The 134,771-nt window shown below is 43.3% G+C and overlaps 1 protein-coding gene and 2 long non-coding RNA genes across 5 annotated transcripts in view; 2 read left to right on the forward strand and 1 right to left on the reverse strand.

Annotated features, from left to right (window-relative positions):
- Positions 1-40,882: 40,882 nt before the first annotated feature.
- Positions 40,883-115,937, forward strand: LOC111259581 (uncharacterized). 3 transcript variants are annotated; one of them, XM_022831723.2, is made up of 8 exons: positions 40,883-42,548; positions 89,577-89,789; positions 95,515-95,725; positions 95,998-96,451; positions 100,816-102,018; positions 102,337-102,601; positions 103,050-103,203; positions 113,014-115,937. In XM_022831723.2, the coding sequence occupies exons 1-8, from the start codon at positions 42,422-42,424 to the stop codon at positions 113,063-113,065; spliced, it is 2,679 nt and encodes an 892-aa protein (XP_022687458.1). In that variant the 5' UTR covers positions 40,883-42,421; the 3' UTR covers positions 113,066-115,937. The 3 variants fall into 3 exon arrangements, with proteins under 3 accessions (XP_022687458.1, XP_086824084.1, XP_022687459.1); XM_086967958.1 differs by having other exon boundaries at positions 103,053-103,203; XM_022831724.2 differs by lacking the exons at positions 103,050-103,203; positions 113,014-115,937 and having other exon boundaries at positions 102,239-102,353.
- Positions 83,388-89,641, reverse strand: LOC111259582 (uncharacterized). The gene is made up of 3 exons (XR_002679711.1): positions 89,537-89,641; positions 84,453-84,610; positions 83,388-84,222 (listed from the first exon to the last, which is right to left on the reverse strand). It is a non-coding gene; the product is annotated as an uncharacterized LOC111259582 (long non-coding RNA).
- A 17,117-nt stretch (positions 115,938-133,054) lies between the features above and the next one.
- Positions 133,055-134,771, forward strand: part of LOC111259583 (uncharacterized) — a 6,255-nt gene continuing 4,538 nt past the window's right edge. Inside the window, exon 1 of the long non-coding RNA XR_002679712.2 lies at positions 133,055-133,982. This is a non-coding gene — a long non-coding RNA (uncharacterized LOC111259583). The remainder of the gene's footprint in view (positions 133,983-134,771) is intronic.

Here is a 134,771-nt window from a genome sequence, read left to right on the forward strand (position 1 = left end):
GACCCACAGATGACTATTTAGACACTGTTTTACTTAGGAAATGAGTAAAGTTGGGCAAGGAAGACGTCTGCACTCTTAGTTCAAACAGAACAAGTTCATGCAAACAAACCGATTGGCTTTCACAAAGCCAATATAGGATCGCCGTACAAGCTCAAATAATGGAGCGGCAATGACCGGCCTTCGGCAATCTTTAGAAGGCATAAAAATAAGAACCGTGTCACATGTGGTCGTACCAGTTTAAGAAGCAAGATATTAAAAAAGTAACAAACTTAAGAGCAGCATCATATTGTAATAAAGTTAATCGACACCTCTAATTATAGGAACAACTTGTGATTGAGTTCTACGAACTAATCTACTATTACTTCATAAGCATGGCACAGGCGATACCTAAGCCACTCGCTGATCCTGGCGGCCATCTATTAATGACTATAATTTGTTTGTCAACGTTTTTGCCGCATTATGTTCGACAGCCCTGCCTGTCAACGGTCACAGTCACACCACAAGCCTAGATGGGCTGGCGGTCATGGCCCTTTAACATCTTTGATGCCGACCTTCCCACTGATCGATCGCTGTTGATTATTGCCCGCTAGATATACTGCATTAGGCACTGACTCTGGATAGTCGCATATAGTCGGTGGGGTTAAAATCGAACGACAGGATAGACAGCCACTCGTAACCTTCTAGCGTGCTGGGATATTGCGTCTAACGTAACAACCGTAAAGCGCTCGGTCGTACAGTATAGTTTATTCAGTTTGCAAGAGCGTTTTCACCGCTGTTGATCCCGTCTGCGAAACGACATAACTGCACGTAACGTCGGTCCTCGCAGGCCATTTGCTAGTCTGCTGCGTACCTACTGAGTATTCCTCTTCCAGGGCGTTTTTTGCTTTTCAAACAAACTGTCACTGACCAGCGGCGTAACGCTACGCAGCTGTACAAGTTAAATCCGACGAGTACCTTGCCGTGGTCGTAATAGTCGCTGCTGCTACGGGTTGTGCCTTAAGGACACCCGGCACATGTGATAGGCTATGTGTTGGAAAAACGAGGAGGTTCGCGTTGACGGATGGCTACGAACGGCTATGACGGTGTTACGATATAAAACAGTCACAAAGCGACCACTGATTTGCGAATCAGCCACATTACGTTAATCGCGTTTTTGTCGCCGCTACCCTCGTTAGCGCCATTGCCACCGGCTTAGTCTTGTACAGCGACATAGTACGGCAATGGTGTGCGAACTAACCGCGGCACGCGTCGTTCTGTCCGCCGAGGAAGTTAATCGTAAAAGAGATATAAACCCCAGTGGCTGAAGGCCGCTTGCTAATATGGACAGCAAGCGATGGTCCGAACGGTAGCTTTTAGCTGGTCCTAGCGCACGACGAGAACACAAAGGGTAAAAGTGTTAGCTATCGCAGGCGTCAGCTGGCCATTTAGTTGTCTCTGGTCGGGAATGTTGTCGAGGGCATTAAGCGGTTTTCTATAGATGTGATGTGTAGGCGTAGATCTATGGGTAACAATATCTACTATTGTCCTTTGTCGGAACTCTGCTTTGGCACCGTCTCCCGATCCCCACCACAACAGCAACAGTAACAGGAAGAATGAGAAGAACAGCACCATCATCATCGTTGTCTTCGTGTCCGACGTATACAGACGGATGGTTGACAGCAAGACGAGCGGTCAGTCGTTGACATCTTTGTCTTTCCATTGCAATCTCGATCAGTTTTTTCTCGTTTTTATTGGCACACCAAAGTTCACATAGGCTCTCGGGCACGGCTGCCTGAAAAACCTAGCAATTGGGTCACGGGGAATGAAATAGTCTAGTAAAGTTAGAAAAGTAACTTAGAGCCAAAGGGTAAGCTAGAGTAGAAGAGTCACGTATAAAACTACAGTCAGTAAGTACTACTGAGATGCGGGCGGTGTTTCTAAGCGACATTACGTGCTTTTGGGTGTGCTCATTGATAGGATAGGTACGAGGCGGTGCACCTAGTGCGGGGCTCTACGATTTGGATAGCTAGCGGCATGACAAGACTGAAGCTGCCTGCGTAGAGTTAATGAGTTGGATATTTGGTTACAGAGAGGGTGAGAGTGAGAGGTATTGCTCCTAACGATCACAAACAGCGATGGCAACAACAAACATGACAAAATCATTACACCTGAAGTACAGCTAAATTGTGTCCTCACGAAGGCGATGCGCTAGTGTCGCCTACTACTAATGGACAAAATATAAAACAAAGATGATGCCAGTGGCACCGACAGCACACCAAACCTCATACCTGTGTACTATACAAAAATAGCTGAACGAAAATAAATTAGTCATGTGACATATGTATGTATATATTGATACTTTTTACGTTAAAATATATACATAGCCGGAATGTTACGTAGCAGTGGGGAGATCCAGTAGTGTCAGTGTTTAGATTCCTGCATATGTAGATGCCATGTAGATGAAGTAGAGAAGTCAACTTTGAAGAGGACGCTATTACATAAACTAAATATTAAACAGAATAAATACAGCTAAATAAACAGCTAAATAACATAAACTTTAATATTAAACAGAAATACCTATATAGATTTGATATCATATAGATATTAAAAACGCTTGTCTAGTTAAGTAAGATAATAAGCTTTGTGCGTGTAGTTCAGGTGCGGTTGTGGAGTGATCCTTATTTGCAGTCGAAGATTCACATAATATTAAAATAGTCTACAATGAAAACGATCTTTTGATGTTTGAGCTTTAGAAAAATAATAAGCCTAGAGAATATATCTCTCCCAGTTGTATTTTGCGACCAGTTACTTGGACGGGGGGCGGGGAAGAGGGTGTAGGGGGGGGGGTATATTTGGCCGAAAAGTTCTATCGAATTCAACAATGCGGTCGTTGTATGTGTTAAATGTTCGTCCTTTGATTGAACGAGAGTTCGTAAGTTAATGTTATTATCTTATGAACACCTTTACAGCCTTCAGGTTTACTTGCAATCGTGTCAGGACTGCCCCTTCAATAGCTCCTGGAACGTTTCATACTGCAAATACAATGGTACAAAGTAGCATACTCATAGACAAGAGGAGATCAATATGCGGTAGTTTGAAAGCCCCAGTCTATTTCGTGCTGAAGTCATATTAGATATTAATAATGAGGCTCCATTTTAGGAAGCGGCTGAGGAAGCACTAGAGCAGTCGCACCGACAGAAACTTGTGCTGAAACGCGGGCAGAAATACGTGTTCGATTTGCTTAGGAAGCTTAGGAAACTAGGCATGGTCTATAGACAATTTTGTGACGAGATGGTGGGCAGCGCTAATACGACGAAGAGATCAATGACAAAGGTGAGTGTTTGCTCTGTACTCTTCCGCTAAGTTACAACCAGCCAGCCGCTACTACGTGTTCTGGCGGCATTTCCGTTATTTACTTAGACTCTCATCTAAGTTGTCGGCTCGTCAAACTGCTACTGCTGCTGCTGCTGCTGCTGCTGTTACGGCCGCTAGTCAGTCGTCTAGTCTTCTTCATCTGCCACAAACTCCACCCGTCTTCGGCTGTACGAGACTTCAAACGACACCCAGGATCAACTGCATACCAACCTCAGAAATCAGGATTCAGGAACTAGGCATCTAGCCAGCACCCAGCAGTTGAATCCGCCGGTCCCCAGTCAACATGTGTTACAACAAAATAAAAAACGAAAGGAGAAACGCGTACTAATTAGTTCGTGTTTTATTTACTGGTGGGAAGTTCCTATCATTTTCCTAGGTGTGCATTTTCCGTACTTTGTTCTAATTTATTATGCAAATAACAATTTTAATTAACAGCTGGTGCTTTACGTGTATACATTTCTACGTGCGAACAGAAGCTATTTGGGAAAAAGTTTTGTAGCTATTAAATTTAAAACATATATTTATAATAGATAAGAATCGTTTATCGATGTGTGGCATATGTTCTAGTGTGTGCTTTGCTGCCGATCAACATGAATTAGGGGAAATTCTTAAAATCAATAAGGGAAAATTACATACGCAAGCATTGAACGGACAGTCCCAAACCTCGACTTGTTCCCTGCGAACGCGCCATAGTAATGTGATGACCATGGAGAGTACCGAAATCAAAGCAACAACCACTCAATGTCACTGACAAAGCTTTTAATGTTATTTCTAGACTCTTATATTATTCCTAAAAAAAAAAAGTCATTCACAAACACAAATTTATATAAAAACAAAGACCAACAGCACCCGAAAAACTAATTTCTAATGAGAAGACAACAAAATGGTGACATGAGGCAATTGATTATCCATCCGTTTGAACACAATCTAATATGATGCCAAGATCAGTGAAATATTAGGCAACGAATACAAATCCACCGCGTTTCGCCTGCTGAAAGGTGCTATGCCTGAAATCATTTCTACTGTATGCAGTTGTTTCGTCAGCTCTTCGCTAGGCCAGAAATCTCGAAAGTGAGATTTCATTTTTAATTATTACGGCCACAGATTTGTTGTCAGACCATAGTTCCCCCAATCGCCTAATGCTCTTATAGGTTTGGCGAACAGAAAGGATGAAGTTTAGGAATCAGCGCCCCGAAGATACTTCGCAGTGAGTAATCATCGAGGTACTCAAAGGGCCCTGACCCGAGACGAGGTATCCTGCAAAATTGAAAGCCTACTTTCGAGCGCAAGAAAAGTTGATTTGCAGGACCGGCTTTTCCAGGAACGTCTTTAGTTTTTCAGGGCGGTGGAGCATTTTGTAGGCGAATGGCAGCTACGTGCACCGAGTATTTGGGTTAGGATGCTTAGGAATTATTGAGCCCTTTCCGTTGTGTTGTCTATTACCCACGCTAATCATCTCGTTAATATGTAGCGTTTTGAGCGCTGATGCAGTACCAAACGAAATCATTGGAAGCATTTTTTTTGTTTATGATACATATTATAGATTTGTTTCAGTTGTTTTGCTTGTTTATTAAGCGACTATGTTTAACCCAAGTAGGTCGATGACTTTCGTAAGTAATTACATTGTTTGTTAGAAATTTACCTTGTACAACCTTACAAGCTAATAATAAGGAGACAAATTTAATGGTGTATATTAAACGTATGATGAATTAGACGAGTTCCACGCGGACCATAATTGCGGGCTGCAAAACGAAATCCATTGCCGGGAATGGCCTGCATCCACGCAAACGGTTACAATGTAACTGACCATGTGCAAACTGATTGTGAAACGATATCGAAACATTTTCATACTACATAGCGAGTGTCTGCAGAAACTATTTGCGTGAGCGTCGGTCAGCGATTTTAAAGTTGTGTGATCTCCATTTTTTTCTTGGATACACCCGGTTCCCCAGGGCAGACCCCCTGGTAACTCTAGTATGCTTTTCACGTACACATACATATACCCAGACATACGCCCCCATGAACCTCGACATCAGGCTTCGTCTAGTAATACCTGTCTAGCACGATTTTCTAAAGGGATAGCTCAACCCCTTTCTGAAAAGGCACATTGCCAGCTTTAATTTTAAATCTCATCTGCCGCTGCCCCTTTGCGCAAAAAATAAGGAGACCAATAGGGGAGAAAATACATAAAGGGCCGGGGTGGCTGGGATGGAAATGAAACTATGCCGATGGGCTACATTGTCATGGCGGTTGAACCTCTGAACGCTAAGAATGTGAAGGCAGGCGAGGTACCCCAGTACAAGGGAAACCTGCGAACAAAGGAACCTTATCCCGGTGGTTAGGTAGAGCGTGAGAGTCGTCTGAACAACATACTTTAGGGGTTATATAAGAGGACGTGAATTGGATTTGAAGGGGCAACTGAACCGGGGGTAACTGGTGCGTGCAAAAACTGAACTCGTTTGTTTCGAATATCGCTCGAGGCGAGGGAGACAGTCGGTACCAATGTTGCAAGGTGAGCCCTTCGGACTTCGCAAGCTGCCCATACCGTACGGGCTGCAACGGCACCGAGACGGGCGAGGCGTAAGACTATGCTGGGTGCATATGGAGCCGGCCAGTGGAGTGCACTGCTTCTACCAATACTGACGATGGAGGGGGGGGGGTATGGTTCAAAATATGCAGCGGGCCACATATGAGAAATGGCCGCCAAGTCGTCGACCGGCTATCGAACAAACCCGTCTGAATACCTCCAAGTAGAAGTTGTGATGGTGACGAATATAGTCAGCCAACATGGGAGCTAACTGTTACTGCCGAAAGGAAAAGCGAGCACTGGATAGGACCAAGGTACAGCAAAGATTGTCCCTCTGTTTCTGGAAGGGTTTAGGGTTATCTAGCAGGAAAGGGACGGAAAGTCGAATCAAACAAGAAGCAGCAACCGAGAACTCAAACAGCAGGACTAGAAATGCGTGCACTTACACCCTCCAGCGGACGACAACCACGAGGGCACGGTTAAGACACACACACGAACAGGAAATCATAGAGACCACATAGAAATAAGCAACTGTCGTTAACTTAGCCAAGGGAGGATGCACAGCTGGGTGATAGCAGCGAAAACGGGAAAAGCTAAGTCAGAATGGGAAAAAGGCAGGAGAAGGCCGACAAGAAGTAAAAAGGAACAAATACATAATGCTGCTGTTGCTGCGAGTAATGGCTACGGCAAAAAAGGTAATTGCCATTGGTGTCCGTTGCTGGGGCTTCTGCGATCGCCGCTGGCTTCATTGTAGTTTCATCGGAACCGTCAGTCCCCCCGAGTTATAGCGCGGTCTGCGTCAACTGCTTCACCAGCTGTTCTCCCTGACTGCCGTTCTTATTCGAGAATATCACTTGACTAAGTATACCTGTCCTGTGCTCCCGTAGAAGCCATTTCCTGCTAGCTTTCCCTGAGTACTCGCCAGCCAGCGAAACCAGCTGGCCGGCCACCTGTCGAGATCTGGCAGCAGCAAGGCAGAGGTAGGCAGAAAGGCATATAGTGACGGGATTTGGAGCCATTGAGGGATGGAGAAGCGACCAAATAAAAGAGGGCCTAGACAATAAATGCTTCTGGCCACAAACAGATTGAGACCCTGTTTGACGCGAAAACATCTCAGGTAAAATCAGTTAGTTCTTCCTTAAACATGGGTGAAGATGTAGACGGTGAAAGGAAGGAAGGGCGTTGTTGGGAAAGCAGAAGCGTGACGAAAGCTGGTAAGGGAATGCAGGTCGAAGAAAGACCGAAGCTGCTTACGCCTCAGCAAGAAATATATTGCGCGGAGACGACAGACGTTCGCTTCTGATGAGACGGATGGGCAATCGCATTATGACGCTAAGCAATATGTTCTTATGAGAAGCACACATCCTCTATACTTGTAGAATGTCTTGGAACGAACAGCAAGAAAGCGATACCTGTATTCGCCTTTAGTGGAATAACAAGTAACACGTTAGCAGGCCTGCAGGCAAACATTTACGCCATAGTATGTATTACATTTATGGACGTGCGCAGTATAACGTAATGGGCGTAAATAAACGTATTCGACTTAAAGACTGAAGACACGTCTGTGCTATATATGTATTCATTAACGACCAGCTATAATTTCAGACTATGGAACAAGATATACACTAAGAAGAACTTTCTAAGCCTCTTTTAGAGATGCTGCATCTAAGACAATTTTGAATTTTAGTAGAATATAGATCTGACTCCGCATCAGCGATCAGGCTTTTCCACAAGTGACCGATAATGGCAGTTCAGCCCTTGCGAATATGGTTTCAAGTTTCCAAGTCATAATGAAGTTCAATTACTTTGCAATTGCAGCTTGGTCGTGACAAACAAGTTATCCAGTTACTCTTGACGGTTATAAACATCACAACTGCGAAATATGCATAATACAGTAGCTACTGGTTAGGTGGAGACCACAACTTTGGTGAATACTTATTGAGGCTAATTCTTTGTCCCCTGTCGATTTCTGCGGTTATTGCTGCAGCCTGATTTCGTACGCTTCGAGCGCACTTTTGTACCATATCCGTCGCGCCCCTCAGTTCACATTTGGAGCCCTATATTTTTGCGTTGTTCTCTCTTGTCCGGCCTTAGATTACCCCTTGACATAATGCCACACGTATTCGATCTGCGCAAGTGCAGAATTTTATCAGAAATTAACGTCCCAAAGACATATTTTGCCACATGACATGGTATTTGGCCATGCATGAACACATAGTTCCCACCCACCAACTCGTGTCTAGGGCATCTTTTTCGCATAGGGCGTCTAAATTACCTCACTGTATTATCGTTTTTCTAAAACCCCATTGACGAAGTGTGAGGCCCACAAAATTACATAGGACTTGTGAAATCCTTCGAAGGAACATCTGTAGACGTGTTGAGCGTTATTAGCCAAAACGTCCAAATACGATTCACCTAATAAACAGACCTTTTTTCAATTTTCGACTGCTTATTTTTGCAACTGTTTAACTGGATTTATCCTCCGACACAATTATGAAACGATTAGTACAAACAGCTCTTTTTCTAGCGCGGTTCGAACGCTTCTGTCTCCCTATTACCCACCATTTCTGTTCCCTATTCTTTTCGATAACAAAGACATTTCATCCTTCATCATATGACCTGTAATTTCCATTTCAATATTACGACCTACACAGCCATTTGTCTTCGCAGTTGCTTTCCTTGAATGAGTCCAGCTATTAGGGTCTGCTGGCCTTTCGGTCTTTTCATTTAAAAATACTCCTCCAGCGACAGCATCGTCATATTAAAGAGCAAATAGGGGGAAGCAATTTTTATAATAAGACAAAAATCACAGGAAGATATCTTCGATTGAACTCGACAATATGTTAATTCCTTACCTAATTGGTTAATGTCTGTTTGTATGTGGTCTAGCAGCGATAACAAGGTCAACTAGAGTAATCGCTGGTCGTTTCTTTTAGAACAAAAAAAACATCTGAGCAAGACTAATCAATGATTTAGTTGTACTATTCAAGTAAAATCCATCATTTTTGTTCCATCGAATAAACTTCTTAAATTCAACTCTTTTCTGTTCGGAGCTTTTTTTTCCTAGAAGTTTGCCCCTGTAAACAAAATCCCTGCCACATCGAAGATTTGCGTCTAAAGAGCCTTTTATGGATCGGTTATTTTGACAGAATATAATTTGAACATAATATATATAGAATATATAGAATAATATATAGAATATAATATATAGAATATAATTTCAGAGCAAACTTCATGTTCTTAATGCAAATAGATAAAGTGTTAAATATTGACAACCGTATTATGGTACCGGATGAGCTTCGTTCATAAGTTTTACGATCCAAATAATGTTATGGAAAAAATATGTTATGATAGAACTTTCCAATACGGATACGTTGACTCCTCAAGATCATCAGAAGCTGCTTCGAGACTTCAACGTCAATAGAAACAAAATACCACTTACAAAAATGGTACTCATCCTATTACCTACTCACTACAAAGATAGCCCTAACCGAAGTACAATATTATAACAGCGAAATGCCATCGGATGACGATAGTAATAAATAGCATGTCGCTTATTCCCTTGTGCACGGTCTTTGGGAACACAGCGGTTATGAGGCAGATGACGTGCTGACGGGAACCAGGCACGAGGTTTTCGGGGCTCGCCCCTGACATCAACCCAGGTAAACTGTATGGGTTCGGGATCCTAACATCGTCGAGGCTAAAAGCAACCAATGAGTGTTCCGTATAATTAAGACCAGCGACAAAAACAGGTTAAAGAAAGGACATACTGCGAAAGCGCGCGAGTTTGCCTGTCGAGCGTTTTGTTTCCATTGTAGTGAAGCAATAACTAAGAAGTCACTATTATACAGTGACTGATTCAGGCGCCCCAGCTACCTGTCACCCATTGGTAGTCCGCTTTGCTGCGAGCGTACACGTACAAGCGGTACAGATGGCCGCTTCCAATAGGGATTAGAGACGAGGGATGGCTGCAATGTGAGAATCGTACGATGTATAGATAGTGAGAAAAGCTAACGAGAGCAGAAGTGGCAGTGAAGACATGGAAAACAGTACAGCAGCAAACAATGGGGGGGGGGGAATAGGCGGCTTCTCAAAGAAAGGTCTCCGGAATACACCCATCTCTTTCATCGAAGTAAGTGAGATGATGAAGAGATTTTAAGCTGCGCATAGCGCGGTGCGATGGCGTCGAGGTGCTTCTAGAGGGCTTAAGTGAATTGAGCGTGTCGAAAATAACGATACGGAGACGTCTTAAAAACGCAACAGGCGACGGCGAGGGCCAATAGAAAGACGAAAAAACAGAGATGAATTTAAATACTGGTGTTAAGTTGCTAGACCATGCATATTCGCGGCTATGCGCATATATGTGGTAGATGTCATGGTTGAATTAAGTTCATTTTCCCCAGGCCCTAATAAACAACATCGGCGAGAGCTTTGTGGGTAACTTATATGCGTGCTAATATTAAAGAGGCGTCTAGTCTAGGTTCGAATCGAGGCATAGACACGCTTTGTTTCGGGCTGAGAGCCAATCGTCTGATGAAAAGCCTATCGGCCATAAAAGTCGAAATATAGCGAGGCTCTTGTAGGGAATATTTCGGGACAATCCTGTCACTTCCTATAGATACACACTTTTTGTACCCTCAAATGGCCAATTATCGGCATAAGTGACTCCAAAAATATTGCCTGCTCTAACTTCAACGTGTGCACTTCCTTTACCAGTTTCTTCAACAGGCGATCAGATGCACCGCAATTTTCTAATCGTCCTATTAAAATGACACGATAAAAAAATTCCGCTCGGTACAATGTAGTTATTATTAATGATATACTGTTGGTCAAGAATGTTTTACATCCATAAAAGTAAGCACAGATTTCCATGTAAAAATATTGACCCCAATTCACTGTCTTTATTAAGTTTTCAAGGCCTGTCACGGCCTTCTCCGTTTGATCTCAGCTGTATGTCCCATGCTATATTTCAGCCTCGCACAGACTTATGGGCTAACCTAGTCTATACCGCAGTCAGGTTCAACTAAGGTCCATTTAATCTGGTGGAGCATATCCTGAAACAATGGGAGTTCAGCACACTCGAAACGGATACTTTTCTGACGGCAATCGATAGAGTCATTCTCGCGCTTTTCTCTCTGTTTCCTTCCTTCCTTCCCTCCCTCCCTTTCCCTTTCTCTTCAAAGTATGAAATAGTTTGGATTCTGTGATCGTCTGCTCACTTTCCGCCTGAAACTATTGCTGGATAACAACAACCGTTTCACGTAAAACGGGCCAGCCTGCCAATGCCTCAATATATGTACAGCAGATAGCCTTCACTCTTTGTGACTCATAAAGTTGAACGTAAGCACAGAGTTCAGCTTTTCACGTCGCTGCTGTTGCTGCTCGTGCTTGATAGAAATTACAAGGCGATAGGAAAGACTAATTGTAGTGGTGGTCTTCGCCGTGTGCATAACATTTTAGGAGCAATTTCGGCTCCTATTAGGTCAATAACTACAAGCAAATTCTATTTATTTATTGCGTGAACAACTTCTATCATACAATATGGCGGGTCAGCGCGCTTAACGAAGTATCTAGCACGAATGAGTAAATGCCCTACCATATACCAAAGCAATAAACTATACCGATGGATATCGTGTATACACTACTGACGTATCTTTCTAATAAGCAAACGTGATAGTTTGGTAAAATCAGGATTCGGTCGAAGGATTGGGACTTGAACAATTGCCGCCAGAAGGAAGTCGACTAGGTCCACCCTTCCGCCACCGAATAGCTCCGTTGGACTCAGCCGTACCTGAACTCCGTGGCTTGGCGCGATATGTAGTTCTTCATTAACCCAGAACTCGATTAGGTACTCGTCATGAACGGCTAATGTTAACTTCCACTTCAACGATTCGATCGTGGGTACATTTTCAAGTTTCCTGAACACTTCAAACGCTAGCGTAATTTGTCGAAGCATTGCAGTGATCCGATCGACTCCAAGCGTAGCCAAATTACCGAGGTCAATCGGGTACTCGGCGAAGTGCTTCTCAAGTACAACTACGTGTCGAATCTCTCTACCTGCATTTTCTTTAGCGGGCTGAGGAGATACCTTCTCTTTAATAAACCAAATCCAATCGCTAGTCCGGAATGCTGTACAATAGTTCTCTGAACCAGTCTTGGCAAGAGTGTTGATTCGTTCGCAAAGGCGAACATCCCTTAGAGTTGAAGCGGCCTCAGCCTGCGACGGGACCTGCGTTAACCACATCCACCTGGTACCCTCTTCGGCGGAGTCGCTTGTCAGTTTGAAGCAGTTCTCTGGCAGAGGCAAACACTGTGCCTGGAGGCTCCGTGCAATCTCATTGATACCATATGCACTGGTGAACCGATTCAAAAAGTGCTGTGCATCCGGCGACACTTCGGCCTCAGGCTCTGATTCAGGCCCGAAGAACGTATCATGAACTGGCAGGCTGTCACTTTTATCAGATAGAGGTCCACTCTCAGAAATTGGCGTTCGATTAAGATAATCGCCATCACCAGCTGCAAATGAGACAGGATGCTCTCCAGTTGTTCGCGTTCTAACTTTCATATAGTAGACGGCCATATAGAATAACATCAGGCTTATTCCACTAGCTAAAACCCATTCAACAAGTGACGAAGAGCCTTCGTATAGCAGCTGGGTCACCTGGTCCGTCGCATCAGTTCGTGGACTATCAACCAGCATCGACGACGACGCCGCCGCCGCCGCAACGGATTGGGAGGACATTGACATTGAATCTGGGATGCCGCAGAACCACACTAAACCAGTGGTTCTACAAAGGAGCTCAATCGCACCAGTCCAACCTTCGGCTGGCATTATTTTGGTTTGGAGTGACCAGACTTGCTCGCTTGTTGGTAAGACTTTGTTATCGGAAGGATATAGGGCACACAAAATAGTCGTGGGAGGCAATCATCGCCGGACTTTGGTCTACGGACAGATTCAACTCGATGTAACAAGCTTGTACCGAATCTAGAGTCAAAAACAAGCTCGATCAGCCATTAGCGTGCAGATCGACGTCAGTAATTGCCGATTTAGGCGACTACCAACTTTGTCCGCCAATTAAAAGATCGTGATTGTATCAAATAATTGAGTCCTTGATGTCGGCTTGTAGCGGTGCCACGTTTGACTGACGCGCTCTCATTACACCATCCTTCACCGCTGTTATCCAGATGATGTCACATGCAATTGGATCTTTCTATGCTTTAACGGGGTGACTGCACAGAGGGCTGTTAGTTCTAGTAAGAAAATGGGTATTTAATAATATAAGCTAGAGTATCAGGAAAAATAAGCAGGTATTGTCTCTCGTTCCTCAAGTACCGTTTATAATAAATAAGCATAGACTTGGTAAGACTTCCATAGACAATAGTTGATCTGTAGTATTCGTTTAAGTAATGTGCCAATGTCTTGATTTCAATCTCTTGATTCAATCTGATTCTTTCAGGATCTTAAGATCGAGTTCCTGAGCATTTCAGATAGATGTTTTTGTTTTAATCTGCTCAGTGCTGTGCCTACTGTCCTTTTTGGCTGAGCAAAGCAATATTGCTATTTATTGTATGAGTAAAAGTTTCCCAATGAATCAGTAAATTTAATACAAGATCAGTATTTAGATTATTGGATTAATCGTCAGCTCTGATGTCCTATTTTAGGGTTTGTTCATTTAGTTATCTAACTAGGCTGCTTCTCAGGCTATTGTGTTCGATAGGCGGACGCTTCTTCGATTGGATAAATATACCCGGTCATATCGGAACGAAACATACTTAACGTGTTCTTAGCCGCTGCACGTTTGTATCTTTCTGAAAATCTTATATACCATATATAAGTTTGCATTAGATCTCATTAATATAATTGAAATAGACCCGCAGTTCGGGTTTTGCGCATTTTGAATATGCTCAAATCCTACATGTAGAGTTTGTAATCGCAATAGGATTCACCGAATAAATTTTGATAATACTTCAGATAGAAAATTATTATATATATATATATATATATATGTATATGGCCTTACTGGTTAATTCATAGGCACATTTTATCTGATTTTTTTAGAAAATATAGCAGAAAATGAATGTAAAACGACGAAAATTGCGGACATAACCACAACTGACACTAGCTTAACTATATGCCTTAACCTTCTTTCCAAACATAAAACGACCTTTTCTAGGCTTGCCTGTCATCCGTAACAGCGTCCGTAATACAGAGAGCTAACATCTATCTATCGTTCCCACGGTATCCTACTTGGCCTTTACACGACCCCATCTCTACATGACAAAAGGCCACAACCCGAGCCGTGTTGCTATTACGCTTTGTTTTCTTATAGACTAATAGAACAAAGGCAACAAGAAGAGACAGCAAAACGACCAATTTAAGGACGTTCGCTTGATTCCTGATAGGCGTATCGAGGGTTCTGCGGATCGGAAGGCTGGGTTTTGTTTCACTTTTGTCTATTCATCACTCTTCATCGTATCGCTACTTAACGATACCTCCGCACAACAGTACGGTAAAGGTAGTAAGCACCTATTCGGGTGAGCGGAAAGGATGGTCTGTTTTAACGCCCGCCAGCACCGGTTATTACATCAGAAGGATACTTGCCCACTGCGGGCATCAGGGCGACGTGATTTTGACAAATGTACGCGGCCGCGTTGATTGCCTTGCATCTACCGATAAACCGGGAGCCGGCACTTGCCAGGATCTCCTATCGAGCGAAGCCAATAGGCACTGGAAACTTTTGTCTCGTAACGGAACTTGAACTTCCCTCTCACGTCGCGGGTTTTTCCACCCTCAATCCTGCCGACCCCGACACCGTAGTCACTGTGCTCCGCTGACTGCTTCAGGGATGCCAATCACCGTTGCTAGCCCAGCACGTTCGAAATAGCGCTGGTCTGTCCAGTTGGTCGGCGAGAACCTACTCCAACGGAGCCTGGGGACTCTTGCCAGTCAATTAATTTGCCACCAAGCGCTTTAAGAGGCTGTATTGTTGGTTACCCCGTACGAAGTTTGGCACAGTAATAGCAAGCGCCGCTGCTTCTCTTAGTCAGCTTACGAGACGGGAGACGGATTTGTTGACTTATGCTTTCAAGTAAGTTTGACAACAAACGATATAATCCATTTGTAGCGAAGGTAACCTTTTTATGAAGGTATTGCCAAAGCTTCTTGTTGATTGTCGGTCGCACAATTATGACGATTACTGTTGGATATTCATCGGTCCGAAGCGGTTCCAGATGGGCTTGTTTAACAATAAGCTGAAACGTTTTCTCAACGCATCTTGATGAAAAATGTGTTAGACCTTTTTGGCAATTTTACGCAGTCGATGTTTGGACGAAGTTCCATGCATCGAACGGATGTATTTAACGTACATAGCGAAAATATGTGATATATTCTAAGCAAGAAATACTTCGATACTTAAGCAAGAAGGTCCACAGAGACAATCTTCTGTTTAGTGCACTGTGCTATCCGCGACTGCGTTTTACTGGAGAACATTTTCAGGGCAGCTTTCATTACAGTGGTTAAAATCAGCACACTTCTAGTCACACCGATATATGTCGAAATACAGGAGAGTGGATTAGCATAAGCATTATTTAAATCTATGAATATGGCGTATTTTGTTGGGTGGGGTCTAGCCGTGGGGTGTGAGCCTTGTCTTCGCATTCAGTTCAGCGAGCTTGAAATTTCTAACTACAGAGATAATTGCTTTGATGGGTCTTTTCAACTGTCTTGATTCGTGGGTATGTTCACGTTCGCCTGCAGGAAGGGCAGCACTTCCCTCGAAAGAACTGCAACGCGTTCTTCAAGGACCTCTCTTTTCACATAAGATGCAGTGTAAAACCTGATTAAGGCTATAAGGACCCATCAATTATTGGGTTAGTTACTTTATAGTATTATTACGCAGAGTGTCGCATTAATGAAAATGTTTGATTCGGAAGGCAACGAGTTGTCCGAATTGGCTATACTTACATACAGTTATATAGACCTCTATGCCTGTGGTTTTACGTCCAGTACCGCTGTTAGGCATGCTATGAGACAGTCGGCTGCCTCCCAGCATGAAACGAAGTCTGTCTATGCCCGGATTCGAATCTAGACCTGCTATATCGACCCGGTAGCTCTACACTTTTTGCAAAAATAGAAATTTCAGGTTTTTTCTCTTCACTGTATGCAAGCATATAGAATATTGGGTAGCTTTGTTTCCTGTTACTCACCTTTTCGTTACCCAGCAATCCGGGGGCTGGAACACGGTTCACCAATTGAACCCGTTCGGGTACGAACATGCGGGCAATACAGGAACTACGCCCTTAAGACATAACACAGCCAAATTATTGGCTTAGAATAGAGTGGCTATAGAACGACTTCATAAATAGGCCAACAGTTATAATGACGTAGCAGGTTGTCTATTTACGCTGAAGAACAGACTTTACTGGGAGCTGAAATATCAGGGTCTTGAAAGTACAGAGCGGGTAGTACGTCAAATATCCTACTTCGTCTAAAAAGCGATCACTTTAAAAGTAAGTTAAGCAGCTTAAGTAAAATAGACATAAGTTTGGATACGTCTTAAGAGCAATTGATTTCATTCGGAGCATTTTTGACAAACGATAGTCATAAATACACGCAGACTATATAGAATTTAATAACTAAAAACTTTTTTACTCATTAAATTATAATACGGCTACATACCATGCTATGTAAAACGGATTACAGTGCGACCTGTATTAGAGAATATTGACTCTTTTCTAATCAAATACGGCGACCAAATATTCTTAACGATAATAATAGTAGCTGTGAAACGTGACGTCGCAATATACGAAATTAAAATTATAGATGTTCATATAAAATTGATTCTAAAAATATTTTTGCGTAAAATAATTTATTGCGTAATAAAAATGAAAAAGATCTCGCGAGAGTTCAGCAAAAATTTCACATCTTTTTCCGGATATAAAAAACAAATATGGCGGGTGAATCGCATCAAATAGCAAAGTATACATTTAAATGTCAAATAATCTTAACAAGAAGATTATCTTCTTCAGTCGTCATCATCAACGAACGAATTATCTAGTACTGGCACATGCACTCATCGGGCGCTTGAAACAAGCACAGATACAAGTGTATTGCGCCGGTTCGATTTCAGTATTTTCAATTTCATAATAACATCACACAGATAACTAAATAGTGCTTCATACGCGAGTAACACAGGCGTTGGGATTGACGCCCTCAACGTTCCTCGACGACGCAACTGTTGTTGCAACCTACTGTATCTGCAAGTAAAACCCGGATTGCGTGGATCTGGAACAAAACAATGGGTTTCCAGATGAGTGTCCGAACAAATGCCGTCATACAGCTTGCTTGCTTGGGTAACTTGCGGCTCATTTCGGCTGTTTGTATTATTAATGCTGCTGATGGCAATCGACAATGACGTCGGCCGCAACAAGCCGCGCGGTCCGCTGGCTGGTGTTTCAGTGCTAACTGGAAGGCGGCATTCAACAGCAGGCAATCGCGATCCGAGCAGCGAGAAGATAACCTGTCGGACGGTCAGATGGAAAGGAGGAAGCCGGGTTGGATGCGGTGCGCTGGCAAACGTCTGCTCTGGACGGGGGCTAACAACATACGAGCAAACCATGAGCGGTTCGAAGCACAACGGCTAGCAAAGGCCCACAGCAAACCCAGCCTTCGCACGGAGACACGAACGAGCAACTAAGGAGTGTACCAGCAGCAATGTGTGCCCCTGTGGAGCTCAGCCTGTGCGAAGGCGTCTCATATATCATCTACCAGAAAGCTGACACGTTATCCATTTTTGCGTTTGCGTTTGATCTCAGGCGCAGGCCCTCGAAAACTCGCTGGCTTGCCCTCGGGAGCGGTAGCGGCAATACCGCGGACAGGGACGGCTTGTTTGCACTGGTGCGTCGGCTTGCTAGCACCACTTGGTTGCCGCTGCAATCTTTGTTCCCTACTCTCCGCAAAAAGAGAATAGGAAGCCGCGTTAGCGCCGAGCGGCGCTTGTTCCTCCGCCGCCATCACCATCATACTCTCTACGTACCCTTGGCGACCACTGTGACCCGTCCCCCCAGAGTGTTGCAACCTTATCCTTATGGCGCGTGGAAACCAGTCGTCCATTTGCGCGGCCATCTTCCTCTCGATCCCTTTCAAATCCATAAGAACGTCCCCAAGAACTACTACGAACGAACCCACCAGCATTCTCTCTGCTGCAGCAGCTGCGGCAACAGTAAAAGCAGTAATCGTCTGTTCATTTGAACAGGGCTTACTTCGTCTTTTTTGAGGGATGTTGATCCCCCTGCTCAGTTGCAGGGCTTCAACCAAACCGAGATTTAACAAGCCGGCCAAGATTAAGCTAGGTCCGAGTAAGTGCCCTGAGCCGGCTGGCCAGCACAAGCGTTACTACGAAGCCAGCAGTAGTAGCGGCAGGAACAACTATCTTGATTGGAAATCGAACCATTGCTGCCGGTGCGGAACACTGAAGCCGCTGACGGCGCTTTTACTACTACAACATTTCATCCAACAACGGCCCGCAATCTGGTCTTTCTCCGTCGCAACTTCTTACACTAACGCCTCCGCAATGCTGCCTCAAATTCAGCTTCCGTCGCTACCCTTTAGAATCGGCTACGGCAATCGTCCGTTATACGCGAGAACCCGCTTCAGCTTGCCAGTAGAAGTGAGGAGAAGTTGTCTATGATGAAATCATCTGGCGAGAACGAAAGCGCAATGCTGAGACTTATGAGATGGTAGGGCAGAGGGGTATTTTGCAGTGCGCGGAGAAACTGGCCGCCTGGTCGGTCAGCCATGGGTCTCGGCGAGCAAATTACCGCCGCCAAATCCGTCTATTTATTGGAAATTAGAAGTGAAAAGCTCGCAGCTTACGGTTGTAGGCTTGCATCGATACCAGAGCGAGCGATGCGGTAAGACAGAGGCAGACCAACTACTGCAGAGGAACTCCCGTGAAGGCGGTCTGACGCTAACAACGCCATACGCTGTCCCGACTTCCAATGCCGACGCCAACAACGGTTACACACTCGCACATGGAACATCTTGTACGGCAATGACGATTAGAATCGACATTGCCGTACAGGAACATTATCTACCAGAAAAGGACAACTCTTTCAACATCGACAACGATAACAACAACACGCGGCTATCAGGCAAAAAAAAGCGGCAAAAGACAAAGGGAACTTTGGCCTGCAGTTCTCCAGCAACAGTAGGCAAATTCCAATAGCTCAAACAGAAGTTTAGGCAGGACTTCTTGTTCTATGTGTTGTTAAATCTACCTATTAGTCGATGACAATTTTGCCCAGATACCGCCGGTGAAACTGCCGCTGGTGAACTCAATGCAAGCGAGTTCGGCTGATGACTCCGTTGATTTCAATGCGAAATTTCTTTATAGTGACGCTTGTTGTTTTTCTGTTGCTGCTGATGTTATTGAATAAGAAAACTGTAAGCAAAAAAACTATCTGTTATTATTACTATCATTCTCTCTGCCTTCTAATGTATTCATTTGATATTAATTGTCCGTTCAAATTATTTTATTTCAAGCGTTCTTCCGTTTCATATGACATAAGAAAACAGGCGTCGCTTCAAAGACAGGCCCGTATTTTTTAGAGTTGTTCGCTGGCCTACCGGATTATAAAAAAGGACATTCTGAGAGATGAAAAAATATCGCACTTATTTATAGATCTTGATCTATCAAAACATTTAACGAGACACGCTCGTATAGCGGACTGCTGTAGAAATAAGCTAGACATATCGCGGGACGTATATCGAATAGAACGGCTTAGATGCATAATACAAAAGACATAGGGTTACTTATTAAACATAGCAGGTACTGAATGCATTCTACATGTAACGACCTGTTGTATATACGGATATGATCAATTTTCAGAAGGTCAGAGGGATACAGAATGCGGTATAGTTCGTAGAATTCAACTGTTCCAAGAACCTGATCCGTAAAATAGTCAAAAAATATATATAAAATAATAGAAAATTACGAAATATCTTTGTTAACGTCAACACTACTACTAGTTAGGTTCCAATAGCGTTGATTATCGTCATATGTGGAAGCATTTATAACAAAGCCGCTCGTTAGAGTTAACGCAGAGAAACAGATGTCCTAATCACTATTAGATTACTAGTGGAAAGTCCCTCACCGGAAGCTTGTATTAGCTTGTTGTCGTTGGCCTTTTTCCTGTTGAGCAGTCCCTCACTCGAACTTTTAATTTAAGCCTTGAACAGCCCTTATAGTGAAAACTAAGAACTAGGAGTCTGGCGCTATTTAGACCTTGGCCAAACAATACCATATTAATACATTCGATCGCCTATTGATGAATAATAGAGTCATCTGTTATAACATCACCATATACTTCTACCTAGTCGTTTGTCAAACCTTCTAAAAGACGGTTTTCATCTCAACACGGAACTGAAATAGATGATCCGATTGACCAAAACGTTAATTGCAGAAAGCGTCTCTCAGACTTTACGAATAGCAGTAGACAGCTCGAACCGCAGAACTTGACGCTGATTTTACCTTTCAAATGTTTACCAACATAAGTAATAGAGACGATTCTCTATGAAAGCATGCTTAGCATATCAGATTAAACTGTACCATAATAAACAATTCTTGTTGTGAAAATTTTATGCCAAAGGGTCCATTTAGATAGAGCTACGACGGCCAGCAACAAGTAGAATCACAAAACATTTTAGGAAATAATTTCAGTACTAGATGGGGACACTGAGAAAACAGGGTGTCCACGTGGTTGACGCTGAATGTCCAGACGGTCAAAAGAAATTTGTCGTCCGTCGTAGCGTGTTTCGCAAACGATGTAGTACTTATAATAGTTCACCAGACAAAAGGTTGCAGGCAGTCAAGAGGGGCAGGCGGACGGGGCAGCCTAATCAGAAGAGGCAACCGCATGTGGAGGCAACTAAGGGAGCTGGTTAGGTGCCAAGAGGCAGCCTTCTGTTGAGAAGGCTCAACAGGCTGCTACGAGTTAACAGCGGTTACAGTCATCGGTAACGTTGACTTGCAGGAAATCGGCGTCTTCTGTTGTACTTATTTGTGTCTGTCATTGGCCGTCGTTTTACATCAATGGATAGAACCGACGCTGTCTATCTTGGTTACTTCCTTTTGTTTTCATGCTGTGCCTAGTTATGACAGTTTCACCGGTTTACTAGAACTGAATTAGAAAGTATGTTTAAAAGACTACCAGGGTACTGTCCTCCCGATACGGTCATGGTAGCGTGTGTACTTACTTACTGGAACGACACGGAAGTGGTCTAGGCCTGAGTGTAGGCGTAGGCACATTTCGATTTTAAAGTAAGGATCCAAACAGTAGGAACATGACAAATCTACTAGTTGATTTCCTTAACATGGCTAATATTAAGCATCCAGACCTAAAAGGCCCTTGAAGCTATGCTAAACAACGGTATAGAGAATCTGTGGAACAGCTGAAAAGTTTTCAATTGTGGAGACGCTTCTTAAGTGCTTATCTTGTTCAAAAAGTTTTTACCAAAGAGAATGAACACTATTTTTTTTTTTCAGGTCTTGTTACGTTCTGTATTAACTTAACACTGAAAACATAACTTAAGCACTTACTTAAGTACTTGGGTCTGTTGTAATAAATAGTAGTTTAATAGCACTAGTAACAAGCTAATAAATAATAAACAAATACAAATTAGTCGTACCACAGCTTAATCGATTCTAAGCTGCGAAAATGTTTATATCTGCATATATACAGGGTGTCGGAAGAAAATACACGCACTATTTAATAGGTCACAACCTTTTGATTATTATTTTCTGTTCAGCATGTAGTTGATTGGCAATAATGAATGATTCAATACGAACTTTTGAATAAAGAAAAACTGTTGCAAACGGCTATTGGACGTACCAAAATGTAACAGCGATACGGAGTCTATATCTCAGGAAGTTTCAATTAATCGGACAAAAGATAAATCCGAAACGAAGAGAGCGCTGTTTAAGATGTTCACAGGCAACGTTTCGGAAAACCTAGCGCATCAGCAGGTTCATCAGGCAGACAACAACGGGTACTGAGAGGTAATAAAAATTCGAAAAATCTCTAAGATAATCAACACAGCGCGTTGTAAATGGAAAAGTTAGGTTCCAACAATCGTTTTTGTGATTATTCCAAAGGTTAAAATATAATACGATCTTCACTAATATGAAGATGGTTTAAGCCGAAGACTAGAATATTACGAATAGTGCTATATTTCCGAAAAACAGTATGTAAATTTATCAGAAGTTACATTATAGTATGACCGGCGCAGACTACCTGAATTTGTGTTTTACCACAAATTATTCGGGATATTCTATAGGTATTATCTATAGGGTAAAGCTCCTGCAAATTCTGATCATGATGTATAGACGTATCTTGACAAGAATCTCCTAAACACATGGACCGGGCGAAAGGATCACACAGAATAGCATGCAAGTTTCTCAGACCTGGCGCCAGTGGGCTTTTTCTTATGGGGATAGTCTTACGATAAAGTCAGCGCTAGGGGACCGACGATCCGCAGAGAGTTGAAAGCCTTAATTTGCAAGAATGTGTATTTGTTGAAGCTTGTGAATCAACAGCCTACCGTTGCTAGCAGTGTATTAACAGAATGTAACAATATTGAACGTCTGCGATAAAAGGAAAACATTCCTCTATAATACAAATTTTAATTATATGTAAATAAAGATGTTACTTATTTGAATTGTGTAAATTATTTTTGGTACACTATGTATGTATATACACATTCACTGGCTTGAGCCACAGCCAAGTTAATTTACCGGGGACATATTTTAGTGTTTACAAGGTGTTTTTAGGTCCGTCGTAGAGGTCCTCACGGTTCATTGTTTCAGCTACAATTTGATTCCAATTCAATACAATAAACAAAACCGCTAAAAAGTTCAGTTTACTTTAGGGTTTCTTGTAACGTCCTCTCAATACTCGAGCTGGGTTTTTTGGCTTATATATAGCACAACCTTTACGCCTTTAGAAGAAATAAAACTAACGACTAGCGTCGTAAGTAGACAGGCTATCGACATAGTCGTACAAGAGGCTATTAGCGGTGTACGACTCGACGCCGATGAACCACCACGGATGCTTGATAACTTTTGAGAAAAAACAAGAGGAAAGCATCGAATGTTTTCATTTTTTCTGACAGATTAACTCTAAGAATGTCTATGTGCTTATGCAATATAAAAAAAAAACCTATACGGAACAGCCTTGTTACTTAAAACCTGATGATTCTGATATCTAGAAGATACTTTCCCTTTAGCGATATATAGAACAGTTAATTCAATCACAGCTCGTGTGTTATGAATCAGTTGATGGTCGACCATTAAGAAATGCATCGACCCCACGCAATGTCGTTGTGTCTTTCCTTGAGCTCGTAAGCGAACGTACTAACCGTCGCAATACAAATGTGGTTATTTGCGCGTTCTCACACCTCACGACTCATTCAGCATCGCATTACAATACATTTGCTTTCTTTCCTGCCGCCATCCGGCAGTAAGGTTTCGTATGAGCAGTTGCAACTAACCTAAGCCTGTATGCGCAATTGTGGTCGACGGTCGGAGGTGAGCCTCGGGGATAGCTGGGGATTCGAGAGGCGACAACGGAGCACTCGGCGCATACGAGGAATCACTCCGTGACGCTGCCTCTACAAGGTACGCGTCGCGGTGCCGAGCACGGCGCATCGCACTGAACATGAACGATGTTTCTGTTCGTTTGGATCTGTGTTTTGTGTCTGCCTCCTCGTGTTTTCGATGGGTCTGTAGTTCGCTAGCTTTCTGGCCTTCAGCCCCTTGCTCCGTTCCTTGCTCGCCTCCGAAAGAGCGAAGGGGATACCTAACCCCAGAGAGGTGAAAGCTTCAATACACCGAGAGAAATGGCGGTGGCTGCGCTGGCAACCGACACGAGGTACGAGCTGCTCGTCGCGTGGGATGCCGACAACCTTCGTTGCAACTCAAAATATAGCCTCGGTATATTACAAAGAAGCAAGATAATCCTACTTTATTGCTGCACGATTCGCTGAAAGTAGATCTCTATTTAGGACTCTCATTCCGCCGGGGTCTAGTCAGATAGCGCGTTCTCATGCTGCTAGAACTACTACTACCACGGACGTTACTGGTTTCTGACTTCTAACAACTGCCTACAGCCGACTGCTTACTATTCACTACTGTGTTCAACTAGGGATACGCTAGACGTTAACTCCCTTGTTTTTTCCTCACGCTCTATCGTCATTATTTTCCCTACTTCCCATTCTCCCTGGACGGTGACTAACACTGTGGGACTTTGGAGACGCATAAAATTTGAATGTTTTCTTTCGTTCCATTTCTCAACTGTTCCTCACGGTCGCTAACCATCATGGGTAGTTCAGCAATACACACGCGGTTTACTATACGCGGTAAGAGGGCTCAAATTTGCTTGCTTTAAAATTTGAGTTCCAGCAGTGTTCTATCACACGTTAATTGCTCAAGCCTCCAGGACAGTGCGCCTTAATTGGAAACCTTTTTTATGCTTTGTTTTCTAACGTTTCGTACGTTAGATTTCGTTGACGAACGTAGGTTTCGTTGACAGTCACTGAATATAACCACTTTGGTAGCTTCGATTCAAGATTTAAGCCACTCATTAATAAATTTCGAGTATCCGCAGATAAATTTTTAACAGTAATGTATGTATAAAAATACTCGCTCAAATGATGTTCCTATAGGTTACATACAAAAAAATCAAAATAGAATTAAAGTTTGGGTTGATAGCAGCTGAAAATCCCAAAAGTGTGACAGCTCCGAGCGGCTAAAAAATGAGAAAATTTCCAATTGTTGCTCGCCTCTCTGAAGCGGCCTTTTGAAAAATGCAAACGTTAGTGCGAGACATCCTATTATAGATGTTATATAAAATTGTTATGCGTGTAATCTATTTAGCTGTGGACATTAAATGCAGTACCGTTGAGTATAGAGCTATCTTTATACGCTTGTAGGCGCCTAAAAAACTGCTAGCAGGATTTATCCGAGTGTGTCACCTAACACACTCGAGATGGTGGTAGTATTGTAAATATGTAGGATCTATATATATATATATATATATATATATATATATATATATATATAGCATTTGCATATGAACTAATATGCGCTTGTTTCAAACTTTATTCTTACTTTTCTAATATAAAGGAGAAAAACTGGAGCAAAATGCAAATCAAACAAGGCTTGCTGAACGGGCGCATTTAGGTCTTGCATTTGAAAGAGTATTCGTTGATCAGTTCTATCCCTTTGCGTATGGGAAACATATGGGCTTGCACTCAGATGCGTGTGCCTGGCGTCACCCTCTGATCCGAGAGAGTTCGTACGATGCATATCTGAAGCGAATCCTCAACCTTTAAGGAAGCAGCCTGTGTGGCATGCCAACGCTTAAGTATATACGCATCCACTTCTCAGCTACTATTATAACTTCTATCGACTTCGGAAATTGGTGAAGCCACAGCCCATCGACGTTTTCGTCATTGCCATCGCTCATCACCGCCTGCAAATCCTAGCGAACCGGAGACCTCGCAAGCGATCGCATCTGCTCTGAGATAGCTTTGTGCTATGTCAGTCTGCACTTATGCCCGAACGCAGAAATGCATGCAAGGAGGGGCAAGATCTTCCCAGGTACAGTTCCATACGTAAGCATTGCGCACACAGCTTGGCAAGCGAATGATCTGCGCTGAAGCCGAATCCATCTCCAATGTCGACGAAAGTAGCAGTAGAACAACGGTATACGGTGCGGTTTCTATACCTTTTTTTCATACGTCTCAATAGGCCGCCTCACATCGCTAGCAACAATAACAAGTACCGTTATCAAGGACGGCTTTGCCGACACGACCTATTCTGTGAACATCCGAAATGCATCTAGCCTGTTTCTCTTGCTCAAAAGTCGTTTAAACAAAATGAAAGATAATCATACGGTAAAGAGAGATATTGAAAAAAACCCTCAACACTTTTTTCATTTTTTTCGCTCACGTTCTGTCCGCTTCAGCCTCATAAAGGTGCATCACAAGGTGGTAGATTTACATTGCCGCTACTGCCAGGTCTGCCTAGAAAAAAAATTGAGCGGGCTCCAACAGAGTGGGATGTGAGTGTTATGCAGGATGGGTTGGGGTGTGGACTTGTTGTGGATGCTGAAAGAATGGGTTTGTGCGCGTAGGTGCGGCGTCTTTCCAGACCGGACGTACTTTACGGTTCCAGGTGAGTTTAAACAAGTTCAGTGGAAAACCGAGCAACCGTTATTGTTTCTCGACCGGACGCCGCCCCCGCTTTTCATTTTTGTGCGGAGCTTTGCGCAGTTGATGGTTTTATCGCACTATTTTCATAACATCGATTTTGCTTCTGTCTTATTAACCACAGATTTTATTAGATGACAAATACACGTATTTTACGACACCGTATTGCCGATACAGCAACGGTGATGGTACTCATATCGATTACACATGCGTTCGATCATTTTCATTGTCACGGTCCATACTTTTCTAGATCGTACTTCATCCCTCTCATTTGTTTCAAATAAATAACACAAACATATATAGACATATTCTGCCCGTGCGTGCAAAATACGTAAACTTTATCGCACTCCGTTTACCACCAAACAAGTACCAAAAGAATCCATTGTTGTGAGGGAAATCGATGAACGTTTCTGTTTTCCCTAACAACAAAGAGGTACAAAAAATGTTCGACGTTAAAAGAGTCGAATCTGTCACCGGTTTAAGTTCACGTGTCCGCTTGCACGGCGTACAAGCCTTGCTCCTGATCTTCCAGATGCATTTCAATGTATAGCGCCCATTAGTTCGTCGCAGCTAGGCCTACAGTGCCGGCAATTCAGGTCAATCTGCACAGGGAAAAAAAACACAGATAGCTACTATCAGTTCCAAGAGCTGCATCGAATCTATAACGAGGTGTTTGTTCATTGGTGCGCTTGTCTGCGAAAATCAAAGACTATGAGGGAAGAGAACATTTTGCTTATGCTCTCCGCATTACTCTACGATAGCGACCAAAATCACAGTGATGGCAGTTGCTGTAGACGTGTTATTATGCCTTGCGTTGTCAGAGCGCCGTTGTTTTTAACCCATTCCGGGTCCTGCCGTTGTTGCTTGCCCTTATTAGTGTTGTTGTTGTTGTTGATGCTCAGACTGCTCGCTTCCGCTGTTCGTCTGTTTTTGATTGGAGAGCGCATAGCTTGGTCGTTTAGCGAAACCTACCGAGACGCGTGGTATGAAAAGAGTTGAAAAAGGAACGGTGTTCTGGCCAGCCTACCGTAATTCTACTTCGTGTTTACAAATTCCGTGGGATGCCATAGGTCGTAAAAAGTAGGGAGCTTCCAGCAGCTGTTACAGCAAGAAACATGTGCTGAAGTGGCAGAGCTTTAAAGTACCCCCGTCGACCGAACATTTACCATTACCCGTCAATATCCACTCGCGCGGTCAAAGAGGTCTGTGACGTTGAAGCCTCTCACGAGGCTCCCAGCGTTGTAAATCAGGTGCTGCGACTGATGCGAAGAACGGCCACAACGAAATTGACGACTGAAATTCGGTTGCTGTACCGTCCACAATTTCCCCTTGTCAATAATCTTTATTCTATGCACTTCCCTATCCTAGTAATTTATTTTTCTCATATGTGTACTCGGTGCCGAAAAACCTGGACCCGGTAGCGGACGATGTATGCTGTCGGTTGGCTGCAGATGTTATGCTCGCGTGAGGTTTGGCCATGCTTTGATTTTTGATTAGTTCAGATTGTTTTATTTCCTCTGGCCAATCATACGTCAATCTGTTGCCCTTCTTCGGTGCGACATTTCCGTTTTTTTCGAAAACATGTGCATACATAGTTATTTGTATAATAATGTTTGTCAGTCGTGGGGAAAAAAGGACCATTTAAGAGTGCGACATTTAAGCCTCAAGTTCTTTGATCTTTGATGAGTTCATCTAACTTGAAGGTTAATTGAAAGCTCAAGCGACTGTATTGAACTCTTAACTTCTGAGCTTTCTTCGAGTACCCCTAGTGGTCTTTGTTTTGCTTCTAAAATATATAAAAGATAGGACCGGATGCATCCGGTCTCGTGCGCAGAGGTTAACTGAATCTGTACAGACCTCTCGAGTTAATGTAAGAAAGCGGGCCGTTATGAAGCTCTAGTGAGAATACGCTATTCGCCAAAATAATAAAAAAAAATATAATATTGATTATAACAATGACATGATCATCTATTTAGTTTGAGTGAAATATATAGTGTTATATTGAGGCACATGTGGAGGCTGTAAGATTTTTCAAATGATATTTCTTTATGGTTATAAATCCGTTTCTTAAAAACAAAAAAATATGTATGCAAAATTGAATTGAATAATACACGCCTTTGGTGTTGTTTGGCATTCTAGAAATCCCGGCGATCATGTATGGAAAACATCAATAAAATAAGGCCGGCTTTTCTGTCACTAGGGTAGCGAAGACTGCTACAAAAATCACAGATGCTCCATTAAATTCAAGACATTACAAATGTCATCGAAAGATAGAATTGTCACTGAAAAATACGTGAACAGAGGAAAAATGTTCAGAGATAGACGAGGGACTAATGTGGCCTAATGAGCAATGAATGAGCAGCTGAGTGAACAAGTCTACACAAAAGGTCTGCGCTTGTTTCCCTCGTACCGTAAGGACCTTTCTAAAATGGCTGAAACTATTGGCACAGCCCCAAATCCTGCATCGGAAACAAAGGTGCAAGAAGGGGTCATACGCCGATTTCGAATATCTAAAGCCGAGACGGTTTTAGGTTTGACGACACGTAAGAAACGACAAAAAGACTACCGAAAAAAATCGGGCAGTGTGCATACATTGCAGGACTTTAGCAAAGAAATAGAAGGAGCTAAGAAGGTACGATAAAAGCATTTTAAAAATATCGAAATTTATTTAACATTTTGTCTAGTTATAACCGAACGTTAATTACTGAGTTCCAAAAATATTTGGCTTTCTATAATCCGATATGGGAATAGTTATAAAAAATATTCTCTCAGGAGTCAGGCAGACCGACCCGAAGCAGACGGAGCCCTTAAGAGTATTTATTGATATGCAAAATATTTCCAAACGCTAGCAGAGAAAGGCAATACGCTGCTATAGACGTGTCGTTTCTTGACGGCTATACCCCCTACAGGCAACCCTATGCATGATAATATGTAGTTTAGCTTGACCTACATTTACGTACACTTCTCTGGCTACAGATTGCCTATATGATTTTCAAGTTTATTATGAATTCATAAGGGACAGCGTTAGCAAAATACCCGTATGTCGACCTCACACGTATAAGGGGATAAAGTAAGTTATTAAATAGGGAAGCCTGAAAATACCAGCAACTATGCATTTCTCCCCAAACCATTGGTCAACGAAAAAATCCCTCTAAGCACAAAATGAAGCTGGGAACAGACTAAGTGATTAAGAGGCGCGGATCCTCCAGTGGAGAACTGGACAGGAAGATGTACTTGATGATTCCGGCAGATGTAATCTTATAGTAATCCTCTACCGGCTAGCTCTTACCGGCTAACGCGGTATTTTGTTTTTTCAATAATGCTTACTTGAAGACTGTCTTACTATCATAACTTTGTACCACGCTGCGTCTCACGACGCCCGCTATGGTTTCCTCGTTGAGAATAAACGTGTTATTCTATGAGCTTTAAACGTTTTTGTCGGGCCGGAGCGGTATTCAATGACGCTATATATGCCCTTAGATTTAAGAATCCGTAACGTGCCGATCTAACGTAATTATCTGAAAGACACTGCGCAGAAAAACGCGCTTTTCCTATTCCGATTTTCCTGTTGTCGTTGTTGTAGCTATCGTTGTCACCCGCGAACATCAATTGGCCTATTACATTATACAAGCTCGTGATAACCGCGCACGATTATTGTATGCACGAGCCGTCACTGCTGCTTTTGTTGTCGTTGTTTACGTCGGAGCGCCTAATTTCCTACGTATGGGTAGTACATGTTTCAGCAGGTTACATTATAGAAGCTGCGGTATTTGCGGCAGAATGAGTGTCACTGCTATATCTCTCTATTTATCTCAGCTAGTTGTGACCCATCTGTTCTAATTAGGCAGAAAGTCTACTTTCTTTCTATGGCTGTCGTCTCTCGCTAGGGGTATATATAAGTACACAGCGGATCTATCTACCTGTCGCTGTTTCTCAAGGCTGTCAGTTTAGTAATAGGTTAGGTGCTGCTGGGCACTGCCTAACTCTGTAGCTTAATCACGAACGCTTTCCCTTCTATACTTCTGCAATAGCAAATGCAATTCCCACACATGGATGTCGAGTCAGTTGGCCTGTTAAGCTGCAATGGTGGACAAATTGTGTGAATTTCTCAAGCTCGTTCAAGTGCCGCGAGGCATTCTGGGAGTCTTGCAGTGGCCTATTGTATGATGACCTTTTTTTCCTACAAATATGTCGAGCCAAATGTGTCGTACCATGCGATTTTCCCATAAGTAGGTTTTAGTTAGTAGCTTTTAGATTCTTGGATCGCTGATGACTAATGCACGTACCAGCATAACTGGCCCAAAGCATTTCACAGGAGAATAGACTCCTGATACAGGAAAACGTAACTAACACAACGGTTACTCTGGCCATGTATGAGCTATTATTGCATTGCATTATCGGGTTACATGACATAACAGCCCCTTTTTTGATTTAGCTGCGCTTACTCGCTTTTTGTCTCTGTTCCATTGGGCCAGTAGTGCTTACCTCGCAAACGTCTGTACGGAATACAATGATGTTGTAACACTTATTACCCAAAGCTCGTTAGAAACCCTATAAAAAAAAATAGAACATACCAAGTGTATAAGAAGGTGCTTTCTTCTTAGTAACTTAATAACAACAATTATCTAAATTATGAAAATACGGTAATGACACCGAGACTGAACCCCTACGATCGAGTCTCGTTATTTTTATCTTTTCCTTTTCCTAAGTAAAAATTCATCAATTACTCTAAAGGAGAACGTATGCATTTCTGTAATCGAATGGAACAAAAATAGTCGGTAGTGGAATATTTCAAACATACGATAGTGTCTATATGTTTTTACAGCTAGATACATTTATCAAAATTTGCCGAGGAGAAGCAAATGCTCGGCTTACGATGAAAACGTGTGATACAAATAAATATATACGATTCACTGCGAGGAGCTCGCATTTCTATGGGATGCGTTGCTTTTTTCTGTACAATGTGCCACCGAGCTTTTGAACAACTGCTAAAATTTACCCAAGAATAAGTCGTACCTCAAGGCCAAGAACGTACACTTTATTCTTCTAGGTAGATGCTTCATTTGTGTTTAATCTTCTTATTTAAATTTCTATCCAATCGTTGTAAGTATTAAAACCAACGACTTCTGGGTTTATACCCGCCGAACGAAATCGAGCGCAAATAGAAAAATCGAGGAGTTTTAAATGTTGAAGTTAAGCGGAATCAGTCGATAGTTCTTCTTCCACCTGAAGGTGAATAATGAAGTCACAAAAACCATAGAATAACATGTTGAAATATACTAGCTCGAATTTGACAACGCTATCATGATGAGCCACTTCACTACACAAACGATCTGATATATAGGAAGTATGTAAGGTAAGATCACTGAGAAAAAGTCTAGAATTCGCTTATTTTACAAGATGACCCATGGCATTGTAAAGCGCTTTAGGCCCAGAGCCGTGTGTATTCGCTTATCCTAGAATGCTGAACTGTGGTCTTTTAAGCCTATAAATTTTGAGTTTGCGTGCCGTATTTCCGTTGAGCAATGCTTCAGACAAAGTGTGCTTACGCCTGGTTTCGAATGGTTTTAAATTTGGTAGGCAAACGCATCTAGGCCTTGCAGGTCACATTCCCCCAGAGGGTCCCCGCACACAGGTCATCCAACAAATGCTACCACATTCACGTGTGACACTGATTTTCGCATTCGCTACTATACATGGAGAACGCGAGAGTGCCGTACTCAGAAAATTAAACTATACTCCTTTTTTTTTTGCAGACTTTTGCAGAAGAGGAAGAGCTTCAGATACTTGTTTGACCTTACTACCGGACGATGTAACGAGAAAATTAAATCTATTAAGTAGCAAAGAAATATGTTTTGTAACCCACCTAACTATGAAGTATATTGGTTGAATTGTTAGAGTGTCGGGTAGGAAACGGTGACTGTCGTTAACCCGTTTATCGTGTATCTCATATTGTAAATACTAGGTCACTGGACAAATGAAGTCCAGCCAACAGTCTCTCTATGCTTCACCTAATTCTTCAAGCTTTCACTGCGAAAAAAACGCTGTAACCACAGCCATAAACGCAAGGAATGGCTTCCTGCTCTTTAAGGACAAGCTTACCTAGCATTCGAAAGTCTCATGAGAAGAAAACTATATTCGGAATGGAGCGTAGCAAACTGGACACAGATCAAGCAATTATCACCGACCGACAGACACGCCTGAGCGCTAAAACAGAACGTGATGACGGCAGACAGAAACTATTAGTCATATTGTGCGGAAATTTTCACTGCAGCAGATGTTGAACTTCTATCTCTTATCTTGAATGAGCAATATATTAGCTATGATCCGTGTTTCGGCTAGCGAAGCTCCGTGAATGGTTATAAAATCAACAACTCATATATATGAATAGGTGTACAAGATGCTTCGAATATAGAGGTTTTTAGAGTAACCTTTGATCTTAGTGGACGAAGGCAAAAACGTAGCGTCGGTTACATACATTAAAAAATGACGCTCTAAGCAGCGGGTTGAAAAATCTAAGTTTCGAAAACTTTCGACTTCTCTAACATAGTGTCATTTCTTATCGTCTGGTAAGCAATTAGATAGAATGTTAATAAAGCCAGCTAGACTTATAGATTAACGATGATGATCATGATGATAATTCGCTGTATTCTCTTAAATTAAATCTAACGTTTCGGGTCTTGCGTCCGATACTGCCTATGTCAAACATTGTTTTAGGTGACTCGTTCTCAGCACGAAACGAAGAGTGTTTACGCCAGATTTGAACTTAGACCACCACACGTCCCTCGGTTCAGTTTAGAACCCGTCTTGAATTTAACCTGAAGGTCTCTAAAGAGACCCACTTTCAAAGAAGCTGAGGCAATCTATTGAAAGTTAAATCAGACTGTGGTTACATAGACCGTACGAAAGCCACCACCAGTTCTCGGTAGAACGCAGTATTTTTCTCTTAAATATGTTTGATGGCAAACTCTCAGGGCAACTCTTTCCTTGATAGACGCCGCTGGAAGATCCGGGCAAACATACAGCCAAAGGTGCAGTGCACACTTTTAACACCGTCGTAATTTAAAATAGAATTATTCAGATATATCTGCCGCATAATCTGATCCAATAACATCATTGATAAAGTTTAGGTTTTCTAAAGCACATGATCAACGACTCAGCGTGACCACACCTGGCAATCTTTCTGGAAGCGTGCAAACAACGAAGAAGGCTTCGTGTTATGATCTACCCATCACATCTTTCTCATAATCATGATATACAGCAGAAAACTGACCTGCTTTCTAGCGCGACCGATGGCTACTTCAAGAATTGTCTAAGAAATTCTTTTTTCTTTACACATACAGATTTTCTTTCCATACAGACGAGCCGCTTATAAAGAAAGAAGTTTGTTTCTGTCGCACGATGCTAGGATCCACCTATGGTTCGCCACCATACCGACTAAAGGCGTTATTGAGAGATGACTGATTCTAGCCTACTGGCATGATACAACCCCAAGTAATTTCAGTCGGTGTGCCTGGCATTGTAAATATAAAAGTATTACCGAGTCCAAGCTGATTCATAAAATCCTCGAGAAAACGACGAAGCTTTTGCAATGGCCATCAAAACAAACTTATGCATGTACCGTCTCTGTCTGGTGACCGCATACAAGAACTTTCGCCTGTCGTATAGAAGTTTCGAGAGTTCAGTTTACTTTGCGTGCTCTGGATAAATTTCCCGTACCTCCAGGAAGATCTCATATCGCTAACTAGTCCAATAAAACCACGTGCAATAGGTCAAAGATCTACATGTAAAGTGAAATCACATATTTCAAAATCGAAGAGATCGTATATACAGATATACCGAAAGCTTATTGAGGGACCATATTTACTAATTGGTTGTTAAAGTTAAAAACTTAAACTTACTAGTTCCTTGCTATTTCAATTTCCAATAGTAGTCATTAGTTAGAATTCCTTCCTTGTTACTGCTCTTCTGACGCACAGTCCCCGCGCACTTGAAGAAGCTCTCATAATCGTGACCAGTCGGGAGGTTTCTTTAGGAATTTTTTATCACAAGAAATAGACTCTGTCAGAGACGTATTCCTCATATTTGCGCTGCTGGACGGCCGACTTCATTTGAGTGTTCAGAAGCGCATAGACTACTATCTAACCCATGGCACGTCAAGTTCTTCTATGTCCAGCAGTTCGCACGGCCTAAAGAAGAACTTGTCCACATTGGATAACCAGTGCTTCAAGGCTTGGACATCTGAGCCGACGGGAGAAACGCTTGCTGCGCATGAGGTCCTAGTATGTATGCATGCGCTAAAATTCAGTCGGCAAGTTGAACATGCCGTCCGAGGTTATTATACACAGAATTACGTTGTCTTGTACATATCTGGGGTTACCGTTGGTCCTGAGAGGCAATGCCAATTGACAAAGAAGTCGCCTAGAAGTGGTTGTCGTCTTTCAGATTCCATTCTCTTAATTTGCATATAGTCTGGCGAGCGGTAAAAGCCGGTCCAAAATAAGACGTAAGAAACCAGCTTTGTATTATTTCAGCGCGTGTATAAAGCGTTCGTAAGTTTCGCACATCTGCATATCCAACAAATCGAAGCGGGGATAGTAACTGAAGACGACCATTGGAAAGACCGCCGGGTTTTGCACCTACGGGATTAATATGATAATCGAGAGAAGGTCATTCCGGATTGCTCTGCCTTCGTCGTAGTTATCTAAAGATGTCGGAATGATTGATTGTTAACTAAATTACGTCTGTGTGCAGTTCTAATAGACCAAGAGCTGAGATGCAAAAATATGACGATTTTGCCCTCAAGTAATAGTTTCTTCTCATTCTAGTCTTCTTACTATATGCATACGGTTAACCGGAACCAGACATATTTTACGCTCATCTTGAATCTGTAGCGGTTAGCTGCGGCTCAATCTAGGAATCTATCTGTCTGCTTAAATTGTCATCTGCCGTCAAATGTTCGATATTTTGAGCCATGATATGAGCTCACTGTTCCAACATATATCAGACATTTGCCTAGGAACTGGCATAAGATTGTATTTCCATGGATATTTGTATAGATACAGTGTAGCGGAGTGCCCACAACTAATGCTAGCTATAATTCCCAGCACGAGCATCGTTAAGTTGTATTGCCTCTAAGAGCGCAACTCAAATTTCTTTGCCGGTGCCGATCAGCGAACATGATTTTCTGTCGTCATTATCTGCTCGTAATTTCCATTGGAGTCCTAGTATTTTTGCGATAACAATCCCCGATGACTTTTTACGCTATTTTTAATCGTGCATTCGATCTATGCGATTCTTCTTCTTTGAATACGCACGATAAGTATTTCTTTTCACTGCAAATATACCTTTGTCGTCTACACTATATGAAGTTTAAGGTGACCCTACAAGAAACACCGGAACCGTGAAATATTTTATCATTTGACAGTACGACAGCATGTCATATTGACCGTTGGTTACATTATGCGCAGGCTTACGGACCTATCTAACCACATCATTCAATGTTTCTTTTATTTATTGTTTCTTGGCAAACGAAGCCCCTTATTGTTGGTACTGTTTCCAGCAGCACGGCTTCGAGTAAACTGAAGTTGAAGTATCGTTCCCTCGACATAGCCCGAAACCGCCCGCATCCCGCAAAATCGGCCGTATTTAAAATAAGTATCTGCTTATTTCTTTCCCCTTCCTTAAGAATAATTCACCACTTCAAATGTGTCCGTCATTTTCCTGCACGTATTCATCGTCATTTTTCGACTGGCTCGCTCGAATAGCTTATGTTAGCCGCCGGAGCAAGCCTACTGACACATGGACGCTTCGAAGTTCACAAGCATTTTTTGCTAACCCTTACCGCACGGAGGCGATGCTTGCATGGCTTAGTTCGCCCCTTCAGTAGCTTCTATGGCTCAATCTAAATCTGACGAGTTTTGACGAACGCAAAGACGACAATAACTCCATCACCATCAGCGAACGAGGGGGAGTAACAAAGCCTCCTACTAGCTCCGAGCTATATAGTACTGGTCCGCTGCTTACCACAGCGTCAAAATCAACTTTCTTTCTCACACCATACTCTTCTAGTCTCCGAGAGTTGTCGGGGGTTGAAAAGCCGAGAGCGAAGAGAGGGGACAGAGGGTCCGCGGTGGATTGTGCGCGGTTGCTCTCCGTTTTGCACCGGCAATGGCGATCCTGTTCATCGGCGATCGCCACTGCCAGCAGGCATCGGCGCCGATTCAAAGGAGGCAGTTTGGCAGCGTTCTCCATGGCACTGCAAAACCGCTGGCTAGATTGTCCATAACCTACGCGGACTTTCCGGCAGGCGAGCCTTTATCGTCGAATGCAGTAGCTGAGTCCGTAGTCGTCTTTGCTGCAGGCGTCCAGCGACAGGAAGGGCCGCCGTCTCTGCTTCTACCCTTTTAAATGCCGTAGCGGGCAGTGATAAGACACGTTTTCACGATGACAGCGTTTACGACGATGGAAACCGCCTGGCTACTGTGTCCGTCGCTCCTGCGACTTGCTGGGATGGCGGGAGAATTGGGCAAATCAAGCGTGAACCCGCTGCCGAAGACTGTGTTCCGATAGCTCGACTGGTTTGCAGGCGCAAGCAGCAGCAGCTGTATTATGTTGGAAAATTCTACTTAGTTCGGTCGACGGCCATATGAGTCGGACGATGCCGGTCTCAAAGCGAAACAGGAGGTCCGCTGACATTGTCCGGGTGCGTTTGCTTGACTGACTGACTGCCTCTTCCCGAAGTCACAGACGTTATTGCCTCTATGTGGGACACTAGTAAGGGTGCGATAGGTGATAACAAGGACGCCATATAGACATGCGAGTTTACTAGCCGGCCAGAGTTTGTCCTGACCGATGGTTAGGCGTAAGTATCACTTCGACTGCTGGAGCGTTATAGTCCATAATACAGCCGGTCCAAGACCTGCTTCCAAAGCGCGGGATAAGCACGAGAAATGGAAAATGGCTAAATCTCGCAGTCTTGATTGCATAGCGGGTATTAGTAGAAACCTTTGCTTCCACCGCTGTCCCAAGATGCCTCCAAATCGCAGCCGATCCTTCTCAAAACTTTGCGTATTGTGCTTAAAGACTTCAGGGCACCAGAGGGCCGACTCCTGCGGCTAGCGGTTTCGGTCACATTAGAATGTTATCTCAAACACGACCCATTTGGCAGCTGTGCCTTGGATGTCCTCTGCATAGGCTTCTATTAGACATTTGTTGGCGCCGTTGTTGTTATTTACGCTGCTGTTATTGTGCTCTGTTGTTGTTGTCGTGGTGGTCTTTGAGCGAGGACGCATAGTTCACGATAATGGCAGAACAGAGTTACGCGCCGCCTCCTCCGCTCGGTAGTGACTACTTTTGAGGTACGGGCTGGTAATCGGTTAATCAGAAATGCCTCGAATGATATGGTGCCACCGAGCGCTTTAAGAAGTTTCTGATAGATTTTCACTGTGAAAATATGCCGATTTGGTTGCCTCAGCGAGCAGGACTCATTTAGAAGCCTTAGTTCATTCAAAGGTCGCTAAGGCTAGGGATCGAGGAATAACCAATTATTCGTGATCAGATGTGCTGAACACAAGATTTCTGATTTATTCAATCTATTTTTCATTCGTGGTAACTTGAAAATTATTTCTGATGTAGGATTATTAGTTATCATTTCAAGACTATCAATTTCTGATATTATAGAATATAAATAAAGACCAGAATTATATCGTACAGTAAATATATATATATATATATATATAGAAAAAATGTATGTAGCTTTTAATCATCTTTCCATAGCAGAGGGCGTAAAATTAATTGCACCGAAGTATGAAATTATTCGCTTTTCTTATTATATCTGTGGAAAATATTTGAGTGCGGGTTTCAAGTTTTTTTGCTCGGAAATATCAGAGAATTGGAACTTATCAAGCTCATTTGTTCTATATATTAAGCTTAATCTCGGAGCGTTATTCTGTTCAACTGTCATTAGGATTGAACCAATTGAATTAGGATCACTTCGGTCGAGACCAGGGGACACACAAATTATAGGCGCAAATAGCGAAAGCGATAGAGACCATGGAAATCATAGGGAATTATTTTACAAAAAAATGAGGAAAACCTAAGTTCGATTATCATATGCCATAATACCAGAGAGATGAAATCGGCCACCGAATCGATTGCTTTGATGAGGATTATTTACTTTGGACCCTTTCTTATATTTAAATCAATAGGAGTGCCCACTATATAATATTTTCGATTGTTTGCTTACTACCCATCCATTCGTATATCTATTGATATATATTCTTAGTATAGTATCTTAATATATGTTATCGGTGTTGTATTTTTATAATATAGTTGCTTGATTAAGTAGACTAGAATTTTCACGGCCGATTTCTTATATAACTGGTTTACCTGGCAAGCGACTTGTATTCGCACCTATCGTCAGGAGGATATCCGTTTGTGTGAGTATCAATAATGAGCAAGGCTCACTACGATCAACAGCAAAGGGCACAATTTACAGGGGCCGTTTCCACGACAGTGCGGTTTTGCCCAGTAGGTGTCGAGCGCCGAACCATACATGCAATATCTGCTAGGTTTGCAGCGGCTACAAAAGTTAACCTTCTAAGTAGTCGCCAAGTTACTCAACTTGCATGGCCTGCCGCCAATCGTATCTACATCTTTATACTCTCAAAACTTCCCAAGTAGGGGGCAGAAAATCTCTGCCTGACGTTCTCTAACTCGAAACGGTTGACTGACCGTGGCGGAGTACGCGTCGCAGGGATGCCCAATTCGACAAGCATTTGAAACCAGTTGACTTGATAAATAGAGCCAGCCGCCGCAAAACCACTTGCCCTCGTGGGCGTGGCTAGTTTGAAGACTACGTTAGTTCACTTAACTCAATTGAAACTTGGGCTAGTAAACAGAGGGCGGTCATCTGAAGATTGAATAGAAAAGAAGAAAGGACAGAAATGTTGAGGAAGTATCGTCGGAAATTTCCGGCCCTCACTATCGTCATTATTACCTCTTTTGACGCTAATAACACCAGCAGTGGCACATAGTACGAAAAACAAGGACGCTACTGGCCCTACGAGTCAACTAACTGACGGCTTCAATACTGGCATCAACAGTTGTTGGATCAGTGGACGCCACGGTGGTAGCTTCATCCTGACATCGGGATGGGTCACATGATCTTAAAAATGAGGAGACACGGTCTAACCGAGCTTCCAGACGTGATACGTTTAACACGCTAATCTCTGAAGTCCACATTTTCTTCCTTTTCTGTCTCAGTCGCCGCATTATTCTTGAACCTATTATGTTAGTTAGAATTTATTATCGTAGTTGTAATATTCGTAAAAATACGGCTGCACCTACGGCCGATACGCTTCTTATTAAGAGAAAGAACTATGCGCAGCTAAACAAAACGCGATAGGAGTCAGGCTGGCCACAGTTGAGCTACTTATCAACGATTTCAAGAATGAAGGGGAACTGTCGAAGCCAGGTGAAGGTAACGAAGATCCTATTTGCTTGCGCATACGTAATCGACACAGCTGATGAAGCAAACGATCACGAAATATAGAAGAAGGAAGCATTGGGCATGCTTATCAAGTAATCTGTTATAAAAATGTATAGAATACGTAATGCAAATCGCCAGTTTGAAAGAGATCCATTATTTTTGGCAAAAGAAGATTTGGCTTTCCTGGCTAATACTTCAGACCAGCAAGACGATTTATGTGTCTTCGGAACAACGTAAGCAATTGAACGGAACTGTGTGTAGCAATGGCCGAACACATAAAATAATTGAAAAGTCGAAGCCGTTCGTTTACGAAGGTTTACGGAGCGAAAAACACCGTTTCAAAAGCCTTATACGATACCTGAGTTGCCTCAACTTGTGTAGCATTGTTTCAAGAATGTGTCAGCGTAGAGCCCTCAATATAAGCAATCTATGTAAACCGAGTGGTTTTTGCTCGAGGCTCGAAATGTGCCTGCCTTTACTCGGATTGAAAAGTAAGCGCCCTACAAAACGTTTCCGTAGTACTCGTTTATACATTCGTCATATGCAAACGTATGGTTCATTTTCCTAACGGTGAAATTTCTGCTTTGCCACTCCGCACGAGCTTTCCTATGGGCAACCCTTAACGGAGCCTTGCAACAATTACACCCGTAACTTGTAGTTGTTGAAACTTGATTCTTCCTCAATTTTCTATCAACACGAAGTCACTTCGCATTTCTTCTCCCAATGTCTCTTTCAATATTATTACTCTATAGAACACCACGTGCCCCATCATCGTCTCCACCAGACATAAACTCTACCATATTCGCATGTATATACCAAGACAATACCACCTCATGCCGCTTCAACCATCTTTTCTCTTGGCCGCACTCTACCGTGGTAGCATGTCCGAATGTCAACATATCCATAGGCCACTATCGGCTCTTTGCTTGTTCGGTTGTCGTAAGCCAAGCAGAGCAAACGTCTAGTAGTAAGTCCCTTTTTTTAGTGTTTTTCCCTACAGTCTAGCCAGATTCTCCCCACGACGAACACAGCAGGACCATGCTAGTCGCATCCTAGCTGCTTGGTCCCCCACTTCCTGTCTGGCTTACCCTTGGTTAGCTGGTCATCGTGCCGTTACTTGCCGCCTGTCACTTCCTTCGGCATTACCTTCCTCCGTGCCCTCACTCGTTATTTTACAGCCATGCGGCCCTCTCCACGAAGTGAAGAGAGTTAGGAACACCGACTCTGGGGAACATCTCGCAAGTGGACGGTCGAGCACAAGCTGACAGCACTTGCGCAGCTAAGACGCCCGCTAGAATACAAGCGTAGACGTTTAGGCAGGGTAGTCTGTTGAAGCGTTAACGCAGATTGTGCCGATGAGTTCGTTACTTGAGTGGACGAAACAGCTAATGAGCGATACTGTCTGGCTAACGAAATAACGTGTGGCAACATATGATGACATATACGAAATAACAACAAAAACAAAGTGTCACCGATGCGTCTATGGGACTGAGACGGTGGCATTAAAAGCGTACTGAAGTATGTTTTCATTGGGTCCTAATAATATAAACTCTGCAGTACAAGGACAGAAAAGTGCTTAGAGCAAGGCCGAGTGTGCACCTGTCGTATAACAACTAAACATTTAAAGGTACGCCTGTACATAGTTGTACCTATATTCTTCGATCCTTCTTCGTTCATTTTAGAGTCATCTGGATGACCAGGTCGGATTGTCGTCGACGACGTCAACGGAACGTTCGTGGCGCGTGTTACTGTATGTGACATAAGCGGCAAAAGCGTCGAAAATACACTCGTAAGCATGGGCGCAGTTTTTCCCGCCAGAGGAAGAATTGTGCGATGATGCACACGAAGGACAAAGTTCAACGCGATTTGCTGATTTGAGCCGCGCATGGAATCATTCCACAATAGCAGCAGCAGCAGAAGAAGAAGAAGAAGAAGAAGAAGAAGAAGCGGCAGCAACAGCAGCAGCAGCAGCACCAGCAGCAGCTGGGCTCTAACTGGATTTTGCAACTGGGGCGTAACGCGACTACGTCTCTTGAGTACTCTGCAGTTAAAACAAGAGTCTCTTTGCAATGATATCAGCATCATGTGCGACAAAGAAGGTCTAAGTTTTTGCCACCAAGAATACCAACCTATAGTATTACACGTTCATTGATTCCACAAGTGATTCTAAAGCGAAGTGCTTGCCATAGCGGCCATAACAGGTTGTTCGCTCGAAGGTCGGTCGGTCGGTCGGTATTCGGTGCATGGTAGTATCCAGACAGACTGTGACCCAGCCTCTGAATGAGTGTTTGTTGTGAATCAGTTTGTATATTTCGTTTGCTGTAGATCCCTCCGCACCTATAGGTAGTGTAGTAAGGTAATGGTCTGGCATTATGAGTTCTTCCGTACCACGTTCGTCTCCTTTTCCGAGCCGACTTCCGGTCGCATCAATCAACTGTGTATTAAATAAAATGAACAGTGACCCTCGTAGAACTGTGCGTGATAGTCGAGAAAACGGAAACAAGTGATAACGGCGTGATACGAAAGTGGACAAGTAACGACGACTGCGTGTTGTGCTTTTTTCAGTCCGGTGCGAGCAATCAAAAACAACGTGGGAATAGCTGTATAACTTCGTTGGTTATTTGCCTACTGGCTTACCTAGGTAGTTTATTGCTCCGAGCAAGTTCAAGTGTCCCAAGCGAAAAAGCCGCGTGAAAATACCGAAGAGGAAGTGCCGTAGCAGGTTTCCGTTTGGCCAACCCGATAACTTCAAAGGGATACCCTACTGAATGCCGACGCTATGAACCCACTGCAAGTGGAGTTGTTGTTGATACTGCTGGTTGTCGGACTAGCGGTAGTGCCCTGGACTGGGCAGGTAGTTCACTGTCGTGAACCCGACTGGGCGCAGGATATCGACACACGGAACGGTAAGTGATTGCCAATTTATTCCAATGAATAGGTGTACCGAACACAGATCGAATAAAAGTATAGTTTCACACATAAAAAGGGGTCGGCTGATGACGTTGTGAACGGTAGGAGCAGTAGGACCAATTGACGGATGACTGCAAGTCGTCGCAGGTGCGAATCACAATAACAAAAAAAAAAAACACTCGCTCAAAATATAACTAACTACTTATGAATAGAAATAATAGGGAAATCTAAAAATCGATTGAAGAAAACACAACTACACAAATAGCATGGTAGTATTGTGCCTGTGAAAATAATGCAGATAAAAGAACATATCATCCATGTTTCCCTCTTGAATAGCTCTATTTGTTACAAAATTAATTAGATCAGCTCAAAACCAGTGCTTTACCTTTCTCGTAGTCTCACTCCTCATAACGTTTGAGATTCTCGCCAGGAACGCTATCACGCACCAGGTTGCCGACGGGGTTCAATACGCTGCAACAGTAGCACTCACACAGCATCAGCTCTTGTTACCCATCGTCAATTCGCTCAGAGGCATTCCTGACATAAAACACATTTTTGAATATATCATTCGATAAAAATGCCACACTCGATCCTAGTAGATGCCTGGCGAAGTCTGAAAAACTGAAATTCTGAAGAACTGAAATTCTGAGACCCAACTTTATGAATCTCCGCTATCGAGTCTAAACTTGATTTTAAATTTTCAATTTGTCCACTTTTCAATAGAAATTTTAATGTCTTATGTATGTAAGCACGCATATATATTATATTTATACTGGTACACATGTTGCGTGGACAGGTGACTCAAGCAGAAGTGGCAGGTTGTCTGCAACAACCGTGGCGATGGGGGTAGTTGGGTACTATAGACGTCGTAAGGTGCGATGGTATAATTGTAGGGTTTGTCCGCTCTTGGCACTCTATCATAACAAAACGCGGTACGTTTCTATGAAACATAATATTAGTGGTGAAAGCAATGAGTGTAGTGGCGCGCAGGCCACTATTCAGGGTGAGCCCGTCATCTGCACGGTCCTGGCATTCATCCGGTTATGACTCGTCCTATTAGTATTATGTATATATACTTAAAGCAATCTTTACGTTTGTAATATGCAAGCATTTCTGCTGAACTTTCAAATAGACCCAATTTGCTAGAACTTAGTTATTATTTTTTCAACAAACGGCACCGTTTCTACTTCGGCATACGGACTACTTAGTCAAGGATAGTTTTATCTAATCGTTTGCTGTTGACAATACGCGACTGTGGCAATAAAGGTCCTACGAAGCAGTCCGCTTATTATAGCCAATGGAATAATTTAGGTAATCGTTCTTCATTGGTAAACGGTGACTGCTAATGCTCGGAGGCCTCGTCGCGACGTGGCTAGATCGATGACTCGAACGACAGCAGTTACGATCGCACCCGTAGCGGATAGGCCAAACGAGAGCTCAGCAACGCTAATACACCGCGGATTCCTCATCGACAATTAATATTCATTATTTTTGGAATTGACTAACGAACGTGGTCATGTAAGCCGCACTGCTTGTTTATGGGTCTGCGTGATCTTATATCTCTCGGCGATACAGTCATGGTGGCATTCTATTTGTGGGCATCTGGGGCCTTACGACATCGGCCGTTGGCGACACTGCGGCGAAACACACGAAAAGGCTCTCGGTCACTGTAGGGACTGAAGAAGCATTTCATTTCGTCTTTCGTCATCGTTAATATGATGGCAGCAGCACCAACAGACCCGAGACTTTCTCTGTCTGTTTAGCATGAGCCTATTGGCGTCCTTGGGGCGTCTAGGGAACGCTCGCTGACTGGTTACAACAAACACAGCATTTCAGTAACAGCTGGATGCGAGGGTTGTTGACCACTGCCCCGTGCCGTAGACACGATCGGGTTTGCTTGTCCTCGGCGACATATTTATAACTCAAACACGTTTTAATTAATTTGTTTATAATTGCAATTAATTCTTTGTTCTTGAATATTATGAAACGGCATGGGGCAACTCTGCTCACGAAAAAAATCTTGTGCACCGGGAAAACCCATGAAGATGGTAAATTTGCCCGCTGTCTACTTGTTAAGATACAAAATGTGCTTAACTTAACGAACGGAAAAGTTGGTGACATGGAAAACTGCTTTCTCGTACCCTGGCATTCAATTAATTTCAAAAAATTTCAAAAATAAAAAAACGGTGATCAATAGCAAGACACCAAGCTATTTAGCAAGGAAACCATACTAATAAAGCTCTTAAGTTTAAGGTAAAGGTCTCACTGTACCACAATCAGTGGATGTTTATTATGTTTTATAGGCTCTGCCAAGTTTCGCAACATAATATATATATACCATCATAGGATCATGCTAAAACGTTAAGATAACTTCGAATGACGGATTGTCCGAGCATAATTCCGAATAAGTTGGCAAGGTGTTTAATATTTCAACGCTCATTATTATACGTGGATATACCCCGGGGCTACCTAATTTATTCGGCATCAATTCGTATTGGTTACAATCATCCGATCTGGTAAGTATCCATCCGAAGTTCAATCTATGTTTTCTTAAAACGTGGCTAAAATTATATTCCGTGTATTCTTCAATTTATTAAGTAAATAACCAAATGCTATTGTTATAACAGTGTTTATTTCATGTGAAGTCAATGTTATAATGTCGAGTCTTGCTACGATAACGCATGCTAGTTAATGTCGTTTGTATTTATATATGCAATATTTCCTACTTAATTTCAACGATTACAGTATTTTGAACCCTCTAGTTTTAACTAAGGTTCATACGTCCTGGATTCTGAACAAAAAAAAAATTGTGGCAATCACACAAGCTCCTTGTTTATACAGACATCATCGGAATTATTGGCCGCTTTATGCGAGCCCTACACCGCTACCAAGATCAGCGTCGATCTATTACGGCAGAACCGTTAGTACATGTTTAGAAGCGATCTCGGACCAGTTGGCCGGTTTCTATCTATTAACGAATTCTATCTATCTGTATGCTAGGAGAAGGAGACAGCGAAAGGTGGCGTCAATGAAGCCAGGGTATCAGCCCCAGATCGGTCCGGATTGTTTCGTCCATCCGATCGGAACAATACATTCACCTAGCCTCACATATACGAATAGTTGAAAAATTGAATAAGCGGAGCGTTGTTTAGGGGAAGTGTATTCAGGCACGGATGCATCAGCTCTGTGTTGCTAAAGATCAGTAAAGGCCACTTAGAAATCTATCTAACCCTTAGCTTCGTCTCTATAGAGGCTGTGAGGGAGCGAGCTTCACAGGGGCGCAAGGGGCACGGGGTGCCTCTTGAGACTGAGCTTGTTATTGATAAGTGAATCTATTCTATCAGCCACCAGCGGCACTTCGATAGCCCTACGTACAGCAGAGTATTGTATGTGTGCGTATTTTTCAATAGGTATAAACCTTCACTCATGAATCGTAAAAATGGTAGTCGTAGTCGTTAGAAGGCGCATAGTGATCGATTTTTTTTTGCACGTCTTACCAATCGTGCCGGCGTTCCATCTGTGCGATAGTGATTGGTGTCATACCAGAGATACTTCTCTTAAAAGTACTATTGACGCCGCTAAGATAATGAGCGAAGTCTAAGAAGTGTTTGTTTAGCTGAATGACCCCAAAAAGTCCTTTGCTCAAAGGCTGACACTGCGCGAATCTCCTTATTTCGCCTATAAAATCCTTTCTATCGCGCCGGTAAACGTTTACACATCCTATTTTTCTCATGCAACGAATATAATGAACCAGTAAACCAGTCATTTCCGCTGATCCCTGTAGAAATTTAGTATATGATACGAAGTCTCTAGGTCTAGTACGCTTTTTGCGGTAAAACAGTGAAGTTTAAAAAACCTCCCTTGACGAAATCGACTCTCAAACCATTAGAAAAAGCCCTGGTAACTTATACCACTATGAAAAAAACAGGTTTACATTTTTCATAGCCTACCTCAGTATATACATACTCATATAATAATTAAGTATACATTCACTAGATCTGCCCATTCACCCGGTTTTGATCAGCTCTGCATGGTCAGTAGAGTTCATATTATGTAACCTAGGTGAAACCTGGGTAAAGTACGGTGGTAGTACTGTCGTTACGTCCGATCCGATTGAGCGGGAACAGCAGCGAAAGCAAATCCGCAAAACAAAAAGAACGAACCTCTGAAGTGTGCTTTTTGTTTCTCTTTCCCGTTGCTTTGTTCCTTTCGTCTTGTGCGGTAGTAGACCTTGAAGCGTTTTAGCCGAAACAAACTTACGGGATAGGATAGCATTGTCTTGATTGGCTGCGGCGAACGACGGTGGCTGACAGCTGGCAGATGGTAGCCTAACGTCCGAAGACCAAAGTTCTAAAGTGTCTCCTACAAGCGCTCGCTCGTTCGCTTGCTCCCTGGTTGACTTCTCGCTCGACTGTCTGACGTTACTTCAAGCGGCAAATCCTCCAATATGTCTTGAAGGATCTTTCCGGAGCCACGCTGTGTATGAGTGTGTCTATACGGAGTGTGTAGCATGTTGCACGGCACACTGTAGCATAGTCTGGCCAGCTGAATAGCCTCAATGCGAGACAGGGCATTTGTGAGCAAAACCCATTTGGTCCGGTATAGCGAAGCCGATTCGAGAATATAGTATGTCGTGTTTCTAAATCACAGAAGCGGATAAGAACGAATATTGGTTGGCTGTAGCAAGATCTAGCTGAATTGCTCTGGTTTGTAAAGGACAAATGGCGAAAAAACTTGTGAAGTGGTCAAGAGATGGATCGATCTTTTTGTGTGATTCAGCAAAATATATTGTGTCGGTCTTAGCCGCTGTCTGTGCAATACTGGAGGTTTTTTTTAAATACACAGTATCTAGAGCTCTAGATATCACGAAGGTCGCGAGGATACATGGCTGCGCCGGTTGTTATCTAACTCTTTAACGAGTAACCGATCCGCAACGGTGTGACATGTGTCAGCATCGTGTAATGAAATGAACGAAATACCGGAGAAACGAGTGCGGGTGCCGAGAAGGGAGGTCACAGAGATTTTGCCTATGGAAACGCCTTCAGTGCTTGTCTGTCTTTTGGCAAGAAGCTTGTGCATAGAACTCTCGCCGGAGACCTCACCAAAGTACGCCCGACTACTTTGCTGTGCTTTTCCTAACCGGGCTTTACTTTTAGTTAAAGTCTTAAATGCTAGAATGTATGTCAGACCCTGAAAAATGTTGGTCTCATATTAAAGGATCTTTAGCATAAACAAAGCACATGAACGTTCGTAAGCCTTTGCCGGACGAACGGATACGAAGGGGGCGCAGGACGAATGATATTACACGAGGATAATAGACAATCAGTCTGAAGAAAACATACATAATGCTTACGCATAGCTATTGGCGGTCATTGTAGCCTGAATCTACAGTCACAAATAAGAATTGCCTCCTGCCATAGATATTTAAGATCGATTTGGTCGTTCGTTGTCGAAGCTTGATAGCGTACCCGTGGCATCTATCACAGTGTTCTACGGACTGGCAATGTGCTTTGGAAATCGAACGACCAAGCGAATGATTTCGTACGTCCTTTGCTACCATCACCACCTTCTACTCGCGTCGCTTCCTATCGTTGCTTTTAGGACGGCGGCTCCGTGGTCCAAACCTTCAAAGGGCTTCTCATTCTTTTTCTCCCTATATCGTTATTATCTTGCTTGGCTCTCTGAAGCAAGCTTCGCTGGGGCCAATATGATACCTCTTCATCGAAAGTTGATAGCAAGAAGTACTGCCGTTACTTGCACAGCTATATAGCACTACTAGCGATAACGACGAAAACTGTTACAATGTGGATATGACGACAGCGGAACACCGTTGCCCCACCAAAGGCCACGTTACCATGCATCGCATACACCATCAGCGACACAACTGAGCTACACTCGCAATGACCGACATCTATAGTATTATAGGTAATAGGAAATGAGGTGTTGAGCTCAAAGTGGTAACATTCTATTTCCTGTTTTTTGCAGTTTCTAGCCAGCAGCCACGAAGACAGAAAGGCGATGTCTGTCCCATCGACGTCAGAAATTGCTTATTGGGTCGGCAAAGATTTTTCAAAGGCAGAACTAATTTCTTTTGGCGCCAGTATATTATTTTTGTAAGGTGCAATGATTATCGTGTCGACGTTTCTCGACCGCCATTTGTATCGGCGGTATTGAACAGTAATGGTGTTCTTTCATTTTTTTGAGTTTGATGCAGGCAGTAGTTACATTTTTTTGTAAGATCATCATAGGCTGCAAGCTTGTAGTAGACGGTTGTGGCGTATACATAAATGGAAAGAAGAAAAGCGACGGGCGGCCGAACTGGGTAGTAGACCTGGATCCGTTCGAGCCGGTCTCTGCGATAGTCATGTAGAAATTGCTCGCAAACCGGCTAACCAGCTTTAAACCGGTTTCAGTCTGATCGTTTTTTTGGTCCGTCTGACCGTGTCTCTGTGTCTGAGTATCGCTGTGATTGCTGACTAAGTGGCTACGCCGTTGGACTATGCGCGTTGACAAGTTGTGTCTACTTGGCTATCTGTTTGCTTCCGCGTTCACTCAACTGCGCTGCTGGAACCAGCCCGACCTAAGGAGCAAGCTACGTATTTCAACGTCGTGGGTCTAACTCAACGCGGCCCAGCGAGTGGAACACCTAAAAATAAAGTCCACTTCCCAATAACTATAGCAGTCACAATAAATATGAAAGGCCTAGTCGCTCACTACAACGCCACCTACGGCTATTCATAGTAGCTATTTTAGCGACAAATTGTTTTCATGTTGTCGGATATATATTCAAAGGACAGAGCCGGCATTTCCCTGGGCGCGATACCTGGCCCTTCGTGCCGGTTCGTCGAGCCGCCAGCAAAAGTAATAGCGTGCACACTAACCCTATGTAATCGTTGGTGACGCAGTCTGATTTTTGAGTTGTCTATATCTTTAGTGATACACTAATTGGTTGCTATACCATGTACTTACGGAGGCCTATTAACGGATTGTCTTCTGTTATTGCATGAATGAAACATTGTCGAAAATCACTAGGGCTGTGTGATTTGTGTAATCAAGCGTCTTCCGCCACCGTCTAGAACGTACGAGGGCCTATTCAGGCCGAAAGGTTAAGAGAAGCTGCGGTTGTTTTAAGCATATACATGTTTGATATCATTGGAAGTTTTTTTTTTTTATTATTTAAAACAGCCGTGAATAGAAGACTGAAGAGTCGGCACTTTATAGCGCGCATTAAGTCGAGTTAAGTAAATGTAAGGATTGTTAAAATGTAATGGTATCCAGTTATGTACAACAAAAGCGGGTCACCAAAATTACCTGGGCAAAACATTGACAACCTAGGGAAGGTATAATAAAGTTGGTCGCCTACAATCGCGATCACGATCTCAGTCGCAAGTACACGATCAATACCAAATCCGTTTCGAAAAATCCAAAATAAAAGTTTCGAATTCTGTATACCCTGAAGTATACCTAAAAGTTCGTAGTAGCAGACAAGGAATACCACTAGATTTTGTCCGGTCGGCGAGCATTAACGATGTCACCAATCGATCAGTTAAGCAAACATTTTCACCGAAGCTATTTCGCGGCAAAGAATGCTAACACAGTAGCCAACCGACATTATTAATCTTGTTATTTCAGACATCGTAAACTGATGACATAAACCGACGTAAGATTTCATTGGTCATCAAAGGAACTGACTGCATGAAAGAGGTTCAGGTATTTCCGCAAGAGACCCCCTTTTATAGCTTGTTTGATAGACAAAAAATCTGTTGCTTGTACTGACGGTGCATGTGACAGCGGCGCAACTCTTTTCGAACACTGCGGTATATCTAGGCTGTACAAGTAATAGCTATACATTGCGCCCAGCATCAAATCATAGGTACAGCGGCACCGATAGCCGGACGTAGACAAAACGAATTTCGCGTATGCCACGAGAAGGCGAACAGCATTGGCAACAGATAGCACCTTTGTATGTTCTATGTCTTCCACCATATTGCACAGCCTCGATTACTGAGGAAAAGTTAGCGATAACTTCAGCACATAAGAGCAAAGGCTCGTCGCTTTCTTCAGAGTGATTAAAAAAACCTTCCGTTTAGTTAGGTCCGTCTAATTAGGTTGTTGTCGTTCTCGTGCGACACCGACGAAGCATAATAGGTTGAGTGAGATCAGATCGAGAACAGAACGCGCCGATAGAAAAAGCGATAAACGGCGAATGAGCCCAAATAGAGAATCGTCAATGAAACAAAAGATTAAGTCTCAGAAGATGATGACGACATTCAACAACAGCATCAGTGTCGGCGCAACAGCAGCGCTTTTGGCTGCTCTACAAACCCCTTGCCCAGGCTCCCATCCTTTAACGCTTTGTGTGTGTCATCCTTAGAATTCTGCTGTCGTCGACGGCCGCCCTTCGAGTTCACGGCCTCCGTCCCAATACGTAGCCATACAGCAATTTGTATTGGCTAGAGACAGTGGTGGCCGAAGTCCATGACGCGGTGCTGGCTCACGTCTCCTGTTCTCCAAGCGCTTTGTCATCACTATCAAAAGACGCCGTACAGCAGCCGGCACTCCGCGTCCGCCAGTCTGCACTACTGCTCCATTGCTGCTGTAACTTGCCGCCTAAGAACAGAGCAGATGGGGAAAATTCCATTCTGCCGCTGCCAGCGTTGACAACGAAGATGGCGGCAGTTGATTCGGCAGTTGCAACCTATAGGTTGCCCCTAGAATACCCCCGCCTCCCTCCCGCTTATCTCGGACTCTTACTGTGACTTGCAGCTGTCTGGGTTTACTTCTGTCCGCTTCGTAAGACGCATGCTGGTCAGTTCTTGTATTAGGTTAACCTTTGCGGGCCAACGAAACAATCCGCCTTCGACTGGATGACCAGCACAGAACCCCCAACAGCAGGACAGCAGCCTCTACGCGTCTAATACCATCATAGCCTCGGAACTTGTGTTTGCTCGGCTATGGAACTGTGAAGGCGGAACCAGGGCAGACTTGTGCTGACTGACTATCGGACTCAATCGACGTGAGGAGGCCTCGATCGTCGGGACAGGAACGTGGAAAAAGGACCTGGATGATGGCGGTGTTGGAAGCAGACTCTGATGGTCGGAGCTTGACGAGTTCTGGAGTGCTGGTGATTTTTAGACGACCTACGGTTGCCCCGGGGAAGCGAAGGTTTATGCTTGTGCCGGAATTGACGTTCGCTTTTCGCGTACGCCAGCGACTGTTGACGCAAACTTAAGGGTACGGTTAGCGGTGAAAACAGAGAGTTCGGCCAAGTAAACGGAAAATTTTGGGTCGAAAGACACTGCAATGCAAACCAGCAAGTGAAGATGCTGGCTGCATCGAAGCCGCGCAAGGCCTAGCGAAAGTTTAAGGCAATGTTATAGTAGTATAATAACAAAACAAGCAGTTACAGCCGCCGTTGTAGTGGCTAAGAGAGTCTATTCAGGAAAGGTAGAGGCGGTGAAGCAAGTATTCGAAATAGCGAGTCCTTAGCAGAAAGCTATGATGATAACGTCATTGGTAAGTAAATGTTTTATAACATTTAATTACTTCTGTCTATTTTTTGCTTTCTGTTGCATCATACATCTTGTTTTTCTTCTACCTTTTAAATACGCGTGCATTCATTCGTGCATGTGGCGCTCTAAAAATCGAAACACAATGTGTAGCGTCTATGTGTGTCCTGAGGTGCGATGTGAGAAACACATATTTATATAATACTCAAGTAACTAGCCTCATATATTAAATGAACATGCGCTCGTTTAGTTGTCTATGAATCTGTATATCCGTTGTGTATCCGAAGTGATGTAAGGCCTCATTAGATTTCCAGAAGTTGCACAAGTGAAGTATTTGCCTGGTATGAACCAGTCACACTGGGGTAACCCCGCAAGTAGGTAGTTCATGCTTCCATTAAAATTGACATGTGTCTCCTACCGTGATTAACTCTATTACTCGGTACGATTCGAGTGCTTTAGGGGTATACTACCCAAGGTAATGCATTATGTAATTCCCTGACCTGTGTTACCCACCATTCGAAAATCTGTTCGTTCTTAACGAAACTTTATCTAGATTACATACATAACGCACTTGTTTCCCAAAACCAATATATTTAGTTTTGATAAGGTACCTTACCACCCGTCCACCGCTCTCAATAAATCCATAGTATAACAGTATTCAGTAACTAGCCAATAAAGCGTGTCTTTCGCACAGTAATAGCGTAGCACATAACACTGCTGTTATGATACACTGCAGACACCACAAGTTGCTCAGGATACATAAGATGCAAAGAAATGGCCGTGGGTGAAGGTGACAAGCTTCGTGCGTGTCTCTGTGTGGGTGTCTAACAAAAGCAAGATAAAAACCTAGAAGTAACAGAAGAAGAGAGGACCCCGGGAGCGAGACACTGAATACTCTTATGTTCTCTACAGTTCCAGGTGCTCGAGATAACCCCTTTGGTGGCGTTGTTCATGGTTACGGTTGGCCACAGCAGTTCCTTCTTTACTTGACTTTTTCAACAGCAGCAGCAAAAAGACATGTCGTTTGAAGTAATTAATCATCTCGAAAAGACGTCAACCCGACGGTCTCTTTTTGTGTGGAACGTTTCAGTCATCCCCTCGCCAGTACTCTATCACTGTCTATTCTTTATCATTAAGAGGGACAGGAAAAAGGTACCTGATGTTTACATGGGAACAAGAACTGAAAGCTCTTTTGGTCGGTTTCATCATATTATTTTTTAGGATTCGTGTTTGTTTATCATAACTGGTTGTTTACTTTGCGACTTTTCAATTCAATGCGGATCTGCTCGCAACCAATAGGACAGTATTTCTCACGTTTATAGTAGGATCTCACGTTCACAATAGGAGCCTGTGCAGGCTCACAAGATTACTCCGATCCGCGAGAAACAAATATTGCTGGCTGACCGTTTTTTGTATAAAGTATTGACTAATCCGAGATGCAGGACATACCGGAAGTGATAGAGGAACCGTTTTCCACGGCACTCAATTTTGATTGCATCAAAGCACGTTATCGCTAAATTCTCCGAGGATTCTCACTCAAGAGACTTGATTCTCTCGAACATACTTGCGCTAATGTATCGGGAGACTCTGTCCGGCCAAACAAGACCTCAGGAAACAAATTGATCGCTGTCTGCCCGATTTTAGAATGGTTTGGTAGAGAAACCGCGGATTGACTAAATCTTAACGGTAACTAATTGATAGTTCCTTAAGCGCTAGTTCCTAAGGCGCCGCTGGTAGATGACTATTTGCGGACCATCTCCCCCACAATTTATCCTTGCTGGGGATCGAATTAGGTGAGCTCGATGTTTGCTAGAATATGCGTTTGCGACATTGCCCATCTCGGACTTGTAATCTTTTTTGATTCACGCGTTGCATTTATACTACAGACAGAAGATAACGAACTAGCGATCAGAATATGATTCCTCTTCCTCCTCCTCTTAACGTTTAACTCGGTGTGGGCGCTCAATGGAAAACGCGTATCCTTGATTTGGATTCCTAACCATGCAGCGATCATTTCAAATGAGATGCCAGATGAATTGGCCAAAGAGGCTCTTGAGTATTTTGTCAGGACTTTTCCTCTTACAGTCATTATGCTTAAAACTTTTCGGTTATCGTATCTTCATGAATCATCGGAGGCTTCCGAAATACGCTGCCGGAATGGGTGGAAAACATTGTCTCTTGGGTGGTCTTTGCCAGATATTACAACTAGTCGGGTGGTTTTGTTGATGCTGGTGCTATGTCTACGGTCTGTCTAATAAACCCTCTCGAAAGGTGGGTTGTATGATGATAGCATTTTTTGCAGGGATACGTCGTGCGTGCGATCAGCAGATTATCCGCACCCGATGCGTACTGTAAGATTGTTTCTTTAGCAAGATTAAGTGCAGGTGGGCGGATATTAGCTGGAGGGCCTTTGCTGGGCTCAAAGCGTTTCTTTTTCCTTTCTCATTGAGAGCTTTAGCCTTGCAATTCTGAAAAGGTTCCAACGGTGATATCTAACGTCCTCAGCTTTCTGAGTGGTTCCTAGATGCGAAAATCAATTGGAATTTTGTCTGTGTAAGGCGCTAGCTTTACAATTATGTACGGCTAAAGTTGGTACATGCGTTCGGTTGGCTTTTCTGAATAGGGAAGAAGGGTCCACACACGGGCCCTATCTGATGGAATACGGCCTGAAAAGCCACATCTAAGCGTTTTCTGGCCACAGAGACTTATGCGGGCCTAGGGCCAAAACGCCCTGAAAATTTTTAGGGAATAAAAATAAAGAAACCAGGTTGATACGAAGACAATAGCTGCTCCCATACATTTTCATATTCGCTTCCTTTTTCTCCCAACGCTAAGCTGGCGCCAGCTAAATAGAGCCTGCTGCCTTGACCATTTCCAGCAAAGCAATACTCCCCCGTCCACCGCACTGCCTGCGACATTTGGGACGGTACCGCCTGTTCAGGAAAAGAACTAAAGTATGAGCATGCGGTAGCCCTGTATGTCCCTCCTATACAGCTGTTGTGTTGAGAGTCCATCTGGAGGCTAGCCACCGCTCCTTGAGCCCCTGTTGCCTCCCCTTCTTGTCATTCCTGTAGGAATTCCAAACGGCATTCGTTCCTAGTGTTGGCAGAGTCAGGCGAGTCAGGAAACGGCCTATAAAGCCAGCGCCTGCTGACGGTGCTACGCTGGCGCGTTAGTGATATGCTGTTTGACTAACAAACGTTTACGCCTTGTTCGGATGAATTGTCGGCGATGGTGAGTGTACAACCAACAAGTGGGAAATGTACGGACGGCGTGTCGTCAAGGGCAAGATGCGAACCATTATCTCGTTTGACGTTTGCACCATATTGCGCTCCCGTTTGCATCTCGAATGCAGGACAGCAACAACAGGGTACTGCGCATGATATTGTCGTTACCAGTACAAGTGCAATGGATGAACATGAAATATTCGTAGTTTAATAGCAGCGAATGAAATAATCATACGTGGAACTTGTCTGTGCACTAGGTAGATGCGTAAGGAGCTACGAAGAACGAGCTCCGAACAATGTTCTGTATTACTAGGTCACTTAATACCTCTATCCTCGCGTGAAAGTAGCGTTTGGACTTCGAAGCTTTCCATGGCGACCTCCAACAGATTCTATGTATGTTTTTATATCTCAGTATTATTAATTCACGCCCTTATTAAATACGTAATTACATTCCTTGCGTAGTACCCATTGGTAAACAATCCCATTGCTATCCACCTGCATTACACCGTTTCGAAGCTGATGATAGAATGAGGCTTATTTTAAACGGCATTCAATTAAGGCGCATTCGGAGCGAAGACCGTTTGTTATTTTTACGTGTATATATGTTGACATCAGATAGCATATACCTACCCATTCGGCTACATCTTCTCTCGCACCGTTCTGATAGTCCAGTGCGAAAATGTGCTCAGGTGATCTTTATCTTTTTTATTGCGAAATTTGTTCAAATTAAAATTAGTTACTTCAGATTTCTGTAGCATGACATACCATGTCACAGCCTGTAACTACAGTTACGTTGATCATTCAATAGATTCATTAAACGAAGCTCTTAATTCAGCTCCCAGCATCAGTACCGTAATCAGCATATCGCATAACGAGCGTTATTAAGTATCTTTTTCAGTTTCTACTCCACGGTTCGGGGAGCAGCAGCAACTGTAGGGAGAGCAATCAGCATGCAGGGTAAAGGAACCGCGAGGCGTTCGTTTTATTAAATACTACATTCGTTGTCATGGTTCCCCTTCATCAACGAGATACTTATTATGTTATTACATCGAACAGCGGGGTAGCCGCTGAACCAATAAGTCGCCCGGAATAATGTCTCACCTGATTTATACGAAGCGTTGCTATGTAACGTCATGATGAATTGACTAGGCAAACGAAGCGCTCGCTTCTCTGGCCAGACATGTTACTTCTTCAGCTAATCAGAAACTCCTGATAGCTGTTCAGCATCCTATTAGACAATTGCACCAATATTCAGGGTATTCCATAATAGTTGTAAATGAAACATAAATATATTACACGTAGAGAGATAGTTACTAGTTGAGTGCCGATTAAAGAAACAACTCTACGTTTTCGCTACCTGTCGGGTTTTGGTGACCGTTGCAGCACCTATATCATAGAGCTTGCCCGTCCTATCCGCGTGACTGTATGAGGGACACTGATTTCAACGATCATTTCACGAATCGATTCTCTCGTTTTTCATAGTTGCTGTCGTATTTAATTGGGGAACTTGTACAAGTCGCCATCGTCCGTGCGATCAAATCATTTATTTTACCCCGCCCAATACCGTAGCCGTCATGAACAGTAATGCCGTCGATTTTTCCCTTTCTCCGCCCTAATATGTTTGATTCTGCCAGCCTTCGTTACTGTTCCTCTATTACCTTGTCGGCTTACTTGGTAGTCGTGGTAGTAGTTGTATACGCTTTAAGATGACGGCTAATCTCTCGTAGGCTCCATTCAACCCCCCAGACTTTCTTTCGGGCTTCGTCCTTTCCAACCCCACAACGAATAGCGCTTACAGAGCGATTCGACCTAAACCCTGTTACTTAGGGCCGGGCGGCTGGCCTTTGCGCTACGACGGGCTGAAAAAGTTTTTCGTCATCAATCTTATTTCGAGATCCTACGTTAGCTTTGGAACGTAGTACTAGGCGCTGCGGTAGCCTTTCTCCAACAGTTTGTTTTCCCTCCCTGTTGCTCTGGGGGGGAGGGAAGAGACGATGTAGTATGTCGTTGGAGGAGAAGAGAACCCCCTGCTGACTCAACCGGTTGTCACTTGTTTGTGGGTAGATCTGGCTGTGCCTGTGCCACTTGCGCTGGTTTTGGCCTTACTCCTGGCCGGAATTGGCCCAGAAGGTCGACATTTTTCACGGCTACACTCGACACTACAGCAGATACAATCGTTTGACGATGTACTACATCGGTGGGAGGTCAGGAGGGACGAAGCGGGCAACAGTATATATATATATATATATACACATACCATTGAGTAGTAATAAATGCACAAGTAATCACGTAGAGCATATTTTTTAGCTGTGTCAATGTTAAAAGCAATGAACAACCCAACAATGTGAAACTGCTAGTCATTTATGCCTAGGCAATTAATTTTCTGTTGTTTATAGGCGATGACTAACATTTCAAGAGGCAGCGTACTTGTACATAGGCTTTAAGAAAGCATCTGCTTCCAAGTGTAAGAAATGTGAAGGCATAAATATGTCAATTAGGTTCATTTTACTAGTCATGTATACATATATATATATACGCTTGTGGTATTTTTCCTATTTTAAATGATCGCTTAGGAGAAAACACAATATGAGCCATCTCCATGGTGTTAAATTGGTTTGCCTTGACAAGTTCTCATAATTGAAACGTGTGTTTCTTGTTGGCACTGGCCATTTTTAGCTCCTGGCGATTGACAATGTACCACTCTCTGCCATAGTAGAGAAGGGATGTACCGTAAAAGTACATCTCTTTTGTGCTAATCAAATAGACTTTTTTGCAGAAAAAAAAAAAAAAAAAGAGATCTGTAGACCGTATTACTATCGTCTGGTGTGGAATTAACCTCAATTTTTTGTAATGACATTCACCTATAGTGAGACACGTGTCAACCGCCTCGTATACGCTCTATAACTGGGATATTTTGCCCTATATTTATGGGATATTGATATATTCGCGGTTACTAGTCCTTCTCGTCATTTTTCTTCCTTGCTGTAACGGAGCAAACCTTTTTGGAAAGTTATAGGCTGGACCAATACATGTCTGCAGATATGGAATACGCTGATGAATAACATCGAATCCGCCATAATTATGTGTAAGGTACCAAAAAAACGATACGTATAATTTTTAATAAATACGCTGAATAGCAATTTAATAAAGCGATTTTGACGCGTATCTAGCAAAGTAAGAGGTATGAAATAGACTGGTGGGCCGTCAGGTTTGCGTTTTGAGCTTTGACAATCGATGTAATACTTGAAAATAATTTTGGTTGATCTTCCATGTTGCTGCCGTACATACATACAGGCCGATTCCGTTAAATAAACAAGGCGTGGATTTTATTGTTAGTGGATAGTGGAGCTTTGATGTTGACGACTGCCACACAGTACATTGACTATCATGCCCTGCATACTATAGAACTATCAACAAATTCAATAGCCTTAGATGTCGTGCGCATGCACGAATCGTACGCTCGAAACCATACCATCCCGCTACCGTGTTATAAATACAACCAGGTTTTGACCATTGATATACGTATATAGGAAATGGTGAAAAGAGTTCAGTGCTTAATTTCATTAGTGACACGTGAATGCTACACAACATGTATCAATAAAGAAAGCAAAATTATATACGTACACCAACTGTTTCAATGTTGGAAGATAACAGCAGTGGCACAGCGGGCATGGCGGATCGTTCCAAGGTGTCGTCGTTGGCCAAATCTCAAGTGCGCCACTACTGCAGCTATGAAAACAAACGAAACAGTGTTGTTTGTTTCTGGCAAAATAAGACAATTTTATAAACATTTTTTTTATGCTCGGTAAGTGTCATCTCACTGGAAGACGAACGCGTATACTCGGTCTTCCCAGATTCACGATCCGATAGCAACTTTAAACCGATACACCTTCCTTAGCGTAGCTGAAGTCAATATATTACTCGAAGCTGATTCAGCGATCTGGCTCGCTAGCAGATAGTGTTTCACTGACAAACCAATACAAAACAATAAACAAACTATACTCAACGAATAAGGCTACGACGGTGATACTCAACATTACGTTTTCTATAAATTAAATATTTTCAGAGAATCACACGATACCCAATTCAAAAACGGGTCATCTTTGAATATGCTGTCAAGCGTCAAATTGCTTTTTCTCTCTGAATATAATATGTTTACCGTAAAAACATCTAGCACCTATACACGTATATATCTAAATAATTGAAAATGGTAATTTTGCAGGCAGTTGCCCCCCTGCAATTCTACGACAGGTGGATAGTGGCATATTTTCGCGTGATTTTGAATTTTACCCGCTGTCTTGTCATCAAATCGTGACAAACGTCGAACGTTAATCAACGGGCTTCGAGAATGCTAGCTACCCACGGTGTCATCTGCTGTCTTCACGAATGCGTAATACCGGTAGAATTCCTACTAGAGCTTTAGATGAATAATCCTACAACGATAGTCGCACAGCAACGTACTAGTCGAGGAAAAAATTCAGAAGGAAAAATGTCAGTGACGTTCGGATGGGCGCATGCTTTCATACGTCATCTATAACGTGGAAATCATTTTTTATGTCTGACGCGTGCAAAACAGTAGATAATACCAGCTGGTTTATTTACTACCTAGCTAAAACTATGGTGCACATTTTTTTTTCTGAAAGGGCTGCTGCTAACAATCAACAGTTGCTAATTGCCTGCGTCTGTCTGTGCACCAAGCTTACCTGTCTCTCTTTCGTGTTCGGTCGTTTCTGTTCCATCCTACTAGGACCCCATACTCGTTCTGGAAACTGGCGGCTCCTTGCGCGCTCCCTGTGCTTCTGCGGTTCGTTCAATGCCATTGCTGTTTGACGGGCAGAGGGCTCTACCTATCGACCAATGCCTTGTAAAAGGTCCCTTGGTATAAGGTGGCGACGCAAATCGGTTTGGACCTACCTGCATTGAGAAACCGATTGGGAGCCCTTGTTTACTTTCCTGTTAGCTTCTACCACTGCAAACGGTACATTGGTGGCAGACCTTTCAGTTGAGTCGAGTATGTAGCGGCTAACTAACGTCGGTCGTTTATGTCGAGCAGCGGAACCAGTCGGAGCTTCGCAGGCAGAAAACTGCACAATGAGAGGATGACGGGAATACCACCACAGGCCGTGTGACAGGCTAATCGAGCCTGACAGCTGGAGGGGATGGCGTGAACGGCTTTGCTGGAAGGTAAAATACGTCCGAATACGAAGGCGAGTTCGGCAGCAAGTTGCACAGAGCTAAAAAAATTGGACTTCACGAACCGAGACAGCGCTCTCTCAACTGCTCCGGTGCTTATTTCTAGATAACTGGAAAACCAGCGTACGATCCTTCCATTACGTAGAGGTGGCAGGCAAAGCAGGAACTGAACATTTGCATTTGTCACGCATCAGGACGGTAGGAGAAAGGGTAATAAACGCCTTAATTGTATCTCTTTCGTTTTCAGCAACGTGAGCCACATGTGATCCATGTGTTGATCGATGTTGCGGAGGATTTAACCCAAAGGCAAAGTGTCGATATGTCTAGCTACTTACTATAAATTAAGATAGTGCGCTACGTGCGCGAATTAATTACATTAAATACATTGCAAAGGCCTTGATGTGATGAAAAGTCTGTATGACTTAGATGTTAGCAAACAGCTATGGAAATGGTAAGAGTCAGTGTAACAACGGGTATTCCTGTTGAACAGCTGAACGAGTTTGGTCCCTATACTATATTTCGAAATTCTTAGTCTATGTATCAGACAACAAACGAGACTGATGACAACACAGTCTTAACGCTCTGACTACCAATGCAAGGGTTAATTTACTTTGCTATGACACTAAAAGTACCAAAGGGTGGCGTTCATCGCCATGTAGCTCATCGAGCATGCATCAATAGCTTTACTCGGCGATCTCAAGGGTTTGTTTTGTGACAAAATATATACTTTATACATTGATATGCAAATCTGCGCATTTGCTCGCTTGAATAGAGTTAGCAATCGTGGCGGGCTGAAACGTTACTAGGTCGTGCAATTGCTGCCCAGCCAACCGTTGTCTTGACAAAATGCCGAGCGTGCACGACGGGGGAGTTGTCGGAATGTCAAAATTATTCTAAGCGAAATGCGATGAAACGGAATCTCCGCTAATGAATTATGAATTGGCCTTATGTGTTCTTGTGATTGGCACTATGCTTTGTTTCGGTCAAGCGGAGCGGTATCGAGTCTGTGGGCCAGGCCAGAACAAGCTGGCGCTTGGGTCCAGATCCACGTACGGACGCAGATTCCCGCACTCGATCTACTCGTCGTCGCATACTTGCTATTGTTGTTGTTGTTGTTGTTGTTGATGTTGTCGTCGTCGAGGGCGAGTGATTCGAAACGAAGCCAACCAGCAGGAACGGATCTATAGATAGGATGTGCGGACTGGCCTTTGGTAAATAGTGTAAGTGCCCTTGGCGTTGACGGCTTATGGCGCAGGCGCAGCTGTACGAACTCGATACCAGTTATCATCACTCAAAGTAATGTTTTACATGTATAGGCTAGAGTAGCTAGGATTAACCTAGGAGTAGCAAAGCTTTTTTCAGTTGCAGGACAGAAACCTTGCTGCCATTGCACATATTATTGTATCGTTTGCAAAAGCCTTTACAACCAAGTAACAACTAATCCACATTGACAGTTTCTTTTGGGCATTATATATTCGTTTGTCGTTTAGCTGCCCATAAATACATATACCTGTAATGTAAAAATTTGTTAGCCTATAACCGTGACGTCGAAAAGTTGTGGAAGACTTCCTGCGGTAGTTGTAAGAACATGGTCCGTAACTTACATTTGTCAAATAATACGCCAGTGTTCAATCCCGTCGGGTACAAGGAACTGTTCATTTTCTATATATATGTATATTATATTCCGTATTAAACGGTCAAGTCAAAACAGCTCTTTACCGTAGCAGTGAAGTGTTCAATACTACGTCTTATCCATAGGCACTGACTAACGGCGGGAACACAACTGACTCCAATGACCTCGGCAGACATTACGTGTCAACACTTCTAACTGGCCGGTTAGACAGATAATCCTAGGCGATATAGTTTTCAAAACGTCTATCATCTCGTGGCTTCGCTACAGCGATTGAAGTCCTATCGCACTGGTCTACTGGTTCTGCACAAAAAGACCATTTGCTAACGCCAACATTAATGCAATGTTTGCAGTCTATCATCTAAAGGTACAACATATCGGTATATTTGTTCGATCCACAGTACGAAGAAGGGGTATAGCCCCCAAACGCCCTGGTCCAACCGAACCACTCTGCTGAACGCAGCCTAACATGATTTCAGAAGAAAGGTTGTACAAGCAGCTAAATAACCGTTTTTAATTCGGGTCGTTTTTGCCCTCAATAACCGAGTCTGTATCGCGAACAGCCTTCAGGAAGTATTTAGGAGAGTTCAACATGGTTGCCTCAGCTTGTCGGCTAAGCCTATATATCTTATTCTACCTAGTCGTATACCGGGAAAAAGAAAGTACTCGAAAATAACGAAACCTACGAGTGTTGAAGGGCCCGCCTCTGGGGCCTTTCATCGGCGCGGCGTTTGCCCATTCGCGTGTGCCTTCGGGTTATAAAGTTCTGCCAGTTCTACAGCAGACTAGACTATTGGAGCAGGGGTGTAGGCTGAGCCGAAAGGCCTTGTTTGCGTTGAAGAATGAAAAACATTCACTTCGTCGCTCTACCGTCGCTGATTACTCGCTAAGCCAAACTCGCTTTCCACTTGCCCTGTCTCCGCGAGCTCGTGCGGGAGACGGCTTGACGCGGATAGCCTTCTGCGTGGGCGAGCTTTCGTTGCTCGTTAAGATGGAAGATTTCTTTTTTAAGGCCACCTACAGCTTCACTTGCTGTGGGCTCTAGCGGCAATAGCAATAACAGCAGCAGCCATAAGAGTCACGGCGTAACCCTCAATCAAGTAGCGTAGATGCGTAAGAATACTTTCGCATTCCATGTTTCGTTCCGTACCGCTTGATTTTTTCGACGAGAAGTTCCACTATTGGCGATGCTGCACCGTCGCGACATTGTAAAACATGGTGCACGCGTTGGTGCACTCGACAGCAGCGCTACGACGACCACTCTTGACACCCATCGTACAGCGCTGCATGTTGCGTGAAATACGTGGGTGTAATGAGTTTGACTTGTTCTTTTTTTTGCTTTTTTTTTTTTTGCCATTGTTACTTTCGCTCGTTGTGTAGTCGAGATTAAACGACGGGACGATTTGATTGTTTTCTATATATATTAGGTCGCAAAGTACAGTTCATATTTTCTACCCATTTGTAATTAAATTAATAAAAAATGCCCATGGGTAACGATTTTAAACAGTTATGAAATTTGGCGCACACACACTATGGAGAAGTTGCTGCGTGGCGAAATAATATTCACTCGTATACTTTCTCTGATGGGTACTATGTGCTGCATACATAATTTACTACATAAAACTAGATTCTCTCTATTTTTGATGAGTAAAATTTGATTGAAGAAATAGATTTTATATCAAACAAGCGGTCTTCGGAAGGGAACCGTCACCCTTTCATCATTTAGAATAAGGCAGCAATCGATGGGCTAGATACACCGATTAGGTGCGAAATGCATGGAAGTAAACAAGAAGCTAGAGGATGTGCTTTATGGTACAAGACGATGGCCGATCGAATACAGTTGGCCATGTTCGAACGGACGAGATCGAAAACAGCTACCTCAACGCTGATCAAAGTGACAATCGATTGAGTTCAGTCAGACAATTCTAAAAATAAGCCGGAAATTAAAAAGGAAACATTGTGTATTTGAATTCGCGCCGAAAATAAATCGAAAAAAAGTAAAAATTGAATTGGACACATAACAACATCATGTGGGAGAAAGCCACAAGCTAGAATTTACTATGAAGTGCTTGAACTTATTGCACGGAACATAGTTCCATAATGTCGGGGCATGAATAACCACCAGGTTTAGCTTAACGCTATTTATATTTATTTATGTCCAAAAAATGATAATATAGGAAATTAGGTATTTCTGTTGTCGTACATCGATCGTCTCCTTCAGTCTCATTATAGCCGTTCTACGTAGGCCGTGGCTTGCCTACTGGGCCTACAATTGATCAGAATCTTCCATCGATATTTTAGTTGGTATTTTAAAACGTTCGCCGTTAGAAAGCTTTAAGGGCTTTGCCAACTTGTTGCTCTGTTCGTACCGAAGCCGAGATCATCGCAGGCGATGGGCAACAAGTATGTCAAGCGGATCCTACCACTAGAACGACCAGTCGATGATCTAACTAGTGAAAGATAATAGCCCCGAACTCCAAACGAAAGGGTCTTCGATATTAAGCGAACACTGAATGTAACCTTTTATAGGAGAGGTCTGACGTCCGGTAGAGTTTCTAATGACAACATGGTCAGACAATACCCGTATCATAACATAGATTCGTTGTAGGACCTTTGGAGCCATAGTAGCAAAAGTTGCTACCCTAACTCAGACGACGTAAATAATTACTGAAGATCAGTCAAATGCATCGATAATTTACTGTACACTATAGACAACATTAGTTCTTCTTTTTTATAGAGTGTTTCAATGTCAGCCCAGATCATTCTGCACTATCCGGAACGGCCATAGTCTTATTACATAAAACAGTTCGAAACAAGTTATTAGATAAAGCGATAATATATACATATTATGTAGTACATATGTTACTATAGAGTAATATATCATTATGTTATATGGACGTTACACTTTTTCCGATCTGCTTTAGAACAACAGTTTGTAAGCTGGAAGAATTGGGATCTATTGAAATTATTAATATTACTTTCCTGGTTACTGGACCCAGTTCCCTATCCGGAACAAAGATGAAGTAGAATTAAGCAATAAATTAATTTTCGTTTTTCGAAGTAAGATGATCTGTCCATTTTTTTTAACAATCCTTTCTTAGGTTTTTTACCACATTTATCTTCCATCGCTTGTATGTGGCGTTCGAGTTTCAAAATGGTATTTTACCAATCATTAGCTGTCGAACGTAGCTGCGTTAATTTCGTCAATTTTCAAACGCGTACTTCGAGCCACTGCTCCGAGTTAATGGTCACGTTCACAAATGACGAGGCAGTCGAAACCCCCGACCCCATTCCTGAAGATTCACTGCCACATGGTGAAGTTCCCGACAAATAGTAGGATCCTTTATATGTTTTAAATTACTGTCTATCTGTCCCAAGGGACAATATATTATTATATATTAGGCAGACACATTTTCTGTAAAACGACACTATACATATTTAGAAAATTAAACAAAAAGCCTATTACTGCTTTTAAGAAAAATGGCTTAACTACAATAGGTACGAGGCCGATATAAACACAATCATATCTTGTACAAAAGCATACTTTTGAGATGATTGCGTGTATCGCTTTAATTATAGTTAATGGTAACGTGTTTACATGGGAAATTTCAAAACAAGATTTGGGCTCGAAAGCGGGGGTACACACAACATTTTGTCGTTTATGGCAGAACCAACCGTTTCCGAGAGGAAAAGTGTGTATGGACGGTTCAAAACAGTTTTTTTATTCGTCATACTTTGTTAAAATCCATTGTAGCTTAAGCTAGGTACTCTATAGGTCTGTATCTGTATCAATCATCTACCTACGTACGCTTATGTCGTCGCTAGCGGCTATCAGTAATACTAAAAATCTGCAGGCCAAGCAAACCGGCGGCGTTTTGCCCCTGTATTTTGTGTTTTTTTTTTGCTTCATCTATTAATCAAAGCATCCGCAGAAATAGTGCAGGTCTCTCGTAGAGCTTTGTACGGGAATCATTAATCATATTATCTCTTTATGTATTATAAACAAACATACACATTTGATAACTATGTGTCCTTGTTGGTCAGTAGGATAATATTACAAGTAAATTGAATTACATCTTTTTATAGATAAATGTGTTAATTTATGTATATTCTAAATTCTCAGTTGTGATAATAAATTTTACTTAGACATTTTACTCCAGGTTTGGGTCGGGGGTTTGTCAGTCAGTCCACGATAATATCCAGTCACATATAAGGTTTCTTTCCATCTCCCATTGCTAGCAACAGAAACCAGCTACTCTAGTTACCCCACGTGCAAATAAAACCATTAAAGCTGGACCTATCCATTTCCACTCATGAATGTTGGCCTTTTTTTGTGGACTTTCGAAAATCCCTAACTTTCTTCTCTTGGAATTGTTGCTGTCTATTCCGATATTTACGATATGGCAAAGGCTCCAGCTCTCGCAGGCGGTAGCATTCTCCTTATGTCCGGCTAGGTCCACTCATTGTGTATTTCCTAATGGAACCTCCGCTTACAGTACAAGCAGTGCTTCCATATACCATTGGCTTCTACGACGCCCAACTGTTAACCGTAGTGTAGTTACTTTGCACTGGAAATAGCACACTTTCTATTGTTGTACATCGTGGTACGACTACAGTACCGTTCGATAATGACTCGCTGCTGTAATATATATTACTTATTCCCGTACGGTCACACCCCCAAACAACGCAGCTAACGTCGCGCTCTCGGTAACACCATTGCAACGTAACATAGCCCGTGTAGGTAGAAGTGGAGGGGTCCTATAATCCATAGGCTACAGGCGCATCTTGCACGTCATGTAGGTTAGCAGTCGGAGTCATTCGAAGAAAGAGACATCACCACATCTAAGAAAAGCTACAAGGTTGTTCTGAAAAATCGGTGCTATTTTCTCGTTTCCGTCATCAAGTAGCTATGCCTGATTATTTTGTTAACCTGGGATGGCCGTTATTGTTGTTTTGTACAGCTCTTGTTGCTTTTTTTAGAGCTGCTGTCGTTGTTGCTGTTGTCATGCCGATGCCATTCACAACTGCAGAAGAGTAGAGTTGAGCAGACGATGCGTCAGGGTGTGGGCAGTCAAGTAGGGAAAAGGGCGGTTCATGACGCGTTAACGGTTAACGCTTAATTATTATGATTGTTTATCGTTGGCGCTGCTGCTGTTGACGACGTCGCTGGATACGGAGTCGCGCTCCGAAATAACACTGCTACTTCTGCCATTACGACCGACAACACTCTACGAACTCCAGGCCCTTAACCTTGCCGAAGAACAACGCAACGTGTTTGATGCCTATTGTTTTATGAGTTACGTACAATAATAGCAACATGACTGTCAGCGAAAGGGCTCCGCGCTGCCGACTGCATAATGACTGAATTCGACCTGTTCGCCAGCTATACGTTACGTACAGGGTTTGGCTGCATGGTTCAGTTGCATGTATATCTACATGCAATGATGTTTCGATGTTTCGCAAATCTGTATTTGAAGGCAACGAACGTCAACACCCTTCGTAAACATCCAAGCGGTAGAAGTCTTTTGCTACTGTGAATACAGGCACTCCCCTAATTTAGCACGGCAACGTTCGTTGTCGTCGCCGCCGCGGAGTTCATAAAAGTCCCTCAGGCACGTTAGGCAGACAGGGAAAAATAGAGAGCGGGAGGAGAAAAGCCACGAAGATTTCCAACGGACGCCCCTTTGCATGTTGCTAAATAAGCCTGGTGTATTTTGCTGGCAAGGCAACATTTATATAGCGTCGTGCATAGGGTCGAGCCAGCAGTCAAAAGCTGAGTGGATAAGGAGCAGAGCAGCTGCCGCTAGGATGGAAACGGCTTGAGAGGAGACGCTGGTGAAATGAGAGTCGAGCGTCGACCAGGCCGTTGACTGCGGAAGGCTACGACGTAAACTTCATGAGGGAGTAGAAGTGCGAAGACGAAAGTGAAGAGGTCTAAACGCTGTAAGTTCCAGGCTGGCGGCAGCAAGGGGCAAAGCGAGACTGTGGGAGGTTAGCTTTAGTAGGTGTATAGTTCATGCGCAGTGCACTGCGACTGCCATGACGACCAGATACTATATAGTAGGCATCCTTGGCCAGACTCAGGTGACAAGTAAATGATAGAGGTATGGCGTGATAGTGGAGAAACAGGCTCTTCCGTGGGCCTTTTCGCAGTTTAACAGTCATCCCTATCTAAGGACCGTGAACCATTAGGTGAGACAACCCACAAAAATAGAAAGGAATTCAAAAAGTTCGCCTTGCCATGAAGTACTTGTACAGCTAAATTCAGCGTAGAAAAATTATCAAACGCAGAAAAAACCAGCAAGAAAACATTGTCCGTTGGTGAATGACGGGTTTCCGTGACCTTTTCGAACCGCAGTTAGAGCATTTGATCATTAGGCGATTATTCAGGAACATGAAAACGTAGCGTCCTTTCCAGTGTAGTTTGCATGGTGTGGCCATAAACTATAAGCACTGTGAACTGCCTAAGAGTGTATAAAAATTAATTGTACTTCCCACCGTTAGCTGGCCGCTGGCGGCTGAATAGAGTTGTGTGGCTGCCCTGCAGAAACAAGAAAAAAAGAGTTCCAGCTGTTAAAGACGAACGACAACAGCAGAAGTGCATACGGATAGCATGACGTCTAGGACGGAACAGGCTAATGGTTGGAGTCAGTGACTTCCCGACGCGTATGTGATCGACCTAGGCAAGCATATACGCTGTTGAATACACAGCCCCAGGCAAATAGATCGAGACATCACTGAGACGACAAAACGAGTGGAGTAAGAAGAACGAAGTTGTCTTGCCGTAACATAGACAACTGGTTATCTCAGGAAACGATTGTGAGCACCTGGCAAGCTGGGAGATCTACGTTGATTTGACTGTCATAGGATGCGTATTGCCTGGTTATTCCTTTACTACTTACGTCCTTTCACTACTACGACCTCTACTTTTACAATTGTTATTACCACCTAGTTATGTATTTTTAAATTTGTCATCAGCCATTGTTATCATCGTTAGATGTAATAATTTATATTACTATCATTATTATGGGAAAAAAACAAGGGTATACGGCAACCGCTACGTCATTCCCTTCTAGATATATCGTAGCCATTTTCACATCAAACTTATGGTTTTTACCGTCAAGCGCAACTGTTGAATCGTTCATTCGTCAGACAGAAATAAATGAATTATCTTTATGTTCAACACGCGCAACAATGGCTAACGTTCAGAGAATTTAATTCTACTGTTACGTCGAGAACTAGTTATTTGGTCTTGTTGTTCTTCGCGCTCAACGACGACAACGATGATAACAATGCCATCAGCTGAGCCGATAAACACGATAACTTTTTCTGCCTTTTTCATTTGACGTCGGCGTTATCCGCATGATCCCCGTGTGACGGTCTCACCTATCTGCCAGCCAGGAGAGTTTGACATATAAACATAAATCGAATGACAACAAATGAACTTCTCCTATATCTGGGTGTTGTATGTACTTCTGCGCTGGGCCTTCTATCTGAGTTCGGTATGTCCGTTTTTGCTATGGCCTAGCGTTGTTCATCAAGTGTGGGCGGATCTTGACAGAACTTCATTTCATTATCGGTGTTCTCATCGAAACAAACTGGTGGCGCGCCAAGGCGGAACTGGGACCGAAATGGCGGGTTTGGCCTGTATGACTGACTGAATCGAAATGTGTCAGATATGCTCGTTGGTTCGAGCACTGCGCGAGACGAAAGGGGGGGGGGGGGGGTCGCAGCGCCCGTCTCATAGTCTTACAGCTTGCTTCTGGTGGTCTTGGCTCTAGCAGGCTTTTAAGGCTGATGCGTTTCAGAAAGCTTCCTACTGTTTCATTAAAGGGATCAAGGGGGTTAGGCGAACAGCAGGAAAGCCAATAAAATTAGGAGGAGCTGTCTCGGAAAACGTTTCTGGCGAGCAAAGTGGAGCGCGTAGTAGCTTACACAGGCGTACTATGAATCTCATGTGTCGTACTACCAATTCTCGTGGCTGCGAGAAAAAAGAATGTTGCTGCTGCTCGCTCACTATGATAGAATTTGGGAGATGGGCAGCTGTCAGCTAGGTCGGGTTGGGGCATAGAAGATGTGAAGCCGTGAGGGTCGTCAAGGGAACGACATCCATTGAAGCGTTGGAGCATGAAGTGGCTGTGTCTTCTAGGACAGCCTTTGGTGTCAGTGCACTGCTGCCAAGTAATGAAGCCCTATCATTGCACCCAGTACCAGATCCTGGTCCTTGCCGTTCGGTTATTACAGGGCCGTCTGGAAATCGCCTCTACGCAAAAAGTGAGCCCTGATTGGCGACGGAAATTTTGAAGAAATGAGAGTCGTTCTCTGAACAGAGCTACTAGGGGAACGAGGAAACGCACCAGAAGAACTCAAAAGTTTTTGTTTTAGAAAAAGGCGCTGTTGTTATAGTAGCTAAATTAGGCAGCGCCCGACATCAACAAGTTTACAGATTTAAGAATTTGCTGTAGCTCTGAGCGGTACTGGTAAATACATTGAGTTTTATGACAGTACATTGATTACTTGATTATTAACCTTACGTATGGCTCCGAGGTACGTTGGACAGGTAAAGCATACTAATGTGAATCATCATATCCTCTATCCTTCACGGCATTGCGGTAGAGTTCCTAATTTTCGTTGTCTTGAACCTTTTTCCTCGTCGAGTTGGAAGCAGATCCTTCTACAGACAATCGCCATATGAAGTGGTGCAACGTATATATGAAGGTGAACGGTCCTCGTTTTCGCTTAGCAGGATTAGATTCTACCGTGGTAGTGTTTTGTGTTTTAGGGCAGCTGCGCCACCTTTTCCGCCAGCGCAGTATTTGGGCGAGATTAGTCTAACACTGCTAATATTATAAGTGCGTGATAGAATGACCCGATTCTTCCTTTTCATGCCTTCAGGAACCTTTCACGTTTTCATTCCTTGGAATCGGTGATGATCGTGAAGCGATGTCATGAGCTACAATCCGAAACGTATTGGCAGCAGCGTAAGTTGCAGCAAGTTCGAAAAAGTCACAAGGACTCCGGAGAGAATTCTCATGCCTGAATGATCGTTCCTGCAGTCGCCAGCATCTTCTTTGTTGTCCAGCTTTTACAAAGCCACTGAAATACCCGACGCACAATTATACAGGACTGGATTTCCTTTTGTTGGCTAAACAGCTCCTTCGGTCGTCTGGCACCTCGGCAGCCGTAGCTCAAGGTACGCATCGAATCACCAATGAAGGGCTGGCGCAGGACACGTCTCTTCATGGTCGCGTCTTTGCTTGAACTTGCTGTCGATATTTTTTCCTGTGCCATACGTATCTTCGTGTTCCAATGGGCTATGTTTTCGCTGGGGTTGTTGGCGGTAAGAATCGGCTACTTTGTCGCCCCCTTCTCAGCCACCAAACTGCCGCTACTTTTAGCACTCTAGTCGCTCGATTACAGGAGAAACATAGCAGAGACAGAAAAGGGAACACCTTGACGAATGGACGAAAATATTTTTAGCGAGTGTATCAGTATGTTTGCTCGTCCGGCCTAGCCTTGGTTTCCATAAATGAATTCATGCCGGAGCCTAGCTAAGGACTTCGAGCGGTAACTACCGCTGCTGTTCTAGTAAAAGCGAGGACGAGAAAACGAGGAATGGCGAAGAACCGGCAGCAGCGGTGACGGCGTCTTTCGAAACTAAAAAGGTGAGGAAAAATAACAACAAGTAGCCAGGTTCCCAGACTGGAACTAAAGGAATAGAAAACCAAAAGCGGCAGCATCAGCAGCTACAGCGGTGTGCGTATACAGAGGCAGAACAACTGCAGAAACAACCTGGCCATTGAGACTGGCTCGAAGCTGGCGGCAGAGATTTAGAAGGAGCAAACGAGGGCGTGCACGGCAAGAATTCACTAGGAGTAAAAAAAAACACAGAGATCGCACAGGCCGAAGAAGTCCAAGGGTAGAGTGAGGGACTGCGCGTGCGAAAAGTAGTGGGGTTATTGCATGTTGATGGATTCATAATAGGCCTCAGGAGGATCTGCTGGAGGGAGACGCCCCCTAATCCCAAAAGAATGCGGGAAATCGAGAGATGATAGACGGAAAGACCAACGGCGAGGTGGTCTCTGGCTAGCAGAAACTACTTTGCAGTGATTGAAAAGTACGGCAGCGATGGTACGTTAAGGGTCGAGCGAATAAAAGAGCGGAAAAAGGAGACAATTGGGAACTTAAAAATCATTTTCTGTTCGGAGAGTAACCGCAGCCGAGGAGGCAGGCATAGAGTCTTACGTCTTCCTCGGTTTCAACCGAGGCAACGGCGAATCGAGCAGGCGTGAAGCGGCTCTCTTCTCGTACTCCGAGGCTTCAAGTTTCTCTCAACGACGTTTTCAACGAAACGTGCAGACCCCATGCTTGTCGTCTCTGGCCATCCAGCAGCGGTAGGCCGCCCAACAGAACAGAATTCCCCTCGACTTCTTCGCAGAAGATAGACACCCACTGAAGCTGCTCGGAAGAATATGACTTAAGCGCTGGGAAAGCACAAAGCGAGAACGGAAAAATTGCATCAAAGTGTCGGGATCTTCAATTGGCACTGCTCTTGCGCAAACTGGGTAACCCTGGCCGTTGTCGCTACAGCTGCCAACCCAATCCGCATCTCCGTCTATGGGTCGCTTGCTTGGGCGAGATGGAGGCGTCACAGAACTAACGAATATCCGAAGAGAGATAGAAACGGGCTAGCTGAGTGCGGGAAGAGATAGCGGGAACTAGCAGGAGTCACCAGGCGGGAATGGCAGCTGACTGAAAATAAGTCTGTGCCAGACAGGCAGTGTCTAGTGGAAGAGGAGAAGGGAGGGGGTACGAATGCAAGGGTCGCTGACGTTCGTGGGAATGCTTCGGCCGTCTGTGACTGCACTACTGCCGGTAGCGTGGAGCTGGTGCAGCAAATCAAAGTGATAATAAGCCAATAATCAATTGACGCAGCCGCTTGCTAGCGGTGACAACGTTTTCTATTGCTCTGGCTGCAAGGGTCTGGCTACCAACAGAACCGACGACGATGACGATGATGATGATGATGATGATGAAGATTGTAATGATGATCTTGCTACTGTTCGTAGCGCGATGCGGACGAAAAGCGATGGAAAAAGTGGCAGTTGATGGTGAAGAAAAAAGAGACTGTTAGAGAAGCATCTAGTGACAGTACGAACCTCCCGTGTCTTTTCTATGATTCCTATTGGCCTTTAAACGTTTATCGTCTTCCGCCAGCGTGGCGGACGTCGTCGAATGCCGGAGCGCTAAACGGATGCCGCCGAATGTCGTAGTGGCCGCCAAATAACATTGATTGTGGGTGTCGGTCTTAAGTCATACCATAGCTATTGTGATCGGTGGATGGCAGACAGCCAACAATGAATGCACTTACCTCGGTGGAGCTTGAAGGCGTCACAGTTGCAAATGCTGTGTGCCCACTTTACTAACAGGCACTCGCAATTTGGTCGTTGTGCGTTCGCTACTTGGGCACACAAACGATGGCGGTCGAACAAAACACACTGGAAATATGTTTGCGCTAATTCACCCATCATAGTCTTGCTTCGTATGCATTTGGCACGATGCATTGTGCTCGATATGGCTACTGTGTAGTCACGCGCGTATTTTGTGGCAAAATAGAACAAAAGCCAATGGTAGTCAAATGAGTGTCCGTATAATTTCCCCACGTTTTTTTTTTTATCAGGCTTGGATTTTTTTTCAATAGATTGATCTGTGAAGCTAACTCAGAAGCATCATGGCAAATATCTAGGCGTTTGCCACCGTAGTGAATAACTTCTGTTGTCACTTCCTAATTAGAGTACCTATTGAATATTTACCTCCCTTTGTTTCCGATCATATTAAGCAAGTAACTATTTGACTCTTTCCATCAACTCGCATAAGACTTAACTATGTTTGTAAAGTATTGTTCAAAGGCTGACTCAATATTAGGCTTCTACCAACGTCATCTGGCGTTTACAGAAATAAACTTTGATGCTTCACGCGTACACAAACTCATATACGCAGCGCAGGAGCTTTGTGCACGCACAAGTAATGAGTGATTTTCTTCCACCACGGTGACACCCTTCAAGACAAAAGCTGGTTGAGTTGCACTAGAAAGTGCACTGCCGTTAGCACTAGCTATGCTACTAACAGGTAACATAAGCGGTCGTGTCACGTTAAATTATGCCTGTAGTTCCCGAGCTGAGGTGGGTCTAAAAAGTCTGTGGTCTGAAAAGGGGCTTGGGAAGGCTAGCAAGGAGGGGTGGCTTGTTTCCAGAATCACAGGCAAGACAACCAGGCTTAGTTTGGGTTAGACTCAGAGTTGCTAGTTGCTGAGACGGCGCAGCCCGGTCCTGTCGGACATTATCTGTATAGTGCACGATTCTGTCGTTTTCACTATTTACCTCTGCAGTTCCCGTTTCCATCCTAGTTGCCCTTTACAAGTATCCGATACTCATTGATTGATGAACTGTTTGGTCAGCCGGCACAGACAGGCGTAACCGGTTTGAAAAACTGGCGTGCGCAGCACCTGTCACTGTACCGTACCCTTATAGGCACGGAGCCTTTGCCGCTCTTTTTGGATTGCTTATGTGAACGGTCCCATTTCCTGTCGAATGGAGTGCAGCGACGGCGGCAGCTTGGAAGCTCGGCTCAGGCAAAAAAAACGGTGCACAGGCACAAGTAAACTTTTCGGGGTGCCGTCTGCTTTGTAAGAACACGTCAAGCAATGCTGTCTTGTACTGCGGGGCGGATTGCTGTGTTGTCCCTGCGTAACGTTTTCATCTCCTGAAAGGACGTACGAACAGCATTAAGAGGAGGACGATCATGGAGTGAAGAAAACTAGGCACGGAAGATTGGACCCGATGGATCGTAAAGGCAGAACCCTTCAAGAAGATGGATACCAGGAGGTGTTTCGAAGGAAAAGATTTCAGAGTATTCTATATGACTATTTTATATAAAGTTTTGTGGAAAGGCACGGGAGAGACTTGGTATAGCAGGAAGGATTTTCGAGGTACGAAAGGGGTTGTTTGGAATAGAAGTGAATGATACATAAGTAGCGCCTAAACAGGATAAAATTGCTTACCGGTGCGCGTGGAAAGCCATAAGATACTGACCGCAACGAACGACTTTTGCTGCGATGCGATCTGTCGATGCGACAACGAGTGGCTAGAAGACTGCAGCAGAAACAACGATGACGAGGTTTCCAGTAGTTGTACAAAAATGACAATAACAACCACAGTGTTACCAGCCGCAGTGCCTCTAGCGGCTTAGAGATGTACGTGGCTATCTAAAGCTAAAAGTTACTGCAAAAATCAAAAATCTCACCGTTACCAGCATTATTTACCAGAACGAAACACTGCGTGTTCCTTCGGAATTTTTCGGAAGCTGACAACGTTGATAGAACCTATGGAGTAGAACTACCACAAACCAGTGCTCCGAACCGTTGCTCTGGAAGAGGCAGTAGAGCGCAGCGGCCGTTCGTGAAACGATGATCAACAACGCCAAGTGCCGATCAGCCGAATGTTTAGACTGAGTTTGGTCGCAGATCGCTATGTTGACTCGTGCATGAAACTATTTCTATGTTCACCCACATTTGACCCTTCTTTTCTTCAGCTGAGCTAACTGAACTTGGCAAGGGTTTTGGTATTGCGTGGCGGTGAGATTGCTTGAATCTCAGCTGTTGACCAAGCTGTCTCTATCAAACGTTGCTTTGGTGAAACGACACGCCACCGCCTGTGGGGTTTACCCCTCGTGGAGTTTTGTGCCCCAGGATGACACGAGTACGTGATATATATATATATGTGTGTGTTTTTACGTATGTGGATTTGAAGGTAGTAGGGCAAGCAGGTGCTCTTCGGATAGCAGCTGACATAGTTTCGCCTGGCGTGGAAACCACCAGATGCTGTGAAGCTAATACGCCAACAAATGTACACAGATAAGCAGTGGGTTATATACAGTAATAAGTCAATAACCTGTCAAAAGTATTTAAGCCTTTACGGTTTGCACTAACAAATATCGACTTGTCAACACGCTTCTCAGAGCCTTATATTGAACGTTCATTAACAGTATAGGTTCGTTAAGTTAAAGACAGGTGAAATTGAAACAAGAAAGAAGGTTCACTGGTGTACCTTCTAATAGATACATGGCTTAGCTAGAGGTCAGCGCGGTTTTAAACAAACTGTATTGAAAAGGCCCTATCATATCACTTTGGCCCGTTATTGTTGCTTCATTGTATCATACAAACGAGTTTTTTTTAGATCAAACCTTTGAATCGTGTTGATCTTTTGCGTTAAATGTGCTCGTCATTTTGTACTTGCGTGTTTCATGCAAGGGATTTGATAATCAATAAGGTGTGAAACAATCGAAGTGTCCTATAATATAATTTGTCCTTTAATACCGCTCATCGTCATACACACTATTGGCCCTAACGGTTGAGAGACGAGCACCAACAATATCAGAAGATCCCGACCGAGCGCTTCATAGTCGAAACGAAAAGTCCTTTTATCGACGCATTCGTCCTTATTGATCACAACATTACAATGCAAAGGCTACACACAGGCTTCTGCTTTTGTTACTTGTTCTCGACTGTACGGTGATTTTTTTGTCGATGCCTATTAAGCACCGAAGAAGCTGCCTGATCCCGAACGTGCGCCGGTGTCCGTGCCGCCTTCATTTTTCTATTGAGAACTACGAAACGGTCGTGCCGACGTTTGCTTCTACCTACACAAATCGCGTGTGTTCTATTCCCGATCCCGGCCTACGATTATATATCTGCTCCGCTGTTTTTGTCTCAGTTTTTCTTTTTTACCCTTTTCTTTTTCAAACGTGTGAAATTTCGAGCGATGGCGGGCACCGAGACGACAACGGCGTTACAGTCGTCACCCTATAGGGTACAGAGAGCTGGCTGACAGCGTTTCCCAGAGGATGCTGAAATAGAAGACAGGGGTAAACCACGGAAGCTAAAGGGGTTGAGTATATGTGTTGCGCCAAGAGAGACAATGCTGCGTCTAACTTTTCTGTGATTCTTCTTTCATCCCTCGAAATCCGGTCACCTCTTCGTTTAACCGATGATGACTGGGGCTAGTCAGTAGCTTGGGTCGGAAGGGGGAAGTATTTCTTTGATACTGTTCTGTACTGGCATCGAAGTCCATCGAAGTCTCACTAGTTCGTTCTCCCACCGGGTTACCGCTGAGTGTCACCTAGAGTTGGGGAAATAGATAGAGCTTTGTCCAATATTTGGCCAACATTAGTCAAATAATCAGGCTATTCAAATAGGTTCTATATCCTAGACAAGTCATCTACAACAACATGACAGCCACACTAGTGCAATCAGTGATTAACATGCGGGCTATCCTGGTTCTCTTCGCACAAAAGTTGGCAAACAGCTGGCTGTGCGAAGTATTTCACCTTAACACAAACACACAAATGTAGATTTGTTTACACATACTCGCAAATGGCTCATATACGCAGCATTGCGGAATAGGCTTGTTAGTTAATGATAAAAGACAAACATGGCCGATGCTACAACTGCAGCGACACTCAAAAGGTGCTGATGTGGATAGAGATGGAGGCGCATTCACCGAGTTTGAATGGCTGCTGATTTGGATGTTTCCATCATGGCATATGGTGGCTCGACTATCAAACTCGTTGTGTCTTCTATAGAAGCAGTTAGCCATTGCCATCGAAATTCGCTTCATTGTTACACTAGCTGTACGCTTTACCCGTCTACAGGAGAGATCCGCGAAAGAGTCTCGCATCTGTAAGGTCTCATGGAAACGACAAGTTCCCAATGAGTATCGCTTTCTTTCTGTTTTCTTCTGCTGTCCTACTCCACTCAGATATCCGGCACTCTTCTTTCTATCGGTCGAACTCGGTCATGTCTTGATGTCTCCTGTGGGTACAAACACTGGGACCGCCACCATCCGCCATCTAGCAGGGAACTGGTTACTTTAGCCCAGCAAGCCACGACGGTAGCATTACACACAACAAACATCGGATAGCGCTGGAGGATTCTCCGCGTCGCATTCTACTGCATCGACGCTCCTGTGAGTCTGACTTGCTCTGCTGTGTGACCTTCTACCACGCCCCGATGCACACAGACCACTCCTACTGCAGCCGGATGCTCGTGCTGCACTCGAATACTTCTACTGGAGCCTTTCAATTGGCCGGTGTTTCCCAGGCCAACCAGCTAATCGGCTGACTACCGTAGCCAATAGTGGTGATATTAAACGTTTATAGGCAATATTCATATAACACAACGGGTCCAAGGAAGCTGATAGCGACGTATGCACAGTCAGGTCAATGCCAGCTATAGCGGTGACGTTTATAAAAGTGGGGTCGGCTATACTATGCTGTACAAGTGGTGCTTGTCTACATATTTCGTCGTATGTTTCTGTATTATTAACTAGAAGTGATAAGCAAAATAAACAAGTCATATTGATAACACAGCTTGGAATAATCTATGAGACTTGTTCTCGGGGTGTTTTCGGTTGGTACTGGAAAAAAAAGTTGGTTTGTGCGATCTTAGTCGTTGCTGAGCCTCCTTTTGTGTTAAGGCTTGTTTATTTCCCTGCTTCATATACGCTTTCTATCCAGCGGAAGTCGATCCTTAAGTCGACTAGAGGGATATCAATTTTATCGCATAAGGTAAGCGAACAAAGCAAGTTCTACAATCTGCAGAGAAGAGCTAAGGCCCTTGGCCAAAATATTGCACGTTCCTGAAAACTTGTAATAGAACTATCTCTTGGAAAAAAAGATTGAGCACAACTGACTTGGTGGTACAGTCGGCATCGCTGGGACGTAAGAAAAATAAGTACTTGGAACAAAGCAAAGGAGAGCATTAGATAAAACCGCAGACAGACCACAGACTTAGACGTTGACCACTATGTGTTTCCAGAGAGAGACATTACAGGCCGTTCAACTCAGGAGATATTTCACTCCCTAATTCGTTCCCCTGAATCGTCTTTGTCTCTTGCATAGAATTTTTTTCATTTTGTAGAACTTACTTTCCTAGCTTATTCTGCCGAACCACTGTAAGCGCTGCAAAAAGAGTGGTATTATTCCGGCGAACCAACCTAAACTGTACTGAACTGCGCCGATTACGATGAACGGCTTCTTCAACTTCTGCGCGCTGCCGCCGCTCCTGGTGCCGAAAAGTGTGAAAAAACCTGATATTACTTTAGAACAGAGCGGCCTAGTCGCACACAGACCTTATACGCAGGATGCCTATGAGGTAGCCGACATAGCAAGAGACCACGTGCAGGGCCAGTCGGAACTCGCAAAGATAGATTGGGCGAAGGGAATGCAGAGAAGGATGTCTGAAATGTGTCCGATGGAAAGGGATCGAGAAAGGCTAGTTCTTTGGAGAAAGCACGGGAGAGATAAGAAAAGCAGGATTGCTGGCGAAGTAACGTAAAAAAAGGACGAAGAACAAGGCTCAAGAGCGTGGGAGGAGGATGAGGTGGTAAAGAAGGGAGACACAGAAGCCGCAATTTGCTATGGGTAAAGTATTGGTCGAGGTGAAAGTCGAGCGTCGAACGCGCGAAGGCCCAGCGTAGCACCAACGTCATGAGATGACGACGGAAGTGAACAAAGCAGAATCGTCTTCCGTGAAAAGAAATGGCGGTAAAGGAGTGTTGAAATATCCGGCGACCAAAAGATGTGGAAGACAAACCTGGCGACAATCTTTAAAGGCGCTACCTTTGCAGGCTGTCTGCACATTACCTGGCCGCCTTTATCACCGATACAAATTTAAATCCAAGAACAGCAGTACCCTGTAGGGCTGTGTAGCAAGTGAAAAATAGCAGAAGTACGCAGAGACGAAAGAAGGGCAAGCAAAAGAAAAAGATGCCGCCGGCATCCAATTGCCATTGACATAGAAATGAGGCTTGGTCGCCTTCAGTCTTGCCGAAGTAAGCCTGTTGATGCTTCTTCGTATAGAAGTCGCAAGCCATTTTTACTTTCTACGATGCAAGTCGCTGCATTTGCCTTTTAGAACGAGCTTTGAGGTTTGAGGCGTATTCGTGGCGCTGACTTGTAAACCGTAGCCTGGTTTTGGAGAAGTGTGTCAATGTCTATTGCTTTGTATACAGCTTCTGACAGAGTACTAGATATTATACAAAAGGCAGTAGAGGCGTAAGAAATAAATAGAGACAGGTGAGGGGAAAATGTACGGCACATTACGTCCATGCCATGCACTTCTATTCTGCTTGTCCCGTAGATCAGGCGTATTGCTAGGGCATCTGTCAGAATCTAGCATCAACTGTAGTAGTGCAAAGGTGCAGTCAGTGGAGGCGACGTCGGTGGCAACGCAGACTGACGTACGGAGATGAACAGGTCTGATTGCGACTATCGACCTGGCTTTGTTGTATCTAACTGTTCCATGCCTTGCCTTCTTCTCTTCTACCGTTTCTTTCCTCTTACATTATTCTTTTTTCTGTCTCCTACGATTTTTACCTAGGAGTTCATTGTGACGAGTCGCCGGAACTCGCTATCACTTTACACCGACGCCAACAAACAGCCACCGATAATGGCACCGATCTTTTCATTGGCCTATGGTTGTCTGTCAACAAAGTGACAATTGAACAGCTGCTTTGTGGGAGCCTATGTTCTCATTCACTGACCGTTTTCGTCATTACCTCGACGATCACATGTATCCATCACTCTCTCTTAATGCACCGAACGAGCGGGCGGCCGGCAAGCTTGTTCTCTCTACCGATACAAATGGCAGTAGCAGGCACGGCAGAAGCGAGCGTGGACGCAATTTTCTGTGGCGGCGTCAAATTTCCCTACTGACAGGACAAATCAATCTGCGGCGATCCGTGCCAACCTACCCCATCGTTACTCCGCCGAATAACGATAAAGTAGCGTGAGTCCACGAGTATTAAGGACCGCCGGGACTAGAATGAGACTTGCAAAATTGAAGTACCATACGTTGAGACGAAGAAACGGTAGAATACGGAACCGAAGTCGTTGCAGCAAACCAGTGAGCAAAAAAGAATCTCGACAGTTGGGGCTTTGGATTCCGAAGGCAGGGTTGAACGGCGCAAAAAGGATCGGTCGACGATTTTAGGGTAGTGGCAGTGAGAGGCAACGAGTTTATGCTGAGGTGCCTCGGAAACCGTGAAGACGCTCGGCGGTGAACGAGCTTTCCGCAAACCCGACTAAACTCTGTAGCATAAAATCGGCCTACACTACGCCTATCCTTGACGGCCAAAATCACTCCCATAGAAGCTATGACCATCACATCCCGACTGCCGAGCTATGAATGCGCAAATTAAATATCCCTGCGAATGCTACCATCTTACGGTTGGCGGTTTGTAGGGCAGACCGTCTTTCACGTTACTCTTGTCATGCTCTTTTTTCAACGGTAAATATCTTTTTAGCTTCTCAACCGTTTATATCATTGTTGCAGTTTTCGAATACAGATGTCGACTTACTACCAATTCCCGAGTAGATTCAAAGGCGTGGGTGCCTTCAGCAAACTACGTCGTCTGCTATAACAGACAGATACTTAGACCAGATCAATCTTGGCAACTGAATGTGTAGCCACTACTCAGAATACGACAACAAATATTGTTGCTGAATGATTTGTACATTTACGAGTTTGTTACTTATTATAATTAGCTGACTACCTCCTAAAGTAAACCACTGCATATTACAGCACAGGAACGCTCCGTTAGCTCATTGGCTCTATATATTTTCGTATTGCACACATAAGTCGCATTGTTCACTTTGTTAACTGCTAGCTGTTCATTTAAATAGATAAAAAAAATGTTGAAATCTTAATAGTCAGAAGTAGCATCATGCAATGGCTAAATCACGAATGACCCCCACCCCACCCCTTTTTTTCGTTTTTGTGCACGTATATAAAGTAGTTATAATATTGTGACACTGGTATATATAGATGATGATATTTTAGTTGCACCGACCAGATGAGTAAACGATACGTAGAAGCGTATGTGTAGTTGTCGGCCGAAATAAAAGTACATTTTTTCCCGTTCAAACATTACGTTCATTTTTGCATAGCAGTCTTCTGCACGCCGAGTAGCTGCGCTGAAACAGGCACCATCCTAGAGCAATCTTCTCGCCACCGTTTGTAATATTGAACTAATCGAATTTCCCAAGAAGGAGACGACCGAATTTTTTCGGACTCGCACAATAACGATAATACATTCATTGATATTAAACTCCCCAAACTAGCGCCAAACTAACCGTTAACCCGTTTCGTTTTTAGCTCGACTTTGCCGGCTGACCAGCACCTTTGGGTCCCAAAAAGCCCCGTTTAAGTTGACCAACGGATCCGATGAAGCGGGTAACGACATAGCGCATAGCGGCAAGATTAGAGTAAAAAATTGCCACCCGCTTCAAATCGGCAACTTTTCCCCTTCATTTCAACACGCAACGACAAAGCTTTTGGCGCTCGGATTAAGAATCGCTTCGAGATGCTTCGTTTTGCCAAAGCCGGGGCTGTGTTGCACAGCGAAACGGAAGACGCACCCGAAAGCTTTTGTTGGGCAGTTGAGTGCTATCGTCGCTCTTGTCAAGCCCTTTTATTAGGTATTTGCTCCTTTTTCTGATCCCATGCCGGAAGCGTGCTCAAGACGAAGCTTTTGCAACGGTTTATCATCTTACGTTCTTCGTACAAGAACTTCGATCGACAGGGGGTCGTCTGCTAGTGCTATCTCGCATGCTGTGTGTAATCGCCAGTGCAAAGAGTGTAGGTGGGTTATCTATAGGGATACGTCACTAATATAGAAAATGAGACTAGCGGAGCAACGCTCTGACCGGCTTCACTTCTACTAGATAAATGAAAGCGAAAGAGTGGCAGGCTCTTGTCAGCTAGCAACACAACAGTGCCGACTTCCTTACGTGTTTTAGCTAGTTGCAATTGCCACTCTTAGGCACGCATGGGGCACGACAAGCTGGCGCCAAACTTTAACCTTACGCCGTACGGATCAATTCCCGTTTGCACACACGGAGAACGATCTGCTTGCTTCGCCTGAGAGGGGCATGACGTTAGTATTTCTCCTATACGCCGTTGACCGTAGGCCTATGCCCGGACATACCGTAAGGCGCGCATTATGGAAGGCCAAAGGATGTAGCCTTGTTACTTTTTTTTTCGTTAGGGCACCCCGTGCATTGCATAAGATGTAGCGAATAAAACAGTTATTTTATAATTTTCATCTCTGCTTCCGCGGTGACGGTTATGTTTATTTGACTAAAATCAAAACCGCAAGTGAATCTTGTACTTGAAATGGGAAAAGATACTTGCGATTAGAATCTTCGCTGGTTGCGGGTCACTATATATATATATAGTAGTAAAGTATATATATATACTTTACTACTATATATATATATATATAGTAGTTATGGGAACGAATAAATCTATAGGCAGTGATTAGTTCATACAACTTGCACCGGTTGGACAAGACCGCTGAACTAACTACAATAAAAAAAAATACATTCACAGATTTTGTGATTATGTGTGTATGCGTGTCCAAGCTCACTCGGACTTTAGAATTGTGCATAAAATCGCAAAGGCTCGTCCGGTGCGAGGTAATTTTTACTCTATTGATAAGCCGAGACATTTATTGTACGATACATTTCGCAATACACATCCATTGTTCATCCTTATTTACATTTTCTACATATTGATTAGCATGTGTATAGCTACCTTCGACGGGATCCCTCTATTTAATTTACAAGATTTGATTTTGTTCGAATGGGGCAAGTCATTTGTCGAAAACCTCAAGAGCTTAAACATTCACTGTCAGGACAACGATAAACGCCTCGGCCATATCAAACAGCCCAATTTAACACGCGAAAAGCCAAATATACCGCAAAGGTCATCGAAGCGAGACTGAATTGATGACCTTCGATGAGCAGGCTACAGATCTGCTTGGATGTTGGCTTAAGCCGTACCGCATTACTGGGCACTGTTTGCTCGTAACAACGAAAAACGCTACTCATAAATAAAGGCCTGCAGTGCAGACTATGCGTCAACAGTGATCGGTTTGATATTTCAAGCAACGCGCCCGTCTCGTAGATATGTATATACACGGACGCGTCCTGATTTACGAGATTTAGGCACGACCATGATGAGCGCTGGGGCGAACTCGAGTCAGCAGTACACCTGCAAGCGGAAAAAGCAACAAAAGGGCTTATTTTCAAAAAATGATACACAGAAATGCTTGCGCTGCTTCGTTGCTACTGTAAAAGCTTGTTATCGGTCTAAAAAACAAGGCTTCACGCTGTGAAGGCTTACTGTGGCTTAATTACAAACAACGATCTCAGTTCGTTTGATAGTTGCATCTATTGAAACAAGCAAATCCTCTCTAAACATACACCGAAACATAAACTTACGATGAACGATGTAATTCATTCCAGTCGCAGTCAAGTCGATTACGATTGTATCAATGGCTCCCATTGGACTAATGCTGACTGTAGATATGTGGGCCTTGCGTCCTATTCCGCCAGCGACCCCAATTTATTAAAGTGGATCTTCCATTTAAGTATGTATCCTGTAGATATATTACAAATATTTATAAGACAAATATGTACATTGCTACTGATTGGGCTTGCAGTGGTAAGTTATGCGTGGTAAAATGTTTAGGCCGTTGTAGTTCATCTAATTTGTTTCGTCCTTATTTCGTGCTTCGTCAAAAACGAGTTACTTACTAGAAACTTGTATGGAAAAAATGTCATGAAAGTAGAATATGCGATCCGACTAACAATAGCCTTAGGGCAAATGCTGAGCTGCGTAGATCATTGAGAGTTTGAGGCTAAGCTGCGAATCCAGCAGGCCTTTCCTAGAACCAGGCTCCAGAGAAGAGCACAAATTCTCCGTGCGAAATAGGCTACAAATGCTTTGACCGACAGAAGTTGAAGCACGTCATAAGACGAGCTTCGGCTTCTCTCGATATGTTGTTAAAGATATGCATCTAAGCATCGTAGTTAAACATTTTGCCGCAAGGATCCGTCGGAAGACACGGTTTCTTGGTGCTTTACTATTGACAAAGCCAAGTTGGGAAAACCAGGATGACTTATGCCTCAAATAGAAGTCGTGTGAAGCTCAACAACTATATCAGGGTATAATCCGATTTACCGATAAAATTCTATTAAGATTATGACAAAGTAATCACCGCCCGAAAAGTGACATGTTATTCTTCCCGACCAGTTACTCGGGACTAGCACGCAACAAAGGCACAGCATAATTTTTTTGGCAAAATTCACGTCGACCTGGTACATGCTTCGGTAACAGGCCTATTCGAGCCTACCTACGCTTTACAAACTGCGACCTCATACTTATAAGTAAACAAGGCTCATTTGCAAGCAAGTTCAAGTTCGCTTAGTGTTATTTCTGTTATAATATCTAATATTGCACTGAAAAAAAGATAAAATTTGCACGATTTGTAAAAAAAAATGGTCTCATTCAAAATCCTGTCAGGATCGTAATAATCTACTAACAGGTAAAGCATGATACTTGGGATAATGATTTTTGTTCCGAGAATGCTTCAGTAGAGAACCGTGACGTATATTCTAACCACATACGACCTGTTTTTAAGTACGTCCATTAAACGGTGTAGGCCCTATTCATGGAAATCATAAGGTAGTCGCGCTAGTTAGACGGCATAATATGTTCTGCCAATTCAATTTAATGTACTATTTATATTTTAGAGCTGTTAGACGTATAATGTCTAATGACCTACACAATTAAGGGTAGCATAACCAGCGTGCTCTGAACAGGCCAATTGGGGACTAAGCAAATGACTAAGAAAGTTCTGCTTTTCCCCTTCTTCTTCTAGTTTTTGACCTTGTATCCTCGTCCATCAAATGTTGCTCCTCACTGCAAAGTTATTTTTCTTCTAAGAGAAGTTTCCACCAAGGTGTTTAAGATTCGGCTGACTCGTGTATAAAATGTATTGTATGAAACGTTTACGTTTAGCCAAGATTCCCTATTACAGAATTACTTTAACACAGTGAAGGATCGTGAGAAGTGTTTGCGTGGGAGCAGACTTTTCGATCCTTAATAACCTGATGCACTGTTACAACCCACAAGTTCTACGCAGAAATTCTCGACCATTGCTACAGGTTGGCAGACCCATACAATAGGCAACAATCATATAGATGGCAAGACACCTATAGTCTCGAATTTATTGAGTAAGGCGTGACTATCACGAGAAGTTATCGACTTTTGATGCTATCTGCGGCGGTAACGTTTAAGGCTCTTGAGTAAATGCGCATTCGAGCTGAAGGACAGGTATTGATTGGCGCGAGGATACGCAGAGCCAGGCCAAGTCATACGAGGCCTACTGATTGCTAACCCACATACAAGCCAATTTTTTGCACTCTCGTTCTTTTTGGGGATAAAAAAAGATATCGAGAGTACAACTCGTTGCAAACACGTTTCTGGTTATCGCGTTTTGTTAATAACAAGTCATAATTATATAATGAAGTTAGTTGTTCAACACAGTTCTGCTGCTCATGGATGTTTTTGTCTCTTTGCAGTATTCATCTTAATGTAATATCTTGTAAATCTTCATTGCGCCTGTCGCACCTGACGGCATTCATGCAGTTCACATTCTATTTCATCGATTTTGACCTAAGCATAGATTGAGCCACAGACAATGGACTAGACAAAACAAAGTAATGTTTATTGAAATGTAATAAACATAAAATTCTCTATAAAATGTATAACAGCATCGATCAGCGTTTATATGTGTGCACGCAAACAAAACCCTTTAAGGTTCTGTCCGAGTCCCCTCTTTCCACCTGTCGAACTGCAGCTCCAATATGACAAAAATTTTTATTATATACAATTTAATAGTCGATTTTGCACCGTGCCGTTCGTTTCTCTAAAACACGCCGTGTTGATCGAGGTGTCGCACTTCTATTTGTCGCCTATTTGTTAGCAAGTCAATGTGTGCTTGGTTGTTTTCCAGTGGATTCGGACCTTGAGTCGAGTTTATAATGGACGCTAAATTGAAGCCATCTTGTCGAACTACTTAGTGTTGGCTTTTCGTATCTTTGATTCTAGATAAAGGGAAGCCGTACAAAGAATAGACCGGACCAGGCTCGACAACAGAGTGGTCTGGCCTGCTCGCCTGCCTACTTGGACAAACAGCGCGTACGTAAAATCTGATGGAACTATACCGTTTCGTGACCAGTGCGTTTCTTTCGTTCACCGCACCACTCTGGGAACGGTGATCGCAACGTCCAACTGGAAGTAGACTAAACAATGGTGATTACAGCGCTTCGTTCCAATTTTCTTTTCCCTCTTTCTGTCTATGCTTCCGCGCCTAAAGCGGTACTGAAAATGACCAACGTAGCGAGGCCGCTGGCTCCCAGCAGTATCTCCCTCTTGCAAGGCCCACACAGCCGATAGCAGTGTTGATAGCAGTAAGGACACTGTACTTACAGTATGTACTAATTCTTCTGCAAACCTCTGTCTTTAGATGAGAAGTAAAAGGGGTTAAATTAGAGTTTGGTTACTTTTTGACCCGCTCGATTCGTGCAGGTAGGCGCGATCTCGGGTCTGATCGGCCATTGACCATTTCGACCTTAGCATTAATGTCAGACAAGAACAGTGCGAAAATTGGCAGATAATAAATGAAGAGGATGAACAAAGCGAGCAAACGTCTTAAAGACATCGAGCGAACACGGACAGGTACCACTCATAGAGTAATGAACATTTTACTATAGACTGAAAGGGATGCTAAAGGTATTTAGAAGTGGTAGCAATTCTTGTTGTGAACGTAAGGGGGCAATGTTTAAGTACGATCCAATGATGTATTCTGGTAGTACTATTTGGACTATTGGTTGATTTATTGTTTGGACGGTTATTGGTAATGCAGGTGAGAGATGAAGATTGTATATTGCTAACGGCCAAGTATTAGAAGCATCGCACAAGAACCCTAAAAAGACAAAGGCATATTTCCAAATATATATCCCCTTTCTATTAGGATTTCTCCTTTATGCCCTTACCGATGTACGCCGATTTGATTAATCCTAACTACTCATTATGTTAGGTAAAGTGTAGTTCTGTACTGCCTGTATAGCTCCACAGGTGACTCCATTAAGTAGGTATCTGTAGAGTATTTGCATTTCCTGCTATCTCATGTACTTTTGCGTGAGTTCATTATGCTAGAATAGATATATAAAGCTCATATGCATAAAGGTTTCACAAAGTATCCATATAAATGTTCAGACAGCGTACCACCAGATATGAACTTACGTGCAATTCCTTCTGATTTAATTAGTGAAGTATAGAGGAGGCGCTCCACCCTGAGAGACTATGTCTGATGTATTGTAGGTGGCGATGATTTGATCTGTGTTCAAACGCGTACAGCAAGGTTATGGGGGTAACGCCCATTCAGAGGTATGGACGCAATTCTTGAACAAAAATTTAGGGCTGTAGAAGTGCTGATCATGCAAGAGAGCTTCAGCATCGTGATCCAGTTTATGTACGATGCGCCATTAATATTTATCAAATGCGGTCGGCAGACGCCCCTGTGCGACAGTGATGGCAACCGAAAAAATGATCTAGAGCGTGACTTAGAGATGGTTATTTGGAGAAAAACGATTATTGTACAATATATAATAAGGATGGCTTATAGCAGAAAATGTTCACGTTTATCGTACCTCAGTAATAATAAAAAGAGACAGTGTCTCGCTCTAGCTTCGGAAATACGTCTCTGTCTGTGATGCTTCAGTGTGCAAATGCTTCAGGAAGTTTCTTACTGTCGAATTATTGCGATTTAATATACTCTTTTAATGTAAAAAGTTTACAACAATGTTATTTACTTTAGATACAATTGAAGTAGTGTTGCGTTGTCGAATTTGTCCCTTGAGAAACAAAATAAAGAACCCTATGCGTTTTTGAGAGCTTGCTTGTACGATCGGATGATCGCGTCCTAACGACCTGCTTTACTACTGCTACTGTTATTATTACTAGGTATTGTTACTATGATGAATTTAAACATCATCGGCTAAAGGACTAAAACCGAGCGAGTGTATTCGCTAAATGAATGGACCAAGAAGGTTTTGAATAGAAACAAAAAATCCACTTGGTGCGGTGTTATTATTCGAGTATAACTAACGATATTCATATACGCCTATCGACTTGTGACATGACGCTAGACATGACCAGGACAAAAAAAGATGCGCAGGTCAATTATATATTATCTATTTGAGACTAATCGGTAAAGGATTGCAAGGGAATGATTCTTGAGAAGAACGAGCATGGCTGGTCCGACCTACACACACAGACACTAACATCAGCTCAGGCAGAGACTGCTCAAACCAGCGTACAACATAAAATTCGGATAGTGTTTTCCTCCACGTATTCTACATTTGGGCGGGTAATTTGAAAAATGCAAACACGCAATGCATACCGTTTATCTATAGATAAGAAGCTATTATCTCATTTTCTGGGACAAGACACTTACCATCATGTCGTTTTTTCGTTCCGCTGTATCTTATGATTAGATGACGACGTTTCATCGGAAAAGTGCTCCAGGACGGTGGATATTTACCAAAGCGTCGAGCTGCCACCTGTGACCGACCGCAATTTTGGCAAGCCGTTGCATTGCGTCTACCGGATTCGAGTTCGACCGGCTCGTGAAGACTGGGTAGTATTTGTTCGTTTCACACGCATGAGGGCGGGAGTACCTCAGGAAGATCGGCAGGCCTGTGATGGAGGTAAAAAGCCTGTAAACCACGGTGGAAGTTGTTCTTGGACCATGACAATTTAAAAACCCCTTTAACATGTTGAATATAGCACTGGTAGCGGCGTAATGTTGTTTCTTGTTAAAAAAAATATTCAAAAAAGACAATTAGCTACATAGCTGAATATAATAATTTGGTAGAAAGGAAATCCGATTGTACTCAACAGCTCGTTCTTTCTACGAATCTTTTTTATTATCGCATAAGTGAAGGCATTCACTGAATATGAAAAGGGATCATGCGTATATGAAATGCCTATAGCTAACATCGGATCCTCGGCACCTGCGCAAATGGTGTCCTTCAAGTGACGCCTGCTGTGTCTGACCTCGTATATAATCAAACTATGCATTTAAATAATTATCGAGTTGTTGATGTACGATGCAGACGTTCGGTCAATCAACAGGCACCAACTGTAGTCGGTTATAAATTCTGCGGAAAAAAAAACGGCCCGCTACATACAAATCCCTCAGGAGGATAAACACGTATTGATTTGCTGTTATTCAAGCGAACCTATCACGCACAAATAGAAGAGACTGTTATCAATGTTGTCCTAGCGATATTCAAATATCACTCAATCGAGCAACAAAACGGAACGGGGATACGAAACCAAACAAATATGGCGGGGCGTTAAGGGGACAATGGGCTTGATAAAGAAAGGTTATATTAAACGCTTTGACAGCATATCGTTCGCTAACGTTGGATTGAATACATATTCACGCAATTAATATGGAGCCTCACCACAGTCATTCAGTGGACGTTACACAGCTTCTAGATAGGAAAGCTTTTTGACGAAATGTATTTAGGTGTGCCGGCCTTACGAACTAGTAGGCCACGTAAAACTGAAAGCGTTGATTGGACCCGATCAAGTAGCTAAAGCATGTCAAAGATGAAAACCTTATTGGCCATCTTGTATTTGCGTCATGATGGAAGCGGTGCCAATGTCGAGCTGATGCTTTCAACTCGATTTGTAAAGACCAATACTAGTTACGGTATATTGGCCATCTTTCGATAGATTGGTGATTACGTCTGTTTGTCTACCGAAGCGTCACGTCCATGAAATAATACATTATAACATTATACAGCTACGAACGCAGTGGAGACTGATACTGTAATATAAGTGAATTCGATGGTGCCGCATAAACGTATCGAAACGTACCACAAAGATCGGAGGCTAACTAAAAAAATCGAACACTCTACCAACGAAGGGACTATCTTTTTTTTTTTTTTTTTTTTTTTTTTTTTTACTATTCAAATATCTACCGACATCTAGACGTTTACTTATACAAAGTGGCAATAATGTCGATAGGGCTCGAGAAAAATTTTGATACCTGGTATTTTCACTCAGCGATTCTGTCAATGGATTGACTGAATGGATGTTGCTTCACTGTACAATCGCGATGATAATTATTCGTCTAGTGCATAATATTCTTTTACACATGTACATACGAGCTCTCCGAAGCAACATCGTCGTTGCTTATAGATTGGCCTCGTTGATTTTGCCAAAGTCTTGGATACATGCGCTCGCACAACTCCCACTTGTGGCGCCGCCAACTTGGTACGGTTTGACTCCGAAGGAACCATGTGCCGATACAATCATTTCATTACACGTGAAACTCTCGTTTGTCGTTATAGATGGACCAGCGCATACGCCTTTTAGCGTTATGACACTGCGTAGATTCTATTTTCCGCCGTACTTACTGGCGACTGATCGATATTCTCTCTAGTGCGCTGCAGTGGGTGGACACTTACTCCACTCTACTAGTCGACGAAATTGTATCATACCGTATCCCAGTTAGTTATGCCGTAATGTTATAGTTAAAATTTGCGTAAAATGTATCACACACAAATACCGTATTATTCGTGTGAAAAAATATTCTATCTCCATTCGTTTCGCCGTTCATTGTCTCGTTGTTACATATCGTCCGCTGGCTGGCGCTTGCTCAACATTCTCTTGTCATACCTATGGACATTGCCACACAAACACATGCGCAGAACTCCTTCCGTTGTCCTGCTCTTTTAACAAGTTCCCGACGTCCGCCTTACTGCCTGCCTGCCTGCCTGCCTTTCCCTGCTCCTGGCTGTTGCTATCATTATATAGACTCCTACTAGCACAGCAATGGCAACGGGGACAATGATAATAATCTCAATGTTGCTTTTGATGCCACTGCTGCTGCAGCTGCTTATGACGTTGACGACAATGATCGCACTGATCCCGGAAGGAATCACAATAAGCGGATTGAGCACCTAGCCAGCCACTGAGTCGCCATTAGATGATGCTGATGGCCGTTTTGGCAGTGGCCGCGGATTTTCGGCCGATCGGATGGTGGACGTAGACGGACGAATCTTCTTCACGACCACGTCACCCCTGGGGAGATGCCGGATTCTAGAACCAGTGGGAAGATTGCGGTGAGAGGCAAAAACCAGTTGTAGGACCACTGGCGACGGCGATATGTCATTACATATCTACGGACTGACGTCAAAGGTAGTGTCGGAGGTGAATTAGGAAGAAGCAATGGAGGGAGGTACCAGAGATTGGAGAGCCATACAAGCCTTTGTGTAATGTAGGAAAAGCTTGCTTTCGCCGGTAATACGGCGAAAGCTGTCAGATTCAGCGATGGAGCCGTAAGACTGGTACGGTTTTTGTCCACGCAGATCTTGGAACAGAGGACTAAAAGACTGATAAATATTGAACACGTGGAGAAACGTAATATATGCCTACGGTGGTTTGATAGTGAGCCGAAGGCCAAAACGTCAAGTATTGACAGCCGCAGGTAAAGCCGTTAGAGAGTAAAGGCTTTTCGACTTGTGCTGATATCAGAGATACGATCAAACACACGCTTACATCGTGCACTATAAACGTAACTTGTATATCTACACAGTTTCGACTTGTGGGTCTAGCCGGACAGCAGTGTCCACCCGTTGAGCGACCCTATCTAGCAACATCGCTCTCCGAAACGCCCTACGTTTCACTTACACAACAAATGTACTAACCCTTCTCAGTCTCCCGAACGTTTGAAGCGAACACTACTCAATGATTATGTAACAGGAGGAACGGGGCGGATATACGAAATAAACGAAAAGGTATACAGCCGCCCTCGTGCGTACCACTCTCGAGTGGCTGAGGGCGAAGGACAACTGGTCGTAGAGAACATAAAAACGCTAGGTCATGGTGCACGAGTCAGTGGGTTGGCAGCAGCAGTACTCCCTTACGGGTCCGGGCAGAGAGAAAGCACTACGGAACGAATAGATCTAATGCTTTTTCGTCGTTTCGAAATCGCTATCAGCGGACTGCTGACTAGAGCCAGCTGCCGTCCTGTCCGTCTGCATAATGACTGCCGCTTGCTCGCCTGCTGCGCGTACTCGAGTGGCAGCACGGTATCATGGCAGTATCCATGGGGTGTCTACGACAATCCAGCTACAACGACATCGTGCTAGCAATGACATTCTTGGCAAAACTATCGTTAAATTCGTCATCTTCACCATGGGCGCAATTGTAAAACGACGCGCGTCCTTGCCACTGTAATCGTAACACTGCTACCGCCTGGCACAAGCTTAACGAGGTACACGAAAAAAAAAAACGAAGAAAATGAGATAGTGAGAGACGTACAGGAAAAAAGAGGCAAAGAATGGGAGTTCCCGTCCAAGCCAAACTACAACTGGTCGAGGTACCCCTTGCCAACCAAAGCCAACCTGAGACCGTAGCAGATTCGTGGAACTGATCCCGCTTCCCGTAAGGCGACTATATTTCATGAGCTGCGAGCATTGGACAGCGGCTGAGACGCGGCCAAAAAAAGGCTTCAGGACGAAACATGCTACCGGTTGATTTTGCGGTTTCAAATTTTTTTGTACGACTAGAACAAATTACCCAGCCATAGGAATACAAAACCGTTCGATGCGAGGTGTATTCATAGGTGCACCCCGTATTTGTTATTACTATTAGCTAGACCTGTTGTCTCTCTTATAATAGACTGTGCGTTAACGAACACCATAAATAAGTTTCTGTTTTTTTTTATTTAAGGAAATTATTATCCAAAATGTTGTATCGTTTACTATGTATTTTTGTTAAACCCATCACTGCCCACCATTGGTTAAATCCCACGGATGTACGAACACACGGCAGACAAATTCGCTTGCCCTCCTTGTAGCCCGACAAAAGATATCGCTGCTATCGGACGCATCTGTTGCTGTATGCAATTTAATATGTGCCTATACCTCACAAACGACTGAGAGCGCTTCGCTATCACAAACTCGGATTACTCTTCGTCGTTTACCCGCTATTTTTTCTGGCTTTGAAAGTTCGATAACGCCCCGGTGTGATTGGCGAAACAGCTCCTTGCACGCCGTCTAAACCGTCCTTTATGCGCAACGCGAAAGTATTACTGTAAATAGGCACATCGGTCTGTAATTAAGATTTATACAAGCAAAAGGCTACTAGACGGTCAAATGGCAAGGTTCCCAAGCGGGTCGGCCAGATTGTATGTTTCTGTGACATTCCCATAACAGGTACGGTAACTATTTTGATATATGGTTTTTTTGCTGGTATAGTGAAAGCGATAAACAAACAAGGTAGCTGTTGAACTATGATTGAAAATGGACCAATGATGGTATCGGCAACGATTGTGATGCTAAAGACAGTTGAAATAGAACATCACAAAAGCAACGCAGCGTAGAAAGGAAAAGATCATCAAAAACTAAATATTTATAGTAATAATAATTTGGCTTATATATACATGTATATATATATATATAATACGCGTCCAGATCGAGTGTTTGTCTCCACTCGATTTCTGTACCACAAAATCACTATGGGTGCACAACATCCGTTCCCTTTACGTGTGAATATAAAAGTTCATTAGCGTAATTATTTCTTTTTCTAATATTGCCTGTAAACATACATATCGGAAGCTATCCAATGTCTTCCTGTTACTTTCACCAGTCTATCCTGAAACCGGCTTTGACCAAGAATCCAAAGTCTAAACCAGGCTCCCTTGCAATTGTTTAGTATTCTGCAGTACGAACCCGATTACTTTGCAGTTCCCTCTAAATCAGCTTATTTTAATCAGTCATTTTATTGCTTAATCTGAGCGCGTTATTTTAGCCGCTCCATGATCGTTGGTTGTTTAGTCAATCTGATTCCGCCATTGCACGGTCGTATTGCTATCACGGCTTCGTAGCACGTCTGCCACAGTTCTGTACAACTCTTCCGTGTTGTCATTGTTATGGTCACGTCCCCGCCAAGACTTTCGATTACAACAGGCAGGTACACGTGTTAAAATACACTCCAGATTCCATGGTATGGACAAGAACTGAATCGTATGGCCGCTTCTAACAGATTGAATTTCCAATAAACACATATCGCTGAAAAAATCTCCACAGACTAGTACGGAAAGAAAGGTATATCATCCTTCAAGTTTAACTTGTAGTAAAAAATTAGATTCGTAGAAAGAATGGAACTGAGAAACTATCGGCTTCAAAAACGCCCATCAGTTGGTCGCAGTATGTCTACAAACGTCTTTGCGAAGATATTTGAACAGCGACCTTTTTATGGGGTACGTACACGGATGCCCTACGTAGATTCTTCGTAGTAAGGTCGCTATCTGTACGTGACCAGGTGATGCAGAATAATTCTCATAAATATTATTGTCGTTTCAGCAGAACGAATAGCATAGCAAGCTCCCCTTTATTCTGTACTTCTTTATAGGTTATATACAAATCGTCGATGGATATACCCGAGAAACAAATATCTCCAACCGGGAAAATCCGGGCTTTTATTGCGGCGAAATCGATTCACCGAAAACGTTCATTTCTGAGACTCCATACGTAAAGGTGGTATTCCACGCTGATGAGTATGGTCCTGACACTTACATGCAGTTCGAGGCGACAGTAAAACAGCAACAGGAAGTCGCCTCTAGGTAAGTAGATACAGTTCCATATAAGCGTATGAACGCAATCGCATCGTAATGCTTAGTGCGTTATGTAGCAGTTTATACCGCGTTGCAACAATAACATACAAGGAAATAGCACTAATTAGTGTACTGCAAACTAATGTTTCAGGCCTGACAGACACAGGCTGCATCAAAAGCAAAATTTTATGCCATTTTATAGCAAGCGTTACTCACTACCTTTTATATTGGTGTTTCTTTCTGCGTTGATTTCTTCGTTTGTTTCTAATTTACACCCCCAGATATGGTCAGTACTCGAATCTCTATCCTCATCGACGAGGTCAGCCCGTCCAAAACACATATTGCCATCGGTTGTTCAAGGACTGCGCGCCAGGCCGGTGTTTTGTGCAGAGTCCAGCCTATCCAGGCATCTATCCGCGAGGATTATCGTGCAAGTTCCGCATAAACATGCGTCAAAGCCTCGTCGGCCTCGATTTGACATTTTTCGATGTGGACGGACTTCGGTGCGACAACCTTCTGATGTGTTTTCCCAGGCCAATCTCGCGGGACCCGGCGGATTGTCCCTTCGATTATGTCCGCGTCTTCGACGGACCCACAGAGGATCATCCCGTCATCACGACTCTCTGCGGGCGCGGCCGTCTCAAATCCAACATTGTGGCTTCAAGCAGCGAAATGCTCGTTACGTTCGTGAGCTCTCCTGCCGGGCCCCTGCTCAACACAGGTTTTCATTTTAAGGTCGGTTGAAACAAAAAGTGTTTGGGGAGTTAAGTCATTGCCTCAACTGCCTGGTTAGTCTTGTTAGTCTCTACGTTTTACGTGATGTTGATACGGTTCTTAACATACGGTACATAACGAACCCGTTTCTGACTCCAGCTTCTGAGAAAAAGATCAGCCGAGATAAACAAGGGCGATCATGAAAGCGCGTGCTGAGTCGCGCACGCCAACGCGCATACGTAAGGACAAATAAAGGTAACAGAGAGGAACGGGGTACGGTGAAGAATGTGACAATTTGGAAGAAATAACGTGATGTAAGAGGGCTACATTGTGCAAAGCTATGGGAGGAGGTAATATAAGGAAAAGATATTCTTGAAACAGAAGAGGTCATTTCAGAGAAAAAAAAAGTTCACGGTAGGCATCGACACGCTACTTGAGATTATTCATGGAATGGGGAAATGGGCCGCAACGGGGCAGCTCCGAGTTGAATGTCCGTTGAGTACGTTTTGAAGATGATCAAGTGCCGGAATTATACGGTTCACTACCGATGCTCTAATGCAAGAACTGAGGTCTGTTTTCGCCGTCGTCGGAGTCCACCGCCCTTGCATGTAAAGCGCCCCCGCTTTTACCTCAATTGCTGCAAATCGTGTTAAATGGGTAAAGTCTGCCACAGGCACCAGGCTGTTAGCTGAATGCTCTGTAAACGTCCTGCAGACTGTGTCGACTGCGACGTGCAGCAGTCCATTATTTTTTTCAAAATACAAAGAAGGCTCGTCTTTCGCCTGCTTGCCCAGGTCTATTCGCATTCGACTTGTGGCTCGGGCCAGATCAGATTGGGATCTCGTGGATCTGCGGCTAGGATAGTGACACCCCTCTTAATAACACAGGCCCTAACGACAGTAATATGCATAGTAAGTACCTGTGTTAAAACAAGATGCTAATATTAATACTCTCTTGTCGTGGTGGTACATGAATACAACAGTGAAAAGCCTGCTCCGCTTTGCCTCTACGCCCAGGTAAAGCCATCTCAACGCCTGCTTTGACCGTCTTGCATTACTCGGATACGCTTTATTCTACAATACAGTATACCCGACGGTTATCTTGCTTTTGTTCTTCTCTCCTTGGTTGAGTAGCAACCTGCCATCCCCTTGCTACGGAAGCTGCTAACGTGCCGCTCTTATCCATAGCTGCCTGAGTCTGAAATTCTGTCTAGGTCGCTTTGACCACGTATAAACCGCTAGCCAGCTGAAAAGCTTTCCCTTCTTCTCGTTCCGTACGTGTTTGACGCATGTTTTTTATGCCCATCCACGTTATTGTTTCTCTTCGGCACGCAATCTTTTCTCGCAGCTAGAGTCCTTGCGCCAGTCATCGGTGCGTCGTTTACCCAAGTACGGCGGTAAAGGTTAGAGCCACGAGGCAAAAACGGCCAGTCGACTCTGTTCTGCGGACTCTCTTCGTTTTAGTTGACAATGAACGAGACGCACCCTCAGAATATGAATTGTAGAACAACACATATCTTGAAATTTCGCCGGTCCCATTACGGCGTGACACTGGCCTTTTCCTCTCTATTGTCTGTCGACATACTTATATGGACGACATATATATATAGGGACAGACACTTCAGGGAGTCCTTCATGCAATGACGATGACCACAGCACCGAATACTGCGCTGGAACATTACAACAACGGGGTGACGGTATGCGACGAAAGCAAAGAAAATGCCGATTACGAGGGCAGGAATTTTCGAAGGGGAACATTCAGTAGCGTGTAGCAAATTAGATTTTCTCGGAACCCCTACTTACTTTTCTGCGTAGCGCTCCCTGTCTTAGTGCTAGCGAACTGGGCTAGAAACGAACGCAATAGCTACACAAACTTATGGACAATATCCGCAGATCACAACGCAGCCCAGCTGGCTCGGTACCCACTCTCGCAGAGAGCTCCTTCATTCTGCTTAGAGTCATTTGTGGAGCCCGTCCCTCGCCTGACGGCGACTACCCCTAATGCTTTATGGGGTCCATGCAACCAGTGCAAACTGCTCTGGTAGAATAGACATAAAGAGGTGGTTGGACGCTGAGAAGAAGAAATAAGTATTGTAGATTCTGCTGCTAGAGCGATGAGCCGTCACTGGGTCGACGTGTGTGAGTGTGGGGTGAGGGGGGGGGGGTAATAGGGCTCGACCAGGGCTCACGCATTAGCGAGTTCGTGCCGCAGTAAACGGGCAAGTATGCCATAGACGCCTGCTGCAGAGTAACCGGGAAGATTGGCGTGCCGCTAAATGCACCTCAGTGTTGTCGGTTCACCCAGGTCACCCTCTGGGCTAGCAAGGCCGTTGGTAACGGCTCGTCTGCGCTTCCGTACGCCTCCGGAGATTATGATGTCAAATGTGACGAGGGCGGGGCCACAGATAAACGGACGTGCGTCTGCCCTTTCTTTGTGTATAGATCTGATGTGGTGCTGAAGTCGGGGGAGCGAAGCTATCATGGTGAACGCAGCTAGATATGTTAGTGCATAGCTAGTCATTATAATTATATTTATATACATACAACTTTGTGGATGTATACAAGTGTGTTACCTTGACAGGACGTCTTGCGTTTGCTACGACATGTGTTTAACAATATGAAACCATGCATTTTGTCGGTGATATAGCGTCTGCGTGAAGCGATGTTATAGGCTACCGGACACTGTAACAGAGCTTCATGTAATGTCGGGATGAGTTTATGTTATTTAATATTAACTAAATGTTATTTAATAAGAATACGCGCATGTGTATGTTTGTATCGCAAACTATGATCACTTAGCATTGGACAGTGCCTGCAATCTCCTAGTTGCAACGTTTGTGACTACAAGTGTTTTAGTTCACGTAGGTATTTTTTTATATTCAGCCATTTCATAATCAAATGCAATCTTTTGGATACATTTGTCAGCCTACCAGACAGAGTACTCATATTGGGTTGTCGAAAAAATGTTAACCATTTTTGGCAATTTTTTTACATTCTAAAGTGATACGACAGAACCACATATGCCCAATTAATCAATAGCATCCTGTCATTTTTCTTGTAACACCATATTACCATCATTTTAGAACTGTGAGTGACTAATCGAAAAAAAAAAGCTGAGCGAAAATCTGTGAATCCGTCTCTTGAATTGAATTAACACCGTTAAGGTAGTGACGGCCCAAAACCCAGGTTATACCTTGAATGCATTAAAATTTCAAATCCAAGTTTTACTCATTTCTGGTAGACGTGTACATAATGGCGCATTGTCATGCTAGAAGACGACACTTTCTCTAGTCACTAGTTCCGGTCTTTTTTTTTTTTGGTATCTTGTGGTAATCTAGTTAGTTGGTAGAGGTCCGTATCAATTGTTATTCCAGGCGGCAGGAGCCGAGAATGCACCACTCCGTTGGTCATACCAAGAAGATAGCGTCAGCCTCTTTGGCCCGAGCCTGAGTTTTGCGACAGATTGTGGAACATACTCCTTTGTTTTTTGTTTCTAACTTGCCCATTATTGTCGCATGTAATCTACTTTCCAACACCGCTAGTTAACGGTTTTTAGAAATGGCCCAATTTCGTGAAGTTTGTGTAGTATTTTGCAGATGAGAACGCAATTTTTTCGCATCTGTTTGTGTGGCACCCAAACATCGAACGTTTTTGTACCCAGCTTTCTTCAAATAATTTAAGAATGTTATGTAACAAGTATTTAGTTCCTTGGAAATATCATGGATAGATTTTGCAATGACTTACTTAACTTTTTTAATTTGTCTGCCGCTACGGGATGCTGCAAACTTCATATCAACATTAAAAGAAAGAAACCAACAATACAATTCCTAGACTGGTAACGTTTCTTGATCATAAACAGCATAGATTCATGGATGGGTCTGGCCAGCCTTTAGGTCTCAATCGCAGTAAGCTTATAAAGTGATTTTTTTTTTACCAAAGTTACATTTATATTCAAGCTGCTCTATCTGAAGTGTATCTAGCTAAAAGCGTTCCAGTGAATGGAACATCTATTACTATTAACTATTGGCTTTAAAATTATAACACCAACCCGACGCGACTCGTATCGTCTGAGTTATGTGACTTCAAAGCCGTCCAGCCAAAGCAACGATCAATACTTTTTCGACAGTCTGATAGAGAGAAACGCCTGAGATGTACCGGCTTTTTGCTTCCAGTGTTTCTTTGTTCCTTATATTTGTTTACTAATTATCATTAGTATAATCTTGCTTGTTTTAGTGAAACATGTCGTTTCCCATTATAAACGGCCGTAGCTCACCACATCAGTGAGCGTCCATTTAACTTCTTTTTTTTTTTTTTTAAATTTTTTTCTATTTTCATTGTGACTGAATAGTTTTTTCGTTTGCGCGCATTTCTACCTGACGTTTGCAGGCTGATAGCGTCTACGATCAAGGCGGTGGCGAAACAATTCAGCTTCGAAATGGTGCATGCATTATCGAGCGGAGCGTCTCATCTACCGTTCATTCGTACAATTCGATCCGATCGTGGTATCCTGCCAATACCTCGTGCCAATATCGCTTCACCGCGCCGTTAGGCGAAATTATTCATCTAGAGTTTACGCAGTTCCGCGTCGAGCGAGTAACGTTCTGCGAGGAGGCGATCCGCATCTATGACTCACACGAGCTCGACCCGCGTTTTATTATCACGAAAAATTGTGACACGAACCGGCCTAGGTCCGAGGCACCCCGCACCTTTTACGAGTCTACCTCAAATAGAATGCTGGTCGATTTTTCGTCCACGGTCGGAAGTTTAGATGGCAGCTCGATTACGTTCTCGTTTGAAGTCAAACATGTCAGCGCCAATATCTATGACAACAAGCTGACGCCGATGAACTGCAATAAGAAGTTCAAGGTGTCCGAAGGTGACGCCCACTCTCGAGGCAGCTTTTCGCTTGGCTATAAGGACTTCATCGAACATTCGAGACCCGTCGGTTGCAACTATTCTTTCGATGCCCGAGAATGGCCCCATGGCAGAGTCCAACTCACGATAAGTGCACCGTTCGAAGTCAAGACGGACAACTGCGACGTCGACTGTCCGGCACACGGGCCAGGTCGAATTGAAATCTTTGCCGAGAGCAAACATGAAAAGACCGTTTGTTTGTGTCGGGTTGGTACGGCTAAAAGCCATCGGGTTGTCTCGATCGGGCCGGTCCTTGATCTCGGCTTGCGCCTCAAGCCGTCACCAGATTGGCACCGGGTCGCAAAACTTACCCAAAGTGACCGAATGTTGGAGGTATCCTATATATTTTACTCGGACACGAGATGTGGTCCGGAGCGGCTGGGGCTTGATCTTCAAGGCAGCCTACATTTCCCACCGTTGGCGCAGCCAATGACGACGCATGCAAACCTGCCAGTCGAGCTCGGCCTCGAAAGAAGTCTGCCGCTGTACTGCCGATGGACGGCCCCTTTGTTAGCAGATCACGACGTCTCATTTCGTCTGCAGTTCTTCCATGCGCTGAGTCAATATAGTAACTGTTCGGCGAACTATCTTCTGATTGATGATGTTGCACTTTGCCCAAATCCACCGGTCACTCACACGGTTTTACTACGCAGGGAGCACATCCACGCTGGCTATGTAAGTACCTATAATAGGCTAACGGTGCTGGCAGGTTGCTTGAGCCACACCATAAAAATTGTCTGCGACATAAATGAAAACGAGATAATAGTAATATTAATAATGGTAATATAATATATCTTTATATAGTTTATGAGCTTACTCGCTTATTCCACTTCATATAATTTCAATACTGTCTCTTTTTTTTTTTTTTTTTTTTTTTTTTTACTATAATCTTCAGCACTGTTATTGTGAATAGTGCGCAATGAAGAGTCGTTTAATTTTTACATGGATTCTGCTCGATTGTTTCGCTGGTTTGATGGCCGATTCGCTGTGCAGGTTCCGCTTGAGTTCCGTTCAAAGGACGGATCGTCTGCAAATTTCTCTTTATGGTGGACACAAGTAAAAATCCTTCCGACGCCATCTTCGCCAGATACACTCGTATCTCTTTCCAAAGACTGCGAGTTTCTGTGCACGCAGTCGATGGTATGCTTGAAAAAGGAACTGGTCTGCAATGGAGTGCCGAACTGTCCCCCAAGGACGTCGCAGGTGACGAATTCGAAAAGCGGTGACGATAACAACGACGACGACAGCAACAGCCCCGGTTAGTTAGCGAAATAGGAAATGCAAAGTAAAACAAAGAAGAAACTGAGAATATAGCAGTTATTGAAATTGTCATTAGAGCACTTCGCTGTCATTTAGATAAGTAAATAAAATCAGAACAGAGACAAATAAGGCCGCATCACGCCTTAAACAAGACCTACTCAACGGTATAAGCTCATTTTACCTAGCTAAGTTACAGGAAGTAAATTGATCAAATACAACTATATAAAACTAAATAAAAGTGGGGGAGGGCAGAACTTTCGCAGCTTAAGACCTTCGTTTGTTCCTAAATTTCTTATACGATATATTCTATAACTCCTTGTGGAACTCATTAAAACAGCAAACACGTTCCCGGGCATAGATTGTGGTCCAATAAGCGAAATAGAACGCCCAATCCATCCTAACCTTGACAGCCTGGGTATCCGTCTTTTGGTGAAATCTTCATCCAGCAGAAGCATACCGAAGCAGTGTAACATCCGCCGATGAAGATCCCAACTTGTGCCAGGGAATGGCCGCACAACTGCACGTTTACTGGTGGATTATCGGATCGTGTATTGGATTGTGTATCATAGTCGGAATGGCTTTCACGATGACGCTCATCAGGTAACTACCTTGCTGTTATTGAATTTATTGCGGATAGTAGATACAAGTAAAAGACCAACCAAACGATAAGTGACCGCAGGGCTGATTCCTAAATATTGTTCTGTTATGACCTTTCAGTGAAATGCATAGGAAGGGGGAATCTTCAGTACGGTTGAATGGAAGACAATCAAATTTTTAGAAATAAAGCAGATTTTTCCTACCTTTTAACCAATCAGTGTTGCAGCGTTTGTGCTTACCGATTTAGCAAATGCACCCAATTTCGCCATACCATCATCGCCAAGCGGTGCCGTCGCTCTTCATACATAAGCCGCTTGTTCTATGCATAGATACATTTTAAAGTGACGTAGAACATTTCTAAATATGAACTAGGAAGCAGCAAGACTGCAGCAACAGTCCTGCGCCTTCCAGTCGGTTCCAGTTAAGCATAGAGGTTTGCTTTAAAATGGTACCCTGTGGGGTCATCATAACGCAGGTCTTTACCTAATACTTAAATCTCACCTGGTCAGCTGGCTCTTATCAATTCGTAACAGGCAGTGTGCTAAGCTTTCCGGGTGTCAAGCTCTCTCGGAGAAGGTAAAAAAAACCACGTTTATTATCAGTTGAAACGACAGACTTTACAACGAACACAATACCCTATCTCGCCGCAATTATTTGTAAGTAATATTCGTCTATAGAGTGACAAAATAATTTTTGAGTAGCTATCAATACTTAGCAGCATAACGCATCTTACTTATGTGCGCTAAATCTTTCTCGGTAAAGTAGCTCTTAATGATTAGCCAAGCTTTGTCAAGCAGTCTTTTATAACTAGCTTTCGTACATCTAGTCGGGGCAATTTACCACCAAAAAAAAGGAGATATGTTCTGTTAAAGCAAAAGCTATTTCTCTGGGAAAATGTCTCTATAGGGCTTACAGTAATGCATAAAGATGTCGCTAACTAGCAAATCGTGATATTTCAGTAAAAAAAATTACATACTTTTACTTGCATTGCATATTAGAATATTATATGTTAATTTACACCCTGTCTCAATCCCGCAGATTTCATGCAGTGGTCATAGATACTGCCAAAACCTGTATGAAATCTGCGGAGCAAAACGTTCGCTTACCGAATGGAAAGTTAGCTCAACCTAACCAAGGTCCTAGCTGGCAAAAGCTGGCAAAGACCATTGACGCACCAGAACTCGACTGTATACTACAGCCACGTCTCACTGCTCTTTACATCTATGGGAGCCTTTGTTACCTCTGGGGAGATTGCTGGTATTTAGTGGCTGTTTTCTGTTTCGACCTTACCATTTTTTTTCGATAGGCTTTTTCCTATTTCCACCTTTTATCCGATTGCATTCAATCTTCGTTCTCGTCACCAACCAAACACAGTCGAAGTCGAAAGCCTTTTGCAGCGGCCGAACTAAGCCACCGGTTAGCACCAGTTACTAGATGAAGCCCACCGTTCACAATGGCGAATAGCCCTATAAAAGTGTTGTTGTCGGTGATATTTTGGCAGTTGTGTACGGTGTCAAGCTACGTTGTCATCGTCCCGTTTCCAGCGAACCGCCGCTTGAAATTTAGCCAGAACTACTGTGAAGACTAAAAACCCAAAGATCCAAAAACCAGACCCGCCTTGGTAGTTCTATCCCGATGGCATTCCTCGTGTCGGACCCCTTGTCCTCTTTGGATTACTATCGTCAAGCGACGCCAAAAACCATAATTCTTCGATGCGAGACGATTGTCGCTCTTTTCCGCAGCTGGATCGCAAGTGTAGCAGTTGTACTAGTGTCAAGTCAAGCGGCAGTATCATAGCAACATGGATGGAAAGGGGTACAACGGAAAGAAAGGAGAAAAGAGAGTGAGTCTTAGGTACAGTATACGGACTGAGGGTGCAAGAAGAAGAAATCAGAGTGAGTGGGTAAGGGAAAAATAGCTAGAGAAATCGGTGAGCGTACAGAGATAGCGTTTCATCGTCGCTTTAGATGTAACTGTAAAGCCTACAAACTTCTAGTGGGACGCCCGCTTTGGCCAGTTGTCACAGCGGCCAGCGGCTACGGTTACAACTAGCGTTAGTGGCGCTATAGCGGTTCAGCAGTCTCAGTCTGCTCACTGCTATAATCGGAACAACCTCGAAGATTGGCCGGCTTTGCTTCGTCTTTTCAGCCGAGTGGCTGCAGATGGGTGAGTTGCACAAAAACCGGAATCTACTTCCCATTTCGTCGGAGCACGACGCGAGGCCAAGCGGTTAGAAATAAGGGCAAGGCGGGGAAAGAGGTGGATGCTGATGGTCGCTACTCAACGGAGGCCGATTCGAGTCGTACTAACCCCTGAGTACAATCGAGGGCTCTGAAAGGGACCGCCACATTGGACACGGACGGCGTCGACTATGGCGGTGGCGATGGGGGTGTTATTGCAGACGGTGAACAGATGTTGCCGCGAGACCACATCACTAGTGACGGCAGCCAACACAAACTCCGGATACATCCCTGTTCTACACTTTCCTATGCTTATACAGAGCGAACCTGTACTAAGCTGGCTGTTCTCCCTCTGCGTATGTTGCCATAACCTGCTTCTCAAGAAGCTGGCCAACAGAAACAGCAGCAGAAGCAATTTTAGCTGAGGCGCATTTTCTGAATTAAGGAGTTACTCCAGTAAGAAATACAACATATTAATTACTTTTGCTATCCTTCTCTCTAAAGACGAACACACACATGGGTGGGGTGTGTTTTAAGGTTTGTGCTTAGCGGAACATTGATCATATTTATAATACAAATTAGGTTTTTGCGAATGTTGAGGTTAAATCGTTTGCGGATACGTAGGTTCTCTTGGCTAGCGCCGTAGAAGTGCGATTGGAAGAGATGTGCAATAGTTTCTTGCTTTATTGTTTAAAATGTTGCTTTTCAGGCAAACTTCCACTCTTTTCATAGCAACAACGCATCACGTTTTTAATGCAGAAACGAGTGCGACGAAACAGAAAGAAAGCAGTATCCAACGTTTATCAATTCTCAAGGCGATCAAATATTCACAACTGAATTGCTTCTTTCTACAAGAAATTTAATCGAACGATTGATCTCAGGAGCACTTGTTTACGCGTGTGTACAATACATCTGAATCGACGCCATCTTATACTTGCAGGTTCTTATATTATATCGGAACGTCTCTGTATCAGAACCCAGTACGAGAACGGACGATCCATAGCCGTATAACAAGCTATCTTTGAACAATTCCCAAGCAGCAGTAGACACAAAACGTGTTTATTTCTGCTCTTCTGTAAACCCTTACGAGTAACTAACTTGAAACGTACTTAAAAAAAACAAAACTTGAACCAGCTGCGCTGCTTAATGGCAGTGCCACCGGACCCTCACCCGCTACCGCCCACAGGCTCGACGCAAATGTTGTGGACACTCATACGTGATGGGCCCTCTCAATCATCTATGCTTTCAGGCCCCTAGCGACATTGAAAAGGATGCCCCTTGCCAGTACACGCTATACAAACATCTACGGATCCTTCGTTAAACAGTCATATTGATTGCTGTCTAATTATTTCTTCATTGTACCAAACGGTATGTGATAACTTCGAGTGCTTCTCCGCACTACTTAACATCGATCGGCCAATTTGCTGCCGCATCTCGTGACATAAGGCAAACTGTCATTCACAGGAGGCGAACGAAGTGTTGGTAGGTCCATCGCGCTTTCATGATAATGTGAATGAATCGCATATAAAGACGCGTCTGCCCCGCTGGCGCGAGACATAGTAACTCAGACAATGAAAGTAGCAACAACGGCAAGGCAGATCGCGGCACTCGTCGCGAAGCGGATCCCTGTTGTAATCTGTTGGTAGCATTATTTTCCACTTTCTGAAACTATTTATATCCGTTTAGAATATGGAGAAGCTCGCGCACAAATTAACTAAGTATGAATGTGGAAGAATGAGCGCCCCTGATGACGTAACGAGCATTTAATATGCATCAGTACCCTTTGCTTGGGTTATTATGGCCCATTTGCTTTCTCGTGCGGAAGGCCATTGAACGTGTTGATGGACCTGGCCGTTTGTCGCCCAAGCCTGCCGATGGCGAAATGCAGGCCGTCAATAGCGGAGGTACGATGGTGTCATCTATTTAGTTGTCTGAGCAGAGATGAATTGGGCTATGAATAGAGATTAAACGAAGTATGAGACATTTGTTGGATCGTAATTTGCATACTACGGTTTCTTTTACTCAATTCGCCAGATAACGAACGACTGGATACAAATAAGTCTACAGATTTGTTTTCAATTGGGCACTGCCCTATTTGTAATAGCAGAGAGGCCGTTTAAGGTAGTGTTCAGGTGTACATTTCGAGTGCCGTTACGAATTGCTCATGGCATTTGCATATAAGCAACAGATTCCGCCTGATAGACTATTTCGATCTGTTGTTAACATGGGCTTTATATTTCGAAGGGCATTGCCATCGTTTACTTTGCTCTTTTTCGAAATATAGAGGCGGGCACGGAACAGATTCTAACTGTGGTGATAGCCGAAAGAAGTTCGTTCGGCTTTGGGTTTACGTCAAATCTACGAGCGACGGTCGAGGGCGATCGAAAACAGGTACCAGTTATTGGTTTAAGATAAATGAGACTTCTGTTCACTAGTGAAGCGGTCCATTACTCAAAAGCTCTATTCTAAATTTACAGCAATCGAAATAGGTCATCCAATCGTTATAGGCTGGCAATTGAATAGCAGCCTTAATCGCAACGGCGAGCACGCGTTGGCCTGTGATTATTGTTTTCAAGCTAATAGCGTTTTCAACTGGAAATGTTGGACAGCCTAAATCTCTTGAGACGCAAAAAAAAAAATCAAGTAGATATAGGAAGATCGCTTCAAATGTATCTTACGCTTGGGTACCATTTAACCACCAAGTGATATGGGATGGGAGGTCGGTGACTCCTACTTTTTTAAGCGTCCTTTCTAGAAGCTTCTAAGTGATGGTAGTGCATTTTCCATAGAAGCGAACCAATCTATAAAGAACTGTAGAAACACAGTTCCATGCACAAGAAGCTTTCCATTCCTCGGGGGTTTAGTCTCCTGAAAACGGTAAACATGTCCAAAGTGTTCCATTAAGGCACTGCTGGGTTCTGTTGTAGGATTGCGCCCTTAACATATAGAGAGATGTCGCCGCGAGAGGGTAATTTTTCTTCAGACGCTACAAACGAAATTGTACCCATTATTATTTATTGCCGTACTTCTATCCGTAGGCGGATCCCAGCTGTTGAAAATGATTTGCCTACAAAAATTTTTAGCCACGAGTAACGCGCAGACAAAACTCTCAATGTTTGTATGATGTACCTGGAAAACTAAGCATGAATGTACTTCGAAGACGTTGCCGATGACGCAAGGACGTCGTTAAAAAAATTTACGTCCAGTGCGGTCTGTTCTTATATCACCAACACCTATCCTAAACAGCATGTATAAATGTAACAGAAATCATCAGATGATTTTCCTAATGAATTTCTGGCTACCTTTAATATCTATAAATACTAGCGTTATATACCTAAAGGAAAATTCTTCTCTATTTGAGAAGCAACGACTTCAAACCGCAACGCCATGACGGCGGCAAATTTTAGGTTAAGCCTCCTCCACAGCACAGATACCAATCACCAAGACCAGCGCACGTTACGTAGTGACTGAGGTATATCAACATGTTCATAATGGCCGCCTACGTATTTTCTCCGATTGGTCCGTTTCTGCTCTGCCCTTCACGGCCGATTGCAGTGATCCGATTTTCGTAATTGTTCTATCATCGTCTATTTTAGGCTGCCGCTAGCTATTTTTTTTTGCTAGAAACGGCCTTGTCTTTAACTGTTCGTGTCTTTACAGATATCTTTATATGTCGGTTTCTACGTCTGGCATCACCGTTGGGCCATTAGACGGATGGCTTAAAACCAAGTGTGTCTATACCCGCATTCAAATCTAGGCCACAATGTGTCTAATACAAACATCAACAGCAAGCACTTCTCTTTTCGAATCTTTCTCGCCTTTTCTCATCATTACCTTCTGTCTGTAGTCGTATCAGCTATTCACTACCGCATTTTCTTTGTTGTCTCATGTGCTGTTTGTTAGTCGGACCGTGTTTCTAGTAACCGATAAGTTACTTCGTTCAAAAACTAATATACAGTGCTTGTTGTATCTCTCGTTTTTTCTCTTTCTAGTCCAGTCGTATAGCGATTTGTGACTTAGTTTAATTTGCCTCTAGCAGACTCGTCGTCGCTCGTGGCTTCAACTGATTTGATATTTTCTTTGCTGTTAAGAATCAGCTTTGTATGCAGCCTATTTTGAATCCTTACAAGAGCCTTAATTTTATTCCTGGTAGGTTCGGGATGATACTGGCTATTGGCTTATCCTGTGTTGAAGTTTCTTATATATAGAACTTATATTGAGTTGATGGGCCAATTCATACTTTACGTATTAGCTCAAATACATGACACAACTCGTCTAGAAATTCCTGCATCCTTTTATAACGTCTGTAAACGAAAATTGTATCGTGGCTAAGTATACCATCGATTATCGAAGGGACCTGTCAAACAAAAATACAGGAACAGCTCTTAGGTTATTGTAATTGAGTTACATACGAAATTTTGGCTTTCATTACTTAGAAGAAAGTTTTGTCAAAACGTTTCCTAAATTTTTCTAGATTCTCAGCCTAGCTTCTCGTTTCAAGCTACTCTAAGATAGCTTTCTTAATACGGTTGTGCTTAAACGTAATTTTTGCGACATCCATCAAGCCAGAATTAACACAAATAGAAATACCTTCACTACGTGAAAGCGCACAGTCTAACGCAATACTAACGAACACGCCCTATGCTTCGATGGTCAGAAGCCGCTTCAGGAGGTACATCTTACTTCTTTTGATAAAAGTACATATATTACATTTAAATATACCCGATCAGGTTCAGACAACTTTTGCCCTGGCAGAACATCGGAAATGTTCAAGTTGTTGCAATCTTTAAGCCGGCTATGATCACTTGTGGAAACACCCCTTTGCTCGACCCTCTTTCCTCCTGTCGTACGCCCATTGCTTCGTTGTTGTCGTTCAACTAAATAAGTATATTACGGGGACGCGCTAATGACACACCCGTAAACTATGCGCACATGGGGTTCATACCTTGCAAAGGTCCGATAGGCAACAATGTACAACACGGTCGCCTGTATAGGATTTTACGGTAGGGGGCGAACAAGAACTGGAAGCTGCGCGGCGCAAATGAAGCGTGCACATATGTATTCTGTTGTGTATCTATAGAATATTTGCATACGAAAAATAAGGCATCTTTTGGCCGGAGTGCTAGATAGAAGGGCTATGTGTCTTTGACGTGAATAAATAATCATTGTTGACTAGAAAAAAAAATCGTTTTTGTTGACAAAAAAATTCTTTCCTAATTAAATTCGTACCGTGCAAAATAGAACAATTTATCATTATCATAAGATTCCGAGACAGTAGTGGAAAGGTATAGGAGAGCTTCCCCGAAAATTATTATCGAAATGTACAATCGAGAGATCAGACCTAGCAAGCTTATTATAATCATAACCTTTTCGTACTGCCAGATCCTTTCATTGTCAATTTAGTCTCGTTCTGACTCTAGACTGGAAAATCGAACTTTATTGCTTATATAATATAGCACATTTTTTTTACATAGAATTACTCCGGATTGTTACCATGGCTGTGTATATATAAATAAAATCTACTGCTTCATCAGCTCGCCGCCAGTGTAATAAATACAAGACTTGTATGTTTTGACTTGAAATGTTTTGTTTAATCAGTAATTAAGGGGACGCTAAAATAACGTACCATAGTGATAGAATAGAATAGAATGAACTTGACCGTCCACATAAAAACGATCTGTATAACTGCAAAAGCATTTACGACGGTTCGATTAGAGTTACGGCCGAAGTGCCATTGGCCGGCACCATAGTTAGCCACATTTAGCTAGTTGAAGGGATCAGAGTTACTGATAGCATCAGAGAGTCGGTATGTCGACTCAGTATAGTCGTTGAAAACGCTACACGCCAGTTGAATCTACGTAGAAATCTATTTCTGATCCTGTCAAGCGCACTGATCTGTTTCTACAGAGTGGAGCCCAATATTTTCACGATGTATCACAAAGAAGTCAAGTTCTTTGACAGTTGAACACCGCAACGCTGTGCCGGGTATCGAATCTGCCATCGCTTGAATCTTTCCAATGCGTGCGCCAAAGTTTAAAAAGAAACCAATATAAATTTCCGCTCGCGCTCCGTGTCAGTATCCGCTGCCATAGAAATTCAATACAAGACTATATGCCCTGAAAGATGTGTTTATGAGACGCAAACTAATTTATGTCCGATCAACTTAGCGAGCGTTTTATCCTTGAGTGAATTCAGCTAGTTTGAAATGTTTTTTTTTTTTTATACGGATAACGATAAACAATATACCTAAGCCGCAACTGAAAGCAGGGGGTTCGTTATTGGCTTTTGGCGCTACAAAGCTGATCTACTTCCATTTTAGTTATCGCTAAATTTAATGCCGTCATTTAGTGGCGATTTACTGAATGCGACGTAGAAGTAAACGTTTGACACGGTAATTTCCAGGAAGAGACGGCATGTATATGAAACAGTTATTATCACATCGTTAGAAAGTAGAAAGTTATTATCATTATTATTGTTGTTATCCAAAAGGTGTAGAGAAACCTTTTTGCAACGACTACCCCTATAGTCGTGTCTAGCAAGCTAACAATTGGCATCGTATGACGATGTTATATCAGCAGTCCGGACAAAGCGTTATTGCCCTATTACGCTTGTTGTGTTGTTGTGCAATTAATGATTACCAGGCCAGCTGCTATTTTATCAATATACCAATATAAGATAAGAATATCTTATATTGGTATACTGGTGTGCAACCGGGCGAGGCTTCTATGTTTGCCGGAGACACAAGAGCTTTCGATGCTCTTCCATCTCGTCCTACTAGTGCGGAATGTCCGCATGACCAAACGCCCGCTTCGGTCTCTGGCTTAGCCGCGTTCGAGAGTTCGGAATCAGGTTTCGAAATTCAATTGTTATAAGTTATAATACATCTAGCGTACGGTAGCGTATCGTATCAAAAATTGTGGCCTTGGCCCCTTCAAGGGTTTGGGCGGGAACGAACCGTTTCGGATGGTGAACTGCTCCATTGGAAGTATCCCGGTATTCTTGAAACCTCGATTGTCGTCGCACTTTTTTGTTTGCCATTTCCGTATACGTTGTTCTCCTTCGCATAGAGCGGACATGTACTCCATGCGGGTTCTAAACACCTATCTGGTCTGTCTTTACATACCGAGAGGCTTAAAAAACAGACTGCATCACATCTAATGAGTTACTACTAGCAGAAGGTATGACTTAGGAATATAACAAGTGAACACTGCTAGAATCAGTTCTTACATACTTAATAAATCGTTAGTTTTTTGCCTTAAAGACCATACCACTGGTCCATATAATTAAAGAACCCAGATAGTTATTGACTAACCAAAAGCATGTAATTAATGTTCATTCTAGCAGTACAGCATTATACAGATTGGGGCAAAAGTCATTTTAAAATGCAAAACAGGCTGAAGTATACAACTGGGATAATGTTAAGCTGACAGTTGTGAGAAAAACAGGCTTTAATTGAGGTAACGTTTGAATCAACTGAGAAGCTACTTTCTTTCATAGTAGAAACTATCTTTTTTCCATTTCTAAATTTTCCTCTTTCTCCCCAATGAGCCCATTTCTGCGCCGTACTTTATATCGCATAAAAACTTTATACAGAGTATGTTAATCAACATTTCCTTTCCTGTTGATCTTGCAGGCGGTGCGTACACGAGCGTCAGTCAGAAGCCAAAGAAGAGGACGTTTTCTGACGACAAGCCAGGCCTCCCCTTCGTGGTGAGGATCTTGACAAAGTTCTCGAAGAGTGATCGAAATTTCCTTGCTTGTGATTGGTACTTCCTGCATTTCTTCTCGTCTAGATTTCCTGCTGCTAGAGAATACTGAGTGACCCTTTATCTGTCATAGCCATCATACATAGGCGCGTGATAGCCCGTCAACGGCGGAGTCTTGCTGCCACAAGTGACCCAAGACATCCCTTTCACTAACGCACGCGTTGGAAGTTGAAATATGCCACCCTCTTGCGATCGAAGAGACCTCCTAAATGGAGAAAACAAAAAAAGACAAAACGCAAGTCAAAAGACTCTGTCTACCTTTAGGTCACGTCGGAACAAGTATCCAGTTGTCGTAACCTCTACGAATGAAGACAAACGAATGGGCGTGCGGTTGTATGCAGGAAACCGTGATTTTTTTGAGCTATTTTTATCCATGCTGTCAATAGGACTAAAGTACAGAACGAAATCATAATTATAGCTAGTAAAGCCTGTACCCAACAGCCTTTCGACTTATGACATTTTGGACTACCCGAAACAGCAGCCCAATCTTGCTTCTTTCGTCGGATGGCGACCCAAAGTTAAAAAATAGTAGACGTCAAGGGCTATGACGCGCAAAGAAATCGGTTGGTTTCTAGCTGTGCGGGTAGAAAATAGCGGGCGACGCGACAGACAAGCAGTTGAGCTCGACAACCGCTTGCGCGTCGACAGGCTGGATGGTGCAAGGACGACCGAGTCTCGTCAGGACGGATGCCAAAAAAGAGACTGGGGTAAACAGGAATATCCCTTTGCCCTGCGGTAGAAGCAAGATATAAAAAAGCAGATAATTTCTGCCGACCAATTCTTCCCTTTTCTAGACCCTCGGGCAAAGCTCAAAATACAGGGACGTTGCTGTATCAGAGAACAGCAGAAGCAAAACCAGGAGCCTACTATAACAGCAGCGGGCCACAAGGAAGAGACAGCGGACAAGATACGTAGGAGAAACAAGAAAATTACATGCTCCTACTGCTGCGGGCGTTGCTTCGTTTGCTACTGGCGGCAGGCAACCACCCAGCTTGAAACCCTATGCGGTGGCAAGAGCGGCTCGAACACTGGGAGCCTTAAGGCAAGATGCGTGAGTAACGCGAGGAAAAGACGACTACTCAGAAACAAGTGGCAGGACACATAGGAGTTAAAGAAAGAGCAACGATATATTTCAAAGTGTAAATTACAATGTTGTTCAATGGGGGACAAGTTCATGGCAAGCTATGCTATTCGTAAGAAGATATAAAGAGCAATCCGCTTGGGCCAAGGCGAGGGACCAGACCTTTGCCTTGTGCCATTGTGTTGTCTTAGCTTCTCTGTCTGCTTTCTAGTCGAAGGAGGCACAGTTGTCAGGCAGCAGTGTAATACGAACATATGGGGAAACGTGAGTTATACTCGCTAGCACCAAAAAGGCGAAAGGGGCAGATCGTTCTGCCGTTTCTGTTCCTCTAGAACGATGGGGCTATTGAGACATCCAACTAGCTGGGTAACTTGAAGCGGCCTTAGCAAATCTGCTTCTGCCGTCTATCTGTTTTGGGCGCTACTCTCAGAGACAACGCTTGACGCGCATACTTGGCGCGATAGCACTATGCTCCACCGGGTTCAGGGCTTTCGGCTCCTACCAGTTGGGCTGAATCCTAACACAGTGAACACACGAGATAGTTACACACTTTATATTCCAAGCACAGAGAAGCAGATATGGAACTGATCGTTTCTTTAAACGTTAATTCCAGATAGACAGTGTAGACTGGCAGCAGCTGGTCAGAGACCACCAGCGAAAAAAAAAAGGCTAGCGACATAGCGTTCGAACATAGAGAACTTCGGGGCGACGTAGCAGCGAAGGCCTCCTTCGGTTTTCCCACGTTAGCTTAGCACAAGATCGGTGGTGGGTAATCCAGGTATCCAAGATTACTACGCGCATAGTGAAATGTTCCAAAAACGAAGATGACGACAGGCGATGATAGGCGTCGAGAGTGGCCGGCAAACCTACCGGAAACCAGGGGGCTAAGAGGTAAAAGGGTGGCCCCAGCAGCCGTAGTTCCGTATAGCGAAGTGATTTGTCTTGTACATACTAAATAGATGTAGAAGGGGCGCCAAAGAGACAAAGACGTCAAGGTCAGAACGAAAGCAGAGGTGACGTAGCGTATGACGAAAGATACCAAATAAAGTAGAAAGAAGAAAACACGTTAATAAAAAAGTTGCAAATATGAATAGGTGACAGGGGCAAATATGAAAGTGTAAAGTATTACTAAAAGTGAAACTGTGAAAAAAAACGTTCGTAGACAACGTACGAGGATAAGTACTATTGGGAATTCTGTGCAGGGGTTATAAAAATAAGGTGGTTCGAAGGTAGCTTTTTGAGTACCTTTAGGTTGGTTTAACAGTTCGGGTTTAAAGAAGGCAGGAATTAAATGAAAGTAAGCAGCGAGGTCCTGGCTGCTGTGTATGAGCAGGACTGTGTCACGTACGTGGACTTGATTTACGTGAACAGAGTGCTGCGTTGATTTGAGATGCGGCACCGACGGTGACAAATTTGACGAACACAGTTCCCGAAACAAACGGAAGATGTATTCAAATTGAGATTAATAGCGGAAGGGTCATGGTGGGTATCGAGAAAGATAATATATACATAGACAGTATCCGAAACGAAATGCAAAGATATATTGCTGGTTTGTATATATATATACATGTAGACGTTTCAATAGATTCGACCCAGCAACACGATAACGGTAGAACAATAACAAGAACACTAACAACAAAACGAATAGCAACAAAACAAGTCAAAATGATTTTTTTGCGAAATAAAGCTATAAAGTTGATGTCTTTTGTACGTATTAGCTATACTTATTTAACCCATCTAGGTAAAAAACAGATGTGTGGAGGTAACATATTTACGAAGGAAGTACAAGATAGGTGTATCTTTGTTACCGATTTCACACAACTAGGGACAATCGTTAAATAAAGATGTTAAATTCTCTCTTGTATCGTAGTTGGTAAAAAAAAAACATCAGCTTGCATTCACTATGTACTATTATCATTCAAATATTACACTTAATAATAGTTGGAATCTGTAAAACACTCAGTGTTTTCAGTTATAAAGCTTTTGGATCGCTTTAAGCGGAATTCTACATAGCCGTTCGCAGTATTTGTTGACGGTGCATAATAAATAAACTGCTGAATTTGCCGAAATTTCTCGGACTTTAACCTGTAATTTTGTGCGTATAAAGTTGCAAGATGAAGATTAAAGCGTCCTAAAAAGGTTCGGAAGAAAACGGGTGCGTGTGCACAGTGAGTCTTTATTTGTCATAAGGGCCTCCTTAGGTACAGCATATAGTAAAGGAAACAAGGACCACCGATTGATTTTACACCTCTACGTATAATCGCGTATCTGTGGTGGACTAACTTTTTACTACGCTAGTTAAGATATATACCAGTATTTCTTGATAGGTATGTGCATATACTCTTTGTAAATAAGCAAAAAAGAAACAAACCAGTATTAGGAGCCTGCTTTAGCTCACAACGGATTACTCGTTGTCCATTGCATGGTCGCATGAAGGGGATTGCTTGTATGATAAACCTTATATATATATAAAATTCCTTATGCTTTGATAATGTACGTTTAGGTTTACTTCTCGAGAGCTGTGTAGATTAGTTAATGAGAGTTTGTGTATCACTCAACTGACCGCTGGTGTGAACATCGCTTAAATGATTTCTTAGTATAATAGTTGAAATCAGGAAGACGGTGAGAACACCATCGAGATATTTGTGGGATTTTTCCGAAAACATAAGACAGACCGAAGGTGGCAGTTTACTTTAAATCGATTCCGTGCCAATTAGTCGTACAAAGCGGCCCATGAAGCGATATCTTCTGTAAAGTCTTCCATTGGAACAGCCAATCCGGTCACGCTAAACAGAACCAATTCCCTCTCCAAGTTAAAAGAATGGCTAAAATATATATATATATATATATATATATATATATATATATATATATATATATAATAAATAAAGAAAATTTTCAAAAAAAGTAAAATTTATGTATAGTAAACTTTCTGATATCGGTGTCGATATTTACTACAAACGTATATTTTGACTTATAGATCTGAAAAAAACGTATAGAAACACATCACCGATAAGATAAGCAATCATAATATTGCAACAGTGTCTGTTTAATATTTCCGATCGAAAGTGCATCTTTCCTTCATTTGTATTGTAACTAATATTATAATCGATATAATTTTCCTTTTCTTTTACAACAAGAAAAATTATCTTCCATTATTATGCATAATAATAATAATAATAATTTTAAAATAGGTGCCTGCCTGAACGCGACGTATATAATTGACTACACTGCAAAGCGATAAATTCTGCATAGAACGCAACGTAACGGTTTTCGAATGGCCGTTTGCTGGAACGCTACCAACGAAACTTGATTATTCATCGCAATAAAACTTTAATATGCTGAGTTTAAAGTTGACGAAACTTCCTGAAGCATTTCTATACCGAAGAATTCCACTGCTTAGGGTACGGCTAGGTGGCTAGCTACCTGATGGGCTTACCGTCGAAGTTTGGCTCAAATTCAGCGATTTAATACATCGCTATATTTTTCCCCATAAATTCATGCCTCCAAAAACGTGCTTACGTGGTCATTTTTTGGAGCCCTGTGTCGTTAAGCGTTGATAACAAATCAAATGCCCGCCAGCGATAAAGGCGCTAGTTCAGCTTCAGAAAGCATTTAGCCGTGTCGTACTTCACACGCCGAAGAATACTCCCTTAGGGCACTGCGCTTACTTGGCAGTCTAAACTATGAAGCCCAAAAATCACGCAGTACACATTAAGGCCGGAGGCCATTTAGAGAAAAGTATCCGCCACGTTTGTGAGTGAGACCGACATCAACATTATTAGATCCAAACAAATCGGATGTTGCGTTGTCTAGCTTGTATGTTGCTCGAATACCCAGCTCCTTGGTCTTCCCTAGCGACCCAATTTAGTATCACCATTAAGGCTTTACAACCACTGCAACCGCTAGTGGGGACACACAGTTTCAGCCGTCTGTAATTGTATTGTTGGGTTTTCCGTGGCAGTGAGACCATGCCCATTATGACGGACGCTGAATGAATTTCACGTAACCGTACGCATATGATGTATTATATGTCGTTATGCAGTGCCTTTTCCCCCTTTTTTTCTAGATCTAATCTAGATTTCCTCTGAAGGATCCGAATAGCATAAGACTGACGGCTCATCAGCTATCGTATTCAATATTTCATTCAGCGTTTCCTTTTACCTCCCTTTCTATGATTATTATATATGGAAAATAAACGGTACTGGGATGTGATTCATTCTAGTCTCAGACGATATAAGGTTGCCTCGGTTAGTGCCTTTCGAGCCATCCTGGTTGCTGCTCCTGAGAAAACGCAGCTCGGCGGACGGATCCCATGCTGGCCTCAGCTGTCAAAGGCCGTCATGTTCTCTATGGTATAATTCAAGCTAGGTTAAAAAGACAGCGGAGCCAGCTGTTAGCGGTGAAAGATTGGGTCGATGCCGTACCCGTTCGGTCCGTGTAGCCATTGCCATAAAGACATTCTTACGGCCACGTTTGCCAAGCTGAACGACCATCGACATCCGTGCCTCAATGATCTCTTCGAATGAATGAAAAGAGCAAGATCTTACTCTTGGTTTAGAATGATCATATTGGAGCTCGGAAGGAGGTACTTTCCGTCTTATTTCTCCTTTATAGCTTTCCAGGGAAGAATCCTCAACGCCGCAAGCCGTCATCCCGATTCCTGTGCCGATTCAACGGTCGTCGTCTAATGGAAGACGAATGCGTTCTTCTCTTGGACAAGGGGGGATCAAACCCTTTACTCTGTACGTTCAATTACATTATAAGATTTGAGTGAGTCAGGTGGCGATTGATGGTAGTTTTAGATAACTATGGCTTCACATCCGACTACAGACCCATGCATACCCGTATATATGAGCACGTACTTTTAGCATACTAGGTATTGCATATTCGAATGTCTGTAGTAGTGCTTAAATGAATATCGTAGAAAATCACAAATTTCATTCACGGCATAGTTTACACGTGGGTTCTCTAGAGTCACAATCTGTAAAAGCAGGTAATTTTATTTACAAAAAATCTTCGCCTATGATCGATTTTTTCCCCGGGTACTTGTTGTCAGCGGTCCGCAAAACCTATTGCTAATCGTGCGACAATGGTGTCGATGAATACCGACAGAACAAACGCCCTTTGTGAGCGTGAAACCTAGTGTGCTGATTCCAGCCACTTTATGTATCATCTTGTCCAGCATGTGCCAGACGAAATTTACTACCTGAATTCTATTGCGTGAACAAGACTATGTAATCTAATTAAAAGAGTAATACGATTATCGCAGTTTCGTTGGAACCATCCGCGGTAAACGCAATCTACAGCAGTCGCGGTAAAATCCTAAGTGACAACGAACCGGAATCAACATGTAGGACGAAGTACACGTTTCGAGTTTTCGTCTGATTTACGATAAGCTCACGATAAGTATTGCTTTATAGGGCTCATCAGTTAAGGCGAAGTGAGGTTATGTCCGCTGTCGAATCTGACACGCTTCACGTGTAACTATGTTTAACAAACAAACACCCTAATACTGCACTATCACGGAACCTGGTAAGCGGTAGAACACTTTTTAGGTATCCAGTACAAGCTTAATGTAGTGCTTAGCGGTAACTCCCGACTCAAAATGTAAGGCATATTTTCAGGTTTTAGAACATAACGACTTCATCACGCAACGTGGACTCGCTTCGGCAGTACGATTCAGCTGATCGTCAGGCGCCGGCTATCACTGAGGTGTCAGTACAACTACGCTGAAGCTCTCAACCAGAACTGGTAGTTCCATTGGGAATTTTCTAATCCCACCAGCGTTTGAGGACAGCTTATGTTTATCGAGCATTATATAACAACCTGGATCATTTTAGTATTTTGTACCAATTAATAAACGACGACAAAATGATTTCGCAATTGATTTAAAGCAAGCTTTTTATACTAAACTTACACCCTAATTTGCCCCTCCGAAGTGCGGTTAAATAGTTAGAAAATACTTGCCTCTTTCTTTTTTTTTAAATGCAATGTAGGTTATTTCGTAGTGGTAACATGTCAGATAAAATACTGCGTGCAACTATATGAATCTAATGCGCTTTGACTTAGGGATCGGAGCGTTTAGGTCAGCGTTCAGAGACAGCAGAAATTGTTTCAGAAATTCTCTTGGGACGTTTTGTCATATGCAGTGGACTTCCCTATTGCAATACGGACGGCCCAGTATTGCGTCAGGACAAAAAATGATTAAAAGTGCACAATAAAATATTTAATCAGTGTAATGTCTTGATAATTCATTTTGAAAAATATATTAAGTATTTCCTTGGAAATGGAAGGTTTATCGTGTTTACGTCGCACTCCACACTCTTTTGCCAGATCGAAGCCTTTCATCATTATATACAATTTCTCCGCTCTATTATTTCAATTACAAAAATAGAAACAAATTATGATGACACCAAAGCACGCTCGTCGTATGTGAGCATAAGACCCGTAATTCGGATACTGTCGGCAAATTTCTGCCGTGTCTTTGCCGTAGATAGAGCTGCTGCGTTCTTCTAAAGAGAAACTTATTCGAAAAACTAGGCAAACTGTTTTTACTCGGGCATCCAAGACCTTGTACACAACGGTAATGTTCGCAGTCAGGTTCTATCAGCTCTTTTCTAGGGCAATATCGTTACAATTCGTTTACCTACCGTACGTTTCGAATTTTTAAGACTTTCTGTTTGAAATTTTCCTGTGGCTGTTCGAGTTAATTCTCTGTTAATACACCTTCGCTCAGACTCTTCACCAGGACTTCCTGTCGAGTCTATGCTGTGTAAGCAGGCACGAGGGCGAATACGGATCCTCACCGATGAATGTGTACAAGTCACCTCACTAATTTCCGATTCATCAACTCACCAAACGTTTCAAGCATTGTAATAGCGGATGGGCCTTTTTGAACCTGGAACTGCCGTTAAGTACCGCACATTATCGTTTGTCTAAGGGCTAATAGATGTTCGAATCGTGTGAAGCACCCAAGATCTTCGGTATCCGGTTCATAAGCAAGGACAGATCTGTTGCGGAGCCGTTTCAAGACTCTACCTAGACGCAACGTTCTTCGTACAAGCGTAGTAGGCATTATCCTCTAACTTGCGGTTGGTTCCATTCTTCGCCGAGGATTAGAGCATCTCTTCCAATTGGGATGTTCGTGAGACCACTCCGCGAACGCGAAAGTGGCAGGCAGTCTACGTGGCTTCTATTATCATCGACCAACATGACGATGAATACTCACGCGTCGAGTATGCCGCATGCATCGAATGGATCAAGACATATTGCGTCAGATTGCTCACTCGATTTTCAGTGCCGTTCAGTGTCACCTGCTCTGACAATGGTCCAAATCTGAGATATCGCAGAATTTCAGAAGAATAACTGAGTATACAGTATTTCCGTTTAACGAAAATGTGACTATGGTTATTGTTTTTCTGTCATGTGTGGGGCCGATGAACATCATAAATAGAGGTTTTGAAATAGAGCCGATAGAACTAAATGCTCATAAATGAACTGAGCCTTATTCATTCAATGCCAACAAAGAGCTTATACTGCCGTCGAAAAGATCGCACAGTTCGTGTTAGTGGTGGGACATAAGGACGGTGCATCAAGACTCACTGGTCCTCGAATGTATTCCCACATAGACCCCGCAGATCATACTATTGGAACTGTTGTGGAATAGATGGGCGTAAAAACTACAGGTCTTCTAAGATCTTAACACTCTCAGCCAACAAAAGCTAGTGCAACATCTATCGAGCTTGATTGACTCAGTGTCCTTTATTTTTTTAAAAATTTGGCGCAATGTCGGCAGGTGCAGGTAATTATTTCGTAGCACCATGTGTTTCTTAGAACAGAAAATTCGTACAACATACAAAAGTACAATACTGGCAAGAGGATCCAGGTCCCACATCGTTCTACACACGTAATTACATAAGCATTTTCACAGCTCATACGCGGTACAGCCAAAGCTACAGGCCATGCGGGTTTGAGCTCGAGTCACGGCATACGGCTTTGGCGATAGAGGAAGTCAGAGAGGGTGCTTCGTTGGATGACGGACTTGCTTACCTGCCTCTTGTGGAGTAGGCGTCTTCATGGCTCAGTACCGCGTTGGCACCATAGCCTGAACAGACAACAGTGAAACGAGCGTTCTAGGCTATATACGACTTGCCTTACCGGTTTATGGCGTTAATGTAGATTGTAACCAACACAAGACCTTTTAGTACACCAATCGTACATCGCTACTACTGAATAGTGCCGCATCGCTGCTTTCACTGTCTGTTTAGGGTAACGGATGACGGGTCTGATTAACACTGGACAGCAGCCTTCGCTGCTAAAGCGCTGGGCGCCAATGGACACCAGCCGATAGCCAAAGCTGCCTAAACCAACCCAGGCCCTACAGCACGCTATCTTTCTCATAGTGCGTTTGTTTCTAGGGATCTAAAAGTCGGGCAACAATATTAGCCTTCGGCTGACAGGAAGCACGGCTTGTAGAATGCCTTGCTTTCGTGCGCTATATGGCCCGTAGTAGAGACACATATTCTTCCGAAACTGCTTCCCGAGCATCGCTACTGACGGAACGGCTGTTGAGAAATGACACGTATGCCGATATTTTCAATGCCGACGCAGTACTCGTTTTTGTTTGCCGATAACGCTGTCGCCGGTGACAACGGCTAGGACAGAAATCTTCGCTACTGACCCCTCTCGAGGTAAAGGCACGCCTATTGCCTGGAACTCGCGCGGGACGTCACTAGATTACCAGGACTACTATTCTATCTGCCGTGCGGCTTAAGTTATTGCGGTTGCGTGTTTGGAAGTTCGATTTAGGTCACATCTAGTCTCCCTGAAAATCCCCCGTTTTGCATTTTTTTCGTGGTTTTTGCCGTAAAATAGGACGAGCGTTCGCCCGCTGGCTAATGCCGTCGATAAGCTAGTGAGTGTGACCTCGTCCATGGGACGCGGTGCAGCGTATAGAGCACCGCAAGGAACAAAATGGGACGTGTCGTGTCGAGCGGTTTTGTAGCTGGCGTTGTTACCTCACCGCCATTGTCGTTATTCGCCTGTGCCGTTACAGTCTACTCAATACAATTACCGGCGGAGCCAGCTTCGCGAAGATCTTTGCTGTTGCCGTCGTCACCGCCAACAACTCCGCAGCTGTTGCTGCCGCATTGTTTACTGTCTGTACTTCCGTTTCAGACCCTCTTTGCCTCAACTTTTCTCTCCGATCGGTCTTTTGTATGCCCTAGAAAAACGACGTTAAGTAATAGCGTTTGCACCCAACCCAATCGTACTGTTCTGCCGTTTTATATCAAGAGAACGATAGAACCCTGCCTCACGTTTACGTGCAGTTGTCGTCGTGCATGTAGCCAAAAAAGAACCAGAGGATCCATCCTTCCCGCTTCCCACCCACCCATGCTTGGTATGGGATAAGCGAGTTGGACGACTCATGTCTCGATGTCCTCGACAGAAGGTATATTAATTATAGTTCCTGCCGGTGGCTGGCCAACGAGCCAGCTAGCTGTGTTCGGCTGTGCTGCCACCGGCGCTTCTGGCCTGACCGAACAAGGTATCCAAAGTACGACAAGAGCTTTTTCGTGCTTCTTGCCCTTCACGCTGCGTTGATGGCAAAGTCGAACAGAAACCCCCGACTTAATACTCGCTTTTACCTCCGGCCAACGATCGTCCAGCAAGTGTTTGACTAATGCTCTTCAAGGGCTGACCACCCTCACCCCGGCTCTCGACTTGCAACTTTGCCACCGTTTGGGCCAACCAACTATAGTCTTTTCTACGCCTCCCCAGAGCTCCGCTTTGCAGCTTTTCGATCTATCGATAGGCACCAGCAACCATGTCTTTCGCTAGACCTCTCATTTCGTCGGAGTTTCTATTTATCTCAACTTCTTTTTTACTTTGTTTCTGTACCATTCGGTGGCTCTTTTGCCCTTTCCCTTTGGTTGTAGCTGAAATTAATCAACAATAATAGATTATCTGTTGTCTACATTAGCCACCGCTTCGCTCACTGAGTCGCTACTGGAAGATCTTTTTCTAATGAAGCGACAGGTTTCGGACCAAGCACCGATAAAGCTTCTCGTTCATTCTCATCGCCCGGGACTCGTTTCATTTCAATCGTATACCTCCGAACGACAAGTTGTTGTCATCGTAGCCACCGCCGATGTCATTCGTGGTTCCGTAAGTCGACGAGTCCGGTTGAGTGTTTAACGCCTGCTGCTTTTGTTGTCACTTCCTCCGAATTAGGTAGAGTCATCAGCGTATCACTTCGACAGATTCAGGAGCTACGGCTAAGGCGTGCTTGTAGTAGTGATCCCATGGAGTTTAGGCTTTATTCGTGAGCTTGGTAGAATGACAAGACGTGGATCGTGGGATCAGAAACGGTAAGGCAAGGAGAATCGTCCCAGCCTTAAGTAACTGATTTCGACAGTCGCTGGAACTATCTGAATCTATAACAAAACGGTGGACTTACGTCTACAAGCAATATCAACCAATCGACGCTCATGGAGTTTGCTTCTGGATTAAGAATGTCTGGTCGCTTTGATTTTTATATTAGTCCAGCTTGATCAATAACGCTAAATCGATAATAAAGGGCAACGTAACCTTGTTTGAAAGGCTGCGCGTGAGCCTAATTACTGTGAGTTGCTTGACTGCTGAATAAATATTAAGGAACGAGTAAATGCGTCAGATAGGAATCAAAGTAGTTCCAGATTCCCTTGCGGAAACGCGGTCGAAATGTGTTGTATCGTCAATAGATGTTTGCTTATATCAATTACCGATAATGGTACATGAGCACCAAAAATAGATCAGAATATTATTTTCCAAACTCTAGGATCGCTTGGACGTTTATTTATCCAACTTTTTTATGATAGCCTGTCATTAATTCCTTTCGCTCTTCATAGATGTTTTAATACGGGCACAACATAACTCTATTCGTTATGCATTGTTGCAGAGGAAAGTGAATATATGTCTTCCGGGAATCTAGAAAAACATGTTCAGTTTACAGGTTGCAGATTATACCGTCGTATATACAGAAGATACCGTCGGATTATCATAAGATAGCACATTTTTGTGAAACACCACACCGCTCGAATAAGTACGATCTTTTTCTTAATGGTAGAACTGAGGTAAGAGTCACTCCTACACTGTGTACCACTGTACACAGAACGTTCAGAAACGAAAGCACAGGACATATGCCGTCCGCCAAGCTGTAAGGCGTTCCACCGATTGGGGGCAACCTGCGCGGTCATTCGCGACGAAAACGACACAAATTAATATACTGCCATTTAAACCTCTCTGTTTCGAAGACCCTCCGAAACGGCTTACATGGCTTACACTCGCCAAATTGTATCGGAAAGCTTTATATTTTGTCTCGCACCTTTATTGAATGAAAAGCTGTAGTACGTACGGTACTTCCGTCCTTGGCTATATTTAAATCATTCCAGTTGTCTTGCTCCGCAGCTGCTCAGGATCGTAGTCACCTGTGTCAGAACGTTTACTTCGCCATACGTTCCTTTGAACTTTTAGCAGCTGCTGTAAAATTCGACCCCATCGTGTAATGCCATAATTGTGGCTTAGTTGCAACGGAAAGCCCCGTGCCGTCGCCAGAGAGTAGAGATCCTGAAGGCCCCTTTCGCCATTCCGACTTAGATTGTATGCTAGTACGCCGAGCGTAGCGTATCGCATCGGCCAGCGGCACCACAATGGGGCGTTAACAATTCACTAGACGTTTCTCGTTGTTAGCCAGGTTGACCGCTCTGCAGAACCGTGCGAGCTGCGGAACCACCAGTGAGGTGGAGGATGAAATAGTGCCGAAGGGAAAATGGGGTGAGAAGGAGTCATATAGGGAGAAACAGAGCGAACGCGAGGAAGAGCGAGATAAGGAAGAGTATGCGCGGATTGTAGTGAACAATGAGCCGGGCGTAGACAGCGGAAACGTGCAGCAGAACCCGCGATTGCTCGGGTTCTGCTAGATCCAAGCTCTTCTCGTCGCTTGTCTTCTCGTAATCCCCCCAACAAGTGCGACCCCCAACCGGTACCCTTAGACGGCTGTCAACAATTGGTTTGTCTGCTGAGTTAACAGGGCCCCTGCCTGCCGGTCACCATCAAACTGCGCCAATTCCATCTGCACTGTTTTCTCCTCGTTTTCCATCTGCTTTCGTTGCGTCTCTGTGTTCCTCTTTTTTTTTTTCGCTCTGAGTCTTGGCCTCGAAAAGACATCGCAAACGACGAAAAACGCCAAGGAAAATAGCTCCCTTATGAATTGAAGCAGCACGCAGCTCAGGGTGGGCTCGGTTTTAGGCTGTCAACGTAAAGGACATTGCAAACTAACCGTGCAGACATTTTATTTTCTGGTGAACAGGCGAACTCACTGCGCGAGCTAGCGACATCCGCAGGGCCTGCTAACATTTGCTGTCGACGATCGTCTGCTGTAACTATTGAGAACCAACGGCTGTAAATTTAAGTTAGGCTTATTTTCTGGCGTCCTTACTCAGCTTCCGAGCTAGCTCGAATGACCTGGACAAACCGGCGACCGACACGTGAAAAACGGCGGGAATCAGACGGCGAGCTCTTTGTTCCCGAAATGAAAGAAAGATATTATTTAAGCGATAGGTGCAGTAGAAGCGATAATTAGGCCACCAGAACCATAATTCAAGACATGTCCGGAGGGTCAAAGACGTAGGAGGGGCGCTTGTTTACAGGTGGGCACGATATTACAAGGTTTTAGTCGACCACCGCGTGCAGCAGCCGCCGCCTATAACGTAAAAAATAGAAAAGGAAAAATAAAGATACAGGCGTAATTAAGCTTACGATATCAGCGTAAGACGATGAGCTGGAAGCGTCTTTTCCTCTGTGTGGAGGGGAGGCGACAAGAAACCCCTCAAGTATAATTTGTCTCCGAAAATTTAAATCATTGGTGAAACAACTTGAGGTCTTCGACTGAACCTTTTGTTTCACCCATCAATTTAGATTGTATTTAGTAAAACGGCGGCAGGCTACGGTGCGCGTTACAAGCTTAATTTAATCACAGGTTCCGATATGCTGTGAGAGCAACGCACAGAAAAAGGGCTGTGCTACGCTTAACGCACATGACGTAGATGCAGGACAAACGCTCATAAACCTATACTTGTCGATGCGTAACTATGTTCATACGTGAATTACTAAGGCACTAGTTGAAATCGATTTGTCTGGAAAAAATAGCCGTGAGATAAATGTGCTATATTTAGAAAAAACAGTTTAGCTGAATATCAAATCTAAGTAAATAATGACGAGCTTGGCAAACTGCTGCCTATTTTGATATCTCATTATTTATGTACATTAAAACAGCGACCTAATTTTTTTGTTTTGATTAAACCTTGTTCAATTTCATAGACACAAGACCATAAGCGAAATTTCGTACGTGTCAAGTCGGCCTAACCAGTACTATTGAAGAACACAGCGCCTGTCACAAAATGTCATCATCTGTGTGACCTAGCAGCAAGTTTTATTCCTGGGTTGAGTCGCTGTGCACTAATCAAGATGAGCCATGCGATATTAGCCCAATAGTCCTATACGACCAGTTCGGGACCCATACGGCGTTTTGCTTGGTATTGGTTACATATTCAACCTTGCGAATTTACGCTAGTTGGTCTAAATGCAGAATGAATGTACGTAGATGACGTTACGGTTCGATCTATTGTCTAGCTTCCTCGTTCGTTAGGTAACATCGATTCTTCGTAATGTTATATAGATGATACAGAGAGGTCGCCACGAGCAGCCGATCGCGTCGTCCACCTGCTTCACTCTTGAACGAAACGAATGATACGATAGTTGAATAGGGTTCGCCGTTTCGAACGCTGAGTCTCGTTCGAGGTCGCTACGCTACACATTGAGGTTACGTTACGTAACCATTCACTATTCGCTGCGTCCTGTGGCTGGCAGAACGGCTTCGCGCAGAGAATAATAATGTGCTACTATAAACACAGTGGCAAATCGATAGGCATCCTTTTAATAAGCTTGCTTTATTTATTTATTTATTTATTCGAATGCAATAATAGATATTGGAGAGATATTATGTATGCTGCTTTTTTTTCTCGAGATGCCGCATATTGAAACCATCGATTCAATTCCCCATAGAACAATAATAAGACTAATTATCTTCGTACTATGCTCGTGAAAAGACTTTTTATTGACATGAAAAAAACAACGGCTACCCAGCTCGAACTAACAGCTTAAGCTATCTTTTAAGAAAAAAAGCAGAAATTTCTCATTCTAAATTCTTCAATGAGTCAGTCGTGTGATAAGTTGCAAGGCAAATCTTGCATGGCAGCATCTACCACAGAGCCTTTCGTATCGGTATGCTTACTAAGTAGGCTTAAATGTTCATGGAAACATCCTCGAAGGTTCTCATTTTGAGATTTTTTTATCCGTAGATACGTTTCGTGGGTAAGCATTCATTGCTTTTACAGAAAGGGAAGGAATTACAAATATCGATTAGCCCCAGATCGGGGAACGATATCATGAACGTCATAACCCACATATGCCATGCCATAGTCTGCAAAATTCTAACAATAATGTACCAGTTATAGCGTAGTGTCAAACGCAATGCGATAGGGCTTTCAATTAGGGCAAAGCGGACATAACCAGGGTCCTTTTTGGCGGTTAGCAGTTTGTTACTTTTGATTAATAGAATGGCTATTGAAATTAATATATAGCCTAAATTATTTGCCATTCAAAACAGGCCAAAAGCTACTCTAGAAACAACTCTCGGCTGATGTGGGCAATGAAGTTCCTCAAAAAGAGAAGTTAGGAAACAGGCGGTAAAAGGCTAATAGCAAGGATTTATTGAAAACACTAAAATGCTATAATTTTATGAGAAGAGATTCAAGTTCAGTAAATTGTTATGCGCATCCGAATAAACTGCATTGGCCCGAAATAAATTTGTTCAAGTGAATCCTTCCTGTAAATTTTTGTCCAGGCGCTGTTATGGTGTGGCTTTGTCAAGTTTGTCAAGCTCTACTTTTATCAGCACACACTGATAAAATAATTTCCTTCGTATTCCTTTACGAAATTTATAAGGGGATCAAGATAGATCATGGATTATTCTTCGGTTCAATGAAATGCTAATACGATAATGAAAAGATGCTTTTTCAATGGCCGCGTATGACTTTTGTAAAAACCATCAATGGCGCATATATATATATATATATATATATATTTTTTTTTTTTTTTTGCTATTTCGGCATTTAATTCTTTCTTTCGATTTTGCTTGAGTGTGAAATTTTCTTAGTCACGATTATGCTGAGCCTAAGATTGTCATTGTCTAACTAACAGTTAACTTCTGTCACGTTTTATAACGTTTTTTATTTTGCCACCTGGAGTTCAGACGCGGGTATAACCAGAGAATATATATATATACATGTCAAACAAGGTGGGGACTTTAGTTTAGAGTAGAGCTAACGTCGTTCCGGCTTGTCACTATGTGTTCCCTACAAACGATGGGTTAATCAACAGGTATTTGGACATATAATCTAGTCCAAAAAAACGCTTTTTATCAAGTGGGCACCTTTTTCTAGGCCCTGAAAAATGGCAAGCGCTATTTATTCACTATTCGCAATTTAATCAGAGTAGTCTCAGATCATCAGTGTCAGCTCTTTTGTATTCATACCCGCTCCGACTCTTAATAGGTTTCAATTAGCGGTTTTGTTCCAATCTAAGCATCGTATTAGTTCATTCTCTACGAATTTCTTTCACAGCTCCACAGTTTTCCAACGAATAATAGACGCTATTATTTATTGAAGGTTTTCAAATGTAAAATCGCCATATGTAAGTCAAAACAACATTTTTCTCTCAGGCAAAGCGATCTGGTTAATATAAGTTGGTCCTAATTTTCTCTTATGATACGAATCAACAATAAAAATAACCGGTAAAAGTTAAATCCAAACAAATACGTAAGCAGTTTGGTGTCATCGCTGCCTATGCTAAGACTGTGTGTTAAATCGAGTGACGTCTTTTTTTTTTTGCTTTATTTTCTCAGTTTTTATAATATCAGCTACCATATCAAGTGAGGCCTTAGTAGTAGTATAAGAGGCGCCCGTCATTAATGTTTTTAACTACATGTAGATCATGGTGAAGAAAGTGCTAACGGGGAGCTCTCCAAATACGCCAGCTATTTCTACCTGTTTTATTAGCTGTAGCTATTTCTATCTAAAAATCCTGCAAACCAGGGTCAACGTTTACGATTGAAATATATTATTATTATATTATATATATTAAAAATATTATATAATATAATATTCTGCATCGAGGCCTGACGTAATTCTACATCTTATTACAAGCAGTCACTCACACATACACACTCGCACGCGAAAGCAAATAGAAAATAGGTCATGCTGGATCTTCTTCGATATACACGTATCCCTATCGAACATGTCCAAACAGCTAGACTACCAAATATAAGCAATTAAGGTGAACAGTATGCATAACGTGCACACCTCCATGTGCCTATATACAGCTACTCTAAGTTAGTTTTCGTTTCTTTTTCCAACGCCGGCCATCTTTGTCGGCTGCTTTTTTTTCTATTTTGCTTTTGTCCGCTGGTTTCAGCATCGGTTTGGAATTGACCGGAATGAACTGACGAGACTCCCTCCACAGTCTGTCAGTCTGTCTTAGTGTTTAACCAGGACGACGAGCTACCGCAGGCCACTTGTTTTTTTCTCTGTGTCCTTCTTGCTTTAGAGTTTTAAGGAAATTAGTTTGTCCGCTGCTGCTCTCGGTGCACTTGTGCTGCCGTAGCTGCTGCTCTCGCTGGCTCATATAGTGCTCGCAAGGTACTTCGCTAAACACGCAAACGACGCTGTGTTGAGGCGATGAACGATGCTACCCACAGCAGCGACCGTTGTAGTAGCAACAGCAGCTAAACGAGTGGTGGCTGGGGCTCACGAGCTGAGCAACAGACGATCTGTCTGCTGGGTCGCCAGCCCTACTAGGAAGCAGGCAAGATAATAAGCTGAATGAATTGAATGTAAATTAGCTTGTGCTACTAAGTACAGAGCAGAAAGCGAATTGGCTAGAACCCAGAAGTGTTTCAGCAGAGGGTCGGCAACAATGGTAAAGTTTTTTGCTCGCTTTTCTTGCCGTGCTTAGCGTTAGAATTAGCGATAACTGCAGCAAAGGTGACGAAATAAAGCAGGGTATTCAACGCTCTGGTGATTGAATGAACGAACCAGACTATGAGGTCTTGTTGCTTGCTGCGGGGATGGCCAAAGCGACCTTGGTGACTCCGGCATCTGCCAGGGGCTGAAGCACATGGCCAAACAGCCGATTTAAAGGAAAAGGAAACAGACGATGGACGCGTGCCGTGGCACTAGCGGTTGCCGTTATTGGTACTTCTGGTCTGTCCTGGTTTGCTCTGTTAAAACGATGGAGGCAACGATAAGGCAAGGAAGAACGAGCAACTTACTCCGGAGCAAAGAACCTAAACGGTGAGACACAGGAACGGCAGGATTCTCAAAGTTCTGGGAAGAAGGCCTCACATTCCACAAAATTCAATGCTAAAAGAGCTTACGGGTTTCTTTTCTTCTTATTTGGTTGCCAAATGATGGGACCAGCTTTTTACGTAGTGGACAGACGGTCAAGGGGCTGTCGGCGGCTCCAGAAGCTCAGAAGGCGCCGACGTGGTGCGTCGTCCTCTAATCTAATGAATTATTCTCGCAGTTTTTTTCATTCAATTCCCCCTGCCTTTCTCCTCGCTCCCACTAGATCCCTGCATGTGAATGTGTTCCGCGGACCAAGAGGATGAGCTGAGTCGGTTGATTCATTTACCCTCGCTAAACAAGCGTACGGAACCCCCTGCTAATATCCGGGTTCCCCTTGTGATCAACCCGCCGTTTCTTCAACGAAAGGATCTATCTGTTGCGAACGATCTATCAAATCGCAGAAGCTTTTTTTATGTTCGTTTAATGTTGCGAACGTTCAATCTAGTCATCAATATAGGTTACCACCTGTCGGTGAGATACTACAACTGTTAACCGCTTTAGCAATGGTATAACTTGTAAACGACTTCCAAAGCTGGTCAGACAACCACAGACCTGAGGACTGGTCGAAGTTTAAGCATTGGCTTTAAAAATGCTTTTATTCAAAGGTAATATATATATATATATATATATACAGCGTAACTGCTTTAATGCTACAACTGGAATTATTAATGGGCCTGAGAAATACTCCCTTCTGCACCTTACTTAATTTTCATTCAAAAAAATCCCAAAGACAGAAAAAAGCTGTGTCAGTTCGGGTACAGCACGGTGGCATAATCGTTTTTTTTTTACGTTTTGTTTTACGTGCATACGCTGGGGATTGGCGTAACAGACATTGAATAACAGATAGTAATACTTATTGCTTCTCCGTCCAGTTTAAGCACCAGCAGACGACGGTGCTGCCAGGAACAGTAGTATTCTAGACGACTGTAATCAAACACACAAACATGTCCTTCTCCCATTAGCGGCATTACGATCTCTTGAATTCGGTAATAGTTCAAATGCTAACGGCAGTCACAGTTGAGTCCACAGCCATTCAGTTGACGCTTTCGACAGACTCCAACGGTATGGAGATAAGCTCGTGAAGCGTGAACCGGACATAGGCGAATGAGGAGCACACGTCCGATGTGTTATCACGAACACGGCAGACAACATTACTATGACTTGCCTGGGTACCCTTGCGCATCCATGTTCATTACCATTGGTTCACTTACCTTCTATAGCTTCTGTCCTCTCAGCTCCTGCTCGCTCCTGGTCTCGCCATCTTTCCCGCTGCGGTCCGGTTGCGATGAAAGGGATTTGTTTCTGCTGTTCTTATTTCAAATCCATCTGACCAAAAGATTAAATGGAAGTCGAGTACCCGTATAGAGAACCACTTGTAGTAATAGTAGTAGCAGTAATAGGAACTACGTAGGGATGAATACCTGCAAACGGGCTGACTATGCTTTATAGTCCGCTTCTTTTTAGGTAGGTGAAAGGCGTTCTATACTACCGAACTCACGAGCTCGACTCGACACGAAACACAGAATAGAGTCCGTGTATAGGTTCTCATAGATGCAAATGTAATCACAGTTAGCAGATGGAATAGTCACGCGCATGGGTTAGATTTACTTGGAGTCAGTGAACTGGGGTAAGAAGCCAGACCCTCCTCTAGGCAACTCAACCGAAAAGTTGTAGGGTTCGGCTAGCGGGTTAAGCTCGTGAAGCGAACGCACCGAACTCCAGTAAGAGTAACAGTAGCAAGGCAGGGGCCCGATACGCCTGGCGCTCCCGAGGTCGCACGGATCACGAGCATTCTGTTCGCGGCCAAAGAAAGGTCGTATTTCTGCCTGGCAATGACTTTGTGCTGTGTCTATACAATTACGCATCAACCCAGTTCACACGATACAGTTATTTATGAGATTTCCTCGTTGTTTGTTGGTGCGTTTGCGTTTACGTTCACGCAAGGGCTTCTCTTCCACACATCGTTGAAGTAAGGGCGTTTCAAGGACGCAGCACAGCCGGCGCTAGTTGAGTTTATCTCAGGACAGATATGGAGCCTGATAACTGGAGGCGCTCTAGCGCCTTCAAACATCGTCACCGCAGTAAGGGACGCATGCATTGAGACATGTATTCACGTAACTTACGCACGGCGTGCCAAACGGTCCTTACATAAAAACATTCGCAAACGGAAAAGTATCGATGTGTAAAGAGGCGTGGCCGATTAAGGGACAGTCTTGATCCAGCTTACAACCTTGAGTGCGTGATAAAAGTACGTATGGAAAATGTGTAACTAGAATGGATATCAATCTTATAATTAGTGACGGTTGCCGACCGTCAAGTGCATTATGCTGTGTGGCGTTTTGCTTCTTTTATCAGCAACCCATTGTGTTTAACTAGTTTGACTAGTTGGCTTCGTTGGAGAAGATAACAGAGAAGGAAGAAGTAGATGCAAAATATTGTAAAAATTAGTAGGTACAAATACCTATATTTACCAGTACAGCCGATCGCATGATGTTATCGAAGGACAAATCCAGTTGTTTTCACCGTTGCTGCTGGATCTGCCTCAGTTTGCCGTAAGGTTTTATCACCATTCCAGAACACATGTGAAGGTGCCTGGAAAGCCAGGAGACATCTGTCAGCAACATACGTACACACTGGATCCCGTGAAGCCGTCCTTTCTAGATCGGTCGTACGCTCCAGTTGGTACCAACGGTAATCGAGAATACCGCGGCCGGCCAATTCTGCCTACGCTTGCGCGTTTGTTTGCTTAAAATAGGTAGTCAGTCAATGAGTTACGCGTTGAAAAAGACAACGTCACGGAAAACAATCTATAATATATGCCGCGGTGTCACTTACGAGGGAGATAGTAACAGCAGCTGTGCTTTATTGACGTTTCTTAATTTGTGAGTGCAATCAAGACGGTAACCTAATGCTGCCTAATTTTGACGCCGCCATTTAACAAGAACTGTATCGTAATAAATGTACATTCCGTTGTACTATACATATATGTATACGAATTTGAATTCTTATATATATATATATATATATAAGCATAAAG

This window comes from Varroa jacobsoni, unplaced genomic scaffold (assembly GCF_002532875.2).
Source record: "Varroa jacobsoni isolate VJ856 unplaced genomic scaffold, vjacob_1.0 scaffold_348, whole genome shotgun sequence".
Lineage (NCBI taxonomy): Eukaryota > Metazoa > Arthropoda > Arachnida > Mesostigmata > Varroidae > Varroa > Varroa jacobsoni.

Excerpts from the sequence above, each read along its gene's own strand:
- LOC111259581 (XM_022831723.2), top strand. The coding sequence starts at position 42,422 with ATGAACCCACTGCAAGTGGAGTTGTTGTTGATACTGCTGGTTGTCGGA. Across the intron at positions 42,549-89,576 it reads GGATATCGACACACGGAACG|ATGACGACGTTTCATCGGAA; the intron begins GTAAGTGATTGC and ends TCTTATGATTAG. Across the intron at positions 103,204-113,013 it reads TTCACGATGACGCTCATCAG|GCGGTGCGTACACGAGCGTC; the intron begins GTAACTACCTTG and ends TTGATCTTGCAG.